The sequence below is a fragment of the Tympanuchus pallidicinctus genome, unplaced genomic scaffold (genome assembly GCF_026119805.1).
Source record: "Tympanuchus pallidicinctus isolate F22 unplaced genomic scaffold, pur_lepc_1.0 scaffold10, whole genome shotgun sequence".
Taxonomy (NCBI): domain Eukaryota; kingdom Metazoa; phylum Chordata; class Aves; order Galliformes; family Phasianidae; genus Tympanuchus; species Tympanuchus pallidicinctus.
Window position 1 is genome coordinate 10,107,480 of NW_026294619.1, and position 144,179 is coordinate 10,251,658.

General features: G+C 38.2%; 1 long non-coding RNA gene across 1 annotated transcript; it reads left to right on the plus strand.

The window, feature by feature from the left end:
• The first annotated feature begins 6,073 nt into the window (after nt 1-6,073).
• LOC128092147 (uncharacterized) lies at nt 6,074-100,228 on the plus strand. The gene is made up of 3 exons (XR_008211662.1): nt 6,074-6,095; nt 6,371-6,504; nt 100,161-100,228. It is a non-coding gene; the product is annotated as an uncharacterized LOC128092147 (long non-coding RNA).
• The last annotated feature ends 43,951 nt before the right edge of the window (nt 100,229-144,179 follow it).

Consider the following 144,179-nt stretch of genomic DNA (forward strand, 5'->3'; position numbering starts at 1 on the left):
GTTCCATTTCAATCTGAAAGGCCAGCCAGAGGAGAGGGCAGTTCCCAGCTCCACTGGTGAGTAGGGGCAGAGAAGAAAGGTCCCTTCTTCCACAGCTCCAAATAAAACTGGGATCAGAAGGGCAAAACTGGCTTCTTCTGTAGCTCTCAGCAACAAAGGGCTTTGGCTTTGCTCTGGTCCAGCTTGCTTTCATATTTGCATGGAGAAGGGAAAAAAAGTTTTAATTTGCTGTCAGACTGTAGAGACAAGCTTGCAACAATCCTATTTTGACAGAAAATGTGTGGTGGTGTTGGGAGGAAAGCTTTTATAAAATTATAAATCTCATGTCTGAAAAACGAGGCTTGGAAAACCAAACTGCAATCTGGCATGTGTGACTGCATGGAGGTAGCTGTAACTCATTAAGAAAAGAATTAGTGTATAGGGTTATTAGCTGACACTAAAACAGCTCTGATAATTGAACACATTCCTCTTGTTGTATTTGCCTGGTAATGCAGATGAATGAATTCTGGTATTATCAAAGACCTGACACAAAATTTACACTGTAAATTGCCACGAGGGATAAACAGTCCTCCAACCTGCTCCTTTTTGTCAGCAGTTGGTGCTGGTGACAAAAGAGTATCAAGAAATAATGCAGCCATTTGGCTGGTGACATCAGGCTTCTTTCTATTTCTTGAAGCTCCTTCTAACGGCTGCAGTTTTGGTGGCATTGAACATGGCTCCTGGGGTCAAAGTGATTGGAATCAGGAGTTGGGCTTGTTCAGCCTGGAGAAGAGAAGGCTGCGGGGTGACCTCATTGCAGCCTATCAATACCTGAAGGGAACCTACACCCAGGAGGGGAGTAAACTCTTCAGAAGGGCTGACAACAGCAGAACTAGGGGAAATGGATCCAAGTCGAAGGAGGAAAGATTTAGGTTGGATGTTAGGGGGAAGTTCTTCACAAGGAGAGTGGTTAGGCCCTGGAACGGGCTGCCCAGGGAGGTTGTGGATGCCCCGTCCTTGGACGTGTTCAAGGCCAGGTTGGACGGGGTCCTGGGCAACCTGATCTGAATGTGTACGTTTGGTGGCCCTGCTAGGCAGGGGGGTTGGAACTACATGATCCTTGAGGTCCCTTCCAACCCGGGTGATTCTGTGATTCTGTGTGATTCTGTGTGTGATTCGTACTGGGGGAGAAAATGATGGTGGAGCTGGAGCCCCTTCCTGTCACCCCATCGTATGGTAGGTGCTGTGCTGGCAGGCAGGAGGGATGGCTTTCTTAAAGAGAGCAACTCCCAGAGATAATTGGAAAAATACTGAGAGGTAAAGACAAGGATCCTGGCCTGTCTTCAGCTAGATACTTTTTCAGAGCCCTGCTTCACAACAGCTGTGGTTATAACACAGTTTTGCAGATCTAACACTTGCAAGATGTGGAAAATAAAATTCAGAATGAATTTTAAGAACGTAATAGAAATAACTAGTGTGACAGATGTAGATTTAGGGTAGTCTGCACATTCTGAGGGATTTGTTTTTAATGTGAAGCATGTACCTTCACACTCCAGAACATGTGCTCCAGTTCACCGACAGATTCGCCTTGCGCGGTCCCGCTGGAACATTGGCACTCATGCCGTCTATAAACAGACAGTCCAGGTTTGTGTCTGTCAGAGCTGCACTCCATTTTATTTACCGCACAGTCTTTTGGGGTGGGAAGGAGGGGAATTAATCAGAAGAAGCATGCGGTTCTCCCTCCCTCCTGCTCTTTATTTATTTATTTTTGTACTTGAAAGCTTTCTGAGCTCTTTATTATTCCCAGAGTTCATTTTTCTTCTTCTTTTTCACTTGCTTTTCTTTTTTTTTTCTTTTTTTTCTTTTTTCTTTTTTTTTCCGAAAGCAGCTGATCTCAGCAGGTGAGGGACAGGACATGAAGCAGTTCAGAAGGCCACGGGGATGAAGAACCCTTGGGATTCCCCTGGCTGTTAGGCTGAAGTGAGCAGAGTGGGGGGGATCCCAGGGTGTGGGGCACCAAGCCATCTCCTCACCCAGCCATCTGCTAACTGTGCTGGCACTCTGCTGGGCTGATTGCTGATGGGAAAATGATGTGGACTTGTAGGATGGTGGGGGGAACCTTGCCTTTGTGTGTATCCGAGTGAGGTGTGTGTATTTGTAACTGACTGCCTTCTGTTTGGCAGATATCGTGAGGGCAGAAATCACAGTGTATATGATGTGATGAGATCATTAGTCTGCACTAGTTCATAAGTAAGAAAAATCCCTACCTACAGGAATCCCTTAGAGAAAGAATCTTGAAATGGTTTGGCTTGGAAGGGACCTTAAAGCCTACCCAACCTCAACCACCTGCCATGCACAGGGCTGCTGCCCACCACATCAGGCTGCCCAGGGCCCCATCCAGCCTGGCCCTGAATGCCTCCAGGGACGGGGCACCCACAGCTTCTCTGGGCAGCTGTTCCAGGGCCTCACTGCTCTTTGAGTAAAGAACGCCCTCTTAACATCTAACCTCGTCTACTTAACATCTCCCCTCTTTTAGTTAAAAACCATTAAGGCAGAAGTCTGGTCCTTCAGTCCATGTGAGCAATGTAACTGCTTGGCCAAACCAGCTTCCCAAAAAAGTGCACCTCACAACCTCTCCCAGGGTGGGTGAGCTACCATGCACAGCGTCGCTACCAGCACACAATAACGTGCTGCACTGCACAAGCTCGCTCCCAGAACGGGCACGGAGCTACCTGCAGAAAGCTTTCAATAACCCCTTGCACAAGGGGCAGCTCAGAGCCCGTCAGCACCAGGCGCTGAGCTGGGGAAGGGAAGCCCTCCCCCGGCTGGCTGCCGGATCGTTCCATGAAGGCGCGGCGCGGGCAGTGCCGGCAGCGGGCGCCGAGCGGCGGTGTTGTCCCGCGGCCGGGCCGCCATCACCGGGGCTGTGACACCTCCACAGCGCTGCCATTGCCGCACCGCGCCGCTCCACGGAGCCTTCCGACAGAGCCCAACCCCGGTGTGTGAAGTAAGCTCAGGCGAGGAGCTGTGGACAGAAAAATGTAGGAGGTGTATAATGTTCTCTCACCCTCCAGGAAAAAAAAAAAATATATAGCAATTAACATATGGAACAACAAATTATATCTGCAGTGCAATTACAGCATCCATCACCTATGGTTATTGATTCAACTGAGTTCTGTTCCATATATAAGAAGGGCAGGAAATGGCAGTGGGTGTTATCCATCCCCACGTGAGGGCAAGTGCTCTTAGAGCTGCCCCTGGCTGCGCTGCTTCCCTAAGTTATGGCACAGAGCAGAGGAGGATGCAAGCAGTATCTTCACCTCATGCAGAGCCTGTGACATGGGTCGGGACAAGCCCCCATATCCAACTAATGGCCCAGGCTGCTCACTGCTGATATTGCTGCTGAAACTCTGTCTCAGCAGTGTTGTTCTTTTGAAGAGCTTACCCCATTCAAAGATGTCTGCAGCTCGCTGAGTCTCACCCAGGTCTGCTTTCCCTCCATGTGCAGTGCCTGGAACAGAGATGGGCAGTGACTCTTCACCTGAGAATTTTAAGCATAACTAACCAACCAAAAAGCCCGGCTCCATCCCTTGGCAGCTCAGTTCAGTGAGTCACTGCTAAAAGTGGATAACTCACTTCACATCTTAACCCATCTGGACCTGACTCCCAGCTCTGCCATCACATCTTTCCCCACTACTGGGCTGACCCACCCGTGGCTGCCTGGTGCTACCTTCCCTCGAGGTCTCCTGTGCTGCAAAGCAATCTGTGCTACACTGCAGAGAAGTTACTGCCTGAAGCTTCAGCAGTAAGTTTGTGGTTTGTTTTTTGTTTTTTTTCCCCAGAGAAACAACATTGGTGCTGTTGGCACTCCACATCCTACTGCAAAGCCCTGCTGCGAAGATGACAAGCTTCAACCTGGGGCAAATCCATGGGAACGCAGCTGTGGGGCAGAGCCTTGTGCTTTCAAGCTGCAAAAGGAGCGTTTGCCAGAAGAGCAAGGAGCCTTCACCTTGGCTCCAACCCACAGGCTTTCTTCAGAATATTCCTTTCACATGGAAATTCTTGCCAAGTGAAGATTGCTGGCGCTGACTGGCATGTCAGCCGTGGCAAAAGACACTGGGGTTTTGTGTACCAGTTGGGTGTACATGACACGCAGAAAAGGAGAGAGCTTCGTTTTGTGTCGGCTGCTGCAATCAGTCGGCAGCACGCAGGGAGCCTTTGTGGAAGCGATGGCGGAGGGGATGTGTGTCAGAAAAGAAAGCTAGATTTATTAGCATTAATTCCAAATAATCAGTTTTCTGCTGAAGGCACAACCACTAATCTCAAATTTCTCTGCCTCGGAGTTGCTACTTGAGTCCCTCGCCTGCTCCACGCAAAGCCTTGGCCAAGAAAGAGCACCTGCATTACCTCCGCTGCACGTAATTTATTGAGCCAGTCTGACCACAATACCTTTTTTGTTTACCATCACCAGCAAGACAGAAGTCCTTCTCAGAGTGACGCCTCACATGTTGGCTTTCGGTTAGTGCTACCACTGCCACAGGCATCTCCAGAAATATGTTCCAGCAGAAGACCCATGCAGAAGAGTGGGAGGGCTTTTGATGTGCTTCTTTGGTACCCTCAGGGAAGGCTTAGACCTCAGACCTTACAGCCAGGCACCAAACAGTTGGAGCCTGTGCTATGAGCACAAGGAAATGCCTGCCTTATGTGTCTTCAGCACATCACAGAAGGCCTGAATCTTTTCTTGAAAACTCCAACTTATGTATCAAGGGAAGAAATGCAATCTATGCTGGCCCCTGTGCCTGGCCACAGCACACCTGGATGTGTGGAAGTGCTGCAGCATAATTACAGGGAAGCTAAGGGAGATCCACTTCCTTCCAGACCTCTCAGAGGATCTGGGGTCTGGTATGGATAGCTGAGCTTTGCTCTCTGTGGATTCCTCTGTTCTGTTGTGCAGTCCCTTCCATCGGGTTCTCAAATGTGAGCTGGTGCAGCAGAGGCCTCTCCTCATCTTACCCGAAAGGTTTTTTGAGAACTTCATTTTTCTGAGAAATTTTCAAATTTTCAAAATTTGTTCATAAGCAATTTATAGAAGTCTGATTTTGTGTATGTTTTGCCTTTAGATTGATTCTTATCTCTCCTTGAAATGTCTGTTTTATTTTAAACTTGTACTGAACTGAAAATAAATTCAGCCTTTAAAAAGAAAAAAAAAAGGTATATATTTTAGAGTTTCCTTTCCTTCCTTCTTGAATGAAAAATGTTCTCATTTAAATTCTCTGGATGTCTGGAAACTGATAGAGAATGCAACCTGAGCTATTGAATTTGGTTGCACTTTAAATGTTTGTCAGCATCAGTTTTGGGTCTTTGCTACAGGCTCTGTAGTCTCCATGGGCGCTGGGTAACAAGAGAACTCACTGCACCTGAAACCTTGGTGATAAGAAAAGGCAAACGCTGTAGGCACAGCTCTTCTCCTCTATTCCCCAAACTCTTTCTTATAGCTCTCTGCTGTCCTCACTTGCAGGTTGATGGCCTGATCCTATTCTCTGTCATTTGTGTTTCCCTTCCTCTCTGTTGCTCACCTTGTTGCAAGGATGCAAATATCTCTTGCTACTTCTCACTGTTCATTGGGAGGTATTTGGGCGTCCTCCAGCTGTTTTTCTTTTTTTTTTTTTTAATTGGAACAAGTTTGCCTGAGGGTAAAAAGAAGGAAAAGGAGAAAGAAGGAGCAAGTGGGGAGAAAGGCATAGCTTGGAAGGGCATAGTACAGCTGGGAGGGAAAAAGTTTCCTTGCAAACAAGGGCAGAGCAAATGAGGAGGGAAAATGGAAAGGAGCTAAAGACAGGTGAAAGAAGTTTAAGAAACACCAATTAGTTAATGCTTGTGAAGTGCAAAGTTACATGTATACGCTAATTGTATGGGAACTGCTGAGCTATGGCCTGAACCTCTGATTGATCACCTGAGGCGAGCCATGAGTCAGCCAGAGGAGCACAGGTGAAGGCAATTCTCCTGTGCTGCTGGAAGGGGTGGAGCCTGGCTGCACCTCTTCTAGACCTATTTAAGAGCTGGCTGCCAGTGGGGAAGGATCTTTTTGGGAGATCTGCTCTGTTGGAGTTTTGTGGGTGAGCCCAGGATAGGGGCAAGCCTTCTATTTATTCTCTTTTGTTATCATAGTCTACTTTGCCTAACTCTTTTGTTTATTTTGTGATTATAACATCCTAATATTCTTTGATTATACCCTAATCTACTAGTTATTATTTTGTAGAATGTTTTGGTTTATGCAATCATTTCTTTTTAATCACGGCTGATATCAATAGCAGTGAATGATGGGGTTATAATATAAAAATTAAGCAGCGGTTAAGTTCAAGTTTTTTTTTTTTTTTTTTCTCTCTCACAGAAGAGGACGTGGTTTTCTGCATACTTACTTTGAGTTCATCAGAAGCTGCCCCATTTGAACAGAAGGTCAAACAGCGGATGGAGTCCGCCTGTCCCCAGCATGCCCTCTGCAATGGTGGAAAGAAGGCTGAAACAGTGAGTGAGGCCCCTTGCGAAGGGCGCCAGGGTTATTTCTGCACTGTTTTATAGTAGAGAACGATGACTGAGGGCATAGGTGAAAATTACAGAGTAGGGGATGTTTGTGGGTTGAACTTTCCAACACCCTTGTCTCATGATACATGTCTCGCTTCAAGTGGTGTAAAATCTTGTCCTACATGGTTTGCATGAATTGAATCTGGACTGGGGGAAGAGAAACTTACGATGGGAATGTTTCTGCAGAGCCCTTGTGTCAATGATTTGCGGGCTGGTTCGGCCCAGTTCTGTGACTAGCAGGGTGGAGGGATTTGTGAATCCACGCCTCTGGAGAAAAGGAAACAGGGGATCCCAAATAATTAAAAACAGAGGCAACGATCTGAGGAGAAACAAACTAATTTACTAAGTAAGATATCAGAATGCAAGATAACACACTATAATACAGTATAATTAGAATTGAAGCTAATAAATCAGATATAATGAGAGAGAGTATCTGAAGGCCTTACATTAATGCTGAGGTGAGACTGTGGTGGGGTCAAGGAGCAAGAAGGAGAGCCAAAAAGGGGAAAAAGAGGAGGTCCTGTGACCTTGCCAGGGGTTTATATCTCCTCGCTGAATGAAAAGTCCTCTGAGGCATGTAGTTCTTCATCTGGGACAGGTGCCCGGAACTGGAATTAATGCACTACATGATGTTATGATGTGGAATACCAATAACCAAAAATGATTAAACCATGACACCTTGTAACTACTAATGCAGACTGAACTGACCCCTTTGTGTTTCATCTGTGTTCATCAGTCTTTTGAGTGTGTGGTGGGTCTGGTTATCAGAACGGCTGTAGTGGCTGCAGTCATGGCCAGGGAAAAGCACTGATGCTAGAAGGAGCTTATGTGGTCATTTCAGAGGTAGAAAGTCTGACTAGAACTTCTCTGTAGCAATGAGTTGAAATAAAACTTCAAGGGATGGCTTAGTGAGCTGACGACCGCATTTGTTGGAGTGCTGAATGTGTTTCTTGCTGAGCTGGTCTTCATTGTCATGGTGAAGCTCTTCCCTTGGGAAAGAGGTCTGATGATGAGCAGATGTAGTAACTTTATTCTTCCCCTATCTGCAGGGGAAAAGTAATGGTATCTGAACAGTGGCTAGTGACACTGAGCTGAGGTACTCTGAAATTACTAAAAATTACAGGCAGAAAACTTGGTTTTGAAGTCTTACTCAATTCTAATATATTCTAAACTCAGAATTCTGTGTTTAAAATTGTCTTTAGAATTGCCTGAGTTTGAGACCTTGGGGAGATGCCTACCTGGGAGTAATGAAGGTAAAGGCTGCTGTGGGGCTTCTTAATTCAATAAAGCTCTGCATTCATTAGCTAGTGAATGCTTAGTTTTCTGCTATTGTCACAATATTGCTGGGCATGAGGCATTCTTGGCTATGTGCTTTGTTTGGAAATAAATATAGCCCCTTTTTATGCTTGTGCATTTATACGGCTGCTGACCTTTCTAAAACCTTAATGTCTCTTGTGTATGATCTATGAGAAGTGCATTTCTAGTATCTTGGCTCTCTCTCTATGCTCTCGTCCTTTAGTTTCTCTACTCCATTTGTAACTTTAAATTATTAGTGGTATTGCTCAAGATCAAAACAATCTATGTTTTAAATAGGAAAAGAACTGGGAAGCACTTCATTGTGCAAAAGAAAGGTGAGAGAAGTCGGAGATGAATTTTGCACTGTAACAGAATAGTTAGAATCTTTCATTTACTGGTCTAATCTCCATCTACTTCTTTTCTGCTTAAAACTGTGAAAACAGTGACTGAAGTGCATGTATTTTTTTTTTTTTACAGTAGATGGAATATAGCTTTTTGTATACATGAGTGAAATCCCCTTCAGGGTTATATGTTGCCCGTAAGAACATTGAGGCTGATCATCTTAGCTAGGTCCTGGGCTTCGTTTTTACTGATATATCATGGCAAGGTGAATATAGCAGTGTAAAGTAGAAATTGGGATAAGGGTGGCATACAAATGGTAATAGGAAAACTGTCTTCTGTTTGTAGCAAGTAGATTTAAACAAACCATTTATACAGTCTTGGAAATCGTGGTGTCTTTCCCTGCCCCTAAAGAAAATTTACATCTGTGAGGAAAAATCCTAAATGTGTCAAAGTGAAGCAATGAACCGTGGATAACGTCGTTTTCAGATGTGCAGTGCTGAAGGGAATGTGTTGAGCTTTCATCTCTTCTGGGGGAAAATGTGGATGATTGACACTATTTCCAGGGAGGAGAGATGGAGAATGAAATATTCCTCTTTGGAAAAATCAGATGTGGGACTCCCAAATGCAGCAAGCCTTCTGCTGGGGATAGGACCTTTTCCCACAGCCTTTGTGCATCTTTGTGTTCATGGGCAAAGAAGGGTGTGTGAGGAGTCAAACCAAAAGCACAGGATAGCCTTCCATGTCTGGAAGGGTTACAATGCTGCAATTCCTGGTCAGAAAACAAGGAGTGAGGAGCGGCTGAGGGAAGTGGGATTAGTTAGTCTGGAGCAGAGGAGGTTGAAGGAGACCTTACTGTTCTCTACAACTGCCTGAAAGGATGTGATGAAGTAGAGGTTGGCTGCTTCTTACACATAACTAATGATAGGATGAGAGGTAGTGGCCTCAAGTTGTTCTGGGGGATGTTCAGGTTGGATGTTAGGAAACATTTCTTCTGAGAAGGGGTAGTAGGCAGTGGCACAGGCTGCACAGGTAAGTGGTGGAGTCACCATCCCTGAAGAAGTTTAAGAACTCTGTGGATGTAACACTCTGGGACACCATTAGTGGGCATGGTGGTGATTGGACTAGATGGTTTTAGAAGTCATTTCCTACCTTAATGATTCTATAATTCACTGATATCTTTTTAATCTGCCTGGTTGCCTAACAGAGTTGACCCCTCAGTTCTGAGTCTGTCAAATAAACATCAGCTGAACTTTGTGTTTTTATCTTCTTTGGCTGTAAAATATAATTACTGAGTGTCCAGTGGCTTAGGCTTCTTGGACACTGATGCAATGGAAACAGTAACTGATAGTTTGGTCTCAATGAGGTAGCAATATGGTGAAATGCCAACACCTGTATTATTTTTGTTATATACTGATACAGGGTGCGGTGGGTTTAGTAGTTGTATTTTGAGTGTTTTATTCCATGAGAAAGAATTTACATGATCCTAGTTGTTATTGATGGCTGTCAGAGGTCAGTAGGTCAGCGCTTGTAGTTTCTTTGGCTGATATCTGAGCCCAAAGCAGAAGAGAATCCACTAACTGAAAATCGCTATTGTATTTGAAAGACTGTTTTCTTCTGCCCTTCTGCCCCTGTAGCCAAGTCAATATAGGGCAATTAAGAAGCTGAGCAGGAAAGGCTACTGGGAAAAAGGGGGGATATTGGGAAATCTACACCAATACCTGAACAAGTACATTAATGGGAAATGGAGTACAGGAGCTTAACCTAAGCAATCTATCAGATAAACCTTTGGGATGGGCTCACTGTTGTCACAAGTTACCTGCCCTACATAATATGACCTATATAGTAAAAACCAAGCCAACTTAATTATGCACACTTGTGTATATATGATGTGGAGAAAGCTGTATTTATATGGTCTTTTTGTTTTGTGTGGTTTTTTTTTTCCCTCCTCAATAAGTTCTATTTGTGAGAGAAAACCTGGAGTGTTTCTGTTAGTATTATTTTGGAAAAGATCTTGCATTTCTTTGAGGAACAACTTAAATGAAAAATTGAGAATTTAATTTATGTGTACTGTTACAGAAAAGAGGCTAATTTATGGTCAGATTTAAGGAAGGTGCAATATGCTTCAAAACAAAGTTTCATTCTCTTTACTTACTGTACCTTTTCCTTTCACCTCCTACCTCTTACCTGCAAAGCTGGTTGGCCTTAGAGCGTGGGGTGGCTTCCAGCAGGACACTGCTGCTGAGTCCCAAGGCAGCCATGCTGAGATCCTTCAGGATCTCCTTCCTGCTGGAACTGAAGTCTGGATGACTCCTGACCTTGAGCAGCTCTTTCAAACCTCTCCTAAAGAGGACCGAGATGTTCTAAGGCAATGGGCTTACAAAGATAGATGTCAACTGTGCATGTGAAACTGTGCATCTCATTCACTCCAACCATCCTCCCACTGTTCTTTATGAAAGCTAAATACTGAGGTAACAGCTAAACCTGCAGGATTTCAATTTTGGAGATGGTTTGGATACTATGCTCGAGAACAATACTTTTTGACTTCTGTTCTTCCTGTTGTCTCTTAAGAAATTATTTTCCAACTCAAAGTGTTCATTTATAGATAGAAAGACACGCCCTGATTCATTTTTAAAATAGAAATGAATATACCTAGATTGTGCTTTTGAAAGGATGTGCTCCAACAATTTTACTGTCTGCTTTAATACTATGCAGCAATTTTCCGGAAACACTTATTTAAAAAAAAAAAAAAAAAACTTTTTTTTTGTTTTTACTTTTAGCCATTTTTATGGCAAGATACTTAAAAATAAGGGGAAGATTAAAAGAAAACAGAAGGGCCAAATCTATGGGTTTTTTTTGACAGTTTCACCACTGGCTTTGTTGGAACTGGTGTTCTACCTGAGCATTTCTTCTCAAGTGTAAGGATTCTTTCTCCAAGTATCTTCTTGCTGTAATCACAGAATCATAGAATCTCTCAGGTTGGTGAAGATCTTAAAGATCATAAAGTCCAACTGCAACCTAACAATACTATTTGAACTCTAACAACCCTCTGCTAAATCATGTCCCTGAGCACCACATCCAAATGGTTTTTAAACACATCCAGGGACAGTGACTCAACTGCCTTCCTGGGGAACCTATTCCAGTGCTTAACAACCCTTCTGTAAAGAAGTGTTTCCTGATATCCAACCTAAACTTACCCTGGTGCAACTTGAGGCCATTTCCCTTTGTCCTGTCACCAGTGAGAAGGTAAGCACCTTTCAGATGTTGGAAGAGAGCAATAAAAAACCCTCAGCCTCCTTTCCCTCAGACTAAACAGTCCCAGTTCCTTCAGTCAATCCTCTGAGGAATGAAGGAAACAGAATTATTCTGTTTTTAGTGGCAATGTAACAATTTCAGGACAAAAAGAAGTGCAGAGTTACTACAGACAGCTGGTGGTGTTTTTTTCCCCCCACCCCCCCCCCCTCAATATTTCATTCTCAGAATGCATTTTTTTAAATTAAAAAATACTTAAACCTGAATCAGGCTTCTTTTTAGAGTCTGCCAGTGATCCATGGAGCTGGTCTTTTCTCTGTCTGAACTGCCAACAAACTCTGTCAGCTCAGACATGCATTTTAACTAATTTCAAGTGATCTGTGTGTTCTGCCTGAACTCATTCTACTTCCTCCAGATAGGACGGCAGAAAAGTTAATAACTCAGCACAATCTGCCTAGTGCAGAATAAATAAAATAGCATCAGGAGAGGGTGTTTGCCAACAACTGCTGCTCATGAAGCATTTAGTGGATTACTTGGATTCATTCTTTTAGCTTAACTTTTTGCAGAGGATTTCATGTACTTGTTCTAGATCCAGCAACAGCAGGACCTGTAAGTTGGCCTCTAATGGAGTTTGAAAGCACTGTTTGGAGGCCTTAGGCCTCTTCTAAAAATTTGTTACAAGTGTTAGGGCAGTTTGATTTTATGGTAGTAATTTATTTTTTTTTAATTGAAAGTATGTATTTAGTTATGTTGGTATAGTTCTTAATACATGTTCATTAGATAATTGTCAGAATGGTGCTAGAAAGACATCTAGTCCTGGAGCCATCTCCATCAAGGTCGTGTGCACTTTGTCCCATTGTGACAACAAATTTTGCTGTATTTACTTATCAAAGCTTTATTTATACTAATTGTCCCATAACTGCAAAAAGCCCAATAGCTCTAGTCTCTTGGGTAGGCTCAATGGATGCTCAGTCAAGATCCTTCCATGGCTGAGACCTGCCTTTTAAGTAAGACATGAATCCAAAGGATGATCAGATATGCACGAAATTCAAGCAAGGTACAAAATACCTCAAACATCTGAGCCTTATACTTAAATACTTTTTGAAAGAAGGAAATGATCAAGGTCTAAGCCATCCCAAAAGCTGAGCGTGGGTCACTACTGAGAAGTTAATTGTGAAAATCAGGATGACAACTTACAGATAATGAAGCAGGAAGCAGGTTCCTGGCACCTACAAATCCAGCAAGGAGACAAATGTCTGAGCAAATGTCAGGAAATTAGGAAGTATTTTAACAGCTCATGGATTTGAGTGCTCAGCTGATCATCAGTGATTTGTATGATTTACTATGCTTTTTTACTTCCAGTCCATCGCTGTTGCATGCAACTCTCTCCTAAGCCATTCCTAATATGCCATCTTGTATGCTTGACAAACTTTTTTCTTGCGGCCATATTGCATAAACAGCTCCTGCATAATTTGCTGTATGCCGTTATCTTTAGGCACGAGCCGTGCAGTGCAGCACAAAATAAAAATGTTAACTCACCCTCGCTTTCATAATGAAACAACTTTTTGATCTTCCTGGTGTTTAACATCTTTTCTATATAATACGTTTCTTTAATGTGAAAGCTACATTCTTCTGGAGCAGAACAATGAGGGAGAAGGGATCTTGGGAGCAAGACAAAGAACCCTCAAACCTGTGTGTATCAAATAATAAAACAAGTTAATAAATTGGTAAAAGATGCACGTTTTTCAGTCGAAGTCTGATTTTATTGTTCACTGCTTAAGTCACTGAAGCATCGTCTAGTGATGTTAGATGATGAAAGCCAAGTCAGTGTGGACCTAATCATAAAATTGTAACGTTATTAATGGCTGTAGGATGTTGTTAGTGTTCTGCAGAATGTGAAAAATAGGCAGAATGTCTTTGGATGTGAATGATAGTTCCCTGAGTTTTGATGTTATTAGCTTAAATTTGGTAGTTTTTGTATGGTACCTATCAGTCTTTCTCGGCTGTGCAGGGAATGAATCTTTGAGCTTTGTATTTGGAGAGTAATAATAGAATTACCAGCAATTCCTATTCAGGAGTTGCATAGAAAGCCCCAGGCAAACCAGGAATTAAATAGAAATACCAGTAACTTAAAAAAGAGAAGAAAAAAAAAAAAAAAGGACCACATGCATGAAATAACAATCTCTAAAGCCATATGTTCCAGAGCATAAGAATAAGAAAGAAGGTTGCCTAGTGAGGAGAGAAAAATACAAATAATAATAATAAAAAAAAAAATCAGACTTTTCCACAGATCAGATCAGAGGTGAAAGCTGAAGAAGGATCTCATTATTCTCTCTTCTAAAAGAAGAGAAAATTGAGGGACAGCAGCCTTGATCTTATTGAGAAGAAGATTGAAGTGAAAGACAAGGTTGGTTGTTCTCACTTCAGGAGGGTCTGAAAGCTGAAATAGCAAAATCAATTTACTATCGTTACTGTAACAATTAAACTGACGTGATGAAAAGATGGAGGAGGAGGAGGATGGCTCAGATAATCCACCCCCATAAAATATCTGTGCGTGCAGGTGGCAAGTGTTAGAGCTGCCAAGGGTAGAGCTGCCATGACTGTCTTGTCTCTAACGTGACAGGCAGCTGCCTCCTCCCTGCTCTCCATCCTCTCCCTGGCTCCCTGCAGTAGCAACTGTGCTGGTGTCTATGAATGCATGCTGCACTCAGCCTGGCAGCACCTCTTCTTGTGGCAAATTGTGTTTTCTCTTAACCCTCCCCCCCCCCCCCCCCCCCCTCAGTTCTGTTTTTTTGGGTATCCCTCAAACCGGAGTGTTTTCGCTGGTTTTGTCTGCCATACTGCTCGTGTTTGTACAATATAATAAGACATCTGCTGCCCACCAGCACTCATCTGCGCCTCGGTGGAGCGCTGCAGTTGACTGCTATCCTATTTATATTAATTGAACATGCCGTATTCTGCATACGCCACTGATTACCCTCATTTATTTCATCTCCTAAAGACCCAAGGATTTCTGCTGCTCGCCCTTACAGCATTGTTTTACTCATTTGGCTCCAATTAGCCTCAGCTAATGAAAATACATTATACTGAACCTCTTGTTAGCCGCTGCTGTTTCCAATGACATAATTTGTGAGTTTTGAGCCATTTCAAGTGGAGACATAAGGAATTACGTTATGTTAGTTTCTTCAGTGGGGTGGAGAAATATTAATTGTAGGCACTTGGGCTCTTTCCTTTAAAGAATACCAGTGATTTTTACTTACCTAATAAAAGGTGACATAATCAGGGAGCTATCAGCACCATATGTTGGCCTTTTGTGAGATGCAGATTGCCCTGCCCGACTGAGTAAGGAAACACTGCAGTGTTAATGCTGTGTCTTGGTATATTTTTAAAGCATCACTCAGCACAGGCATAGTGCCTGTGAGAAAGAGCTGAAACCTGTTTTTAAAAACAGGTGGCTGTTTCCCCAGTCATTCAGGTGAGGTTATCCTTAATGATAAACAGATGCCAAAACCAGAATGTGCAACTGTGCTCAGCTACAGTGCTGTTAGCAGAGCTCTGCCCTGGGGGCTCCTGCAGTGGGGTGAGAGGAGCTGGGTGTAGCAGCTGTCTGCTTGCTGCGGGTGGGATCTCCTTCCTGCCTTCCCTTTATGGGTTCAAATATTGGGCTCTACTGATTCTGCCATACTTAATGAGTACTGAGCTTCAAATCTGAAGGAGAGGTACGCTTCTACCCTTCAAAGGGAAGGTGTGTCTCTCTTGCTCCAAAGCACCAAGGAATTAAATAAAGAGTTGATTTGGGAAAATGTATCGAGCTGTGAAATTGACTTCATAGATGTGTCATGTGCTGCCAAAAGGCAATGCTTTGGTGTATCTGGCCTAAGCTAGGTTTTGGTGAAGCACGCTTCAGCCCTGAAGGCTATGTGCAATCTGCCTAGCTTCTTCAATAGCTACAACATCAGTGGGGAAGTTTTACAAGGTCTCCCTCTGTTGGTTTTTTTTATCTTCTTTGGAGGATGTTCTTTGGTTTGGACTTCTCTGACTTTTCTGAGGGTACTTTATGGTTCTGCTTTTGATAGAAAGCACAAATGGCCTAAGGGGATCTGAGGGGTAAGGCTGTCCTGACTCAGGGGTGTTTTTTCACTGTCAGTCCTCAAAGCGTGGAGAAAAGGAGGTTGTCCAGGGCATAAGTAGCTGTTAAAAAGGAAGGGTGGATTTCAGTGGGGGGGACGTATGGGGAGGAATTATAAACTGTGGCATGATTTAAGCAACCGCCTGGTAGTGTTACACATAGGCGTCTTTGTTTGAGGCAGCAGTTGGCTGTCTGACAAGGACTGGGTGGATCAATTCTTCTCCATTAACCACTCCACTTTGCTCAGCACTGGTGCCGTGCTGGGCAGGCCTCTACCGCCACAGAGAAAGATCAGTTTCCCCCAACCTGAGGTCTCCTGTTTCCCCCATTAAGCGCAATCAATCAGCCCACCCTGGCTCTACGTGACCAAGGAAGCTGTGCAGGATGGCAGTGGTCTGGCAGGCTGAGCACCAGGCTGTGTGGCAGCACAATACTCCTGCCCTGTATGGACTGCAGCTAGCACAAGTGTGTGAGATACGGCTATCGAGTGGGCAGGACAGGCAATCAGCAGGACCAGGTGCTTGGTTTGGCTCTTGTCACTATCTTTTGTCTTTGGATTTTTTTTTATATCTTTCTGAATTTTTTGGAATAGAATTGATGGGCTGGAGAAGGCTGATGTGTTGCTCTCAATCCTTGAAATTTTCTGTGAGTGCTCATAAAAAGTAAGATGGATCCTTCTCATATATTCTGTTCCTGGATTTGTACCAGCAAAGCGAAGAATGGTTTAGGAAGCTGTTCCCTTTATGTACTCTGAAATATATTTACTTCATTAGTTAATGCTCTTTATGGTGGCTGACATGGGAAGAAGATGAGCTGGCTGAGGAAATTTTCTGTGCAAGCCTGTTCCTTCCCTACCAAGTAGCTTAGCCAATTTTTGTACTAACCACTGGCATTTCTCTCATGTGCACCAGAAACCCAGGGAAATGCAAGTCTGTAGTGTCCCTGAAGGTAACAAAACAACATTTTTCAGAGGATGGAAGACTAGTTAGGGAACAGTCTTAACTTCAATCCCTCATGTGGCTTATGTTCTTTTTCAGAAAGAACTTTGAAAGAGAATTAAGTGATTCAAACATTGAACATTTCTCCTTCTCCATTGAACATTTCTTCCTTCAGAAGGAAGAGACCAAGACAAAAAAAAAAACTTCATAAAAATCACAAAATAACATACGGAACTAAAATATTGAGTATGACAGCAAAATGTCTGTGTTTTAATTAAGCTTTCCATCGGTTGTAGTTATGTCCTGCACCTTATCTAGCTTATTATGGAGCTTGCATTTTGTTAATATTCAGCCAATTTCATACTCAGTGAAGACTTGGATTTGTAATCTGCGCAGCCCTTCAGCTGCTGCCTTGCCGCAGAGGAGCTTTGTTAAGAAGGCTGTTCCACTGCTCAGCATATTTTGTCCTCAGCCACTACCTCCACCTATAGCTGCTGAGCATGGCAGGGCCCACACGTTGACTGTGAAGAGCTGCCTGGTGCAATTCCTCCTGCCTCCTCCTGCACGATTAATAGAATGGCCCTACCTGTGATGGCACATAGTGGCCCTGGCCTTGTGTTCTTCCATCAGAGCTCCCTGTGTGTATGCTTAGGGGAAGGTGCTGAGTGTGTTCCAGCATGCAGATGTTTGTTTTCTCTTGTGCTGGTCCTGCAGCACTTTGCTCTAATGGATGCACTTGTATTTTCCCGAGAGTTAAAGGAAGGAGTTAAGCTAATAATCTGTCCAGAGTGGCAAGATGGGCTTTAGGGATAACACTACATTTTGTTCTGTCTTGTGGATCTGTGTCTCCTTGTAGAGGTACTGTCAGCCAGGCCTGAGGATGGTGACCCAGGGCTGCGGTGCAGGTTGGAGATGCAGACTGGGGTTAAAGACAGGGTGAGCGAGGGGAGACGGTCCTCACTGCCTTGCATGTGGCTCCTGCAAACCACAGCATGGTGGAGAGCTCCTGGGACAAGTCTGGCTTCAAGACTATCCTGTGCAGGTGATCTTTTGCTTTTCTGAGATTAAAAAGCAATAAATGACTAGAACCGTGAGAAAGAGGGAAGGGAAAAGGTGATCGAGGAAGTTTTGCATGTGGAGGGGGTTGGGAGCCAGAAGGGCTTATGCTGGCAACACAATTCTGAGCATATAGAGCAAGGAAACCTACTTGAAAAATGACTTTTCAAATGAGAAGTGTTCTTTAAATAAGAAAGCTGTAGGTGACTGCTCTTCTCCATTAGGATGTGACACAGTTATCATCTTGCAAACACTATCTGTAATGTTCAGAGTTCCATAGCTCAATTTTTTTTTTCTTTCTTTTTAAGAAGGAAGATAGAGTGCAGTAGCAAAAAAAAGAAATTATTTGGCAACATTCGACTAATATGTACCTTACTTTTAAATAAATCCACCATGACACATGGTGAGAGCTGAGTGGGGAGGTTGGTAGGAGGACAGCCTTATTGATCATGTTATGAATAGTATTGTGCTAATGTTGCAGAGGCAATATCCAAAGAGTTATAGTATTTGGCTTGATGTGAAAGACGTGTGTGTATGTCAATTCATGTTTTGGTGAATTGTTCTTGCCATGTTTTGATGTGAACGTTAAAACATTATGGCCAGGTTAAATTCAAACTGACTGTAGTGCTTTGCTGAGAGGTAGATCCAGCCTTATTAAATCCCACCACTTCTAGTGTTTTAGGTGTTATTTGATTGCCTTTATTGACCATGGAAGGGCATGATAAACAATTGTACTACATCTACCTGAATATGATGGCTGAAGAAGCAGATTTAAAGTTGACATGAATAAAAGACACAGCCAGCTGTGAAAGCTGTAGCTGACATCTGTCCAGGAGCCTGCATTTTGATGACAGCATGTCCATGCATCTAGGCCATGACCTGATGTCTGTGCAATAGTGCCACGCAGCAGTTGGTAATTCTGAGTGCAAATCTAAGACTGTGTTCTCTGTTCTCCTTATTAAGGATGATGGCAATATCATTTCCATGTTAATTACCCAAACTCACAGCCAGTGTATCTGGAGGGAAATCTAGGAGTATAGTGGAGTTTACTTGCTAAAATATGGCCTTAATGGCCTTCATTTGAAAGGGGATTGAATAATTTCACGGAATTTTAGTGCAAATGTCCTGGGTTTGCCTCCTCAGTTAGGTGGTTTTACACCCCTTCCCCTATTTTTAATTGAGGCTCACTCTGAGCATACTTTGCATTTGGTGTAGGAAGAAAAACTTTTGACGAGTTTATTTTTTCAGGGCTCTAGTGTCACTGTTCTTACTGGATTGATAATCTTAATGGGATATGCTTGGAATGGTTCCAAATCCTAATTTTGGAAATTGAATTGTTTTAGTGATTAAACAAAGTAACTGAGGGCATCACCCTATTAAATAAGATATTTCATGCATGTGATTAATTGTAATCTCAATATAAATCCTTTTGATTTAGAGATTAATGTTGATTCTTTGCTTTGAATTTACTGTCCATTTGTTTTGTTAATTAAAATTAAAGGTAGAAGACAGATAGCTGAGGAACCTCTTCAGGATGTTGATGTTCACTTTGTTAAATAGAACATTTTTCATTAGGAGTCTCAGAAGTAATAGGCTTGGTATAACCATATTAACCCTCAGACAATAGAGGATAGATTGTATGGGTTTTCTATTGCTGGCTAAGCTTTCCGTGCTTCAGATTGCTTAAAAAATATTAGTATTTGATATTCTGGCTTGAATGCAGTCTTTTTCAAAATTAAAAGATAGCATTTGAAAAATAGCTTCTTCTTTTAAGAAACAAAATTTCTCTATCATAGAAGAGCATGTATTTTAAATTATATCATGTTCTAAGGTCAAGATAAAGTAGTGTATAGGGATAAAAGGAGCATCTCCTCCTCGGCACTTCCATTCATGTGGGGCATCTACCACCTGGTCCTGGTCCACCTGGATGCAGTATCATATCAGGTTTTATAAATGTTTATCTTTTCATTACTCGGCTGTTAACCTAAATCCACTGGAGTGTGTTAATGTACTCTGCGTGTGTTATCTCTGAGCTTGGGTATAAAAGCCAGAAACAGTACAGGGTGATATTAATGGAATATGTGTGTTTCCACTCAACGTCAGGCAAAACGTTGCCTCAGTGTATACGCAATGCTTCATAATATACAAAGAAACCATAGAAAAGATTTGTCTTGGTCATGTGGGGAAAGTATAGAATAGGTCGTTTAACATTATAAGCTTTTTAGTGCAAGGACATTGTGGGCTTTTTGTGGAAACACATATTACTGATAAAGGCACAAAGCTGCTTTGTATTAATGACGTGTGTCATGATACAACGTGATGATCTTAATTCATCTTAATAAGAATGCAAATTATTGTGACAGCACGGCATTATTGGAAATCACTTGAGATCAAATAATGATGAGCAATTCCCATATGTCACCACTCTCATGCCTAATAGTGGCTTACAGCTGTAACATCTCATGCTTGATTTCTAAGTATTGAGACAGATTGATAGAGGTGCAAGACTGGAGAGAACCTGGAGGAAAAAAAAAAAAAAAAAAAAATAGTCCACAAAAGAGCAATCAAGTGTACTGAAACAATCCTTGATGGATGTTTGATCTGACTTTTTAGCTTTCTCTTGTTTTGATGGTGTTCCATCCCGGCATCCACTTTGTCTATCTTGTGTTGTAGTAGAAAGCTATTCTGCACTCAAATACGTAGACCGTGTGTCCTGAAAAGTCTTTTGCATGAGGCAACTCCTTAGGAGCTGTTCAGAAATGATGCAGTGTTATGTTTGTCATGAACTGTTGTACATTCAGAATTGTGAAGATGCTATCTCATAGTAGAAATGTGAAAGATGGCCACAACAGGCTTCTCTAAGACTGATTTGTATGCTGAAATCCACAGCTAAACCTTCCCTAGTTCCAGAGTGATGGAAAGGTGGCAGGAGGATGGGGGCTGAGGTCTGTTGAGTGTTGTTGTCAACCATGCTGATGTTATGCCACAGCCCCTTAGTGGCCTAGGGGCCTCAGTCCATTGTGGCTCACAGCAAGGCTTTATTTGTACCTTCCTGGGTGAAAAAGAATAAATGGCACAGGTTCTTCAGAAGGAGAGCTTTTTATAAATCTTTATCAAGTACAGAAGAAAGACTAATATTCAGTGTAAAATAAGTTTTAATGCATTTTCAAAATAATGAATTAAAGTTAGCATGTTTTGATGAAATATTTTATCAAAAAAGATGGACAATTACAATATGTGTAAAGAGACTAGCCACCATTTTGATAATCAGAGTTTAAAATTTATTAAATTGTGAGTGGTTAGAAATTCTGTACCACTGCACGTCTGGCATTACTCATGCAGTAAATATTGTTAAGCATGCTTAAAGCATAAACTCAGTCCTGCATTTTCTATCTACTGTCGTGAAAGTATATTTCCCTTATGAAAACTGAAGCTAAAGTTAAGCTTAAGTAAACTTAAACTAAAGTTTCCAACACCAAGTACAGGCAAAACCCTCTGTCATTTCCATTTTGCAAAGAGTGTAATGTCTGTTGAAAACTTAAGGAGTATTTTCAGAAATCCTTACAGGATATTCTCTGAGCATGCAGTGCATAAACACAGCAACAGGTAAACTGTTCAGTGAGGCTCACGATTCAAAGCAACTTCTTGCTGTCTTGAACCATGCTTTCTCACGTGTCCCCTGTGACCGTAACTTTCTTAAAGAACTGTTGCTGGTTGTAGTTTACCTTCCAGCTCCATTTAAAACTTTCTTCTTTGTTTTCCAGATGTGCACTATACTGTGTGTTTATGAGGCAAGCAGGGCTTGGGCCCCAGTTCTGAGCACAGTCAGGAGATTGCCTGGTGTCCTTTTCAGTTGTGCAAACACAGCTGGATGGGAGATGGCAGTTAAGCATTTCCTCTCTGTGATTTGGGTTCCCAGAGAAGTCAAAGATAATGATAGGGGAATGCTGTCCTAATTTAGGTTTTATTGGAGCAAACTTACCACTTCCTCACCACTACAGAGATGTGCGCTCTTACAGGTCCGAGCAGTATGAAATTTCCTAATTATCCTGTGTCAGTGGAGAACTTCCTGTGGAGATCAAGTAGACGCTGAGAACCTAGAGAATTACCTATTTATCCTTTTCTATGCTTTGTATAAGAGCAGAGAGGGAGGAAAGACTGGAAATGAGACTTTTATCCTATTGTCACAATTAATTTAGGAATGCAAAGTCATCCACCTTATGAATGGTTGGGACAAATGAGTCAGTCATTCTTTGTCTAAGTGATGTGCCTCCATGACAAACAGGAGTCTGCCTGTGGAAACTGGACACTTTTGATCACATCTCATCCACAAGTTTTGATAAAGTGACGGTGGTTTCTGGGCAGTTGACTGTTCTCATGCAAGCAGGAGGTGCTCTTTCCTTATCAAAAGTAGCTGCTGTGCACAACCCCCTGGGCTCTTCCTGTCCTCCCTTGTTTTGTAAAGATTCTCTCACCTGCTCTGGAGATTGCTGCCTGCAGCTTTTAATGTATTTGGGGAGAATTTTGTCCAAGTCTGATAGCTTGAGTAAAATTTGGCCAGCCCAGCCATTGTTCTGCTGTGGTGTGTGCTCCTCCTTCTGTTTGTTACCCCTGGAGTCTGAAGGTGCTGCTTTCGCTTTTGGGGAAATCTTTGGCACAAGAGAGCTTCGTCTTTTTCTCTTTGGGAAGAAGCTGTTGCTTTTCTTTGTTACTTCTTGTAAGCTAATGAAGTGGTTCTTGCTGTGTTTTGTCCATTTCTAGTTATCTTTGTATCTTGTCTTTAATGCACTTTGATTGATGTTGGTTCTTTTGTATTCCTTGGTCATGTATACTTGCTTCTGACGTATGATTTATGTTCCTTTCTGTTTTCAAGTGCTGAAATAACTTCTGGCCTGCCTTGGTGGTCTTGCTATGCATTCTGTTCCTCTCTGTATCAGAAGAGATGTTTTGCTTAAAATAATCATGTATGTATATGTGCCTACTTTTTTATTGCTCTAATCTAAAGTGTTATTTATTATCCCCATATGTGAAATTCTCCACTGGTATTCCTGTTAGTCAGGAGAAGAGCTGAAATAGATTCCCTTCAGTATTTCCTCTGCAGTTTTTGGAGGGAGTAAACAGAAGGCGATTCCTTCAAGAGGTTACCCCATGGAATTCCAATCTGTCTGTGTGGCACTGTGCTGCGTTGCCAACATAACATAGCTGAAGTTCTCTACCCTCTGCACCAGGGAATGGAATGGTGGCTTCCTTTCTGCTGTGCTTTTTGATCTAATCTTTGAGCTATACACAATAAGACTACAGCAAAGACATCACAATTCTTTCTCCTGGTTTCACTTTTATATATATCCTTGAAACTTAACTGAATATTCTTCTGCATTCTTCCCCAAAAATAATCTGTGCTCAGCTTTATAGAGTTTGTCCAAGAATATCTCCTGTAGTACTTGTTCAAATATTAGATTCTAATTCTTCCCTTCTTTGTCACACATAGAGTTACTATATAGACATTAAATAAGTGTCACGAAGTTGCTCACTGCTGCATCATCTGATAGACCCTATTACAGTTTCTTATCACTTCCTCAGATTTCAGCCCTCTGGGCCAGATCATTGCTTTTTGAACATAAGAATTTCGGTATCCGCTGTTGTTCAATCTAGCTTAAAATCTTTCCCACTTGATAGGCAAGCTGTTATTTCCTATCATACTTTTCTTATCTCTTCAGAAACACTTCTTTGTGGGATCACATCCCCTAGTTGAAGAAGCCAAAGATGTCTTGCTGATGCCATCTGTACAGCTATGCATTTGTTTTCGAGAGGCATCTGTCTCTGTCAGTAACAACCCATGGGCTTCACGCCTGGCCTCCACCCAGCCTCCATCAGTCGTAGCTGAGAGGGTGACTTGTACCCTCCAGCTCCTCTCTGCTGGGAGTCAACAGGATATTGGGAAAGAAGAGGATGGGCTGTGCGTGTGGGAGGGAAGAGCTTGCTGTAAGTGTGGCTTCAAAGACTTCTGTTCAGTATTAAAATTTGTAAATAGAGGCAGTGTGGTATTAGCACAATGTGATTAGAAAAAGTTTATCGGTCGGAATATCAAGTCGGAAAGGAAATTAAACTCTTTTAAGCTGCCTTAATGTGGAATTCCTAATTGCTGGGCAGTGCTTATTCAGACCAGAAGTCCTTCTTCGTGTCACTTTTCTTATACAGTGGTGGCAGCGCATAGAATAGTGAAGCAGCATTTTCAATCAATTAAACACAGTATATTTATTTTACATATGTACATACCTATAGTTTTTCCAATGTTACTGCTTATTAAACTGCAATCTATCATCATAATTTCTCAATGACTTGTAAATTAACCTTATGCTCTATGTAAATACTCAGTTCTCCATATAACAATCAGAAGAAAGCCTGGAAAAAAGCTATGAATAATGCAGCATTTAATGCAAAATATGCAGAGGAGATAATTGGTGAAATGACCTTTCATTTGTGGCAGTAACTTTGTACTTCTGCTATAGCTCTCCCTCTTCCTCCTCTCCTTCTCCCTAACTACACACATCTTTTTGAGCTTATTATTTTGAATAATGACACTTATTGATTGGCAGATATCTCACTTGAAGGAAACCATTTTTAGGAGCTATTCCCTGCAAGTACATTTCTACCTGGAGTGGAAATGCCTGAGACAGCTTGTCAGTCGGTGAGCTAAGGCCATGATAAACACCTCTGTGATGGCCCAAGCTGACCATTTTGGAGCTGTGACTGCGGCATAAGTGTGCTCTGGGACGCTGCTGCATCACTCCTGAATGTTGAAATGTTTCTTTGAGTAGGAACCAATGATCTTTATAATTTTTTTAGGGATTACTATGTACTGCCAGAAACTTGGATTTTCCACGGCTGTCAGTGAAGTGCCTGAGACAAGGAATCATATCCCAAGTCCAAAGGCTTCTGCACAGTCACAGTGTGCAGACTGGGGGAAGGCGTCAGTTGGGTGAGCTGAGCAACGCAAAGTATGTTTGGAAATGGCTTTCAGCCACTGAAGCTCAGGGATTTAGCCTGTCATGTGTGCCCTCCTGTGCCAGCTGCTCCATCATGTAATGGTACTTGTGAGAGGGGAAGCAGACAGGTCTATGCTTGGTGCAGAAGTGGGATGATTTGCCTGGGAGGCAGAACAGAAGGCTGGGATGTTGTGTTTGATTTTCTAGAAGAAGGGAGGAGGCATCCTCCCTTCCCTGGTTAGTTTAGTGCCATCAGCTGGATTCATCATGGTGAGATCTGCTAATTCACAGGACAACTTAATACTGAAATTAATGCTGGATGAGTGGGATGTTTGTCTGAGGAAAGGCAATTCCACATTCCCCAGTTTTCTTGCAGATGTTGTGCCACAACATCCCAACAGCCAGAACCCAGAGGGTGATTGTGTGGCAGTGCTCCTTGCAGCCTGGCCTGACACCCTCTTGGCGTCAACCCCAGCTGCTGCTGTTGGAGGAGAGGGGTGCTGTTCTGTACACACCTTTCTGCTGTGCTCTGTGCTGGCAGCAGTCACTGTGCTTGGACAAATGTGACCCAGCAATGCTTACCGAGCAGCTCTAATGAAATGTATTGAGACCTTTATATAAAAGCATCTCTGTGAACACAAGCTTAGGAAATTATGCATCTCATAGGCAATTAGTGCATTCAAATGAGCTGAGACTTTTCTTGCCTTTCGTACTCGAGGAAATGCTTTGGATGCTACAGCTTGGGCAGTCAGAGCTTAATTACATTGTTTAATTCCTATCTGAATGTACATAAGTGGAAAGCATATTTCTGAGCTGCTTGCACTTTGCTTTAGTGCTGTAGGAAGCTGAACTTTAAATACAATTCTGGAAATGAATGTCTGAGCATTGAATTCTGTAAGAACTCAGAAGAAGATTACTTGTAAGGAGAAATAGGACTGAACTCACAGAGAACTCCTCTGTAAAGGTTTTTCAAATCAGCTCGCCTGATATCAGTTCTTTCTTTTGTTGGGATGGAATGTAAAATGTCTGTTTTCAGCACATTCAGACATATTCCAACATATCTCAGCACCAGACTGCTGTCCTGTTGTTATTGTTCTATTACTTTATACCTATATGCATTTTTTCTGTATGTTAAAATAATCTGTGCTGAAGAGACAGTTTGTGTTTCACAGTGGAAAGGGGAGACCCAAAAGCTTCCTTAAAGTCATTTTCCTGATTATGTTACATCTAGATCACTCTTGGAACAGCCTGAGTGACCGCTTGCATTCCAGAAGCAGCAAAGCAAGCAAGGGTGTATGGTGCCATGGAGATTTATGTCAACTGCTTATTAGGTCTCAGAAGTGCATTAAATGAGAGTGGAAAAGGATCTTGGCTTACACCATTTAAAATACTCTGGAGCTGAGAACTGTTTGTTCTTGCTTGTGAAACACCACTCACTGGAGTAATCTGTCAATTTCTGTGCAGGTCTTTGGAGGAGGCGGCTTGTCACTGATAAACCGAGCCAACACCTAACGAGTTCTAACTTGGAGAAAATGGGATCTGATAAGGTTATGGTATTTCACATTTCTAGCAATGTTGATACGGTGTGCATTCTGCAGATACAGCCAGGATACTCTTTAGAAAAGCAAGATGGATGAGATTTTAAGGTTTGTTTGTTTTTTAATCAAGTCTCTGTTCTTAATATTTCTCATTTTGTGAGAGTGGTATCAAATCTTTCCTTGTTGTTCTTGCACTATGTAGGTAGCTAAAAATAAGATGAAAAAAAAAAAACCCAAGCAGGCTTGTGATCCTTTTTAGTCATTTATCAGCCACACCTCCCTTGAATTATCTGATATTACTGTGGTACGCCTTCTCCAGAGATTTCCAAGACATTCCTTAAGGAAACCAGAATGATGGGCATTACAATGAAGAAAAACAGTATTGAACTTCATACCACAGCTACAGAGCCTGTTTCCTGATGATACATTTGCTGACTCCTAAAACCATTGCAGTGAAGTGAGCCAAAGGCGTATATTCCTATGGAACTAGAAAGCTTTACAAGATGTTCTTTGGAGCTTTTAGGATAGCCCACAGCAGCTCTGTGCCCAAAGATGCTCCATGGGCACCCTGCTGTAGCAGTACTCGCAGTGGGTACCCAGCAGGCCACAGAGGCCCCATACTTACAGGAGCAGGTGGAGGCTGTGTGTAACTTCATCATGAGCTGGCCTTTACAGTACAATCTTTAACCCATGTACCATTGTGTGTAAGTAAAGTGCTCCTTGCCTTCTGTCTCCGTGAGAAAGAGATGGGAGAGGTGATGCAGAAACCATTCAAGTTGTGCAGTGTCACCTGCGTTGTTCCAGTAAATCACGTCTGTCTAGCCTGAGACTTGTTTTTACTCACCATGCTTTTTAGGATCTCTAAAGCTCGTTTTTTTGTGTGAGAACTGATGTGGAATTAGATAATCAAGACAGAACTGACCACATGCTCTTGGAATTTGCTGCTTGCGTGCCGTTTACCCATGCCTTTTCAAAAAGACAGGCTATATATATGTATCAGTGTTTGTATGATTAATTTTCCATTAGAGGCTAGCAAATGATTACTGTGTCTCAAAACGCAAAGGTTTTTTTTATATGTAACTTCTATAAAAATCCTATCAACAATACACAGATTAAAAGCAACACAAGAAAAACATGAATAACAAACAAGTGCAAAGAAAAAAAAAAGAATTCAAATGTTTTTTTTAAAATATATTTAGAAACTATCTACATTTTTAAGCTGTAGACCTGCTCATTGAGAACACATATTTATGGAGAAGAGTGAACCTTGAGAAAGCAGGAAAGGGTGGAGATTCACTGCTGGGAGTGCTTGAAAGGGATTTTCTTTCTCTGAGACAGCATTTATTATGTATTTTTGGACACTAGTCAATCCTATATAATTAAAATACGTGGGAAGGACTCAGAGCTTTTTAAGAGAAGAAACTGCAGAGCTAAATGACGTAGGTGAACAGATATGATATTGGCCTTGTAACTAGTATCACCTCATAACCAGACTTTCCAGGCTGTTTTGTCTGATCAGACGAGCAATATGTGCTGTTGATATTCAGAAGTGCTAAACAAATGATTGTTGTACACATGTGCAAAATGGATTTCTCAGTGGTGAATAATGCTGCTTAGTGGAGACTACCATATGGATTGGGGAATTCATTATCATCCCACTCTGCTAACAGAGTGGGTAACAATTTCAGCTAGATGGTGGGGACAAAAAAAATCCGAAAAAATAACATAAAGTTGCTTACGTTCATAGCTGTCTGTTGAAGGAAAGCAATTTGATCCCATTTTTTTTCTCTTCCTGTTGTACTTGTGTGGATGTCACTTCCAAAGTAAAGAATAGCTTGCTATTGTATCTGTAGTTTTACATGACATTTCTTAAATAACAAGATATATGGATAGAAAGTTTTAGGTTACTGCTATAAAAATGTCATCCTGTATTTAAATAAATAAATAAGTAAATAAATTGATACATTAGTGTATGATAATGAAGCACTTTGATTAAAAGCATCCAACAGTCAATGATGTATACAAGCTTGCTGGAAGACCACAGGAGTATAATTAATTATTAGCTGTTCTTTTTTAAGTCCTAGTTGCTCTTCGCAGAATTGATTTTTGAATGGTGAGGAAGAAGCAAGCAGTTGTGAATGCTACACAGTTAAATATATGGATGTTGGCAGGAGCAGGAGGTGTGTGATGGGTGATGGAGTACAAAGCCTTTCACCTGTAGGCACTTTCTTAAACTGAAGCCAGATAAGTTGTTGAGATGATGAAGTTGTTGCTGATGAACGAATTCAATGCCAACAAGCTTAGATGCAGTGGATGTGTAGCAGTATCTTAAAAATCACAAATGTTGCTACAACTCCCACTGCATACAATAACTCTCTGTGGATGCTTAGTTTTACTTAATGAGATGCTCACTTAGTATATTCCATAAGAAAATCATATTGTTTTTGTGTGGAGTTTTGTTTTGGTGACTGAGCCCATCTCCTCTGCTCTCTGCCTAAATTAAGGGATTGGGTTAATGTAGTTTATCCCCTTTTCTGAGAATGATACGTGCTTTAAATTTAGCTTTTCAGAAGAGATAATAATTCGTATGTCCTGGAAGAGACTCTCGCTGGAAACTAAGAAATTGTTAGATACCAAGGACTTTCAAAATGTTTCATTTCATTCAGTCATTTGATTTAATGAAAAATCATGAGAAGCTGGAGGTAAGGTTGGTGATATTATGGATAAGATCTCTTTATTCAACAACAGTGGCTGTTTGGCTAATTTGGTTCCCTGAACTGTCGTCTGCTGTTGAGGTCAGCTGATATGACTGAGCTTATAAAGGAGCTGTGTCCTCCTCAACTCCTCTTCCAAGTCCTTCACTTGTACTTCTGGTCTAGTTGTCTCTAGAGAATATAGATATGTATTCGTGCAACCACAAGTGGGGAAAAAAGTGGTGTTTGCAAGCAGTCTGCTGGCAAAATGTATCAAACCTTTGAAAAAGCATCTCTATTTGTAGGGAAGAAAGTCTGTTGTTGATATCAACCCAAGAGAACAGGAAGAGGGACCAGCATGATCATGAAGAAAACAGCCTTAACATACTGTAGAATCTCATTTCAAATATGGATGAGAAACTTTACTTATAACTTGTTCTACAGCAGAAGCCTTTTTATTATTTCAAACTGAATTCATTTAAAGTTGTCAAATGAATTGTGGATGTTCTTTTGCTGAATACAACTTGGAGAGCCAAAGCTGATCTTTCTTACATAGATATATACACTGCAAATTAATTCTACTGAAAGTAAAAATAATTTTAAAAAATTTAGGAAGTACTCCTCTCTTCCAAAAATTAAAAAAAGGGAGAGGGAGATAAAAACTCTGTCCAACCTTAGAAGCATTTAGTGATCATTTGAAAAGCAGATGAAAAATTCTAATGGATTTGTGGATTGTGGTTGTACCAAATTCATGCTGGCTATATGGATATCCCTTGAAGAAAGATATGGAAGTTTGAAATGTTGTGATTCTCTGCATGTTCCAGAACTTGTTACCCTTACCTGATTCTAAAATCTGTTCTCATTTTTTGTTCTGGCCTATATCAAAAGAAGACAATGGTGCAATTAGACTTAAGTGTTGTCCTGTTACTTTTGGATGAGAAATTCTGTATGAGAGCAGTTTTCTTCAAAAGCAATGTTAACTGGAGCGAGGGAGAAAATGATAGGCATTATTTACCCAGACAGTCCTTTGCACAATGAATAATAATAACTTAGGCAGAAGTGGCTGGCAGTCAGGGCTTGGACTTTTTTCTTTTTCTATTTGGGACGCATCTGTTTGGGGCAGCTGCAAGGACAAGGGTCTGGGGAAGGAGCAGAGCATATAAGTCCGGGTGAAGTTTTTATTAAATATGTAAAGGAACAAAAAACTTTGGACTGTTTGCCTGACAAGTTCCATCCTGTGCTGAGTATATGACTAAGAGGGCAACTTTTCAGGCTTCTGTTAACAGCCCAGGGTATAGCTTCATGCGTAGACTTATTCCACGTGGCAAGGAGTTTCTTGTCTTTCAGCTGAAACCTGGGAGCACTTGGGCTGCAGATCTCCCATGAAACACAGTGGTTCCTGAAGGCCCAGCCTCAGGGAGGGATGATGCTGGGAGGTGAGGATTTCTTTTCCTTCCTCTGAACGGGAAGGGGATCTGTGCTTGGAGGGAGGTCTCTTCCTTGCTATTCAGCTGGGAAACAACCAGAACCCAGCCATGGTAATAATCATCTGTTCTTCCTGGAGCACAGAGTATTTTTTTTTTCTTTTTCTTTTTTCCTTTTTTTCAGTCAGTGCGGTCTCACTGCCGCTTACTACATAGCTTATTTCATACATGAAAATAATAGTTTGTAAATGACATTTGAGGTTAACTTTTGCTTACATGTCATAAAGAGAAATACCTTATAATTATTATGGTCCCCCAGTAAATTCACTATTATTACCTAGTTATTCTGGCCATATGGATTATACCATATTTAAGGTCCCAGTTCAATAAAAGTACATCTGGTTCCTGTGCTGCAAGAATCTATTAAAGACTGAGGAAACCATGCAAATAGATTTATATGGTCTTTTGTTGGATTTTACAGTGTTTAATTGACCTTACTATTGAGAGTAACCATGACAAAATCTAAATTCTGGAAGTAGCTACTACAAGTGATAGTCCTGTAGTTACTACAGAGTTAATGTCTGCTGCTTTTCTGTTGTTACATATTTCAAAGGTCTCATATGGCAGAGTCTCCTTCACTTCCTTTGGGAGAATACTCTACAGTCTAATAGAACTCAATATCAGGAAGTCGTTGACCACAATTTATGTAATTGCATATGTTTCTTATGGATTCCTCCTTTGGCCATGCAAAATTTGTCATGGAGCTTCCCCCAAAATAATAATAATAATAAAATATAAGTGATACTAGAAATAATTCTGAATGTCTACAAGGCTGGTTTATTAAATGAAGTTGAAAATAGGTCAAAGTTATGTTTAGAAGGAGAGATTCTGCAGCTGGAATGAGTAGCAGACCTCTTAAAGTTCTGCTCAGAGAGAGAAATGTAACGGGAACTATTTAATAGGTGAAATATTCTGCTTCCTCTACACTGACAGGCTCTTGGCCAAGCAGACTCTATTGCTGCCACAGTTTTCTAGTGTTCCTGGGCACTTCAACAAATCTTCTGTCATAAAACAGGTTTTTCCTCATTTTCTTTTAGTGCACCTACCTTCAGAATTTGCATGTCTAAATTTGTTCTGCACATCTACATACAAACAGTTCAAGGGTTTCTCCTACTTTAGGTCAACGTACTGAGTTCTTGCCCCCTACCAGAAATGTGTGGGCTCGTGTGAACTCCTGCCAATGCCTGTGAAATTGTGTGTGGTCTTTGCTGTCAGATGTAAAATCCATGCTAGAACACAGAACTCGCACTTCTCTTTTAAAGATGGGAGAAAGCCAATGTTTCTCAGACTCTAAGCTGCTGCCTGGAAGTTTCTTTGAGAAATCACTGCAGCTATGTGCCTCAGCTCTTCTCTTTCCCTCCTTCCTCAAAAGTAAATTTTTAATGAGGATCTGGCTGGTTCTATATCTCTGTTTCCAAAGCGAGGGAGGAAAAGTTTTACTTATTAAGATATTTGTCTAAGACGGTTCTGGATCATTTTCTCATCAGTATGACAACTTCTTTTTTAGCTTTGGGCTCTTTCAGCTGTTATTGAAGTGTAAAATGATAAACTCTTTTTATCTGAAAAGATTGTGAGACTTAATTCCATGAAGTAGCAAGATGAAGTTAATTTCTACTAACCAGTTTTAAAGAGTGAAAACTGCAACTTCTTAAAGCATTCTTTGCCTCTCTGTTGGAAGAGGAGGACTTAAAAAACTTCAGAGGAAACATGATCTGGTAACACATGTAGAAAGTAAAATTATAATGCATGAATGGTAACTAGCACACTGCAGCTGAGTTATTATGTGGTCAACTTACTGTAGCTGGAGGCAAAATAGGAAGAGTTGTTCCTATAATTCGTTAGTTCTTTCATTAGGATTTCCTTGGTACTGTCTTCCAGGGACATGAACTAAGTTATATGCTCAGGAATATAAAAATCTTATTTCTTCTTCTGGAAAAAAGCATTCATATCATGTGCCTCTGACCTTTGACTGTGCTAGTGCCCATAATATGGTTCCTTTGTGCAGTATGGTATGACATATTTTCTTCTACGTAGCCTGAGTACACAGAGATTTTTGAACTTTTTTTTTTGAGTGAAGTGGTGTCTGAATATAGACTAGTTTTGATGTGTGAAGGAATACTTTGACTGCAGCTGCTGCTGGCAGTACTGTGAGTGAAAAGGAGGGAAGAATGAGAGAAGCCAAACTTGGAAATTTCAACATAACAGGAGGGAAAGGTAGTGTAGGAAAGGAGCTTCTGAGGAAGAAAGCTAGAGGCAGGGGTTCTGGGAGCCAGGCTGTGTGCCTTGCTGTGAGCCAGGGAAAATGGTGGAGGAGCCAGGAAGATGCTCCCAGCTTGGGAGCTGTGCCACTGAGAGCAGCTGCTTCCCTCCGTTCAGTTTTTGGCTTCAGCTCCATGGCTTTGGCATCGGGACGCTGCCAGGGGAGGGAGGTGGGGAGCCTTCAATATACAGCATGCTCCCAGCATCAGTGCTTCCCACGAGCTGTGTTCTGTGGGAACACAGGAATGTTCGCCTCCCCTCTGTGTGGTGGCCAGGACCATAGGAAATGATAATATTCAGTAGGACTGGCTGGAGCAGAAGAACTATCCCAATGTGTTATTTTCCAAAAATGTGAATGTTTTGCAAAAACAGTGACCTCTTTCCTGTCCTCCAGCTCCTCAAATATATCTGGAATGAAACATACACAGGATGGGTGTCTGAGATTGTCTGCACAGTCCTCGTAAGAGGAGAGAAAAGTACAAGTACAGTAGAATTGCCCATTAAAATGAGTATCTAAAATCAGTTGTTGTGATGAGATTGTTTTTGTGTTTATGACAACTTCTTCGAAGCATTCATCTTTGACCAGGGTCTGTCGAGTCACTTTACACTTCTGTCTCATGCATGAGAAATGGAAGGTTCTAACTATATTCATTAGTTTGTTTATTTTGTGTAAGATGTGCAGGTATTCCATATTCTACTGAATAAAAGAAAAAATGGTCCCTAGGAAGGCAATATGTTTATGGTCAGAACATCTGTCTTTAATGTAAATTGGACTATCTTCATGCATTTTCTCATGTGCTGTGTTTGCACGTTTTTGTTTATTATTGTCAGATGAGCTGCCTTTATAGAAAGGACATGATCTATTAACTATTTACATACACACATCTGTCTTATATGGAAATCTACTGGCACAGGAAAATGTGTCATAGCTTATAAGTATGCAGGTTCAACAAGCTGCTGCTCTTGTGAACTGCAAATGACTCCCTTATTAACCAGCTTGCAAGCAGCATGCACTCATCTTTGCAGCTCAGACTCCCATTTGCATTCTGCCAGACTGCAGTTGTGGTCTTCACTCCTTCCTAATGCTAACGTTAGCCTAGCCATCCCCAAAAATGAAGGAGAAATAAATTATAAAATGAAATCTTTCTACAGAGGAAATGCATTAACTTGGTTCAGCTATTCCAGTTTGGAAGCCCAGGAATGGCAAGAAGCTCTTTTCTGTTTTTCCTTTGAGTAGATTTCTAGCCCTGTTTGGTATGGTTTGGTGTGGTTTGGTTCATGGTATTCTTCATAGGAATGCAAACAAATCCAAAAGGGAAAAAAAAAAAAAAGAAAGAGAACATTTAAAATTGAGCCCAGATTTTCATATATCTCTACCTGATACTTTATTAACGTTTGAGTTTGACAGCAGTAGAAAGGCTGAAGTTAGATGGTTTCTTGTAGTTATATGCTTGTTGCCACATACTAGACATTGTTTCATGTTCATCTACATAGGGCAAGAAATGTTGGGTGTATTGGAGAATAACAATGAAGAGAACAGCCTGAAAGTAGAAAAGATGTCAGTGATGCTCGGAGTAAAAGGAGAAACACCACGAGGCACACCTGCTGGTGAGCTGTGTAGAAATACCATGAGGCACTAAGGCAGCAGATCTATATGTTCAGCCTCCTTCCTCAGAGCCTTGAGCTCAGAGCTACCCACAAAGGTGGTTCATGGCTCAAGATCCAAATCCATCCTTGCAGCTTCCTTCAAATTCCAAAACTGCAAGATAAATGTTCACTTTTTTGTTGCATGGTCACAAAACAGCACTCTTCTTCTTACTGCGTTTCCCAGAAAGCAGGTAGGTGTGCTGTCATGTCAAAAATATTGCTTATATAAAATATGTCCTTTTTTTTTTTTCTACCCAGCAGCCCTCAGAGCAGCAGCAGATTGCATGCATAGGCTTGCACCAGCCTGCACAGAGACTGAAATTTCTAGCTCTGACTTCTCATCCTCACTTAACCTATAGCTGAAGTGCTGCCAAGAAGAATTTCTGCCCTCTTAGTTTCCAACCTTTTGCTTGTTGGTATCTTGAAAGCAAAATTCAGTTAAGGATGGATTTATTTCTGTAGCAAGCTAGTACTTCACATATACTGTATTTATTCCCTATTAAAAAAACAAATATGAAATATCTAATTATCTGATGCACTTTGGAAGGAAGACTACAAATATTTGAAAAATCAAATGAATTTAGGTCTTGTATATTTTTTTGAATGCGGATTGAATGCAGCTGGCTCTGACTGTGCTTTTCTGGCTTGCTGTCAGCCTTTAAGAATACCATTCTTTTAAGCTGAATAAATATCGAACAAGCTGAGAGATAATAAAAACGTTATTTAATAGCGTATTCCCAGCGGCTTAGGAAAGGTTGCCAACCCTGATATCTAGTTAGTGGCCTCAGTGGCTTTCTAGCAAGTTATTTAACTATCCATTTATTCATTTAATTTATTGCAGTTAATGAGAGCTAAAATGCAGCCACAGGATTCAGGTTCCCAGAAAAACAGACATAAATTATGACCAGGTTTAAAGAGCATGACTTATCAAGCGATCATCCTGGCAGGCACCGGGAGTTTGGTGTCTGTGCCATAGATATTGATGGTTGTCCAGGTTCTGCCTTCTCAGATAGAGCCTTCTTTCAATCTTTGCTGCTGCTTTGCCAGTTTACAGTCATCCTTTCTTCCAGACAGGGAAAATTTTCAAATTGGGCTTGGAAAGCACATATGACGTACAATTAAAAATACAGTAGGTCTTTGTATCCGGAAGGATAGATCTGCATAGTGTACTTCATTTCTAATATAGGTTACAGATCTATAGTCAGTTCTACATGGGTTTTGAAAAGTAAAATGTGGCCAAGGTACTTGATTTTTAGCCTATATCAAAGCTAGTTCACAAATATTTTCTTCTTAATAGAATTCTGTCTGATCTTTGTCAGGTTTTAAGGTCCAGATGGCTTAGTCTTGTGTTTATGTTGGAGGAAGGAACACACATTTAACATGTTATTTTTGTAGTATTCATCAAAAATGTTGTATGATCTTGGCACTGGCTCCCCTGAAGACACATAGATGTGCTAATAGGTGTTTGTGAAAATGAGCTCCTTATGGAGTTGGATCGTCAGAAAAGTGGCTGATTTGAGTTTAGTTTTTCAAGGCATGCAGGGATGCAAAGGTTTATGTAAGATTATGTATAATGAAGTTAGTGGTATAGAATTATGAACTATTTGATTACGTGAGTGCCTAAGTGTTCAAATCCTTAAAGACTGACTTAGGCTCGAAATATGAAAACAAGCATTCTTAATGTAAATCATTACAGTTTTGGTAGTGTAGTCCAGTTGTAGAATAAAATGGAAAGTGAAAATTAAACAGGAAAAAATTTACTGCTGTCTCAATCATGCTGAGTTATTGTAGTCATGTAAGAACACTTAGAAAAGCATGAAGTAATATCATAGAAACTTGGCATACCAGCTATCTGGCAAGCTAAGTGCTGCAGTATAAAATAAGTTAATATTTCTTGACACATGCTGAGTTTCTAAAGATTATAAATTATTTTAGACTTCAATGAGGAATGTGCATACTTTTTTTTTCCCTACATTCCTGGAAACCCTTTCGTATTATTTGGCGTGGAGCTTACTTGGTTGTGACCTGTCCTATATACTTGTAGCTCAGAAATTTTAAGTTAAATTGAGGCAATTAGTAGCATGAGCAAAGGTTGAGTGGGAACCTCTTTGACTTGATAGCACTCACAGAAGTGCTCTGCCTGGGAGCTGACACAGCTTTGCTTGTAGCCACTCTGATTGTCAGCAGTAGTTCCTGCTCTACAGCATGTACTCCAGTTTCAATTAATTTATTATTTGTAAATGACGCTTTCATCTTGACATGATTACACTCCCTTTAAACTCCTAGAATTGCCTTTTAGGAAAAGATTCCTGCTAAACTTTGGTAGGGAAGTACAAGTCTGGAGGGAATGATGAAGTTGTTTCATGAAGTACAATTCAGGGTACTTGCTTTTTGCCCTCCAGTTGTATTTTGGACATAACAGTTACTTCCAGTTGGTTATCTCAGTACTGTGCTTTTAAAGCCTGATTTTAGGAGATGTTATAACGGTATCTTCAGTGTCCTGATGGCATACCAATAGCCTCAATGCTAAATGCAGGATGGCTGCAGCAAACTCTGCATGGGATGATATATCCTTACTAATACAAGATCCTGCTGAGAAGGAGATGGATAAAGGTCTGTGGATGTGTCTGAGCTAATTTCTCTTTTCACTATGCCTCAGACTGAGGTGTGGACATCCATTTTCATGCATCTCTGATAGTCAGGATAACTGAGCAGGGAGCCAACATGCTGACAACTCTCCTGGGCCTTGAGGGGTGTAATGAGACAGGCTTTCTATCTAGCTCTAGGCAGTCTGTTTCAAATGAGATAGGAAATCATAATCCACTTCCTTCCCTTGCTGTATGTTAATAAAAACTAAGGCATCCAGATAAACACAGGATATGAAGCAGAGAACGTGGACAAACACTCAGAGAGCGTTCAGATAGCTCTGATTTCTCCCCCTTAATTTTCAGAGAAGTTTTCATCTCAGAGGACAGAAGGCAAGACATTAACCTTGCCTATAGAACAAGCATGAGCAGTCTCTGCTTCGTATGGAGAAGGGTGTGCTAGAGGATGTGCAGTTTGTGTTTGCACTGATAACTGCAGAAGGCAGTTGTTGTGTGCAGCTCTGCTTGTAAAGGCCATTGGGCCTTCCATAGCTTGAATCCTGATAGAGAAAAAATACTCTGGGGAGATTAATTTTAGAGGATATTCTACTGCTGCTTGCTAGGATTTTAGGAGGGCATTGAGGGTTCAGTCAAGTGTGGAGTAAATAAACTGTCAAGTCCCACAGTGCTTTCATTATAGTCACTACTCAGTCTGGTGGATACACTCAGCTGGGAGACAGAGTGCTGAGCTTTCTTGTAGGAACTGTCATGTGAGAAAGTGGTATGAGAGTAACTACATATCACAAACACATTCAAATAATGTAATTTGGCCTGTATTTTACATTGTCTTCTGCTGTCCTACTGTCATTATAGGCTGCCTGTACTAGCTTCTCATTCTAAATTATTATTTTGTAATCTGATGAGTAGAGTTGGTTTTGGTGCATTGCTTGGTGCTTCACGATACCTAATCGAACGCCTTACTAAAATAGATAAATATGCATAATAAATTTAGAATAAATTATGGAAGCTACATATATACGTATGTATATATATGCATATATACATATATACTACTTTTTTTAGCTGGTTTGGCTATGTGAGATAGGAAGTATTAAAAGGAACGATTTACACCTATGTGAGCTTTCCACCACATTCTCCTCCAGTAATACTGTGGGAATAGAGAAGAGAGCTTTTTTAGAACAAAATTCCTATGTCAGGCAGCATTGCTCACTAAGTCATAAAATGAGCTGAGCCATACACAGTTGCTGTTGTGAAGTCTCTGTGCACCTGTAATGCTGGCTTTCTGAACACCAACATTTAATTGCCTACTCTCACTCAAACCATCAAAAACAACAAAAAAGGAAAATTCAGAATCCCTGAATGCCTTAAATGCCCCTTTCCTCCATCTCAGTGCTTCTTAATCTCCTCTTTGGAATACTCCTACTGGGGGAAAAAAAAGAGGGGAGGAACAATTGAATTATTATAAATCACCACTAGTAAAATTACACTGCCCATCCTTTATCTAGTGTGGAAATATCGAAAGATAGGCTGCTGTCATACCTACTGCTAACTGTACTGCAGATGTGTTCTGCTGGCCATCTTCATGACTTCAGATTTGATTGCATCTCTACTTAGCTTCTAATTATTTGACCTTGCTTCAGTAGATAAAATGGATCTTCTCTATTTTCTTATTAGCGACCTGACTCCAATATTGTGAAGATAATCCTTGTTTATTTTCTGCTTACTTTTTTAGGAATGTTAATTAACTATATTCTGCAGCATAAATAAGATACAATTAGTAATATATTTTGCTGTTTTATTTTTGACAGCAGACAGATGATTACCTTCAAAAATAATAACAGATTTTAATCTAAGTAAGTATCTAAATTATAGTTGTCAAGTTGTAGCAGGGAAAAAAATTCAGCTAATCCCTATTTGCATGTGCCAATTAGCTAAGTGTTAATCAATCTCTTATATAAATGAAAATGAGAAGACTCAGCTCCCTGGTAAGACAGTATTTCTCAATATTTCTCATTAACAAATACACCCTCCTAGCACTATTGTAGGAGAAAAGGCTTCTGATTGTCGTTCCTATCTGAAAAAAAACACCACAAAACATAGCTATGAAGTCATTTATGAAACCTCTGCCCTCTGAGAACTTAATGTAGTCAGAATCTGTCAGAAGTTCTTCTAAAAGTCCTCACTTGTCTTTGAAATGACATTTTTAGTGTTAGTCATACCATGTAGAACAACATGAGGCACGCTTAAAAAGCATACTGGACCTCAACAAAACAAACAAGCTGTAGGATTCACAAATTACGGGAGCATCCAAAGTAGAATAGTTGAGTAGCTTGTGTGCTTTTTTGTTATAGCAGTAATCTATGACTTAATTTAGCTTCTCAAAACCAAATTTTGCATACCTAGGTCTTGAAGATAGTTTTGGTCAAAACACTGATAACTTGTGAATAACCAAAGTGTGTACAGTAATAGTTTAGTTATGTGTGCTATTGTTCCATGCTTTCTCTCCTCAGTGCTTTCTAATGGTTTTGAATTATATGTTAGTTATTATATGTTAGAGACCACTGCCTGGAAAGTATGAGCCTGATAAACATGAAGACTCCTCTAGGAAAGAGAATGCATCAATTCTCTGTGGAGAACCGAGGAACAAAAATTAGTGGTTTTTCAGGCACATATGTGGGAACGTATTTGTATCTACCATTCTGTTGTTTTTATCAAGGAAGGAGATGACAGGGAGCTGAAGTAACCTGTCCAAGATCAATGAGGCAGTCCATCTTCACTTCAGCATCACAACTCATGTTTTCAAATTACTAGCTCTAGGTTTGGCTCAGTGAGTTGCCTTGCCACCTCACTTGACAGCCCATCTCTTATCTATCATTACTGATAGTCTAATATTAGAATAACTTTAAGAGATGCCATAGAATAAGACGTACCATCTTATTCTGATAATATCTGGATATTCTAGAGACTCTGCTGCCAAGTGAAATCTGGCTGTATCTGGCAAATGCAGTAATTTCTGTATATACTAACAATTGCTTGTGTGAGTTAAATCGTATTATATCATGCTTCCTATGCTGATAGCACTGCTTGTCTCATCAAGTTAGCTCTTTGGAAATATGTCTGGAAACATATGAGTATCTCTAGGAGTACTTACACCGGTTAGCATGAGAGTACTATTTATCTGTCTCTTGTCATCTTCTGCACATTCAGCTTTAACATGTGTGTATGTGTGTTTGGTGCAAATTGAACTTTTCAGATGTTGTGTGTCTTTTCAAAACTGGACAAAGAAACAGCAGACACATGATGTGAGAAAAAAGTGAGTATTTTCAGGAAGGTATGTGGTGATCACGGAGTGCTGTAGCATGAATAGATGGACATACTGGCAGACATTAATGTGCTTGTAAATGTGAAATGGCCTTTAGACAGCTGGGTTGTTAGATACCTTTTTCCGCTGAGCTGACTCAACTCCTATAATTGTATTGTCTGGTAACGGCTTCAGAAATGGATGACAGTTTGCTCATGATTGCTCCAGGCGCTTTGTTCAGGTCTGTTTGCTCAGGTGTCACTTCTGTCGCTGATCCCAGTGCGGCACTGACATTTGCCAGGCATGTAGGGATCTGGGCTCAGCCACAGTGGGCAGCTGGAATGCAGGATGGGCAAGATGCTCTTCTGGAGGCACCTGAATCGTTAGCACTTGAATAGATCAAAGGGAAAGAGGGAAAAGATGTGGAAGTTCCAGAGTGAGAACTTCATTTTTTTCTTTTGCTTTTTGATATGCTAGAATACGCTAGAAGGACTAGAATAGGCTAAAAGGCTTCCTAGCAGAGCTTTCTAAACCCAACTATAAGTTACCTCTGAAGGCACATAACTGTAAGCTGTGGAGCCCTCCTGCAAAGGCCAGGGCAGATGTCTTGTGTATACAACTAGAGGTGTACGTGCTGAACCAGGCCTGCATTCAAAATGCTGCTAAACATACTGGCATGTTGCTTGAGGGCATATCGGTTAATGTGAAAGCTGGGAAAGCTGTGAGTGGGTGAGAAAGAGCACTTCTGTCACAGACCAGTGTTAGGTGGGAAGGGGCTGAGCAGCTCTGGTGGGCTCCAGGTGTTCAGAAGCCACACTCACTGCAGCATTAAAGCTAGGTCAGATGTGTGATCTAGATATTGGCACAACCTTTACAACTGTTTTCTAAGGTGCTGGGAAGTAGTAAGTTCCAATGTTAAGAGACCAAAGGCTTTAAATGTTGCAACCCAGAGTTTCTTGCTCAAAACACAGGCTGAGTTAGCCTTCCTGACTTTTCTGAGTGCTTCTTGAAAGCTGAACTGCGGGAAAGGACTGACCTATGCCAGGCAATGGCAAGGTTCTGGCTATCTCCCAGGAACACTGGTGAAGCAGATAGGTGGGCCTCCAGCCACGGTGTTTCATACAATCATAGAACAGTTTGTCTTAGAAGGACCTTTAAGATCATCTAGTTCTAGCCCTGCTGCTTGAAGGAGGTTTCTTTGCAGTGGTGCTGGGTGGGCAAAAATACTCTGGTACTGTGGATGCAAAACTTATGTTAAGCGACTGAATTTTGTGTTTCCAGTCTCAGCTATGCGTTAAATTGTTCCAGTAAATAAATACAAGAAAGTACAAAGAGCAGATAATATACTTAGATACATATAATATATGCTTAGATACAGATAATATACTTAGAGTGTAACATATGGTATTTTTCCTATGCTAAGGCATTAAAATCTTATTTCATAACTGCTTGCAAGTCCTCAGACTAAACTACGTTTTCTTCAGATGTCACTGCCAATCTAAAATGTTGTGAAATCATGGAGTTTCTGTACAAAATAACAGGAAAAACCATTTCTTCTCTCTTCTTGCCTCACAACCAATAACAAAAACTTTCAATGAGAAGTCCCCAAGCAACACTGAAAAATGGTGCTCCTTAGACATCAATTTTTATATTGTTACTTTATGGGCAAAAGACTGAACTGGAGCCAAGTGTTAAATTTCTGCAAGGAAATCACTACCTTTTCCCATCCTCACCTTCTTCCCTAAAAACAAAAGACTCTACAAAAACTCTGTAGTATGTTCTATTAGTTCTTGAGTTGGTTATTGATCTCGCACCAATTTCACCTCAGTCAATTTGACTAAGTTGAACAGAATTGCTCTTGATTGAGAGAGATGGGGAACTAGAGCCTAAAGCCATCACCGGTGAGTTAAGTACAATTAGTCATTCTCTTCTCAATGCTCTGCAGTTAATGTTCAAGTTAATCTGATACATGGCACTCCTATTACTTTTACTCCTTCCTCACCCTCCTTTTTTTCTTTTTTTGTTTTTTTTTTTTTTTTTTTTTTTTCTGATGGGTTAGAATACTAAAATAATTTCACCATGAATTCAATAGGAAAGACAGATGTAGCCATTGCAGCAAATTCTCTATATCTTGGCATGGAGGGTTCTTAGAGTACTGAAATAAGATATTTTTAAAGTATGCATATATCTTTTGAATAAAACCACTCCTGCAAGAACTGAATCCCAGTTAATACCCCATGAAGTAAATTTTTGAGCTGATGGTTCTGCTTGTAGAAGCCTCTAGGTTGTCAGAACACAGTTACTGCACCAAATGGAATGTGGTATGCAGGTAGCCAATAGTCTGATATGGGTGATTTTCTTTTGATTGGTCGTTTCTTTTTTTTCCATTTGCTGTTATTAGACAAGTGAAAATATGCAGCAGCTTTCATAAGTTTTTTCAAATGCTGAACTCTGTGAACATCTTTTCACACTCGCTTGAGATTTCCACTAATTATTTTTCTAGAGAGCAAGCTGCTTTCAGAAGAATACATGAGGGAATAGGGCAGTTTTTAAAATAATAGAGGAGAAAATGTGTGGAATTTGAACAAGTTTCCATATATAAAACATGAAGTATGTTTCATTTTTGAAGTTCAAGTAGTGTGTCAATGATAGAATTGCAAATACAACTTCACATTTCTATACTAATGAGCAAATACCAAATTCTTCAAGTGAGTCACTTAAAACATTGTCTTAGTACCCTAAGTAAACAGAAGAAAAAGCAGTAAGCTCTTTTACCATCCTCTTTAAATTAAAAATTGATAACTATTTTCATCAGTGCCCAAAATACCCTCGTTTTCCCTATATCTGGCAAAGCCATTTCTTTTTTCCTTCAAATGTCATCAGTTTCATAATGTGTCTCGTTTACCTCAGAAATAGTTTGATGCGTAGAAACAAAGTGTTATGATAAATGAATTTCCGTAAGGATGCAGCTTTGAAAAACGTATTTTGTCCAAATACTATGAATTTTTTGGAATAAGGGTGCACTGAAAAGTGTCTGTTTTCTGTCATATACTGCAAATTGGTATTTGCAGTGATTTGGAGTTATTGAGAAGGGAGCTGTGTTTCAAGATTCACTTCTGCTCTGTGGCTGGCTGGCTTGGACCTGCTGGTTAATGAAGAATTAATAAGAGAAGGACTTCCATATTAGTCTGCATGACTGGAGGCCTTTTTATGATCACTTCAATGTTTTCCCTGATATTGGTTATTTCCTTAAAAAGTTTTCCAGCTGTGGAGAAGCCTACCCATGGACTTGGAGAATGGGAGGTCTGTTCTGAAGTTTATCCCTGTGTGGCTTCAGCTCAGAAAGCAGCTGGATGTAAAATAACTGCTCTATCAGTTACCTTGTTGCTTTTAGTGATGATATCAGAAGCAGTACTGTTCTTGATGTCTTTTTTCCACGGGATGTGATCTGAAGTTAAGTGATTGATGTGCAGGATGCTGCTGATCAATAAGGTGAAGGCACAGCAGAAAGGAGATGTTATTTAGCTTTATAACAGCTTGACTTTTAACTATACTGTGATTCTGTGATTCTTTATCAGGGATTTTCTTAGGTCCAAGTATTGATGCAGTGCTGAAATGTCTTCAGGTTTTCGTTAAATCCAACAAGCTGAAGCTGGGAATTAATCTTTGATGTGACAGTGAAAACATGATGGATGTCTCAGTCTTTCAGCAAGTGGGCGGTGTCCAAGCCAGAATGTGTGTATATGTGAAAGGGAAGTAAAGAAGTCGGATCCATCAGATACTTGAAAAAGGGACTTGATCATACGATTTCTTGAGCTCTTTGCTGCTTTAAAATGCCACATCTAAGAAGGTAGCACCATAATTATGATGAGGGCATCTGTTATTGCAAATAGAAATAAGAAGTCTAGTCCTGTTTAAAATTTCTTGCATTCTTAAGTCCTTCATGTTATTTTGGCTTATTATTTTTAGCTTCATATGCTGTGGGGAAGATAGATGAACTTTTGAAGTGTTCTTTGTACCATCTGGATAAATTAGAGAAGAGCTGTGTTTGTCCATTACCGAGCAAGAGCTACTGCGTAGGTCATGTATTTGAATTCTTTTCAGTGTTTAATCTCTGTTTATATTTGCATTTGTGGTGAAGGGCCCCTTCAGGTGAACTGTAAGCGTAGAAACGTAACTTGTGGTAGTAACTAGAGCCTGAAAAATCTCTTTGTGCTCTGGCAACACACTGTTCTGCTTAGTAAACAACCTACATTCCTTAGGTGTAGTCTTTAGTGAATTTTACAGGCCTCAGTGGGTTCATAGGTGTTATTTATGTGAGGCACACACTTTTCCACACTGGATATGGCGTCTTTCTGAAGATTCCCAGTCGTCCAGTTTCATTGCTAACATCAGAACTACCAATCTAGAAAGGATGCTGGACTCTGGCATCATTTGTGAGTAGATTTTGGCAAGGATGACTTGGCCACTAACACTTTTCACCATTACTTTGAGTGTTTTCACGGTGGTTTCTGATGAAAATAGGCTAGGAGGGAGAGCAGGTTATTTCTGAAGTATGTTTCTATATGAATAGCCATGGTGATGCTAAATTTTTGTTGCTGCCACCTCACGTCCTTATGAACTGATAGGCTGCATTTTACACATCTGTATATGTTTAAATAAGAAATTCTACATACATATATATATATTTAATACATCTCACAATTTCGAAACTAATTTCTTCCTCTGTATTCTTCAAGATAACGCAGGTTTAAAAAAGATTCATGAAAGTAAGTTAGTTAGTAAAAAGTTAAATTGGGAGGATTTAAAAAAATGAAAGCTCACTAAGCCCAAGCTCTCGCCCATGATTTAGTCCTGTGCCTCCTCTAAAATAGAGACTGTTCAGAAATGGTGATATAAAATAGATAGGATTGGTGATCTCTTTTTGTTTATTTTTAATATTTTAATATTGAGATTGTACCTGAATTACATTTTGAAGCTCTTCGTTTAAACAGATGTGGCTAAGAGTGTTATAAATAAACATGATTTTATGCTCTCAAGAGCTGAGAATTTTAGAAAACTTTAATGCTGTGGTCATGTGTCAGCAATAATTGAAGCAGCACCTGACTGCTGGCTGCTTTCCTTTGGCTTATGCATGTGGATTTACCTCTGTATCTTGAAGGTGGACAGTGCAAGATGGCCATGATTCTGTTTAAGAGAGTCAAATCTTTCATTCAGATGCTATTATACGCAAGTCAAAATGAGCCATACATATCTAACAGGAAATCTGATACTAGTTGGAAACAACAATGGTGGCAAGGTTTCCCATTGGCTTCACTTGGACTTAGGGTTTAAATTTGTGGGGTGGAAAAGATGTTACTGTATTCAAACTTCTTCTCCACATATGTGTCGTGCAACAATACTGACCACAGAATACATCTGTTGTTGATAGGGCACACAAGCATGTTGGGGACAACATCCAACAGTTTCACGCCATTTTTATTAAACAGATTAGCTAAACTGTTTTGAACATAACCTCTGCTTTTAGTTCAGGTATTAGATACAATTTTTATGTCTGTTAAATAAAGTTGATGATTGCTGCACCAGTGCCAGCTTTGTGCCTCCGGATATGCTCTCAGAAAAGAACTACTGCTATCACTTGAGCAAATTATTTTGAATTATTTTGGTGCTATCCTTCTACCGTTATCCATCTATTCTTTAGACTAAACAGCGTGAGACCGAAGAGGAGTGCTAATCGTCAGTTGAAGAGAAATGTTAAATATATTCCCCCATTTTTGATTCTTTCATTCCATTTCTAATGTAAAAAACATGAGGAAGGATAGAGAAAGAAGGAGGAACCAACACTTAGTAAACTCTTCAACGCTGATATGTTTGTCATGAATTGGATCAACAAAAATTAAGTCATTTCTGTAACAGTAATTTTGCTGCTTAATTTCCTCATCTAGCATGAAGTTGCCTTCTCCCCTTCCTGCCTTCAGAGCTGTAAATTGGTTGAGCTTGCTAGGCAAGACAGTATGCTATGGAGCTTCTTACAGAATTCTTCCAGAATTGCACTGTGGATCATGTCAACTCAATGAGTAGAAGGCAATACCTGTTGTGATTCTGTGACCATCTTGGTGCTGATAGCATGTTTCAGAGACTTCGTAACAATTTCTGCTCAGCCAAGAGGCTAATTTTATTTTTCCTGATGCTGTGAACAGTATTTTGCAAGTGTCGCTGATCATTTAAACCGCTGCTCTCTTCTCCACTCTTGACCCTTCTGGAATGACATGGATATCTAGCAAGTGTTGTGCCCCTTTGCCAACATGCAGGTAACAAGAAGGAAAAGGGGACATTTTGTGTTGTGATTCACGTGCTGAACAATGCAAAGACAACATACTTTGTGTGTTGTCATAATTGCTTTTTATCTAATCACTGCTTTCTATGTGCTGAAATGACAATGACATCTTGGGGTCAGAATTCTGTATTTTTCAGCTCAGTATGTAGTCTCTTTTCTCTCTAAAATCTTACGATAAGTGTTCAGGGTATGGCTTTTCTTTTAGTAGATAGCAGCAAGGGGACAATAATATGTGAATTGCTGAGGAGATTGCTCCGAAGTAATAAATATTTTTTATATGGCCTCACCCCATATTTTACTTAACCTCTCTGAGATTTTCTGAAGGTCTTGTAAGAAATGCTTTTTTTTTTCTTTTTCTATTAATAAAGCTTGATGAAACTGACATAATTCCGGAAGGTAACTTTGTTGCAGAAGTTTTCTATGCCTAGGAATCTGTGCTGCTTTTGTGATAGTGTTCTGTTGCTGCTGTGGTCAGAATGCAAAAAACCAAACCAAACCAAAACAAAAAAAAACAAAAAACAAAGTGCTTCCAAAAAGTATAACATATACATCACTTCAAAATGTAGCTGATATTGGTTTGCAGAGGGTGTTTGGTAGCTTGGCATCAAATGTTTACTTCCAACCTAGCAAAAACTGTACGAGCTATGATTAAGTGTTGACATTTCTGTTCCTCAATTACTGTTTACTTCTAAGCTATCTCAGTGTGGTTACCTCAATGTTATTTGGCTATGGTGACCTATAGGGCTTTTTTAACCTTTTTGTAAACTCAACTGCCAATCATGGGGCTGGATATAATTACTGTTTAGTGCTGAAATAAACCTTTTCTCCAACTTTGAAGGCTGGAAGATAGCCTCAGGTATTTAGTTAACTGGCTGAACTTTTTAATTGATACAAACTGTCTATAATAATTTCAGTTTGTCTACCATGCAGCAGCTTTGTTGTTTTAAGTTTACACACTCATTCTGATGACATTCACTGATACATGATATCATGGCATGAGCATCGAAGCACAGTAAGATTCTAAGACATCCCTGGAGGCTGTCAAGCCAGAATTATGTAGTAATCCATAACTCAGTATCAATTCATTTAAAGTTTATATGATACATTGGCCAATTTAATGCTTAAAATTGGTTTCTGTTGAATTCCCTTTAAATGCCACTGAATTGCTCATTTCACCTTACCAGTTCATATGGAAACCATATTAAGGTTTTCTCTGTTAATTGTGGAGTTACTTGATAAAACTGATAAAAGGAAATGTCATTAAGATTTTTGAATGAGATACAAAACCATAACAACTCTATGTTCCTTAAATAATGCATTTGCTTAAATATAACAAATTTATTTTCGTTTTAGGGCATACTGTTTCAAAAACAAATGATGGTAAACATTTGTTCATTAATTCCAGTGTACAGAATCAAGTAAGCTTGCAGATTAGCAACTTCTTCCAATTGGACAAATAAAGGGAGAGATGCAGCAGATCTTTAATGGGAAAAAAAAAAAAAAAAAAAAAAAAAAAAAAAAAAAAAAAAAAAGAAGAGAAAGCAGGAGATTAGAGACGCATTTTCATGTGGAAACACCAATTTAGTGACAATATTGCTACTATGGTTACTTTATTTTTGTTACGTTAAATGATTTATCTTTCTCTGTTGTGCATCCACAATAAGTAGGGCCCTCTGGTCTAATAAGAGGAACCATAATAACTGGACTTACAGGTTTAAATGTCTAAAGTGTTGTTTTGACATATCTGCATTCAATACTGTTATAGTTTCATCTGGGATGGAATTACTTTCTTCAGAGTGTCAGGCATGATGCTATGTTTTTGTTCTAGGAGAAGAACAATGTTGATAACAAAACAATGTTTATAGTTTCTGCTAAGCAGTGTTGTACAGATCCAAGGCCACTTTCAGTGAAAGGCTGAAGAGCTGTGAGGGAACAGAATTAGAACAGCTGATTTAAACCAGTCAAAGAGATTTTCCATGCCATATGGAATCATGTAGAAGGAGTTTTCAGGGGATGGGAGCATCTGTCTCTCTTCTGCTGCTCAATGGGCACTGGCTGGACATCAATAGATAGTGAGCAATTGCTTGTGCATCACTTGATATATAGGCAACTGTATGGTGCTGAGCCACCTGCCAGGTTAAACCACAACAAATACTTCCTTAGAAAACTTATTTTGCTTTTTTTGAGCAGTTAAATTTTCATTAGAGAGAGCAGTTTCATATGGCCTGTGATCAGAAATGACCCATTCCATAAAATGCCTTAGTAATGCATTCAGAAAATGTATCACTTCCCTCAAGAAGGATGCGCTTATGGCTGGTTTAATAAGCATTCACTTTTGGGTTTTAGGATTGGATGCTGACACATTCACAGATGAGTTCCAGTGTGGGACAAGCCTCTTAAAATCTCTAATCTTGTTTCCTTTCTGTAACACGGTGGTGTACAATCTCCCATCTTTCTCCATTTTTGTTTGAGTTGTTTAGGCTCCATTTCTGTTACTGATCTTGTGTTTTATTTTTGCCTTTCCCCTTCCGAAGTCAGACTGGTTCATCTGAACTTCTGCAATGGACGAATATCTGGGTGGAGAGAGTCAAATGAAGGAATATCATTATGGCAATCTATAATTATGGTTGCTGTTCTTCATGTAGTAACTTGAATAACTTAGATTTCTTTACCTCACAGTCATCCTGTGATGAGCTGGAAAGAAAGTGTATTCCTGACTTCAAACTAAGCATCCCTACAGTATTGCGTGTTCCTACAGAATGTGACTAATATGTAGCAGTTTTCTCATAGAAGTTCTTTTTCATTTGAAATGTTTGAAAATTAAGCTTTTAGAAATAACTTTAAAAGGTGAGGTCTATGTGATTTCTGCAGAAACCAAGAGCAGACAGTCCACTCAACTGCCAAAGCTGTTGGGCGGGCTTTGTTAAGGCTAAGCTTCACTTTCACATGTGCTAGAATATTTATATATTGTGCATACTTGTGTTAATATAGTGTAATACAGCACACGTACAAATATTTGTAACCCATTTTGTTCCAAGTAGATTGTAACTTATTTTGTGAAATCTGTTGTTGTTGGCTGACTCTCCTGTTATGCCTTGAGAGGTGGAGAAACATATTCAGGTGCTGAATTACTTTCATAAGTATTACATGAATTTCAAGAGGATTAAAGACTCAGTCAGAAGGGACAGCTATGCAGTTTTTGACAACAGTTGGAGGGGAAGAAAGAAAAACAAAAACCACAGCCCCAACCTATAGCTCAGTATGAAACTATTTTTCAACTTCTGTCAAACTAATATTTATCATCAAATGCTTTCTTTGGTCTGATATTTTGGCCAGCCTCACATAGTTAAGTTTCTATAAATGCTTTAATATGTTGAACCATTTAAAACTGTAAATTTCATGTAGTGCCTGAATGCTGAGGCAGCTTGACATGAGTAGACTACCTTTTTATTATGCACCTTATGAAATGGCATTTGTATGGGAAAATTTATGGATTTGCAATTTCATCCTGGTTCTACACCTGTATTGCTTCCCTCCCCCCCCAGTAGATGTAACAAAGGAGTCACCTGAAAGATTGTAACCAAATAGAATAAGAGCGATACTGAAGAAATACAAACATGCATACAGGAAATAGAAGAAGCTAATAAATAAGGTTATGGAAATGGTTTATGTGTTGATGATAGACTAGAGAAATTAAACTATAGCAGGAATGGGTAGTTATAGACCCTAAGAATGCTTTTAATCTGCTGACCTCTAGATCACTGGCTCTGCTTCACCTTTGGCTGTAACAGTAGAAAGTATTTAATGGATGACTAATGAGGTGTTGGCTGTACCAGTCAATTCTTTATAGGGGCGAAATGGTTTTGTGAATACTGCCATTGCATTAGGATTTTTTCTTGCTGGATTGTGAGTATTCCTGGAGCAATGAAGCCTGATTTGCTTTCTTATCTATTGCATAGTATCCATCATTTGAACCAGAACTTGCTTGTTTTGCTGTGATACCAAAGATCATGTGCAGGCTGAAGCAAGGCAGAGGTCTGCCTGCCAGGGAGCAGTGGTGGCAGATGAGTTGGGATGTGACTCTGGCAAAGGCACAGACAGTGGTGTGGCTGAGGCAGGGTATGGGCCTGCAGCATGCCAGTGAGGGGAATAGGATGGTTTTGCTGGTAGTAACCACATCTGGGCAGCAGGCCGGTGCATCCCAAACAATGAGACAGGTCCAAAGCCAGGAGAGACCTACCTACAGCATAGTGCAGGCTAAGATCAGGACAAAAAGTTGGAGCTGAAATTTACTTCTGAGCTGAACGGGCACAAAATATCTTTGTTGCAGTTCTGGCCAGGTTGGGCCAGACTGCTGAGCAACGCAAATGTCACAGAAAGGCAGTGGGTCATCCAGCATCCATTCTTTTATTTTTGAGTGTTAATGAAAATGTTAAAACCCCGCAAGAAGCACTCTTAGTGACTTGAAAAAGATCCACGGTCCAGCAGGTCTGTGGTTACTGCATGCCCCATATATGGATACCTCTGACTTTGTTGCTACAGGCTCCTCACGTTGATTACTTGGTATCTCCTTCACAATTCAGGATGAGATCTCCTTGGTAGAAGGATGGGATTTATTTTTATCACCTGCTTTTATATTTTTTTCTCCACGCTTTTCTCCCTGCCAAGCCCCTTATGCTTGAGTGGAGCTCTTTCTAGTAATTCACACAGCTACTTCATTATTGTCCTTTGAAAACGTCTTTATAACTCCTACGATACTGTGATACTTGACAGTTGTTAGGCAGCACTTTGAAAGCAATTCTGATGAAGTGCTGAAAGCATGGTCTGTCATGCTGACCAGTATTGCCTGTCATCCCGTCATGTATCCAACCCTCTGACAGATGGACACGGTCATTCCTGAGCAGCTCTGCGTGCTCATACCATACATCACCATGCTCCGTCACATCATCACAAACACCCGTAACCATTTTTGCCACCTCATAATTGAGCTTTCAGTGCGTTTTGTTGGTGTGCCGAGGCTTTTTGGCCAAATGCCACTTCTTTCTTGGCAGTATTGCTGACCAGACAAAGCACATGTTGAGCTATGAGTATCCATACATATTTTTCCTTTTGTAGCCGTTCTGAAGTTTTTCTCCTGGATGTACAATGAGGATGTTGGGTGACTGCCTGTTGTTTTCTGTCAGCATAGCAAAAGGATGAATACCTCTCAACCCAGCTATGTAGGTGAAGCCTATGCACCAGATCTGGCCTTGCCCTCCCAACTTGTCCCTCGTGAGCTACCAGGTGGCTGTGCAGGGACACCATATTGATGCACTGAGTGCTGCCTTCTGCGGAAAGGTGGTGAAGGGTGAAGGGGAACGTGGTCAGCTCAGGGTGACATGAGAAACACTTCTTGTTCCTTCTGATAAAAAGGGGCATCGCTGGACTGTAACTCCACCAGATACGTTTAGTGAAAACAGTAGGGCAAACCCATTTATCCACAAGTCCCAAATGGAAGATGATAATATTTTCCAGAAGAAAGAAATTCCCTTTCAGGAGTGTCAGATAACAAGGAGCATATACAGCATTTTCACCAGAGCACACAGGCCAACTCCAAAAACCTTCCACAGTTTGACTTGCTATAAAGTTAGTCCCTGGTGCAAAACTTCCCTCTACCTCAAGTAAGTTGTTCAAGTTGGATGGATATTTGCCTTTGTTCTTTGAGGCTGTTCTGGGTGTAAGAAATTGCAATACTTTGCCTGCCTCTTGGGGGCACAGGACCTCCTGCCAGCTGGGCAGGAGGAAGATCAGGCACCTGGAACAGCACGCTAGCTTTGGGGAGAAGATGTGCTTGGGAGTGCACCTCTTTGGCTGTCCACCACTGGCAGTTTTTGTGTTCAGGTCTGGGGAAAAGGACTCAATCCTGTAAGGCTCTATAAGAGAGCTCGCTGATTCAGAGTGGGGTGTCTCCGCGTGGTAGGCTGCTCCCTCAGCTAACATGGGAAGCAGAGGTGGGAGAAAGGCTAGGGGGGTCTTGGTAGAAGGATTGGTAAGTGTGTGACTTGGCTGGTCTTGTACCTAGAGAAACGAGCTGCAGCTGAGGGTTTCTTGCCCTATTAAATACTCAGTGGCAAGCAGTTAGCACCATGGACCCAAGCACTACAGTCAGGCTTCTCCTAAAGGAAAAGTATGGACCTGTCTCAAAATATCTTCCTATTTCAAGGGAACGGCCAGTTTCTGCACAGGCCACCAGGGGCCAGTGTTAGTTGTCCCATTTCTAAGTGCATGTGCCTATTTTTTATTTCTATTCTGCCTAGGCTGAAGGGATTCTGGTTTTTAGTAGCACATTAGTACAAGATAAATAAGGTGCACGGTAATCCAGTAATGGTTCTTTATTTTCCAAGAGTCTGAGAGACTTTGTTGTGATTTTTCATCCTCTAAGCATGTATCTAGAGAACCAGTGGTCAAAAAACTTTGAACACTGTATATAAATGCAGAACTCAAGAATATGAAGCGTCAGTAGCAGTAGCTTTCTGTGAAGTGTATTGGGTATCTGCATAGTGCATGCTTTTCTCTTTAAGCAGTGACATTTATCTCTTGATCCTTCATATTCCCTGTTGTATGTGATAAGAGGTATTGAAAATAAGTAAGCATGATATAGCTTTTCTTTTTCCATCTTTAAAACTCTGATTGCTGTCTGATAATTTGACTCCAAGTGAACTAAAAAAAGCTCCCAGGTTTTAGAGACATAGATAGGAAAGCATGAAAGGATCACTTTCAACTATTTTGATCTGTCTTGACCTAAAATGCTTTTGTATTTAATAACTTTTTGGCGAAGCCCTGCACATGATGGCTGAAGTGCAACACCTCTTTTAGGGAGAAAGTTCAATTTTAAAGTTATGATTTAAAAATTACTGAAGGAGAATTTTGACCTCTCTTGAATATGCTATAATGCTAATTGTATTATTACTTTTCCCAAAACATAGGAAAATTGAAATGTTCACAGTACTGTTTCTTGTCCTTTTCCATTACTGAAAGGGTTTTCTGGTCTTTTTCTTATGTTCCCCCTTCAAGTTGGTATATTTTACAGAGATGCTGAAAGCAGTGATTATCTTGAGGTATGCAAGGTGGATCAGGCCAGCATCCCAGTGTTAGATGTCTGTTAAGGCCATGTTATTAAGTTATACTAACAGTTCAATGACCCAGTGAGGGGACTTATGTCGCCTGCCTGTGCCTTTGAGGCTGTTCTAAGGCTGTACATTGTGGCTCATGCTCCTACCCCATGTGCTGTAGTCAATTCCTAGGCATGTATGTCTTTCCCCAGCATCTGGATAGGATTAAGCTGGAGCCCCAAGCAGGGAGATATTTCCACAGCTTGAACACAGCTGTGGGATTTCCCTTCAGATCTATTCCTGTGCATCATTCCACTCCTTAGCCCTTTCTGCATTGAGACGGTCCCTATGCATCAATTCTATAATCCCAGTCCTACTTTGTTGTCCTAGTTGAGTCCTGTGTACACCAGGAAAAAAAAATCACAGTAACCAAACCCTAAACATAGAAAAAGAAAGAATGAGGCAAAGTTTAGTTTAAAAAAAAGAGCAGAAACTTCTAGAAAATTGACATTCGTCTTCAATTATTTCATTGCTCGTATTCATTACCTTAAAGATATTGATGTCATCACTAAAGATCACCTTCAGTCTATGTATCATATTTTCTTAGGATATTGACAGGGAAACCTAATTGAGCAGACATTAGAGGAAAGCATTAAGAGTAGAAGAAAGAGGAACTCTATTGTATGTGGCATGATTCATAAGGGCTCCTTGCCAATCATTAATCTGTGGCATGGCTGCTATAATACATCCATAATTAAATATGGAAGAGATGCATTAGTGCCAAAAGGAAGTTGCTTCTGGACCAGTTAGGAACTAAAACAATTTATTGTTTTGGTTTTGCTTACTTTCTTTTACTATTTAGGTGACCATCCTAAGAGAAGGAAATTCTGCAGCAATCTTGATAAATCTCATCCTAAATTGCACCCACCTGTTTTATAACCACTTGAGTTCTCAATTTCAGGACTGTAAATGCTATTATTCTCACACGTGATCTGTAAGAGACTAAAAGGTTTTATGCTGAGCATTTCTGCACTACTCAGTCATACCAGTAGGTTGAACATGAGGGTATCAGGACTCCTAAGGAATTTTAATCAGTGCTGGTTTTTTTCCTAAGAATTTGGTGTTCTCCTTATTGTATCTCCTCAAGGTTCAATCACACAGAATTTTAGTGTTGAAATTTGAGTAGATGGTGATGGATTGCTAAAGGGTCCCTGTCCTACGCTTTCAGCTTCTCTTGTCATCATCGTATATGATGGCAAACAGGCCATCTTTGTCAAATCAGTGTCTATATTTGGGCAGGCAAATGTTTCTCTGCTAGTTTGGGTTTTCTCCTCTTCCCCTCCTACATTTATAAAAAATTTTTGACAGTGCATTATGTTTATTTAGGAGAAAAATAAAAAGGGAGAAGAGAAGAGGAGGGGACAATGAAATGCCGAATAACTCCTTAAAGAAAAAAAAAAAGCCAGAAGACCCTGAACAAACTCAATAGGAAAAACATGGAAGCAACTTGCACTCATTAGCTGTGTATAATAGTCTGCTTGATGGTAGCCGTAAATGAAGTAGGATTAAAACCTGTCTCAACACGTATGGCAAATGATAGGTCAACTCAATTGTGAGAAATGTAATTTTGCTTTTCTCAATTTTGCATTTCTCGTCAGTTTCTCCAGAAATAGGACTATTAAAACTTCTTCCTTTTTTTTTTTTTTTTTTGTCTTTATCTAGGTAAATCCTTTTACTGTGTTGTGCTGTGCATTCTAATGAATGTCTACTGAGAGGTTTTTCTTTGTGGTCACCACTAGGAGACAAAGAGGAATATTGTACCGTTTTCTTTACAGCATAACAAGACTGCAAATGGCAGTACACAAATTCTCTGGGGTCAGTTAATAGTTGGATTAAATAATGGTCTTCATTAGTGATCCAAAGGCTTCAAAGCTATGTATTTAATAAAAATTGCTTAACCCAAATAAAGTTCATTGATACCCAAGCCTAATAGGGAGCCTCTAGAGAAACTGAACTGCAGTAACTCCATTTCTGTGAAAGGGGACTAAAACTGAAACACGTTCACAGGATTTTTAGCTGCTCAGCTGTCTTCCTTGAGAGAAAAATGAATCTCCTGTACATGAGCAGCAAAGAAAATGAAGTGGAACGTGATGGCTTTGCCCATGCCATTTGGGGCAAGGCAGGGGAGCAGCTTGAGGATTGCTGAACAGCGGGGCTGGAGCCTCCCTGGGTAGCAGTGAGATGCAAAACCCCCCAGAAAATCCCTCTTTTCAGCTCTGCACACTGACCTGGATGCTTCCCTGACTGACAAGTTGCTCTCTTCCAACTGCCATCAAATTTCTATTACGCTCAAGGTGCCTCAACTCATTTTCTGTAGCCTGCCTGCTTGAGAGAGAGTCCGAGAGCCCGACAAGCCTCTTTCCCCACAGCTTAGTGAGGGAAGGGGATACATTAGCATACAGTTGTTCTTTGTGTATGGAAAAACATAATAACCCCTTTTTCAGGCCCAGAGCAGCTCAAACATTGAGACGGAGGGGTTTCTTCTGTCATTTGTTTGCCTGAATAATTGCTATTACTAATAATGGAAATAACATACTAGGTGACTAGGTTACCACGCTGATCATGGGAGATTTGTGCAAACTGTTCCTATGGCTCATTTAGTTTGCAAGATTTCACACTCTGTGAGTCTTCTCACACTCAGTAGGAACTGGCACAGCTCTGCAGAACCATATTACAGGCAAACAGGAATGATACAGATGCATGAATTGGGCATATCTCCCTTAGAGAGGGGCCCAGCCTTTCAGGCAGCTGGAGCTGATGTTTGCATAGATGTCTGAATTCATGCTGGTGGGCTTTCACCTGATTTCTGCTTAATGTTGTTTTTAAAGCCATTTTGTGAACACTTATCAATGCAGGATGAATCATCTGTTTAGCAAAACTGATATTCAAGTACACACTGACGAGAATATGCTTTGAAGCTTTTACCTCGCAAAGATATTTTCCTTTAATTTATATCCTTTTTGTAACAAATCCAGAAAGTTACAGCATTTTGGAGCTGTCTAACTGATGAAAGCATTCCCTTTGTCTAATTATTTTTTTAGACTGGAGAGAAATGTATTCTTTTAAAACTGAATGTACACATATCATCTAGATCATTTGATGGCGCATCTGCTCTTTTCAGCTCTTGCAAATATTTATATGAACCTTCATGCTTTCCCGTTCAATGTAAGATTTTAGTTTGCCAATCCTGATTGCATCTCTTTCATCCTCTTAAATCTTGCAATTCAACATGCAAAAACATAAATGGGGAAGGAAAAAGCCACGCATTCCAGATTTCTGTTTCATTATGGTTCAAGCAAAAAAAAAAGTCATTGGCTTTTATTTGTTAGTTCTAAATAGAAAGTGCTTAGAAAGATTTGAATCAAAAGGCTCAGTTAAACCTCTTCCTTTTATTTCTGTATAACATTAACTGTAGGATATGACAGAAGCATTGCTGGCAGGAGATCAGCTATCTTTCACTAAATGAGAATTGTTCACTGCAGTACACAAGCTCTTCCTCAATGAGCTGTCATCAGAATATTTTGATGGTGGGGTGTGAGTCAGGTTCCCAAAATGAACGCGGTGGGATAGACTGCACTCTCTCTCTCGCAGTTAGGGCACTTTGCTCTCCTCATTTTTAATCATGTGAAGTACCCCAGTGCTTTGAGCAGGCAATTACAGCAGTGATAAAAACAAATACACTACTTTTTATATCTATTCCACAAAAGAATCCCTTTAGACTGCCTTCATATCCGTTCTCAGTCCCTTAGCTCATTAAGGCATATGAATACTGTTCTTAAAACCTGCTTATCTTGTTCTCAGGAAGGAGGAGGGGTGAGAGAGGTGCAAAGACCATCACTTTATGAAATTCTCTTTAAAACTGGACTTTATTTTTAAGAAGGGGGAATCTTCAGGATGGCATTCTGTGATTCTATGATTCCATGAAGTGAGCCTTATGAAACTGTGATCAGAAGAGTTTAAAGTGAGTTGGAACATGTCAGGCAGTGATTGTGGTGTAATCAGTAGGTTTACCAAGCACAACACTTCAGGTTTTTACGTAGCAACAGGCAGTATGACTTCTGAATAAATGCCTGTTCAAATTTCACCTAGGACTTAAGTTGTATCCACTAATGTGAGTAAGATTGGTTGTTAATACATTTGGTGCCTCAAGACGAATACAAAATACAGAGATTTTTCTCTGCCCCTGGTCGGAAGCTGGCATGCTGGGTAAGTGCAGCCTACATCAGGAAGGAGCATCAGCTTTGGTAAGGTCAAGTGATCAAGAGGTGGCAAACAGAAGGCAAGGTTCTTGGTCACCTTCCAGACAAATACTGCAGTTGAGACAGGCTCAACTGTTTGCTGTCTCCTCACTACTTGTAAAATGAATGCCAGCATCAGTTTAGACGCTCTTTGATGATCTGTGGTTTTATGAACAATGAGTAGAAGCGAGTACGTGCCTTGATTTGAAATGGAAATTTGAAGTGGGAATCTCTTCAAATGATTCTTCCTAAGTGCAAGAGTAGATCTAGGAAAAGGGGCTAAAAAGAACAAAGAAAGACTAATGTACTAGTGGGAACCAAACCAGAACAGAAACCTGGCTGAAAACTGGTTTAAAATGATATTTTCTTCTGGTTGGGTGAGTCCTTTTGATTTCTTTTGATTTCTTAGCATCTGCACTGCAACAGCTAAATTCTTGTAACCCACCCAGAAGAAAAAAAAGTCCAGATATGAGCTGCCTGAAGTCCTAGTAAGATATGCTTTCCCCCTCCTTAGGTCTGCAGAGAAACCTCTGCTTTAATCGCCTTTTGTTTCTGTGCTACCTTGTGTTGCTTGGCAAATCCACACATGACCTCTTGGATGTGGAGGGCTCTGGCACATGCCAAAGTGAAGATTCTGGGGGCATGTCTTGCATTCCCCTTCTCTCAAGGCAGAAATCTGTGCTATATTACTACTAGGTGTGTCCCGTAAATTCCTGCTAATTATCTAATAGTCTCCCATTTTGAAACTTTAAAATGCATCCTACACTTTCTGTTCTACTTCAGTGCATGGAGACTTCACATCCTATCTCATGTACTCACTAATGCTGTGAACCAGAGATTGTCACACCTTAGGTGAGCCAGGTGACTGACTTAGAGCACCTTCTGACCCTGCAAGATGCAAAAACATACAGAATAAGACACATCTGCAACTGATAGGAGGATTAAGCAAATCTGAACAATCGCACTTTTGCTATTAGCTTACAAAGAAGCGTGTATGCTTTGCAACTGAGGCTCAGCAGAAGCTTTGATCCTTTGATGTGTTTAAGAGTGGTACAGAAAAGCTACAAATCTTGCTCTGAGTGTGGATAGGAGCCTACTGGTAGAGATGATGGGTCTGAATTTCTAGATGAGAAGAACATGTACCCGTTTTGCCTGGTCGTTCAGAAGGAGACGAAAGCATGTTTAGATCTAATTTAGAACTCGTCATTATTGGGGTAAAGCTTCATTGGGTAGCACTGTTACTTTCTTGGAATGAAAAAATTTCCAGATTTCTCATTTTGTTTTCCTACTTGTTACAGCTGATACAGTTTGTGGAAAATGGGAAAGTGAATATTTTCTCTGCTGTTAACAGTTTTAATTGAGAGTTCCAGAGTGTTTGTAGTTTATGAAATGGGAGAGAATGTTCAGCATTGAATTATTATTCAACGTTATTCACATTTTTACACATTATGATTGCCTTGTAATGCATTCACATGATTAACACAGAATGCAAGATTTTTCTATCCACATTCCTTGCAATGAGTTTAAAAAAGGTTGGATAGAGAATTCTTGTTCTCAAACCCTGCATATCACTCGAATTCTCTATGGCATAATTAATATTTCCTCAACAGTTGCTTTTTTTATTTTTGTGTTTTCTGGAAATACTGGAAGGTCTATTACCTATATTTTCAGAAACATTAATTTAACTTCATGTTTTGAATAACTTTACATTAGCAGACAAAAGCATGCTTTCATTGTGGCTACCGTGACTGTGTGCCTTATCCATTGCTCATAATAACAGAGGTCCCTGGAAGAGGACCCGTCTCTGATGTGATGCCAACTGGACCAATTTTTAATTTGCAGTAATGTTTGAAACAGCAGGGGAAAAAATAGCATAGCAGACACCTGCTTGAAGATTCTTGTTTGTGTTAAGCTTAGGATCAGTTATTTGCATTAGTTCTATGGAAACAGGGAACTGGTTGTGATATGATGTGACAGTGCCACAGAATTCAAAAGCACATGATATGTAAACAAGTGGTGGGCTGATCTGTTGGTTTTCAGTTGTGCCAGAGCTAACAAGCAGTCCTAGAGCTCTCTCTAGGGAATGCTGATTTTTATGAGACGCAATTATTGTAATTCTTGAAAGCACCTCTATCTTTTAAAAAAGCTCTACAGATCTCAGATATGTTTCCTCTATATATATGCAGCTTTTTGACGTACCGTTTGTTTCTAAGGAAGATAGTGGCAAAGAATGTTGTGTTACTTGGTGTACTAGTTGCTGTTAACTGCTTCAAATTCATCTCATCTAGAGAGATAAGAAATTTAACTTGGAAAGTGGCAACAATTCTGGACTGCACTTCAATCTCAATGTTTTTTGCTATTCTGTGCATTCCTCCCAAATACCTCTCAAACCAAAACTTTGCTACACACACTCTTGATTTCTGAAAATGAACAGAAATATGCATATAAGCACAGGTTTTTAAACTTGAGAGGCAAAACTAGATGATTTTTAAACCAGCCTCATAGTTTGAAAGCTGTCCTTTCTAAAGGTGTCATTTTAGATGACCGATTTTCCTCTTCTGCACAGTTTCCAGTGAAGGAAAGTTTGGTTGGTTCAATTCATTGACAAGTTTCTTTCAAGCTGCCCTTAGTATGAAGATGTCATTAGTATATCAGTCATTTTTCTTTTGAAAGTCCAATTATGAAAAATGTGTAAATATTGTTCTGCTTTGTCTTTTGTTGCTTTTCTGCAATAAGGAAGCTTAGAATTGGGAAAACTTCTGTGTGAGCGCGAATGCAGCAGATAAAAAGAGAATCCATTCTAATACTCAGATGAGATCACATTTATATAACAGGGAAAGGAACAGAAAGGTTTCTGTTCTATTTAAGAGAAAAATCAAAGAGAAAATAAACTATCACAATAAAGATATGTTTTACAATATTCTGTAAAATAGTCTTTAAAGTTCCCAAAGTTAGAGTTCTTTCATTTCACCAGTTCCTTTGCATTTTGCATGGTACTGCAGCTGAAAAACATTCTTTTGTTAATGTAACCTCAATGCCGAAGTAAACCATGCCACAAAGCCCTCTGCTTTACTGTAGCTCAGGCAACAAACCCAGAACACACTAGCACTGATTTACCATGGTTCTAATCAGCATTTCGCACATGGAAAACTCACCATGTGTTTCAGAACCCTTTGACACTCATCTCTTTCTAATACAAGTGCCTGTTTCTCCCTCTGCTGGTTTCAGAATAAACGCCTTGTCAAAAAAAGAATTAGATTTTGACAGCTTTTTTCCTATGGTTAATTGAGGTGATAGATACACTTGACATTTATCTCAGTGCAGAAAAGAAGATTAAGACATATTTTTCTACATGCATTCTCTGTATTAGAGGAGGTCACTTTCCAGGGTCTTTTTAATATGCCTGTGCAATTAATAGTGGTGATAATTCCGCTCCATATCACAGCGTCTTTAAAGTTCTCTCTCAAATTGACAGATAAAACTCTCTCTTCTTTATACAGGGTTTGAATTAGACTAATCTTTCTCAAGTTTGCACTCCAGGCCTTCCCCCTCACAGTCCTGAAAATTAATACTATCTGAAAAATACAAAAGATAGCGTGCTAACTCACTCAGTTCAAAGAAAATTAAAAAAAAGTCCTATTTCAGATTCCTTTAATTATTGCCACTAAACTTTTGAGGGCATCCCCCTAAATTGTTACTTTTACAGTAATGCGATTTGAATGTTCCACATGTTAAGTGCCCAATCACATTGTGCAGCAGTTTGTTCCTTGTTGTAATGCAGAACGAATCTTTTAATTTTCAGAGAAGAAACTGGATGAAGGTAAAGTTTAGACGCCCTAGCTTATGCAATGTAGTTATATAATAGTAATTTCTGAAGAATTAATTAATGCATTTGTGAAGAGCACTGATTAATTCACACAGTTAAACCCTCTTAAGCAAAGTTATTTAAAAACATCAAAGCCCACATATCACCCTTCTGTATCCACAAAAAGAGTGCAAGTATTCAAAGTCTGCAGTTCATGAACACTTTTGGGTCAAGCACTGGTAGATGTGCTTCTGAAGCAACGTTATTATTTTAAGCTTGATATCTAACAGAAACGTGTTATACACTTGTAGAATAATATTTTTCAAATGTGTTTATTCTATGTCTGTTGACATTTTCTATCTGCATTAATTACTTGGATTTGACATAATTTTTTCATTTCTTCTCTTTTCCTGTTCTACAAGCAATTTCCTACATGCTAGTAAGTTCAGAGAGCCTGTGAGGTGGGTTATTTCCCATTGTCTTTGGACAATGGTTGAAATTGCATCTAGATTAAGCAAAGTAAGACCTTGTATGTTAGATTACAGAGAGTAGATATGGTAATGCTCTTTTAGAAAGGAATATATGTACCTTGGAAATATATTATACGCCCGAAGTATTCAGACAGTTTTCCTCAAAAACCTCTTGCTGTATCTTCAGGTAATTGATGATGTTCTTGATGGTGTAAGAGAGAACTGTTTGAAGGATTAAACATTCAATCTGGATGTGATATCACCCCATTTTTCTGAATTGTATTTTCAGAAAAAAAAAAACATTGCTTTTCATTGAGTATTTATAATTGTTGACTGAGACCAGAAATTTGATAAAATGTATAAGTGTGTGTCTACTGAAAGAAACAGATGTTTGAAGAGTCTTTAAATGGGAAAAGTATTTAAGTATTTTCGTTTTATGTTTTTGATTGAGACCTGTTTTGCTCTAAGTTCTGATTCTGTCAGCAGTCCTATACACACACAAAGTGCAGCCTGCATGACCGTCCATGCTAAGAAGCTGAGGTCCTTAGATTCTCTTTACCAAACACAGCTGTTCTCAGCACAAATTACTTTTAGATAAGCAGTTCTGGGCTAACTTTGTCTTCAGACTCTGATTTCTCTATGAGTGTGCTTGCAGTAATTTTAGTTTAATCTAGCAATTCAGTCACATTTTCTATACCTTTTTTTTTTAATAAGTAATATTAAAATGTAGTGTTAAGAAATGTATTTGCATTCCAATTGTCACTCTTTGTAATCTGCGTTCCCAGCAGATGCTCATTCATTTCTTCCTTGTGAAGAAATTAACAGAACTTTGTCACATAGATGCTTGCTGCACTTTCCACGGAAATAGAACTTTGAATTAAGGGTTAACATATGAACTGTGTGTGTGTGTGTGTGTATATAACGCATGTATTATGAAAAACTATTTGCATATTCTGGCTGACTTTTGGCTGATGAACATGGGACAGCCAGAAGCAAACTGCAGATCTCTCCACTCAAGGTTTTGATTGTCCTTTTCCTCCCTTAAACTGAAAATGAAAGTTTCATTATAAAAACTAAAGATATACATATATTTGTTTAGTTAGCATTTTGTATTCAATGTGAAATGCATACTTTTCTTCTGCAGAAAAAATAAATTTGCTGTAGGTATCTATCTGGGATTTTCTCTTCCAGTTTTTCAAATAGATTGGCTACCTTAGTGAGAAAGACTGTATGGGTACATGTTGCATTAGCTGTACCAGACTTCAGCTACAGCAGATATTACAGTAAAGTGTTGTCTTACCAATGCACCTAAATCCAGGAATAGTAGGGATCTGAAGGGACCCAGCAAAGCTATGAAGGTTACTGCAGTGCCTTCACCGTTTTTTGATAATCTGTCAAACCATTCACTGGTCTCTAAGTGTCTGGGAGGTTTTCTCTTTCACCCTAGAATATCTAGACTAAGTTCCATTCTGCCTCTTTTGCCTACAAAATATGCTGGTTTATTTCTGGATTAAATTTTTGCTTATAGAACATGAAAGAAGTTGGCATACTACTCAACTGTTGTATGTGTTTTATTTTCTTTTAATCCAAGTGATTTGTCTTTACCATCTTTTAGTAAACTAATTAAAACACTTGGGAACAAAGCAATCCATGTGCTGTCCTAATGGCTAGTGTTCTGAAATAATTTGGGGTCAGAGTCGATTTGAGAATGATAAAACTGAGAATGAAATAGACATTTTAGGAAATTTACCTGTAGTCTACTTACTCCAGTTCATTTTGGCTTTTGACCTACAGATTTTTTTTTTTCAATTTATCAATGTATTGGTATAAAAAAATAAAACTATCAATGCAGCTGCCTGTCTTTTCAAGAATACTTTTTGTTTTGTTATCACACTATTGCTAATAGTTACATAGGTCACTCCAAAAGTGATGACTCCCATTTAATTTCCTGGAAACTACAACAGATATAAAGAGCACAATAACATTACTTGATAGAGCAAATTCTCAGCTACAAGGCATTATTTTTCAGTATAGGCACCACCATTAGCTGCACGCTTTTGCCAGCGATTAACAAGAGCCTGCATGTCACACTTGTAAAAATCTTCATGACCGTCTGAAATATGGCCCGTCTTTGGTCTCCATAAGCATTCAGCAAGTGTTGATGAATTCCAATGGGTGCCTTTTTTTTTTTTTTTTTTTTTTTTTTTTGAAGGAATTCAATAACACTCTTTTGCTTCATAAGCACTTCTGTGTCAGATGCCATTTTGTCAGACCGCCCCTCTGCTGCCATCCATTCCTCAGCAAAACAAATGTAATGGAATATTCGTTGGAAGGTTCAGCTTCTACTGCCGTATCACCAACATTTGCCTTTGGTGTTATGGGCCAGTATAATGAGATAGGAGGCATTGCTTTTGGGACAGCCCTCATAATCATCTTTTGAGACAGACATTTATTTCTGCCTCTCTGATGTCTAGATTTTACAAATGCTATATTCTCTGTTTAGATTGAATGTGTGCATTGAATTGCTATTATGAAATGTGAGTGGCTAATGTACAGAGTCCTATATATGTTTATGGCAGTTCTCAGTTCCCAAGTCTGATAAAAATTTGAAATAGAAAACATATGTTTTTCAATGAAGTGTTTTAAGCACAATAAATACTTGAAATTGGTGCACGTCCTGTTCCTTTGAATTTTTACAGCCAACAGGATTCACCTCATTAGTATATCTTTTTCTCTCTGTGTTCAAATTATGGAACTTTTCAATAGTGATTCTATACCTTTCTTTATTTTGGATGCCCCTATGCTTTAGTAAACAAGAAATACAATATTATAGTGCATATGATGTATTTAAGCATGTACAAAATTTATTGGCTTTTTTTCCTTAATGAAAATGTACTATTGTAATATGTAGTTTTCTAAATACAAAAATAGATGAGATTCATATTTGATAATCACTTAGGAAAGGACTGTCACATCACATCTGGAAACCACAGCTTCAAACTCTTTTACTGAGCTACTGTGTATGCTTATTTCAATTCATTCTTTTGTCCTCAATTCACATTTGGAACTCAGGGAATATTGCTTGCTAGAAGTGTATCAAGTTAGAGCATTTTTATATTCTAAGATAGAAGTGACTGTGTAAGAATATGGCAATATGCATTTTCTCTCTAAAACAGGTGCCTGTACCTGTGATGCTTTGGAAACACTAATCAACTCCTTGCAATATCTGTCAGAAGCATCTTTAACTTGATAAATGGTAAAAGATTGAAGTAGAAGTAATTTTATTTCAGCTCCCTTTGGAATTAAATAGCCCAGAGATTCAAGGTGTTGTGTGTCTTTCACTTGGGATTTTAAAATACCTAACAGATGTTGTGGGATCCTGTTACCGTTTATTTTCTTCGTTATGTTTAAAATCTGGTTGCTTCAGTTTTTTTGGCCAAATGGGAGTCCATCCACTCAAATCAGTCTGCATGCCATTGTGTCCCTGGGCATCCAGCCACCTCCACAGGGTGTTGTGGAGGAAACAGCTGCCTCAGTTGTACATGATAGGAGAGATTTAAGACTTCGTAGACAACATAAAACTAAATTTCCTGTGCCACAGGTAAAAGCAAGATTATACAGTGTTTTGTTACTTTCCTTACAATGACAAAGCATTGCTGTGTGGCTCAGTGTGCCCAAATCAAAGCAGCATTTCAAGGCAGACAGAAAACGCTTAGGGTGCCTAGCCTAAGCGTTTGAGTTGCCTGTGTGTTGGATGAGTCATCACTGGTATGTAGGAAGTGCTCTTTTTCTTAAAATCTAAGTAAAACCTGTCATGTATGAACTAGGATGTAGAAAGTTCTAAGATTAAGTAGGAATGAAATAATGTAGAGTAGGGGCTTTTGTAGCCACTACTTTTCTGGAATGTGTTATCAGAGAATGGAGGAAGAAACAGTGGACAAAAGAAAAAGCTTCTTGAACCCCTTTCTACCCCCCCCAGTCTCCTTCAGAAATCTGGTGGTTGTATGTTTGTTTGAGATGAAAAATCTTGTTTTGGCAAAATGTTGGCTGAGCTCTCTCTATTAGTCTGTCATCATGAAAAAACAGATGTTAAGATCTCAAGCTGGCAGATGTTCATCTATCCATTAAAATTCCTTCTGTTGGAATAATAACAAGGAGAGAACAAGTAGGGTGAAGTTTTAACCATCCAGTACTGGTTAAAGTGGTAAGCTGTGGATGTATATAACATGTTTCATCTTTGGTGTGGACACAGATGCTCACAAGGGTTTTGTTTACTTTCTAACATGTAGTTTATTTGCTGAGGGGAAAAAAAAGGGCCTTTTCTTTTTTATTATTATTTACTGTCTAATTCAGGGAACAATTTTATAGCTATACAGTTTTGCAAAGTGTTTTGTCTTAAAATGCTGTTCACTGTTCAGAATGGGTTGAAACTGAAGGCTTAATCATAGCTGGAAATGAAATGTTTCAGATCAAGTAAAATGTTATTCTGAGTGAATTTGTTGTTACTGTTCAATTTGGCTTATCAGTGGAAAAATAAATTATTTACATAGCTGTACTTGGGAGTCTTTCAGGAGAGTGTAAAATCTCAATGAACTTTACACAAAGAAGTTCATGTCCCTTAAATGAAAGATGCTGAAATTGTACCATATACCTCCTTAAGGAGTTTTTTGGATTCTAGTCAAGAATCTGTTCATCGTAGTTATAGTTGTCATAATTCTGGGTGCCCTGTTCACACCATCAAAAGTTGCTTGAAAAGTTTGACACAAGAAGTTGTGCTTCCAAAATAAACTAAAATTCTTTTCTCCCTTCTTGGGAATTTTTTTCAACACGCTTTAAGATGAAATCGTAATTCAAATAAGATCTTTTGCCATAAAGGGCTAGACTGACAATTCTTACATTTAGACCTGATGTCAGACACTCTTTTCTGAAAATCTAAGTTTTTTGAGCTCCTTGTCTGTAAGTGCTTTCTGATCTTTGCTGTTGTCCCCTTGGCTATTTTTGTCTGTTTCCTTCGTTTATCGGAGTTGTGTTTAATTTCCACAGAGCTTCAAGCATACCAGGCTGACAACAGAAATGATACCATCTTGTGTAATATAGCAATATCTGTGGGTGTTAAAAATGTTCTGTAGTTGTTGCTTATCTTACAAGCAGAACATTACCATTGCTCCAGTTTTGCATACGTGTAAATGGAAGCAGCAGTTTGGTTAAAAGACTCAGGCTTATCTCCATAGTATTTTAAGGGCAGGTTTAATGTGCAGCTGAGTGTACAAGCTTTCATGCACATCCAGACTTTTGACAAATTCGTGGAGGACAGTTCAATCTGTTTTATTACCTAAAACATGCTCCTACAGGCAGCATTAGCCATTGGTATGTCTGTTCCTATTTGGATCACAAAAATTTGTGGCCGAAGGTTTGGTCTAAGCTACTTAAAAAGGCTACTGACACGTGATGTTGTGTAGTTGGTGCATTTAGCTCTAGGGTATTAAGTAAGGAATGGCCTTGTGCCCAGTTGCAATCTTAGAGGTGCAAGGTGAAGAGTCCTAAATTCTTTCTTCTTTATGCCTAAAGTCAATCTTTTCATTATCTACTTATAAACCAATAGCTTCAATTTATCTCTTTATTTAGAAAAGCATAAACAGTGGTAGTGCACTTCTCATTCAGAAGTGATAGTTGATAAATTTTGTATGTGGTGTTTTAACACTTGGCACCACAGTACCATTTTTCTTGTTGATAAAAGCATGGCAGCATTTAATGTAATGGAAGTCATAAAATGATTATTGAAAAGCTTGATAATGTGATCAGAGAGAGAATCAGTTTTGAATGCTTGAGGAGAGCCTGGGCTCATATCGTACAATTATTTTAGAGCACTTAGTTTACTGGATGACAGTATATTTTCTTCAATTCCAGATGGGCTTACCTTGAGTATTATTTGAAGGCTCGTGTATTGCATCCTATGATTGCTGGTCTCAAGCTATAACATCCTTTAGCAGATGAGCAAGTTTTGATATCACCATTATAGATTTAATACCACTGATCAATAATAACTGAACGTAGCTGGATTTCTGTAAGTCATAATGAAAATATTGTGACTTGATTTTATTTCCAGTTAAATTTATCAGTGAAACTTCACCTAGGAATTCCTTCACTAATGCTCACAATTTGTGACTACAGCAGACTGTATGCTTCAGAAATTTCTGTAGCTGTCTCACTAGTGACTGTGGTCAGGTTTAATGATCAATATGAGCTTATAATTTGTAGAATAAATCCTACATTGCCTGTCTTTCATTCTTCTTATTACTGAATGTGAGTACAGATTAATACCAGACGGAATTACACAGACTTCCCCAGACTATTCCTTTCCAGCTGGACATTCATCTTTGCAGCATGTACCTGCCCCCTGACTATTTTTTTAAGAACATCAGGGATGTTTCTGAACACATGTATCCACGGTCATAGAGGACTGCAGCCTGCATGGGCTCCAAACTACTGGTGGTGTTAGGAGAGGATGCAATTTGTTTTGTTTAGTTGATCTTGACCAGCATGATTTTCGGTCTTAATATTGCCTAGATCTTTCATGGTTTTCTGTTGTTTTTAGCACACTGGAAGTTTCTCTGTGTATTCTTGTGTTCTCCGTGCTACTTTATCAGAGCTAACTAAAGAGGAAGGGAGAGGGAGGCTGGTTGTTTGAGAGGCCTGAAATAACATCAGACAGAGATGGAGAAAGTAAGGGAAGAGCTGCTGGTGTTGTGATAGAATTGGCCACATAGGACTTTGTAATGCAATCATCTAAGTGTGAATTTTAAACAGAAAGAAAAGGCAATATTTGTAAATCTATATTTTTAATATTTATTTTCTTATATTTCTTTTCTTGGTGGGCCCTTTCTGTGTACTGTTGCAGTATGTTTTGTGCAGGCTGTGCTGCGGTGTGGCACGGTATGGAGTGCACCCATCTCATGCCTGTAGTCCTAGAAACAGCGAACGAACCTAAGGGGCTGGGTGGATCCATGTTTCCATGATTATGGGTTTATTTGCTGCTTTTACTCTCATTTTTGATTTGGTAATACTATCTTCTAGCATTAATCATTCATTTTGTCTAGACTTCGTAGCTACTGTCTTTGTAAGTATTTCAGAATTATGCTTTATGCACCCTGAACATGGACATGGCAAAATAGAAAGAGAAGCAGGCTTGTTCAGAGCAGGCACTTGGCTCATTTCCTAACAGCCAAATAACAGAATTCAGAAATCATACTGAAAGTATTTTTCTTACTGTTTATTTTTTAAAGCCCTTAAAGTTTTTAATTGTTGGGAGATCCTCATATGCATTGTTTAGTGTTAATCCTTATTTAGAAAGCAGGAATTAAACTAAATTCCCTGCCATTAAGTACACATATAAAGTATAGGTATGGTAGTTTGGAGGCAGGCTCCTCAAGTGGTAGAAGGATAAGAGCCAGTGGGTAGAAGCTGAAACAGGAGCAGTTCACTGGTTTGATGGAGAAACTTTTCCTCCATGAAGACAGAGAGGCAGTGCAGCGGTATCTCAGTGTAGTTTTGAGCCTTGGAGTGTTTCAAGACCTGTCTGAATCAAGCCCTGAGCAGCCTGGTCTGATTCCATGATGGCTTTGAGGGCAGAGAGGCCTTACAGAAAGATTCTGACAAATTTGAGGGTTGGACAGTCACCAACCACATGAAGTTTAACAGGAGCAAGTGCTGCATTCTGTACCTAGGATGGGACAGCCACAAGTATATGTATGAATTGGGGGATGAGAAGCTGGAGAGCAGCATTGCGGGAAGAAATCTATGGATTCTGGCTGATAGCAAGTTGATTGCAAGTCACCAGTGTGCCTTGGCAGCCTAAGGTCAACTGTACCCTGGTGTGCATCAGGCCCAGTGCTGCCACACGGCCTCAACTCCTGCACTGGGTGCAGCTATGGGTGCCACAGTATAATAAGGAAATAAAACTGATGGTGTCCAAGGGAGGGTTACGAAGATGCTGAAGGGTCTGGAGAACAAGGTGTATGGGGTCCCAGGCTGCTAGAGTTCATGGAGCACTTGGCTACTGTTCTGAGACATAGGGTTTGTAATTAGGGTGTTTCTGTGTGGACCCCAAAATTGGACTTGATTTTTGTGGATCCTTTCCAACAGAGGAGATTCTGTGATTCTGTGAATTATATCATTGCATTGCTTTTCCTCTTTTAAATATACAAATGTCTGCTATGGACAAATTTCAGTAAGGTGTGCCGTTAAGTTGACATCCAACTTCCTCAGATGCCATCTTGCATAGGAAGAGTACTCAAGTGATTTTTCTTATTTACAGTGGGGAAAAAAACAAAACAAGAAAGAAAGAATGACAAACCAAACCTGCCATTTTCTTCTTATTTGAGAAATTCAGAGAAACATCTGGGTTATTATACACTTTTTCCTTGCATTCTGACAACATTGAAACAAGTGAAATGAAATCCTACACCTATGTCTTTTAAAATCATGGGTGGAAAATAAAATCATCTCCAGAAATACTTACTCATCTTCTATGTTTGCTTTCTTCCCACAGATTCACAAAAAATAAAAGGAGCTGCAATTGTGGCTTCAGAGTTGCAGCGAGTTTTCATTGTTTTAGAATGATTGTCATATCTCTTTGTAAGTGCTAGAGGAATGGCACAGTCTAAAACAGATCTAGTTCCCTTTATCAGAATGTTTGCTAGAGTTTGTCAGCTTTATGTTAACCATTAGCATTAAAACAAACAAACAAAACTTTAAAATTATTTTTCAGTTAGGTATTTATTCTTCCAAACCTCTTTGCAAGAATGCCTAGTATCAAAATCAACAATTAAGGATGAAACTCAAATTGGAAGATGCATTAAAACTTAACACCAAGTTAGAACTTAATGTTATTGACTCTTTAGTTCTTGTAAAGGAAACCCTGTTTTCAGAGATACTGCAAGTGTTAAATTTTTCCAGGGTACAATTACTTGCTGGTGTCAACATCTGTAGTAAAGATACAGCAAAAAGAATCTTGAAAAATCTGAGTTTTAATAAATATTTGATTTTTATTTGGAATATCTTGAATATCTTGTGTTTCTTTGAGAACTAGCTGAAAATTCATGTTTCTTTTTTTTTTTTTTTTCCTTAAAGTATTTCACAAAGCAAAACTATTTTTGAAAATCAGTCTGGGTCTTATGCTTCTTACTATCTTCAGTAAATCAGTGTATAAAAGCTATAAAGCAGTTTGTTAATCTGTTCAGTGTGTGGAAACATGTTTTCAGGGTGTGTTCTTTGGGCTTAACAATCCTGTAAATTGAAACCTCTTCTGTAAGAATATTTCAGAGGTGTTGAGCTGAGTTCCTGCGGGTTTTATCTGCTCCATTTTATTGAGGCTGTCATCTCAGGATGGTAAACTGTTCCTTTATGAATTATCCATCCTCTCAAGGCTATACCCCCAAAGACCAAGCAAAATAATCATACATAAATATATTGAAACTCAAAGCTTACAGTGATGTTAACAGAAAGCAAAACAATCTTGGCAAAATATTTTCATTTATATGAGGTCTGGCAGACTATTGAATTGAGTGATGGCTTCCCTGTGATTGTTTTCTTCTTAGAAACTAATCCATGTTTACTTATACTTTCTCTTAATTGAGAGACTGAATTTAACTTCTGTGGTACATTAAGTTATGTAATTAAGGATTGATTAAAGCTTTGGTTTCAGTATAGAAATCTGCCTGAAGAAACCTAAGGTTTTAATAAAATTCATTGTACTGCTCCCTTTTTTTTTTTTCTTTTTCTTTTCTTCTTTCCTTTTTTAATTCTCCCCTAAGACTGCATTGAATTAAAAATCCAGGGTGTAACTTTGTGGATATCTGAGACTAAGATGTTTGAGACTTCCTGTTAAAATATATTATCTCAGACTTCTGTTTCTGCAGTTGTAGAAACAGATGAGCAAGTGGCTCATCTGGAAACTAGATAAAGTTTCTAGTAAGGTTTGTTAATGACTGTGCAAACAGTCAAAATTGGCCATCAAGGGACAGAAATATTTTATTATGAAGTCTGAGTAAGAAATTTGTGCAACATAAATGTTTCAGACATGGAGTTAGGCCAGCTCTTTGTGGCAGATTCCTTTTTGGGGGCGGCAGAAACTTTATCAGATCAACCTTGAAACTTTCACTCAAGACCAAACATCCAATAAAAAGCAGGAAAAACCAAGCCCAACAGGTTTATTCTAATCTCTATTTTTCTAAGTCCTGAGCTTATGAGGAAATGGTAAATTAATAATAAAAGTGAAGAAAAAAAAAATTAGGAGGATGGTCTGGAATTTTCAAAACTGGAGTAAGATTAAGACATAAATAACAACAAAAAGCAAATGGTAGTCTGACATAGGTGGATCTTACACTAAAACTACTTGAAGACTGAAGAGCTAGGTCAAAATAAGGGGAAAAAAAAGCCTGGAACAATAGGAAAAATACTGTGAGTATTCACTTTTTTAAGGGATTATTGAGTGAATGAATTTGAGCTCTCTTTGCTGAAGGCTGTTTTATTTTCCCAAGCCATAATAGTGTTTTGCATAACTTCAAGACTTCTGAAACTTTTTAAAAAGTATCTTCAGTTTCTTTAGAGTAATCTCTATTGACAATGGAATGCAGGACAACTTAAAACCGTGTGTTCAGAATAGTCTAGTATACCTAAAAATATCTTTCTCTGCCCTCAGAACTTAATGTTTTAAATATTATGTTAGGTATTAGGAAAATTTATTTTCAGAAAGAGTGGTGATGCATTGGAACGGGCTGCCCAGGGAGTTGCAGTCCCTGGCAGTGTTCAAGAAATATGCAGTTGTGGTACTGAAGAACATGTTTTAGTGGGGAAATATTGATGATAGGTGGGTGACCTTAGAGGTCTTTTCCAATCTTAATGATTATATGATTCTTTGTTGTAAAGATGATGCTTACAGGTTAAATAGTTATGAAGGCTTTAGGTTCTGTTGGCTCAATAGAGAGGATGTGCAGACCATGCTAAGGTTTGTCTGGATACTGATGATTTTTAAGTTGGTTAAATGGAATTCCAAAGATAATTAAGTCAGTGACTCTAATGGTAATCTTCCATCAAAGTACAGAGGCTGACACAATAGCTGCTGTGGAATTAACCAAGTGTACCATAGTTGGAGCCACTCATAAATGTTGTTTGACTGTGACAGAAATTTTTATAATTTTTAATACATAGATTTGTGAATGAGAATGAGACCTTTCAGTTGCAAGAGATACTATCTGTATCACAAAGTCAAAATACTCTGTTCGGTGCGATAGGAGAGTATCTGAAAATATGAAAATATCTTCATATTTCATGTTTCGAACTTTAGCTGTAGACTATTTTAAAATGCTGATATTAATGTTGATTTCAGGAGATACTTTTCCGTCAACAAGCGGGTGGGAGAAAAAAAGTAGTTATCTACTTTTGGCTAATTGCCTTGTTCATATCTTGCATGTCCTGAAGACAGTCTACATGTAAGTCAGTTTTTGATCTTGAACAATGTATAATGAAGGTTCTCAATATTTTTCTTTCTATCTGCAAAAGCAGTTTCCATGTAACAGAAAATGTTTGTTTTGTAAAATTATTACATATGAAAATGCCAATGTATGTCCTCACAAAATAGTTATCTATGTGTGTGCAGGTGAGTCTTTTAGGTCTTAGAAATTACCTAGTTCAATTTAACGTTCTTTAGGATGGCAGAGATTAAAACACTGGAGACATGTTTTCATTGGTGAAATACTACACTTTTTATTTCTTTGATAATATGCTAAAAAAAAAAAATCTTTTGATGTTCTTAAAATGTGAATATTGAGTATTATAATGTAATTTTTCCTAAATGCCTTTAAAAACAACTGCCTGGGATATATAATGTATTATTGAGAGTTGCATGAAAGTATTAAATCGAAGGTACAGTAGAGTATTACATAGAAATTTATTTTTGGCCTTAAGTTTAAGTTTCAGTTAAAGACAAATCAAAAAATAACAAAGCAATTATACTGTAATTCTGAACAAAAAGACACTTTGAACTGTGATTATGAACTGCTATTATTAGAACATACAGTGCTAATTTGGAACATGCAATTCCTTCAGGTCCTTAGGAAAGGAAATGGGCTACCCTAAAGTTTCTTTAAGTTTCTTACTCTCTCAGTTTCTTAAAAATACAATAAAATGGTTTTTCCCAGATGAAAGCATCCTCGTAATACTTTGAAAGATTTATAACTTTAGAAATATTTTACAAAAAATTTATACGCTACTTTTTTTGAGGATCCATGTTTCTTTTTGATAGGTCTAATGAATTTAGGATTTGTCTTCACTAGATATGAACTAATACATAATTGTTGTGGCTAAAATTACATCAAACTGTCTCTCTTCTCATTGTCAAATCTTGTTTAAGTAAAACACCATATGCTTTTAGAGTTATCACTTCTTAATCATCAGTCATTTGAGTTTTTGAAACCCTATGTCATATTTATTAGCGATAAATTTATATCAAATTTGAATAATAATGATAATAATAGAAACGATAATTAAATAAGCTAGATAAAATTAAATGAATCTCTTGAAAATCAAAGATATGCAGGTATTTTGTTTTAGGGATTAATTTTATATTTTAATAGTTTGTTCCAATGACTATGCTTTCTCCTCAATTTTAGACTTTTAACTCTGATGTTATTACAAACAAATAAAAAAAGGGGCTAGAATAACATTTTTACAAAGACAAAAATGACTGATGTAGCACAAGACTGATGCTAACGCTTACTAAACTTGAAATATTTTTTTTCCCCATGTTGTCCTTCATACCTATGTAATGCATTTTAATACAATACTAATCTTAATAATAAAGGTACTTTATTCCTTCAATTATAAATATTTTCAGAGTAATTGCATTTCTGAAAATTCTCCCATTTGTATGAAAAAATTACCAAAAGGGAAAAGTATTTTTTTCAAAAGATAATCAGCTCTGCTACCAACCAGAATTTCAGTGTATCGAGAGAAAGGACATGCTTCTTGGCAATATGTTATAACAGTGAACTGCTGAGGTAATCTGCGGCATGAAGGTATTTTTGAAACAGGCTTCTTGTATGTAAAAACTGAACCATGCTTTGTATCCCTATTTCTTCTGATTATGTAGTAAAGACCCTACATAGCTATCATTTCATTATATTACTATGAAAATTATCATACAACAGTTTAATTTATGACAGTGTTTATAGTGCATGCACTTGCACATCCTGAAGAATATCAATACAATCATGTCATAAGATGGCATCTTAATCGATAGCCTAATGTTGGATATCACAGCCCATTTTTTGAATGCCATTGGATCATTTTTCTTATACTACAGAAACAGAGAACTATGGAAGGGAAAAAGCTTCTAACAATTCAGCTCATGATTTTATGCTGTGGGAAGGAAGTGAGTTATTTTGATTTGTAAAAGACAGATGAACTTCAAACATTTGACTGTACCTGGCACGCTGTGGAAATTAATGCTTGTATAAAACATTTCAGGCTGTTGAAACTAATGTTTATACTAAAAAGCGTGGAATGTGATGCCTTTTTTGCTAGCTAAGACATTATTTAAAAAGACGAGAAGTCACATTCAGTATTTGATTTCAGAAAGCAATTTGCTTACATCTGGATTCGAACTTGCATTTGAATTTGTGGGTAGACTGAATTCCATTTTCCCTTCTTTCACTGACATAAATAGGAATTGTTTGCTGTACCGTCAATTCATGCCTTTCAGATATACCTGCTAATGTAATTATTCTTCATATGGGACATATAAGCTACATTGTGGTCAGCTGCTTTTTATATACAATTGCTGTATGAAGGGAGGTAAATATGCAGCATAGCAAATAAATATTTTGCATCCAAAGAGCAGTTGTCTGCTGGAGCGCTCAAGCACAACCTTCTTTTTTGAGTGCCATCTAGAGGAGGCCCTTTCCTATCAGTCTCTCACTTTAAAGCCCAGGAAACACCAGGAGAAGATGGAGAGGTTTTCCTCCCAGCCCCTGTTGGGCTCGCCGCCCTGCTCCCAGCCCAGGGATTTGAGACGCCGCCTTGTTAGCAGGAGCGCTCCCTTCTGTTTTGATGTTTTGGTGGTTTCGTGATTGCTACCAATTTCCTGCAGCCAAAACATAAATTTGTCATAACTGTAAGCCTGTGAAAACTAATTGAAAGAAATCAGCCGTGACCACTTAGGGCCAATTGTGACGGTTAGAAAAGGGGTAATGGAACATCATAATTAGTTGCTGTTTCATGGTGCTCACCTGAAATTTTTGCACAGATTGGGGCGCGCTGGGTTGCTTAAGTAAGTATTTGCACGCAAACTAGTGATATTTGATCCACCTCAGTGTCAAGTGCTTCCATAACTTTAAAAATTAAAGAAGCAGAGAGTCTCAAGTGGATTCCAGTTGGCAGTTTGATTCAGATTTTATTATCAGCAATGGCTCTATAATAAGCATGAACTGTCCTCTCAGATTAGCTATGCCTCAGCAGCTCCCCGCTCTGCGTCTCCCTCCTCCCCTGCCTTTTGCTGAAAATGGAAGAGGCCATCTGCAGGCTTTAGCTTGCTATTCACGCTGGCTGCTAGGATTCTGGATGAAACAAGGCAATATATGTGCTTGTCTTCCCACAAAATGATCTTTCTTTCAGGCCTGAAAAAATCCTTCGCTGCCCTCCTGCCCTCTGCTTTCTCCTTGACGCGCCCTTGGTTCTCTTAAACATACAAATTGCATAATGGCAAATGTGGCACTAGGTAGACAAACATGAAACTTGGCCTAATGATTGAGCTTTTCAGTTGAAAACTGGTGGGATTTGTCTCCTCCATACATAGTGGAATGAATGGAAATGATAACGCCTTTTAGATATAAACAAGCTCCTTAGGCAGCTGCGCGTACTCGTTTGTTTTGCTGGAGTTATACTTTGTACACTGCTTCATCTGCTTTAGAATTTAGCAGCTTGAAATGACATTGATAAACATGAGCTGTACAAAAATTGTAAATGTAAGAACCAAAAAAGCGTTTCCTTTCTTTTGATACTTTAATACTGAGTGATTAATTACCACGATGATTAATCTCCAGTGATCTCCCTTGGTAAAATCCAGAGCTTGTTATTAATAGCTTCTAACTATGGGCATTGGGAACTTGCTACATTGCTCAACGAGCATGCAAAAACTCTGGAAGTGAAGGAGAGTAAGTGGAGGCTGACAAAAACATCAACATCATCCAGCTTCTCACAAGACAGATTTCTAGGTTCCCTGAAGCCAAAATCCCTGAGTCACTTTGTTGCATACAAGGACACTTCATTTGCTGAAGTGAAATGGCTCCTTCCAAACTGATTAAAACAACACATGTGTCAAGGAAAAGAAAATTTTGAAACTGCTTAGGTAGCATATGGAGAAATCTGATTTGAAGTGATGTCTAGGCATACAACGCATGCTATTGTTTACAATTAAATAGAACTTGTATCAGAGATTTCCATGTATAAAAATGTGTTGCCGAATGCAGAAAGATGCACTTCAGGTCAGGTGAGGGATCATAAAGATTGTTTTTCCATGTAGTTGCATTGCAGCAAAAACTCTCCTTTGATTCCTGATACCAGCAGTGAAAGTGAAGTTGTACACTTTAAGTTTTCTATATCTCTGAAGTCCATGTTCCTAAAAAGAAATATGGCATGTAAACATGTGTTCTTTGGTGACATGGAGGAATTCTTTTTTGTATTATATACAGTACAAGACAGTTAATCAAAAGGTTCTGTAACCAGTTTTTGGATTTGAGAAGTTTATGTGAAGTAAACAAGTCACGTAAAGCAAACTATTTATATTGAAGTTAGGAAAACTATAAGCTGATTTTAGTTATTGTTCAAGAGTAAAACATGAGCTACAGAAAAGGGCATAACTGGGAAAAAGAAAACAACAAAGAATCTATAGTACGTGGACTATAAGCTAATCAACAGACTAACCATAGGGTTGTAAATTGAAGAAGACTAAAATACTCAAAGCCTAGGTTTGCAAGCTTTTAACATCTGGAGATCTTAAAGCCTACCTAGCTATCGGCTGTATAAAAAAGTCAGGCTTTGGCATATGACTCATCAAAAATATATAGTAAATGTGAACACTGGGGAAAGAAATTGAGATCATTTTTAAAATATTCCATAGTTTTCTAAATATTTATATATAAATACAGAGTTCCTTCTTTTCTTTCTGAGGAAAATTAACGTCTCCTGAAAGCAAGGTTTATGTCTGTTTTGTTTAGAGATGCCTAAGCAGAAACACTTGGAGGTGAGGAATGAGTAAGAACTATATTAAATGCATTTAAAAAAAAGGCCAGTAACAAAGTAAGATGCCCTGAAAGTTGATAGATTGCTTATGTATATCAGGCTGTTTAAAGAATGAGAAGTCAGAAGATCTGTAATATGTTGTGAAAGCTTTGTACTTGGCATGATGCAATTATTGGTGTTCTAAAATGTATTTGCTTTCAAGATACCCCATGCAGCATGCAGAGGAACCATTAGTCATTTATCACACTAATGCTCTACTGCAACTCCGTTCACAGGACTTCTGGACCTGAACAGAATGGACTGGATGCAGATATAAATCCTGTTCCATTACTTTTGATTTTGTTCCTGAAGCCCTTGTTGTATTTTTATTAAAAATACATGACCAGGAAAGCTGATGTTTTATCCTATGAACTACAACCAGATGCATTGTTTAATTTCTAAATTAGGCATTATTTCTTTTTTGTTATGTTGTGTGTGCTAATGGCCCTTAAGTGTGGGGGTTTATTTGGAAAAGCGAGGCGGACAGGGCAAGTAATGCAGAGTGCCATGCCTGTCTTGCTGAACTCTCCCTGGTTTACTGCATTATTAAATATTGCATAAATTATTCAATGTCCTTTATATCAAACAAATATTTTTTGCAAGCAGTACTGTGTGAACAAATGGGTATTAAGTAAAACCCCCAGACAGAAATAAAATAGCGTTTCTTTTCTGTTCCATAGAAAGAGCCTGGGATTGTATTTTATTTATTTATTTTCTAATCTCTCTCAAACCCTGGAAGGAAAAATTGTTGACAATTCTGTGTGCTGTTCACTTTTTCCATGATATTAAAACACTCCGATTCTGGTACATCACATTACATTTGGGAGGAAAGGCAAATGCAGCACGGTAGGGCTGGGCTGCCCACAGTTGCTTGCTGTGGTAGGCGTGTTACCCTCATGATGCGTTTTTTTGTGTGTTTGGCAGCAAAAACCCACTTAGTATGAGAGCAGCCTCATTAGCTGCTCAAAACATGGCCACGAAATCTACTGCAGAAGAGAAAAGGCTTGCTGGGAGATGGAGATTATGCCACACAAAGCACAACCAGCCCTGAGTGTCTGAAAGCCAGAAACTACATTTTTTAAATTTTATTTTTGAATCTCTTTGTGTGGAGCACGCTGCTCTACATTCGCAGGCACCTTAGGAGCTTTCCTCACGTGAGCAGTCCTGTTATATTCCTGAAGATGACGCTCCTGAGAGGTGCAAAAATATTGCCTGGTTCAGCCCCTCCCCACTTTCCCCCCCAAAAAAAAGACTGCTACCGCTGGAGAGGCTCTTGGAGTGGGGTTGCCTATACAGGAACGACAACAAAAAAAGACATAGTGTGGAATAAAAATGCTTTTAATGTGTACAGAGGTGGAGATGGGGAAGGGATTTTTTTTTTTCTTCTTTTTTTTTTTCTTTTTTTTTTTCCCTTAAACAAAAGGGGAATGTTCCCTGTACTGGCACTTGTTGTGGATGTTGCGTGGTCAGATTAGCCATGCTGCTCTGAGCAGTTTAAGGAGGTCTGGGAACTTGGTGGTACCTTCCTCTGCTCCCCCGCCACACTCCCCACCCATAGCAGCAGCGAGACGATGCCCCAGATAGCAGAGAAATAAGGATCCAGGGATGAATAATGGCCCTTAAGTCTAGAATGAGGAATTCTGAGTGCGTTGCAGAGGTTTGTGCATCTTTCCGTTTAAACTAAGTGGAAACGTGTAAGGAGAGTCGAGCTGGGGTGTGAGAGGTCAGGAAACAGGGAGACTCTAGGCTTCATTACTGGGTTTTGTTCTTCACTGCTTCTGTTTGTCACCAGTGGAGGGGTTGGTGGAGGGGATTCCTGTGCCTGATCTGCAGAGAGCTGGACGGTTCTTTAGACTGCTCCTATTGTTGCTTATATTTTCTTTACAAAGATGTTGATTTTACTGAGATGTTGGTTTTACAAAGGCAAACCTTTGGCTTTTGTGGAAAGCAGTTCATAGTTTCAAGGTTTAGTAGAATCTGATATTTATAATGCTTTATTTTCAGATAGAATTGGTTTAAGCACATCCCTCTTCTGGTCTGTGTGTATTCATTTTGCTGTGGTTTTCCTTGGAGAAAATGATTGACTTCAGAGAGTTCTTAGCATCTGCAAACACACGAAGATTTTGTCACTTGGCCTCAGCCTGCCCTGCACCACATGCTGTATTACGAGAACCTTTTGTAGCAGCATCTATATTAGTTGTGCTCGGAGGTGAAAATGAAGTGGTACTGACACGTTAGAGGCTGCGCTAGCAGCCACACTTCTTCCAGTTGCATCTTACTAAAATAAATTCCCAATCTCCACATACTATTTGATCTCTGAAGAAGAGGCTTGCTGTAGTTGCTGTTATCAACAAAGCCATGCTGTACAAAGGGAAGTGTTTATAATTATTTACTGTGCTGCTGCAGCATCCACAGGGTGGGAGCAGGAAGGGGCACCCTCTCTGCTTCATGTCGTGTAAACAGAGGAAATCACAATCCTGGCTCCTGGAAAGTTTACAACCTTAAAGCTTGTGTTATTTTTTTTTTTTCCTTTCACCTTTCACTTTAATCCTACATCATTAGAAATAATCAGCCATCTGAATCTTTTCATAAAGACGTTAGTGCTTGTATTGCAGTTAAGCTTACAATTGCTGAATGAAATGATTTGTTGCATGATATGAGAAATAAATTAATAGAGAATGGTATGAAACGGAGGATAGTGGAGGAATCAGAGGTGGGATTTTAAAACAGACATAACAAAACGCCACTGCTTAGGAGTATAATGGGGTTTAATTTTCATGGAAACTGTTCAACGTGCAGGAAAATCACATCATTTCTTTTGGACTGCTAAACAGATGCTGTGGACTGCCTCTATGTACAGCTTATTTTCAGGGAACTATTTTGTTTTGGCCTGTTTCACCGATCTGAAGCCACTTTTGGTCTGGTCCTAAACTTCCATCTCTTCCTAAGGATCTCCAGTGGTGCTCAATGGATTGGAAGAGGGCCAAATTAAAGATTATAAGATCAGCACAGGGTGTTATTGCTATCATTATTACTATTACTTTTAGACTGAGAAATCCAAATTTTCAATACACTTGGTAATGCACCACCATTGTTGGTGGTGGGTTTTCTTTTTTTTTTTTTTTTTTTTTGAGCTAGAAAAATTATGAAAGCAAGGAATTATTTGAGGATTAACTATAGCAGTTGCTTTATCATTTTTTCATGTATGAAGTGTATTTCAAAGAATAGACTGTTCTAGGTCATGTGCATTAAAATCTATGATAAAAATTCTTGTTTATTACATTTATAGTTATTGAGAAATGATGAAGAGATTGGCTTTTTTATTTCTGATCTCATTTTCACTCAATATCTCTTTGATATAGAAAATCTTACTTTAAAGGTTTCCTTTTCAAAGAGACCATATAAAATTTCCATAACAACACCTAACACTTGAAAATCTTTTGTTTCGTAATTTCTTCTTTCATCTGTACCTTGAATTTGTTCATTTGCTACATTTTCCTTATTAGAGGGTCTGACAACTCAGTTTTGGATTGTTTTGCCTCTTTTTTAAGAGGAATGCATTCTAAATGAGATCACGGTGTAAATCTGTGTTTCTGTGTTATACAAGAAGAGAGGGGAAAGAAAAAAGCGTGGGTTAGAGGGGGAAGAAAAGAAAGACTCCTAAAAATATAATCTGCCGATAAAGAATCTTGCCCTCCAAGTGCTGTGTGGCTTGACCTAACGGATGTTTTGTGGCTTGTGTGTATGCCAGATCACATTCAATGATTTTATGTATGAAGGCCAGTAATTGCACTCCTGGCAGAGCCATTCAATTGATACTCTATTTTTTTTTTTCTTCCCTAAAACTTAACAGCATTTTTAAAAGCATGCATAGAAAGTTCCAAAAATCCTCTATCTGCCAGCATTTTATTAGATTGTAAATATTGTTAGATTCCAGGTTGCAAGTAGTGTTTTGGGAGTAGTCCCAGGTGCACATAGAGAATATTTTGCTCCATTATGTGCTTAAAAATAAGTCTTTTTTTAATAGGGGAATAGACTGCATTTGTAGTTTGAGACAGTACTCTGAAAGCTTTTATTGCTTTGGGTAATGGGAAGAAAACATGGAAAAATGCATTAGAAATGAATTAGTTTTGATTATACACCACTTTTCGTTTAATAACTTTTACTCATCCTTACTGATATTTATTATTTATTTAATGATCTTAATTTTACCGTAAGTAGTTTTACCGTATGTTTTCATTTACAGAAATTAAGTGTGGTTTAGGTTTGCCTCAAAGACCAGTGGGAGTAAGAAATTATCTTCAGGAATTTGTTATAATTACATTATATCCACATGAGCACCAAAAGAATTTAGCATGATTAATGCTATTATAAGGCATATGAGGGTCAGGAACAATAGTTTGCTTCTGTTACAAAGAGAATTAAGTACCAGCACAAGAAGCAACTCAAAAACTTAAACTACCATTTTTATAGCCAAGAAAATAGAAACGGTGGTTGTTTTATTAAGTACTTACGCAGTCGCACAATGAGAAGCAAAATAGTAACTACTGACAGCTTTGATTTAGTTGTGTTGTAGATGAAAGCTGACAAGTGGAATAAAGTTGGAGAGAGTTATAGAGCAAGTGTTCTTCTCTCTTTTTATTAGTGCACATTAATTGAAGTGACTCAAAATTTACTACACTTTGTAGCAGAACTTATCTGTCACTTTTGCTTTCGCCTTGTGTTTAAAATAATCTCTTTTTGGTAATGTGTATTTATTTAAGGTAAAATGTGAAATTTTGATTGTTTTGGTTCTACACAAAGAAAAATGGATTTCAGTGCCGATTGTGCCACGTAAACTACTATCGATTGACTCTGCATGCTGCTTCATCCTCTGCTATTGCATACAGCGGCTTTATCCTGGTGCTGGCAAAGGTAGAATTTTACATTACAACGTAGTCTGATGTTTTTGCATACAAACTAATGGATGATAAATATGAAAACAAAATCTAATATAAAAAAGCCCAAAAAGCAAAAAGCAAAGATGAAAAAATTGTACCCCACCAAATAAAAGCCTAAAGCTCTTGTGGCAGCGATGCACAGCAAAACCAATGTGATAAAAGATGCAGCCATGTTTAAGGTAATATGAAGAAATCAGCATTTTTCCCTTGTAAGCTTCCAGCTGTAGCCTGAGGTTTTACCACAATTGGTTTTTATCCCATTTCCGTGTTTTCCACCGCTTTGTGAGCATATGTGTAAATGAGCATTCTTTATTCTGTGAAAGAGTCCTGTTAACTATCTTTTGCAGTATTATTTGGTGGAGTATTGCTTTAGTTGTCCATAATCCACCGACTCGCTGCAATTATCACCGGGGTTTTTTGTTCATTTTTATCTTTGGAATAGCTGAATTTGTTAGTTATTTTTGTCTTCAAATACGGAGTTTAGATTAGTATTACTGTTATATATATATGTAGATAATGGTTATCATTAAAGTAGATTTTGGGTGTTGTTTTTATTTTTCCTTTGTTTTCTTTTTTTCATCAAGAGAAAAAAGGGGGAGAAAATGGAGGGTGGCATACCTGGCTTTTGTGTTGCATTGCCTCCTGTAGTCGCCTACGCTTTTGTAGTACTGCAAAATGAAATGAGGCTGAGGTTGTATTCTTAGCTGGTTAATTCACTTTACTAGTAATTAGAATCTTCATGTAACTCTACTGCTAGTTAAAGAACTGATGGGAGTTTCCTTTGAAATCTGTGGTCAATCACTTTACAATACTATTTTAAAATTAATGCTAGTCAAGCAGTAGCAGTAATTCTGAATTTATTTTCACTGTCTGCATGAATAATAGTAATATTTATTTTTCTGTATTTCATACTGATATTTCTTTCTTTTTTTCTTCTACCATGTATAATTCTTTATACTTTTTACTTCGTTTTTTTCTTCCTCTTCCGCCCACTCTTGGTGACAGTATATAAAAAATAGCCTGAAAGTACATGATAGATGGCAATTTGAATTTAAAGGATTGTTGTCATGTATCTTGACATTTGTTCAGTAGATCTGTTGTTTTCATAAGTGAATCAATATTTTTATAATTTACTACTGTATGTTTGGGATTTTTTTTGTGCATGTTTTTCTACTCAGTAGGTTATGGAAAATGAGTAAAACAAACAAACAAAAGAACACCTTTTTTTTCAGAATGGGGGGGAGAGTACAAATACCTTAAGAAAATATTTCTCTATTTTCTATTCTCTATTTTTCTATTTCCAGTGCTAATCCACTGTGAAGCATGTTCATTCATTTGTGTTAAATGTACCGATTGTATGTGTGTTACCATTCTCATTTTAAAATACTTAGGAATCCTAAATCAGGGCATCCCTTTAGATGAACTGAGAAATTTTGAGCACGAGTGACAGAATCACAACACAACTAGAGTTAGCAGGGACCCTGGGAGGTCATCTGGTCCAAACCCTGCTCACCTAGAGCAGGCTACCCAATTCAGACCTGGGATTCAGACCAGCATAAGATATATGCGGAGCTGTTGGAGCAGGTCCAGTGAAGGAACACAAAGATGATCAGAGGGCTGGAGAAGAGAGAGGCTGAGGGAACTGGGCTTGTTTAGCTTGGAAAAGAGAAGGATCTACGGAGACCTCATTGAGGTCTTCCGGTACTTGAGCAGGAGGAAAACTGACTTATTAAATGGACAGGTGAAGATAGAACAAGGATGAATGACTCTAAACTAAAATACAAGGTATTTATTTAGGTTAGATGTTAGGAGAGCATTCTTCACTTGGAGGGCAGTGAGGCCCTGGAACAGCTGCCCAGAGAAGCTGTGGGTGCCCCATCCCTGGAGGCATTCAGGGCCAGGTTGGATGGGCCTTGGGCACCCTGAGCTGGTGGGTGATGGCCCTGGCCATGGCAGGAAGTTGAGGCTGGGTAGGCTTTAAAGACCCTTCCAACTCAAGCCATTCTGTGATTCTTTTGATTTGTCTAATAGCTACTCAGCCTTTTGTGTGTACGATTTCCCCCATCGCTATATAACATTAAAAAAATAATAATAATCACTTGCCCTTTTAAAAATGAAGCTTATGTGTCTTCCATAAACTCGTGGTTCAAAGCCTGTAGAAAACCCACAACAGTTCAATAGGAACTTAGGAGAGGCGTTTCCTGAAGGTCCAGCAGGGGACAGAGAGAGGTAATGGGCACCTAGAGCTTTGCACATCATCAGAACTCCATGAGCATGCAGCCATGTTTTTTGTTTGTTCCCTGAAAAATCAATCAGAAAGAAGATAGCTTTAGATTATCATAGCTTAGCATATCACCCGCATGCACAGGTATATTTGTGCTTCAGTTGGCAGAAGTCAAACAGAATACATTTATTACATTTATTATTAGATGCTCTGGGATGTTGTGCAGCAAGAGTCTATTGTAGATGTGCAGAAGAGCGCCAGTTTTCTATACATTGGAAAGTGTTTGCTTTAGATCAGTGTATAGAACTGAATGTTTACATGAGTTGGTAAAACTCTTTTCCACCCTCTGCATTTTGAGTGATACATCACCTTAGAACAACATGTTAGTGATGAGGTTTATTTTAAGTGTAGAATTTATTTCTTTAAAAGCTGTGTTTCCTGGATGGAGCAATAATTCATTAAATGAGTTTTGCCTGTCAGTTTGAAAAACATTGGTTTGAGACAGAAAAACTAAACAGTGGTTGTTTTCTCATTTCTGTTTCAAGATCTGTCAAAACAATCATATGTGCGAATAGATGAGGTGTGCATCTACCTTGTGACCTTTGTAACTCAGCTGCTCATCAGAGGAATATGAAAAGGGACAGCCTCCTCATGCTGCCAGTTCAGAATGACCACAAATTATACCTTAATGTTTCTTAGTATTTTTCACCCAAAAGACGGAGAAAGTCTCCCTTAAAATTGTTAAATTTCTGCTTGTATAATAGAAGTTTGAAATAATTTCAAGTCTGGGCCAAATGGAGTCTCATGTCTTTTGATTCTACACCTCCAATTTGGATAATGCATGCATTTACCTAACTTGCTTCTGCGTGCGTAAGGCTACTGCATATTTAAAGGCTGGGTATTCAGGGATTATCTGTCATGCTTTTTCCTTTTGTTTTGATCACGCAAGGAGAGGCCACCAGTCCGCATAGCCAGAACAGAAGGGTGGGGCTTTGTTCTGTTGTATTTTTTCCCTTCCCTGAAGCTTTGCTACTGCAACATATTCTGCCAGATATTGCATTCGGGGGAATGAAAATGTACCGATCTGTGTGTGCGAATTTATAAATCGTGTCCGTAGAACACTTGCTTATTAACACACAGAGGCATTTAGCTTAAAGGCATAATATTCCTTTTCAGTCAGCCCTCAGCAGTGAATTAGGAAGTCTTGAAGGAAGGCATATGAAAATCAGATCAGTGTTGTGAGCAACTGCCAGCACAGAGAAAGAAAGTATTAGAACTATAATTAACGTTCAAGGAAAACACAATTACCAAGTGCCTTATGAAGCAACAGCAGATTAAAATTTCATGTTTATATATCACAAAATTGGAAATTATATTTATTTTTCTAGGGGAAAAAAGAGAGTAACACAGCAGTATGCAGCATCACTTAATTAGCTCTTGATTGTAGATTTGTTGCTTAACTCCTTAAATAATGTTTCAAAAAAGATTCAAACTCATATACAGATGATTAGAGACTGAGATTAGTGGCAGGTGTATTGGTAAAGAACTAAACAAGAAATCAGGCTGGTATATCAGAGTAAAGAAATCTTTTGTTATTCAGCTTAATTAAGCCCCAAGTTGCATAGAAAAAGGTTCCATGTTCTGACTTTTGTTTTCAATCTAGATAGTTTCAGTTTTCTTTTTCAAAAGGGTTTAACTGATTTTTAGAAGTGTCTCAGTCTTTTTTTCTCCTAAATGTTAAATCCTTAATCCCATTTTAAGTGCTGGCATCATTAATAGCAGTTAGTAGTTAATTACCACATGTGTACTTTGATTCAGAAAAATCAGAGGTTTAGGGATTGGTATCATGCTACTAGTATTCCTTGTTGCAAATTATTTGCAGATGATGTTAATTGAGTCCTCTTACTCCATGGCTTTTATTCTGACATGTAGGTCACAAATTGAATCATAAACCCATACAGTAATAATCAGCACGTACCCTTTAAAGACTATCCCTGATGAAACTCAGTAGGAAATAAACAGTTACATTTCTCAAAGGCTGCTCTGAATTGGTATCTATAGCACACTACACAGGAGTACAAAAACATTAGTTTGAGTCTAAGTATAGACATATTTTCATATATTAATAGATATGTTACTTTGGGGTACTTGTACAAAGAAGATAAATGTTTTTATTCAGTGCTTCATTATAGCAAGTATCTTGAATTGCTGAATCTGAGAATTTTCTTAAAGGTGATTGCGTGGCATGACAAAGTTGAAAAACCATGCATGCCAAGGCTTAAATGTTGACCTTATGCTTTGCAGAACCACACAGTTATCTTCTCTTTATTCAGCAGAAAAAAAGTATGCATCCCAAAGTCATAGTAATTGTGGCAAGCGATCTTTAACACAATGGAAAGCAATAAAAGTAAAGCCGGTTTTAATAGTTTCTCATCTGCAAGTAGTTTTTATGCCACTTTTCTTGCATTTGCAACCACTGTGAAAATTTGTATGATATACTTGTGGCTTGAAAGCATGAGAAGTATGTTTCAGTCATTCGTCATTCTCAGTGTTTCACTTTAGGAATACTTGCTCACAATATGCAGGTTGCATGGCAAGGTACCAATCAGGTTATGAAATGTATGAAATGTATAGACTTTCTAATATTACAGAAAGAAAAAATATATTGCCTAGCACAAATGATCTCATTTATTGAATTATGATGAATAGAACATAGAAAGTAGAGGTTATAACCTTTGAAAGAAACCAATACAATGTACTGTGAGTCTATGATTTTTTAATACCTCTGACTTAAGTATTTTAATTGTACAATCTCTGTGTACTGTAGATGCCAGGCATCATGATTTAAATTAGTGAGATTTACTAAACACTGCAGACAGATTTTCTTTCATGTGGACAAATTTTCATCTCAAAGCATCTAGGAACTTTGTTATCCTACTTAGACACTTTGGCATCACGTCAGTTCAGATATACAAGAAATATGGTGCAGCACTAAATAGTCCAGGAAACATTTGGAGAAAAGAGCATTTTTAATTTTACGTTACTTTTGTAAAAAGAAGTCCTCAAATTATCAGTAAAAAATGCACAGCATATTATCTCATCGTGCTTGCTTTTTTCAGTTGAAGGTCAGAGAAATAAAAAACAGCGGATGACACTTTTCAGTATAAAAGCATGAAACATGTGTGGTAGTGTAGCACAAAAGACGCTGGCTAATCAGGTATTCTGCACTTAAATACGGGTTTAAATAAGATTAGCAATCCAGACTGTGCAACAGATTTTCAAGTCCAGAGGTCAGAAAACATGCTAATGAGGTAATAGGAAGTATTCACTAAGGTTTATCCATGTTAGGAACTACTTCTCTTTGAAGAAATCTTTCAGCCAAAATACTTTTGGCCATACATTTTGACTTAATAATACCTAAATTATGTTAGACTACCTGTTAATTTAGAAATAATCTGACTGTTTAATTTTTTTTCTCAGTGGAGGGCTTCAAATAAGTTCTCAATATTTTTTGTGGGACTTGATGTGTTGTACTTCTTAAGACTGATTGTGCTCTCTGCTATGCTAGGATAAAGCAGAACCAGCCTGATTGCTGCAGGGCCTTGGTGATGTATGAATATGTGGAAGCAGCCTTATTCTCAGCTTTCTTGATTCACATGCGGAACTAGTAATGATCATAAAAATAACCATATTTTTTTAACCAGATTGTTACTGCCAGCTACACTGAAAAGGTATTTTCACTTTACTTGGAGTTGCTTTGTACATTTCTCTTCCCTTGAAGAAATGGGACTGGGCTGTAGAGTGGATTATGGCAGATAACTGCTGAGTCTGAGAGATACACAGCTTGAGCCTCTTCCCTCCGTTCTCTCATTCTCTAGGTGTTCCTAAAAGGGAAACTGATTTCCCATTTGATCTAGCCAAAAGTGAGATGGCTTTATTATTCTTAGAGATGAAACTTTTTTTTCCAAATTTTCTGATAAAAATTCTGTGAAAATATTTAATTTTATGGAAGCATATGTATTTTCTAGACAAATAGGGATGTTTTTAGCACACTCAAATGCATCATAAGCATTACCGATCAGCACTTTCTAATTTAACTCAATGCCATTTCGTTTGCAATTTTAAAATCTTTTTTTAAATTGATGATTATCCTGATTCAAAGTGAGAGCTGAAAAAAAAAAAGCTTGAGTTAGCATTTTGAAACAAACCATACTTAACATTTTAAATCAGCCAAAAATCTGCACTGCTGCTTTTTTTTTTTTTTTAAATGAGTCTGTCAGTATGCTCTGTTAATTGTAGAAAGCTTGCATAGGATGTCCTACAATGAGGCACAAAAGCAGCTCCGTTAACCATAATAAAATGAATTTTTATTGTCAGTGCTGAAAATATTTGGAGATGGTTGTAATAGAGTTAGGTAGGTACTTTCTCTTGGCCTGGTTTGCTCAAGGGAAACTGATTTTTCACTGTTGTGGAATCAAAAATTCTTTGTAACTTGCCCTTTCAGTTCTTCTGGAAATTAGATGTTTATTAATACATTGCTTTACACCATTTTAGAGACAGAGATAGTTATGCACCTCTGCCTCTCCAACCTCCCCCCCCCCCCCCCACCTAAAAAAAAAAAATATATATATATATATATATCTTTATCTGTGAAAAATTTTTGTTTCAGTTCAGAGATGCTTTTAAAAATCACTTCTGCCATTGCAGGATATTTTTGTTAATCAGCCTAGATGTACTGCGGTTAAAAATGAGACCAAATCAGAGGTCTGGCAGGACAGTGTATTACATTTTGTATAAACTCATTCAGAATGGTAGACCTGTGGGGAAAAGTAATTACTCCAGGAAATGTATAGCTGCTGCTGATCAGACTTTATTACACATACTGTAAAAGAATGTTGTTGATGTTTTTGCTTTCTCTTCCTTGACAAGGAGGAAATTTTCCAAATATTTTCCAAAGCCACTCTCCCTCCCCCCATCTCTGTCACGGAAATGAGATGTCATTCATAACTATGTCTGCACCAATTGTGCTTTTATGAGCAATTAAATAATTAACAATGTTGACATCTGAATTATCTTTGTTTGCCATCTGAGTTAACCCGTTACTGAGACCGCTGGGAAAATTGTACTTCTCAGAGCCAACACTTCGGAATCAGGCAGACATTTCTGCTTCAGTTCTGTGGTTTTGCACTCATGTTTTCTTTCCTGCTGTTACACTTGGAAATTTAGGAGTTGATTCTGAGATGTATTTAGCACTTTGACATAATACAGTGAGATACTTCAATAGCGAAGTGAATGAGACCATTTATGCACTTGAAGTGAAATATATCCTTAAAATACTAATTGGAGAATTTCTTACTCACATTTTGTTTCTCCCTAAGTGAGATTATGTTAACTTTTTTTGCAAGAAACTGTGAATGTTTAAGAAATACTTATATCATTTGTTTGTCTCTAGTTTGCACCAGAAAGTTTAATGTTTTAGTATTTCTTAATCTTTTTCACCAGAAAATATGCCAGTGCATTTAAATTAAATTACAGCAAGGGCAGTATCACTCTGCTAGTTTCCTAGAGTTCTTCTTTCAGCACTTGAATGAATAAAATGAAGCCTGGGAATTTATTGACGGTCATATATCAGCTCACTTTGGTTTCTTACATCTTAACTGATGAAAGTAATTTAGTCTCTATTGTTTCAATACACCTTAAACATTAAAAACTGTGTTTCGATCAAGTCAAATCAAAGCTTGTGCTTTAATGGGAGATTAAAGAAGAGAAATCCTTCCCTCGGCTTCTACTAGCCATTTATCTCAACAGTGCAGGCTATTATCAGGAAATAAACTCAGATCCAATTAGCTTTATCACTTAATTGGAGGCATATTTTTAGATTTATGCATTACTGACCTTAGTGCCACTGAAATAAAATATTTAACTTGTGATGAAACTCTGGAGTTTTGCACCTCTCCATTCATTAAATTGTGTTGTTTGCTGCCAGGCTCTACAAATAACATGATAAACATATGCTGGTAGGTGCTTCACTCAGCCTGAGGATCTGTGTGTTTGTTCACTGCATGTCTTCCTCACACAGACACAAATGGGCATCACCAGCAGCATCGTCTTTTGAAACATAAAAAACATTGTGACAAACGTTATGAAATAGATTATCTGAAGAAAGACCGTGTGAAACCACAAGGATCCTTGGAGAATCTTCTCTCTGGCTGGACAGAATGAACAGCTGTGCCACTGTTTGTTTTTCTATTTTTGTTTCATTTCAAGAATAACTGGCTTTTAGTTGTGAGGCTTAGGAGGCCTTGATACCTTTGTTGTTTGTTTTTTTCCCCACTAAGTTAATGTCAGTTGCTCTGGAGCCCAGACTCCAGCCCTGTGTCAGGAGCCACTTCCAGGCAGTGCTGTTCTAGGCTTACGTCCCATGGAAATGAAGTGTTCTTGGTGTTCTGTTCTATCCAGTCTGTCTCTTCTCACATCCCAAACAATTTTGAAATCTTAGCATCCAACCTTTACCAAAATTAAAAATAAAGCTGAAGTCTCAAAAATGATTAAAAGTACATTTCCTTACAGATATCCATGGACAGGAGAAAGTAGAATTGTTTGAATTGAAAGGGACAGCTAAAGGCCATTTAGTCCAACTCCCCAGCAGTGAACAGGGATATTTACAGCTAACTGAAAGTGCGGAGAGTCCAGTCCAGCCCCTGACCTTGAATATCTCCAGGGATGGGGCTTCCAACACCTTTCTGGGCAGCCTGTTCCAGTGCCTCATCACCTCTACAGTAAAAAAACACTTTTTCCTTATATTCAATCTAAATCTCACCCCATTTAGTTTAAAAAGCGTTCCTCTTGTCCTATAATCACAGACCATGATAAAGAGTCTGTCCTCCTCTTTCTTATAGCTCGTTTTAGATACTGAAAGTCCTCTAGCAGATCTCCCTGGAGCTTCCTCTTCTCCAGACTGAACAGCCACAGCTCTCTCAGCCTCCTTGTAGAAGAGGCGTTCTATCCCTTGGATCATTTTTGTGGCCCTCCTCTGTACGTGCTCCAACAGGTCCATGTCTCTCCTGTACTGAGAAAAAAAAAAAAAAAAAAAAAAAAGTTTTTATTCATCTGGACACAGTACTCCAGGTGAGGCCTCACTCTCACCAGCACGGAGTAGAGAGGCAGTATCAACTTCCTCGACCTGCTGGCTGCACTGCTTTGGATGCAGCCCCAAACAGTGCTTCAGCTGAGTGAGATGGGACTTAGCACGAGAACTCAGCACTCAGAAGCTGTGAGGGCGATTCCTCTAGAGCAGGAAACAAAGAAATTGCATTTTGGAGGAAAAAATGTGATGGCCTTTGCCTTTATTAAAGGTGTTTCATTCCTATCAGAAGGAGATAAGATTTGATAGCGCCATTTCCCACTATATATTTGATTCTGTAATTTAAATTCCATCTGTCTCTTTCAAAACTTTTCATTTTTTGCTAAAGGTTTTTTTTTTTTTTTTTTCATGGATGTTTTATATCAAACTTTATGGCATTAGGGTTTTGTTTGTTTACTCGTTTTGAATCAAGGAAATGTTGTCTTTCCAGAAATTGAAAGAAGTGTGGTATTAAATGTCTTTTTTATGTGTTGGTTTCTGGTGCTTGTGGTTATTATTTTGGTTTTGTTTTGTTAGATGAAAATGAATTGAGATTCAAGTAGCTATGGAGTTAGATGGATGGGAAAGTAGTCCTATGAAAAGTGGGACCCAGTTTCCCTTTCTGTTGTTTTCTACTGAAGAGCAGATTGAAAGGACTAGAAGCGACATTGTGAGTCACTTGGAGTATTATTTGGAGTATTCTTTCATGGAGCTCCTTTTATTGGAGCTCTCTGCTCCCTCATAGTGCCAGTTAGTCTTGTTATGTTCTTACAGTTTTACTGGGTTATTTTAATCCATCTAGATACTCTTTAGCTTTTCTAGATGCAATATATTTCATGTATTCAATTTGTTTTTCCATGTACTCATATTGGTTTTTTTCTTTTTTTTTCTTTTTTTTTCTTTTTTTTCTTTTTTTTTTTTTTAAAGCTAAATTGTTTGTTAAAAGTTTTTAGTATTTTTTATTTATTTATTACCAATGTACAGGGAGGTAGAAAAAAGGAATAAAACAGAAGGCTGTGCAGAATTCTTCACTTAGAAGCTTTTTTGAGATTTCCATCTGTAATTATCGTGGATGTACTGCAGGGCAGATTAGCATCTGCTAGTGAGAGTTTAGGAGAATTAACCCTGTCATGATTGATTATAGAATGGTCTCTCAAATTCAATCAAATTTGGCCAACAATTTTTTTTCTGTTGTTGTTGGGGCAGTGATTTAAGCATGGATTGAGAACTAGAAATGCCTGCCTTCTAATCCAGCCTTTCATGCTGTCCAGGCCTGACCTATTGCTCCTTCCTGTTGTACTTCTTTTCTCCTCCTTGGCATAGGAATGACACTACTTACCTTTCCTGACATGTGTTGCTATGGTCAATTAAGATTTGTAAGCTCTCAGAAATCTTTTGCTGAAAGGATGTGAGGCATCAAAACTGCTTTTTTCTTTCTTTCTTTCTTTCTTTTTTTTTTTTTTCAGCGTTAAATGTACAAAATCAGTGTTTCTTCTGTTTTGAGCAGGGGGTTATAATCAGCATTTCATTGAGTATTTCTTTCATCCTTTAGCTAACACAAAAAAGCTTCTAAATACTATGTTAGGCTTTGAGAACTATTAATAACATATTTTTAATTTATTTTGCTGAATGCCCTGGAAGAAAAGCAATGTTGCTACGTGTTCTCTATGTTACATGGCAAAAAAGGAATACTTTCCAAGTTAAGTTAAATTAAGAGCTAATGAGAATAGTGCTCTGTCAGTTAACTTGTAATTTACTACTGCTGCTCCTCTGTTATTATGTCCAAAAAACTTTTATACTCAGGCAATTTCGGTTTATTTTCCAGCTTTTAGTAGATTCCCTGTTCTATCAAATGATATTTCATTATTTGAAGTTTTACCCCGATTATTAACTGGAAGTTTACCATGTTTCTCTGTTCTGTTATTTGTGTGTTGTAGCCCACCTCCAGACAAGTCAGTCCTTGATGCCACAGAAGCTATAGCTTTTTGTATTTGTTGCTGTAGGTATTTCAGGTGAAGGATGACATGTAGATGTTGCATGCAAATGCATGAGCGAGGAAGGTGTTAGAGGAGGGCGGGAGAGAATATCAAGCAGGGGTATATAATTTACTGGGCAATTATGTGATTCCACGAGGGCTGAAAGATGTGTCAACACTGTGCATGATTTTCCCCCACCTTTGAAAGGAGCACCTGGTGCCATTCCTGACCAGGTCATGTTTGTCCGGCTGCTATATCATCCATCTTGCAGTTATTTAATCCAGTTTAAAAAAAAAAGGGAGTCAAGTGTTTCAACTGGTTTCCTAAGGAAATGAGGCTTAAGCAGTCATTCCACATGACAAATTTGACAGATCTGCAATCAGAAGGGACTAAATTAAAATCTACGCTTGGAAAAACCAAGGCAGCACCCATCAGGATGATCAGCATGTGGAAGACTGGAGTGATAGCAGTATGTACTGTTCTTAGCCAAGTCAGCCAGCCAGCCCAACATTTTGGGCAGAAGTCATAGGAGAGCAAAGTCTTTAAGAGGTGAAGGGATACATAGGAAAAAGCTCGCATTATGACAATCACAGGTAAGATAGGATGAGGCAGAGAAACTTAAGAGGAGGCTAGGAGATATAAAAAGGATATGAAGGTACTGTGGTGGGGATGACATAGAAGACCTGAGACAGAAATCTATAGAAAACTCATTTTATATTGTTTCACTGACTTGGAATCAATGTGCTTTGCTATCCTGAGACATCATGAAAGAAGAGATGAATCAATATTACACGATAATGTTCCCACATTCGTAGGGGAAATAAGAGGAAGAATTTCTTCACAGTGATGCTGTGATCATTTACTACTTATAAGAGTGGGATCACAGTGCTTGAGGTTAGTTCCCATGATAGAGTAGCACCTAATGCTCTACATATTTGGAAAATTCATCTCAATATGCAATTTCAGATCTGACCATCTTAACTGTGCACCTGATCCCCATTCTCCAAAGCACCATCTGTTGCAGCATTTCAAAAAGAAGAATTTGGCGTGAAGCAGTGAGAGGAGATTGGAAAAGAATGCAGAAATGCATAGAGGAACATGTGTAAGTCAGATACGATGAAACTCAGAGCCCTAGTGGTAGTGATGGTGTGAAGAAAGAATAAGAAGTCAGAGCTTTAAGTGGGAGAGATTGTCAACATGGAATAGGTAAGAAAAGCTGAGTTTTTCTTGGATGGAGTGGGAGCAGAAGAGCGACTACTGACAGTGAAGAAGGGCCGGAATGAGTAATTGAAATGTGCTGCCAAACATGGGGAACCAGCTAGGGAGTAAGCAGGAGTCTTCTGTTTTGTTTTCTTGTAGGGTGACAGAAACAAATCTTTTGTAGCTAGAGAACAGGTTTAAGTGCCTTTTGAGTATTTTCTGTTAATGACTCTCCTGGCAGTCCTTCAAAATCCATAAGCTTGTTAGTTTAAAGAGCTTTTTAAAAAAAATTTGTTAACACACTCTCCTTAATCACTTTCTGTTTTTCTCCTTTATAAAGTGAAGAAAAAAAATACATGAATAAAAACTTGTATATATATATATATATGCATATATATATATTAAAGGGAATATGATTTGCCAATTTTGGAGGTGATATATTAATTTTAAACATGAGCTTTTGGATATATATGACAATATTGACTGTTTTGGTAGAACTATTCTACTATGCACATTCCTACTATTGTAGAAAAATGAGGATTGCTCCTTTCAATTTTGTCACTTTCAAATGAGCAGCTCTTTAAACCATTTACCATAAAAGAACACAGCCTTTTAAGAAGGGATGTATTGTTAAATAGAAAAGAATGAATAAACTAGAGGTGAAGTCCATGTGTAACCTATTAAATTATCCATGATTTAGACTATGTTCTCAAGTTTTATACACCAGAATGTCTAACCTTAGACAAGCAATGTAATCAGCAGGTCCCCAAACGTGTAATAATGTTCTTCATAGGGTTCTTCTTCTTGTTTGCACAGCTGCCAGATGGTGTATGGCATATCCCATTTCACCACATTATTATTTTTTCTGTCTAAAGGTTGGTGAGTGCTACAGGCCGGATGGAATATTTCACACTCAAATCTCATCTGTGAGTTTGATCCATATATTAACAAAGATTGAATCTTTACAAAGTTCCAGGCTATTCAAGAAGTTCTTGTTTATGAAAAATGCAACTTCTTTGGGGCAGATGGTCTTAAAGCTTGTCCATAACTCCTAAGAATCAGTACCAGTACCTATCTTTCTATTCCTCAGCTCATCCTAACTTGAATCAAATTCTCTTTTCCTGTAAACACATTCTGTGGTCATAGGCATATTAAGCTTGTTCTTGACCCCTTCATATCTAAATGCTATCCATTTAATCCTTCACCTCTCAGTTCCTTAAATAACCTCTGTATTTGCTGTCTGTAGCTCTTGCCCTTCAGGTTCTTGTATTTTCTCCAAGCTTTTCCAATCTACTTCACTGAAACTGCCCATCTGCTACTTCCCGCATGTTTTTTCGCTGTGTGTTGTAGGGTAGTCTTTTCATCTTGGCTCCATCCATCCTCCTACTGCTTCTTCAGATTGACTTTCAGTCACAGACACCTGTTGCTTGGTTGTCTTCTTTGACACAAACCCTCTTTGTAGGGAGAAAATTAGGAAGGCAAAAGCCCAGCTTGAACTCAACTTGTTTACTTGGGGTAAAAGAGCACAAAAAAAAATTTACAAATATATTAACAGTAAGAGGAGAGCTAAGGAGAATCTCCAGCCTATACTAGATGTGGCAGGGAATATGACCACTGAGGATAAGGAAAAGGCTGAGGTTCTCATTGCCTTCTTTACATCTGTCGTTAAAAGTCAGACCAGTTATCTGCGGGATACTCTGTCCCTTGACCTGGAAGTCTCGGATGGTGAGCAGAATGAATTGTGGAAACCTGCTACTCCACCTGGACTGCCACAACTCATGGAGCTGGATGAGATCCACCGAGGGGTGCTGAGGGAGCTGGTGGAGGTAATGACCAAGCCACTTTCCATCATCTGTCAGTGTTCTTGGTCAACCAGAGAGGTCTTAGAGGATTGGAGGCTTGCTAATGAGACTCATCTACAAGAAGATTCGTAAGGACAATCTGGGGAACTACAGGCCTGTCAATCTGACCTCGGTGCCAGGAAGGGTTACGGAGCAGATCATCTTGAGAGAGATCACATGGCATGTGCAGGACAAATAGGGGATTAGGACTAGACAGTAAGGGTTCATGAAAAGCAGGTCCTGATTGACCAACCTCATCTCATTCTATGATCAAGTGTCCTACCTGGTGGATGAGGGAAATGCTGTTGACCTGAAATCTACCTATACTTCAGCAAAGCCTTTGAGACTGTCCCCACAGTATTCTCCTGGAGAAGCTGGCAGCCCGGGACTTGGATGGGTGCATTCTTTGCAGGCTGGCTGGATGGCCAGGCCCAGAGTGTGGTGGTAATGGAGTTAAACCCAGCTGGTGACCGGTCATGAGTGGTGTTCCCCAGGATACAGCACTGCAGCCTGTCCTCTTCAGTGTATTGATGACCTTGATGAAGGCATCGAGTGCACCCTCAATAAGTTTGGAGATGGCACCAACTTGGGAGGATGTGTCAATCTGCCTGAGCATAGGAAGGCCTACAGAGGGATCTGGACAGGCTGGGTAGCTGGACTGAGGTTAGTGTGGTGAAATTCAACAAGACCAAGGGCCACGTACTGCACTTTGGCCCCAACAACTCTAGGCAACGCTACAGGCTTGGGATAGAGTGTCTGGAAGACTGTGCAGGGGAAACAGACTTGGAGCCATTGGTCAATGCTCAGGTGAACATGAGCCAGCAGTGTTCCCAGGTAGCTGAAAAGGTCAATGACATCCTGGCTTGTATCAGAAATAGTGTTTCCAGCAGGAGCAAGGAGGTGATTGTCCTTCTGTACTCAGCATTGGTGAGGCTGCATTTTGAGTACTGTGTTCAGTTTTGGGCCCCTCACTAGAAGACATTGATGCTCTGGAGCATGTCCAGAGAAGGGCATGGAAACTGATGAGGTGTCTGGGGCACAGGCTTTATGAAGAGTGGCTGAGAGAATTGAGATTATTCAGCCTGGAGAAGAGAGGGCTCAGGGGAGAACTCTCTACTAGTACTTGAAGGGAGCAATGTGAAGGTTGGCCTCTTCTTCCATGTAACTGATGATAGGACTAGAGGGAATGGCCTCAAGTTGTGCCAGGTTGGATATTAGAAAAATCTCCTTCAAAAGAGTGGTCAGGCACTGGGACAGGCTGCCCAGGGAGATGGTGGAGTCACCGACTCTGGAAGCATTCAAGAAACATTTAGATGTAGTGAGGGACTGGCTAGTGTTGGAGATCTTTTCCAACACTGATAATACTGTGATTCTTGACTACACAGTCATAGTGGCTAAATCTTGTTCCTAGGAACACATGCCCATGTCCTGTCATCTTTTCTTTAGACTTGATTTCTATGCTTATGCTTGGCTCGCCGTTGTGAATCAAACTGGTTACATTAATTCTATCTCTTGCTCCTATCAGTGGTTCTCCTTTCATCTCACGTGATTGATCTTCTGTGTGCAAACTTTCCAAAATCAGTCCTTTTTTTATATTCTGCATATCTGGAGACATATGTAACAGAAAATGTGTACCGGATTAGAGGCTTGAACCACATAGCTAAATCTGCATTCTACTTCTTCTAGGATTTGGGACAGAATGAATGATTTGTGCTGTGGAAATCAGCATCTGGATGTGTACGTCATACCTTCTGTAATTTTTAATGCTAATAGAGAGCTAATTGTGCTCTCTATGTTGCTTCCACAGTACTGTCATAACCTTTACTGAAAATCCTAAAAGAAGGAATGAACGTTAACAGATTTTTTGTTGTTGTTTTTTTTGTTTTTTAAGATGATTTTCATAGTCTTTCCCTGCACTTGTTTTCATAGTCAAAACATTCTTGGCAAAGGTAATTTCAGTGAAGAGAATATCCCAGCTCTTTATCTATTATTGCTTTTATCTCCATGGAGTCAAAAGTTGGACTCCACCAAATTCCATGCAAGTGATTGCTTTTTGGTAAATTCTAATGTGAAAGGAAGAAAGCAGCTATTAAAATATCTTTTTGGTAGATTGTATTCTGGGAAAGAAAAAAAAAAGGCTGTTACAGTATACGTCTCAGTTTTTTTCATGATCAACGTTATTTGTACAGCACCTGAAAAAGAGCAACTCTTTCAAAGAGTTAGAACAGAACAACATGTCTTGTCCTGGGCAACCATCTTTCTAGTATTAAAAGAGCTAAAAGTGGATTTGGTATTAGAAGAAAATATTAGATAAGCTGAAGTTCATCTGTCAGCGTGTAAGGCTGATTTCACTCATCTTCTGCTTCTTTTACAGATGCATGTCACAGCCACTATTAAGCTAAGAGCATCTTACTTTATCTGCTTCTTGTCATCAGGTTTCAATAATTCTCCAAAGAGGAGTATCTCATTTGCATCCCACAGGACGAAAGAGAACTTGATTTCTGCAATACAAGTGGTAATTCCTTTTAGCAGCATATATATTGATAATGAAAAGAGACCACTGTTTAGTACACTTTATTTACAGTTTTAAATTTTGGGATCGTTTTTCATCTAGTGTCAATACTGTTCACTTCAAAGTCATTCCAATAATTCTTGTGGGATTATCGTTTAACTTCATGTGTTGCATCTTCCTTTGTGTTTATACAAGCGACAGAACTGTACAATCTGAGCCTCATAGTATGAGGTAGAATTTAAGAAACAAATAATCAAAATTGTGGACTTTCCCGTCTTCCAAGTACGTTCAATAAAGTCAGTAAATATTCCCAGATTTCTAGTTAAGTGGACCAAGTTATTTAAATACAGTGCCTTAATCTGATTCATAATTTATCTTCCCAGAAAGCTTATCTTAAGTTTTGAGAAAAATAAATGATTTTGCATAAAAGCAAAAGCTTCTGTTGGCACCATGGTTGTTTCATTAGGTGTCTAAGTGCGGATGTTCGTGTTCAGCTCTAGGCACTTTGATAGTTGTATTTGTCTTGGGCAAAGCTAGGAGACAATTTAACTTGTGCAACAGAAGATGACAATAAATAATGCAGAACATCCTGAAATAAACAGAAATGAATAAAAGCCTTCAGTATTTTTGTTTATTCCTTGGTCATATCTTAATAACAGATATTCTAATGTCACCCTGCTGGACATACCTGTGCCCAATCCACTCCAATATATACCCACCTCAGGACACAGCTGAGCCTGCCAGTCAAACTGCTGGCATCTCTGGGAAAATGCGTGTAAGAAAGAGGGAAAATTTTGTCTGAAAACGTAGGCCAAATTCAGAGAGGAAAGAAGAAATGATGGTGTAGCCTGTGGAGAGGAACCATGCTGTCCTGTTGGGGAGAGGGAGTGAGAGAGTGGCTAGGTCTGTCAGCCAGCTGAGATCAGCCCGTCACAGCTGGAAGAGACAGCTTAGTTCTGCTTTGCCCATGGTCCTTGAGTATCACAAAATTGTGAGCAGCAGAAACAAGGGAGGTAGATATCAATAGTGATTGAGCTACTCATGTGTCCTATGCTGTGAATTTCTACTAAACTAAAACTTCTGGATTAGGCATATTTACCACTCACCCCTCCAAAACCAAAACCAAACCAAAACAACAACAAAACAACCCACAAACTAACAAACAAATCCAAAAACAAACAAACAAAAAAAAACAAACAAAACCAACAGTAAACCCAACAGATTAGAAGCACAAATTATCCCCAAATACTGTTTCAATGACTTCTCTTGTACTGTGTTAGCAATGAAATGCATAGTCAGAACAGGCATAAATTAATTCATACTGTGTTTTATTTTTCCCCCAGTCAGTATGAGTTGTATTCCTTAAAGAAATGTTATGTTGGCTTTCAGATATTTTACAGCACGCCTATTTCTTCTGGGCCAAGATAAAGCTTTAATTTAAGATCAGAGGAGAAAGAAAAGAAATTTTACGTTGATGGATCTTTAAAGGAATGTCTGCCTGAACCCCATTCAAAAGAAAATTCATAGATGTAAGTGTGTTATTGATCATTTTTGCATTGTGGGAAAAGCTTGGAGTTGCAGTTGGACCCTTACAAACTGTGTGTGCAAAGTATGTGTGTGAGAGACCTGGCACGTTATCTGTCTGGAGTTTTTTATTCTTTTTTCCTTACAGTTGAATTATAACTCCTAGTTATAATTTTTTGCAGTTATGGCTTTTTATGGATTGCATTTAAATTTGCAAATACCTCTTTGTGCTTGTATACTTTTAAGTTGATGTATGTTTGAGTTTGAGAATGTTCTGTCAGTAAGTCAAAGCTCTCTGTTGGAATGTGGGTCTCTTGTAGATGTGCTGATAGTTACACTGGAAGAGGCAACCCAAAAGCAAAATGTTACAGGCCGAGCATCAGTAACATTATCACCAGTCATTGTAAAAGAATTAGGGATTCCGCAGCCACTCTGTCTTATGCCTTTCATGATAATGCGAAATGCCATAGGAAAAGGAGGCAGACCAATAGAACAGAAATTTAGAAGGAGGCAGTCTGCTTTCTCTCTGTCTTATTTTCAGTTTCACTACTTTTTTTTTTTTTTTCATCTTCAATGCCTTACTTCAATACTTAGTGTCGTTTTTTCTTTAAAATAAATTTTGTGAAAGATTTAAATGGCATTGCTCATGATAAAAAAAAAAACAAAAAAACTTTTTTTTTGATCATACAAGTTTCTCTGGAGGAAATGGGAAACGTGACAGATAACTTTGAATATTCAAATGCATGTGTGTGGCAATCACATTATACCTAAAGATGGAGTATTGATGTTTCCTTTCTAATACAAATTACTAGTTAGCTCTCGGACTGAATATACTTTCACAATGTAACTCTGACCATTTACTTCTAGACTAGGATTGTGAGAAAAACATTTATGCTTTTTTTGTTGTTGTTGTTTGTTTTCTTTTTGTTTCTCTTTAAACAAAAGTTATTTCTTCAGTAATGCAGAATTTGGCAAAATAGTTGCGATATGCCATGTAACATAATTAAGGTGTCAGAAAGCTCTCTCTTTTAAGTATGGCTGTGAAAGGAGTAGTATGTACCTTCAAGTTAACAAGCAAAGGTGATTTAATGAATGGAGACTGAATACAAATACACAGAGATTGTTGTATAAAATACTTCCCTTTGAAGTCATTATTAATGATATGGGATATTCAATTGGAGTCTCCCCAGCAGTTATTCACACAATCAAACTATGTATTTTAGAGTTGAAAAACAAACAAACAAGAAATAGGTTTTAGTTATTTATTAATAACTTGTTTTTACAGGAAAATCTGATGTTTCTGATCAATATCTTTCACATGCTGTTTTTAATATAATTTGCAACATCAATATTAATGAATATGTCCAAACAAAAGGCCTCTTTCCATCATTGGTGGGTTGGTTATTTGATTTTATAGCTAGTCTATGCTACTAAAATAAGTTAGTCTGTACTTTCACTTTCTGGGAAAACTCAAACACTTAAAAGCTACATAATTTACCTATCCAATGCATTTCTTTTTAAGAAAAAATTAATTTAAGAAAATCTTATTGTTTAGAGGAAGATGTGTTATTTAATTGTTGAAAAATAGTTTCTGAAATTTTTATATGATTTCCTTATTAGAAATGTTTCTAACTGATACCATCTGTGAAATAAGTATGGCTTTACAACTTAAAGCTCTTGAGAATTTTTACCACTATGGAAGGTGGTTAAAAAAAGACAAAAAAAAAAAAAAATCCAATGTTTTTAATTATTAATTATCATTAAGATATCAAAGACATGGTACTTCTGCCTTGAGCTCTAGTCAGCTTTGCTGGACAAGAGAATATTCAGAGATAATGTATTTTCTTCTTGTCTATGCCTTCTTGTCCATTATCTTCTTACAATATTTCCATGGCCAATGAGTGTCTGAAAATAATTAATTCCTGTATTCAACACAATTTAGTCTGTGAATACCAGTAATAACAGTGTACTTCATTTCTCTACTTCTGGGCACAGTTTGATTGGGATTCTTTTTACCCCTCTTCTGTTTCTACATCTTAAATGACTGTTTATATAAGCAGGTAAATTTTCTTTTTTCTTTTTCTTCTTTCCTCTTTTTTTCTTTTTCACTGCTCATTCTTTTTTTTTTTTTTTTTTTTTTTTCCTTCTGAAATGTATAATGCTCTGCACTCACTCTTAATAATTTAAATAGCCGTTTTCCAGCCTGGCTGAAGAATGTCTGAAACAGTTTGAAGTTCAAGGGAATGTTTGTGTGTGTTTTGGCGTATGTTAAGTTCTTTTCAAGAAAAAGAGTGCTGGTGTCTTACTAGAGGAAACTTCTGTCTTCCAACTGTGAACCTCTTGAGAGTTTATTTGTTGCTGTACGTGCTCTGTCTGGTATGGCAGTGATACCTTTCACATTTTAGAGATTTCACTTCATGAGCTCTGCCTCTCCTCCTTCTCCTTCTCCTTCTCCTTCTCCTTCTCCTTCTCCTTCTCCTTCTCCTTCTCCTTCTCCTTCTCCTTCTCCTTCTCCTTCTCCTTCTCCTTCTCCTTCTCCTTCTCCTTCTCCTTCTCCTTCTCCTTCTCCTTCTCCTTCTCCTTCTCCTTCTCCTTCTCCTTCTCCTTCTCCTTCTCCTTCTCCTTCTCCTTCTCCTTCTCCTTCTCCTTCTCCTTCTCCTTCTCCTTCTCCTTCTCCTTTCTTTTTCTTTGTAGGGAAATAAAATTAAAGCAAACTAATAAAAAAAGGAAAAAAAAAAAAAAAAAGAAAAAAAAAAACCCAGTTCCCAAAAGCCTCTCTGAAAAGTACCCTGCCAAAAGCCAAGAAAAAACTATGCTGCAATTCCCTTACTGCATGGTATGTGTAATAGTGGTCAATGACTAGTTTCTTGGTTATTATTTTTAACTGTTGTTTTTTTCCAAATGTGTTATGAATCTTAGTAATCCCCTCCAAAAAAATAATAATACTAATAACAGTAGATATTTTTTGTGATTTTATTTTCTGTTTATTTCTAGGAAAGTTCTGGTTAGACTGAGGGAGAATTGTCACCGCTCCCTTTTAGAAAAATATTAAATCTGCAGTTGACTATTCTTCTAAAACTCAAAGTCTGTGTCCAATTTTTTGGTGAGAATAGAGTGTAAGTGCCTGCACCTACCTATTCTTCATTGACCTTTCAACTTTCTTACTGTCGGGGGACACAAATTCTGTGATCCTGTCCTCGTGCTGTTTCTTTTGTCATTATCTATGATTCATCTTCCCTAGGACTTGTCAAACTTGAGTTATTTTTAATCCTTTTCTGGGCCTCCCTGAAGGCATTATATCATATCTCTGGACACCACGCATGATCTCCTACTCCCTATTGTCCTACCCTATTCAGATTCCCTGTGTTTCTTTGCTACCCCTGACATGGTGCCAACTATTATTTCTCTTTTTTAATAAATCTGCAGACTTGAACAAACTACAGCCATTGTCATTTTTCCAAACAATTTGTATGAATGCATTAAAAAGAATCAGTCACAGTAATAAATCCTTCAGGGCTTCAGTTGTTATCTTCTCATTTTCAGTAGATTGTTCTGGGACACAATTTTATGGCAAAATATAGTTTGGCTGGTTTACTTTAACCTCTCACATCATTAGTCAGAGTAATATCTGGAAAAGGTTGCAGCTCTTCTCACTATTTGGATTAACCATTTCTTCATCTTTCAAATGCATATTGTATTTGAAAACAAAATATTTTTCAACTATTTATGAACTGTATTCAAACTGAGTATCTTGCAGAGGAGCTCCTTTCCCTTAGGAATGCTTCTGATTTTACTTGAGAAGTATAGTATTTGCAAGGCTTTTCTCTGCTCAGGATAATACCCTTTGCACATTGTTGTGGCTGTAGATTCCAACCTGCATCATCTAAATGAGATTAAAGCATGTTTGCATTAGTGAAATGAAGCTGGAATTAAACTTAATTTTTTTCCTTCATAATGTAATAGTTAAAGTCTTGCAACTAAAAATTACAAGAATTTTAGCAATTCGCCTAAAAGTGATCATTATAAACCTCAGGAATTCAGACTATAATCTTTTAAAGAACCAAAATACTTAAAAGATAAATCAAAAAAGCAGGAAACTTGCAGTTTAAACAAGCAGTAGTAATTCTGCCATGTCATGACTTTTCAGTTCTTATCCCATGTAAATTACTGTTTTCAGGATGTGGAAAATTATATACAAGTGGTAGACAGTGATGCTGACATTCTTGCATGAGTTTCAGAAATTAATTCCTGTGACACAAATGGTATGCTGATCTCACATGGAAAACAGAAAACAGAACTAAAAAAAAAGCTTACTTGGTGCTTTTAAAATCTCTATTCAGAAATTGTATCTGCATTTCTTAATTCTTAGTTGATTTTCAGAATCTTAAAGCAGAATAGAAAATACTTGATTTCAGTAGGAATGGATGTTTAGACAATTGTGGAATGAATATGCAGTCCAACCAAATTTGAAGTTCTAAAGTGCCCACAAAGTTATAGTTAATATGTTTGAATTTGAGGCTGAACCAGAAAGTGTTTCTAGCTAATGTCATTATGACTCTGTCACTATTTTTCCTTGTAATTAATCTCTACAAGTCTAGCTAGAGATTTAAATAAATATAATAGTTGTATATTTTTGTTTTTTAGTTTTGGGAAGATAAATTAGAATTCAATTCATTATTGAACTGTGAAGTCAAAATATCTTCATGGTGAGGACAAAAATAATGTTAGCTTTGAAATGTCAAAAATTGGTTATTAAGAGTTAAAAAGGCAAAAAATTAAAAGGTTCTTCCAGATGTGCATAAACTGTTTTCAATTTCTCATTTTGTCTAACATAGATAACACTGGACAATCCATGCTTGATTCTTAATAGTGTCTGATTGTTCTCTTTTGACTGCAAATGTTTTCCAGGGCATGAAAAATGCCTGAGACTATATTACTTTCCTTGCTAAGGACTAGATGCACGTTAGCCTCCTAGAAGGGTGATTCAGAAACTAGGGGACTGCATGACCTTATGTCTTGTCCAAGGACTCAGTCTCAGCCCCCATAGCTTCTAGTCAGGTCCACTCAATTGGAAATGCTCAAACTGGTCATCAAACTGCCAAAACCTCCAGCTCTTGTGGACTTCTGTCTAAGAGTGAATGTCTAGTTCTACAAAGCAAGACAGGTCTAATTTTTCTGGATTGATTTTAGGCGCCAAAATTTGATGTTCAAAATCTAGCAAACACTTATGTCAGATTCAGTGTAGATCTGATGGCATTTACAGGTTGGAGGGCTCATCTGACAAAAGATTGTTTTACTTTTGTAGGTGACATTGTGGCAGTATGTTTTGTGTGGCTGAACACAAGGATTCATGTTTATCCACCCAATATGCTGTCCATTTTGATAGTTCATCCAGTTACTGGCTTTTTAATACATCCAGCCCATTACAAACACTGGAACAAATTATTTAGCTCTCCAAAACTATTGACATGCCCAGAAAAGGTGAATTATTATGTTTTCAGGAAAGGTGAATGGAAAAAAAAATACAGCAATGATATCCAATTACAAGCAGTAAGATTCATAAGCAAAAGAGACAGTTTGGTTTGTGTGTTTGTTGTAGTTGTTTTTGATTGTTTCCAGTAACTGTGGGAATTATTTCTACAGCCTTTGGACATTAAGAGAGGGAGGTAGGAGGAATGCAGGAAGCAAAAGACGGGACATTTATGTACATGGATGCATTTACTTATCTCTCCAAATTAACAGATTGTGGAAGAAAAATAATGTGAGATTCTGAACAGTAAATACTTCCCAAACTTGTGAAAAATGCACGTGTCAACTTGCCAGTTGTAGGTGAGAGATTAATGGATAGATTTCGTACCACCAGCCAAATAGTAGTAAGTTCCTTTCCCACTTGCAAGAGGCTTCTGGGCAGAATATAGTCTTTTTTTTTTTTTTTTTTCCCCGTTTTTATTCTTCTGGAGAGTTCTTCAATCACATGAATTAATGGATGAGTACATCCTATTATTTCTGGTTTACATGCCCTGCCAATAGGTATGAGTCTTGCAGCTTGTTGGACAGTCAGCTGGATTTATTAATTCCTTATTTGTGCTCTTTTGGAAATCATGTTCTTCACCTTTCTCAGTTTAGAGCTGATAAGTGCTCAGCTCTGAAACCATATTAATGATGTCAATGTTTTCATAGTTTGTCAAAATCGAAATACTTGACCAGATGATTTGACTTTTTCAAAAACTAAACAGGATGTAATAGTTTTTTTTTTTTTTATTATTCCAAAACCTTGTCAGATTAATTGCAAGATACATTTCATTTTATAATGTGTAGATATATTTTCCTTGAATAGTAGTGATAAGAAAAGATTGAAAACAAAACCTTTGAAGTGCTGTCCAATTACTTCAGTGTATACTGCATTAATAAATGTTCATTTCTGTGGTTTTGAAAAGTGTCTTAATATTAAGCAAAAGCTGGTGTACTTCTGCACCACGTCTAAATGAGAGAATTTTCAAACATACTATTCCTTTCTTTTACTGAGTGACCACTTTAAAGATAAAAGCCTTGCATTTGTATGTTTGCATAGATCTTGGCTCCATCCTACCAGAGACATAAGGGATAGATGTACTACAAAATAACTGCTGAAGTTTTGGGGAAAAGTATTTAAACCTCACTGTTGTGAAATTGGAATCTGAATCCTTAATTGCAAGAAATGACAGATAATATAAGTTGCTTTTTTTTTTTTTACAAAATAGGGAAGAAGATTGTTACAGAAAACTGAATATCAGAAAAAAAGCAGATAAGATTTCAGAAAAATGAAAAACTGAATATATCTTCATATCGGTCCTTTTATTGAACTTGATAGCAGAAGAAAAAGAGAAAGCTAGATGTGAAATGTAATGAAATAAGTAAAATGACCTCAGCCATTTTGAAATTTTTTATAAAAACAAACTAACAAAAGCTCTATGAGCTTTTAGTTTAAAAAGAAAAGTAAGATGTCCTGTAAGATGTCCTTCAAGTTAGAATACATTGGCTGATCCTACTAGCATCAGTAGATGTAAGAAGGCTATCCACCTTGAGATCTATCAGTGGTAGTTCACTAGGTTTCCTAGGGGTGTAGTGCAATGGTTACAGTGAAATACCTGCAACATGCCCTTCCATCAGTCTGCCTTTATACCAACATTTTTAAGGTAGGTAGAGTTTCAGAATGCAAACTGACTACATCTTTAGCCAACATAAAGAGTGTTAGAGGAAAATCACAGACCAGTAAATATCCTTTTATTTTAATCAGTCTGGGATAAAAGTAGCAAATAACAGATTGTGACAAAAGCCTTCAGATATTCATCAGTGTTTGGTTTGTCCCTGTAATTGCTGTCTTCCTTAAAGATTCTTTTCCTCTCTGTGTGTTTTTATTTCAGTCCTTGGATGAAAGAAAATTTTGAAAGTTCTAATTAATATTTTGAAGTATTATTTTAAGAGAATGTTGAATTTGATGAAAGAAGGGGGATTTTTAATTGAGCTATTGAAATATGATTCAAGTGGTCAGTGAAAAGTTTCATCTTTTTTAAATTTCTTATGTTTTCAAGTAGTCACTTTGCTCAAAAGAGAAACATGCTATTAAGAGAATTTTCGAAGTGTAGGATAAAGCTATTATGATGGTAGGAAGAAATATTGCATGTTAGAAAAAGAACAGGAACAAAAGTTCTATTATGTTTAAAATTGTTGGATGAACTTTAAAGGAGGGCGTACTATTCCTAGACTATGAATATTCATTAATGAAAGGAATGCACATTCTGCACATGGATACCTATATATACCGTTAATAATGTATTTCCCCCCCCCCCCCCAACTTTTCAGAGAATTTTTTTAAAAATAACTTTTTTTAAAATCCAAAACATTTAACAGTGTTTTCAGGACTCATTCACAGTTTGTCTAGTTGATTCAATATAATTTACATAGAAAAATACTGAGGCAACATGGCAGGCAATGTCATAGTATCCACAAGTACTCAAACAATCTCATTAATCTCTCATGAAAGCCGTAGACCATTTAATATACAAATGAAAATGGTAGGCAATGTAAAGTAGAGCAGTTGTACCAGAAAGAGAGGCTTTTTGTTTTTCCATATCTATTTTCTCATCCTTTTCCAAAAATCCTGGGAGGGTTCTTAACAGCAGTTGGCCACTGGAGTTGGGAATTTCAGTGGAATCACGCTTTATAGAGGTACATAGAAACCAGCAGAAAATCAAGTCAAAGGAAAACTTTTGTTAGATTTCGGTGTATTTTTTCAGATTTTTATTTAATCCAGGGGCTTTAGAGTTCATCAGCAGTAAATCTGGAGAAAAAAAATGTGAGTGCTATTGTAAAATCTGTTGGAATTAAGCTAGTCAATCTGTTTAGAAGTACCAAGTTTTCTTTTCCTCGTTTTAGTGGATCTGACATCTTGTCAGCCCTGCAGGCTTTCAGAGAGAGGAGGCATTGACAAGGGTGGCCGCGTGCATACAATCCCACTATGCTCTTTTCTGGCCAGTATGTATAGTTTGCTAGAGAAAAATAAGTCAAAAGAATGATGAGCAGAGGAGCCTTCAGAGAAAAGATGAAAGGAGTGCAGCATCAGAGGGATATGTCTTCAGAAATACAGATCTCCTCCCATGCTAATCCATGGATGTTCTTGGTAATGAAGGAGCACCACTGTAGAGTGGAAACACGATGTGAGGTCTTTGGTCTCTGTCTGGGGTCACGAGAGAAATCTGAAAGAATGCCTCTCTCCAAGAACTGTTGAATTTTAATTATTTGTAGTCTCTTTCCTGTTTCCTAGGCCAACATCTGTGGCTCTCTTGGCTGGGCTCTCCTTCCTTTCTACAGTTAATGTTTTGATGAGACCCAGAGTAAACATTACGGAACATTATGGCATTACGGAACACTATACAACATAAGATGATGAGATTGCCTTTTTTATCACTGCACTTTTTTGATGCCTTTTTCTCTGATGAACCCTGTTCTTGGAGAACAAGTTTGGCTTCTAGCTCTTCTTCCAATTTTTTAACTCTTCTCATTTGTCTGTGGTTTAGGGGCTGCTTTGGCCCAGTTCTGTGACTAGCCGGGCAGGGGAGGGGGGACCCATGCAGGGGTATGCAGAGATTCACACCCTAGAAGGGGAAAAAAAAAAAAAAAAAAGGAAAAGATTAGAGAAATGGGCTAAAAAATAAAACAGCAGCAACAATCTGAGGAGAAATAAACTAAATAAACTAAATAAGATATTGGAATAACACACTATGTACAACGTAATATATTGTATATAGTGAGATAACGCACTATATAACACACTATGATACAATATAATATAATAGAATTGAGGCTAATAAGTCAAAGAAAATGTGAGGGAGTGTATGAAAACTTGAAGGCCTTACTCTAATGCTGCAGCAAGATGTGAAGTCAGGATGAGCAGAAGGGGAAAGAGAGAGGTCTCCTGATTTTGCCAGGTGTTTTATCTCCTCACTGAAGACAAAGTCCTTAGAGGTATGTAGTTCTTCTCTTCTGGGACAGGTATCCGGACCTGCAGCATTAACTGTTTAACTCCCTGTGCACTACATGATGTTATGACGTGGAATACTGATAACCAAAAATCTTAAAACCATGACAACATTTCAAATACTGTATTTCCTTCACTTCAGATCTATCACTTCTCCCAGGGATCCTCACTCAACTTGCCTGAAACGCAGTCTTCCTCTTTCACCATCCTTTGAAATATCCCTTTTAATTTGAAAAGGATGAGAGAGAGACTTAATTGCCTTTCTATTCAGTCTTTTTTTTCTCAGAAGAAAAGAAAAAGGATAGCTATCCCTTTGATTTTGCTGCCTTTGGATGCTTCAAGCAGCTGTGAGTAACAACATTTGAACTGATGTATTGACATTTCAGGTGGATCACTGATGGCCTTTCACGGCTGCTATTTTCAAAATGTGATTTTATGTAGCAGTCTTCCTGAAGTTGCTTTGTAAAACCTGCAATACATGTGGAATATTTTCCTAATAATTCATATTTTAAGCATAAAGAAGTATGCAGGAGAAGTGTGAGGTTAAAAAAGGTGAGACTGAAGGTAGAAAAGAATGATTAGTCAAATAGAACATCGTGGTGGCAGAAAGCTGGTAGCAGAGCTCTGCTCCTTTCTGCTGTGTCCCCAGGCTGTGTGGTCCCATCAGTCTGGGCAAGATGAGAGGTGTTCAGGAAGTAGTTTGTGTAATTGGCTGAATTGGTGAACTCCTTTCCATCTGTTTCTGAGATTACTTGATTTTAGCCAGGAAAAGGTGTAGCATAACTTTTCCTCTCCCTCATGCAGAGAACACCTTGTAACACATTCCCAGACCTTATGGTGATGGGACTTTCAAGTCCTTGGGTGCAGACGTATTGCTTCTTTGAGAAGATAGTATGGCTTTCCTGTGGAAATTATCATAGAATCATAATTACCTGAAGGTAGCAACATTTTTCAAGTAGCAGTACTAGAAAAACCTTTAAAATGGAGAGCATTTGCTTGGCTTTATGACGCGACTTATTGTGCCATATGTGTTTCATTTCTACTCCTTGTTCTGTAGGAGAGAATAAATCATTAGATCTGCATGCTCATATTTTTTTGAAGCAAGTATTGATCTTATGTAGGTATTTTAAATTTTGCGTTATGAGTAGCTTGCAAAACAGCAATAGTACTGAACATTTATAGAAAACTTGGAATAACATCTCTAATGTTCAACACAAACTAAGTATATTCAGAGAATGGTTCACCAAGGACAGAAGAGAATACACAGGACTGACATCATAATGGTAATCTTTTTTTTCACTGGGATCTGTCAGCTGGTCTTGTCCTGTAACACATGGATAATCCAGATAAAAGTGGTGGAGTTTTAATGACAGGATGGAGCTCTAAGCAACCTGATCAAGTTGTAGGTGTCCCTGTTCATTAATGGGGACTTGGACTGAGTGATCCTTAAGGGTCCCTTCTAACTCAAACAATTCTATGATTCTTTACAAATTCTGTAGTTCTTACCCTAAAGCAAAATAAGTAAATATTCGAATGTTAGATTAAAGAAATATTTGAATGTATGCAATGAAGTAAATAATACTCAGGGTGTGAATTCTTTCACCTCCCATTAATCTCAGTATGAATCACAATGCTGAAATATGAGCATTTCATTTAGATTATGCTTTTCTGTGCCTAGTGTGATCCCTAACATTTAGATTATATTGCCTAGCTTGGAGAGCTTCTTGTGACTCAAGTTTAAAGTAACATGATATTCAAGTATTTGTGCCAGCTGTAATGGTTCTGCTCATGCTGAACCTAAATGACAAACTAATATATTAAACCAATATGGTTTTATTTTTATATATGTGTATGTATGGTTTATTTGTAGGTCACACTGAAAGTGATGCCTCCTATTCATTTCCATGTAAAATAGAACAGATAAAAAGAGAAAAATAACAATATTTGATAATGCAAATCTGAGCTACAGAACACTGTTTTTTAATGTGGTCACCACCATTAGCTGTGTGTTTTTACAGGGAATGAATAAGAGCCTGCGTGCGGCACTTATAAAAATATGCACCAGTAAAGAAGGTGAGCACTGTTGCAGTCAGCACTGCTGAGACACACCACCCACTGCCTCATCATGCTCACATCCTGTTTGGTCTTCAGAAACGTTCAGCAAGTGTCAATGAATATCAGTGAGTGTCACCTTTTTCCAAATTGAGAAATTTAATGACACGTCTTTGCTTCCTATACACTTTCAAGTAGACATCATTTTCTCAGACTGCACCTCTGCTGCCATCTGTCACCTGGCAACAAAATGTAAGGCAGTATTGGTGGGAAGGTTTCAGGCTCTAGTGCCATACCAACATCTTCTTACATCAACGGCCAACGTAATAAAATGGGAGGCATTACTTTTGGAGCAGCCCTCATGTATATTTCTGCATCTACATGCGTCTACCCATAGGCTTACAGTTTTATAAAAGTTTTTAAAAAATAGGATAAGATCATCTTAAAATTTTCCACATTGTATGTTCTTGTGGTAAGTATTGTACTCTCACATTTTTTTAAAGTTAACAAAATATTTTTCTGTTGTTCACATTAATCCTAAGACTTGCATGAGAAGACTTTCTGGAAGGACTCAAACCAAACCATGATATTTTTGTGCACAGGATTACGAATCTTCAAAATCCAGGTGTTCTTCTAGAAAAGAACAAATATAGCCAACCCAACATAGTTGGACAGCTGGCCAAAATTAATTTAGTATTTTAAAACCTTCTCTTTTAGGATGGTTGAAGTAAAGATGAAGCAGCCATGTAAATGTTTATGTGAACATATCAACTTTACCTTCTCAGTGCCTGTGATTCTGCCTCTTTTTTAGTAGTTGGTTTTAATGACCTTTTGTTAAGTAGTCTAATACCTTTTCTTGTTTTGTATATAACACCATTCTTACCATGCTATGCAAAGACCATAAGAAGAGGTGCCATTATGATATAACTCTTATATACACAGGTACGTATATTAAGTGCTTTGTTTTCCATTCACCTCCAAAGAAGATTTTCCCATGATTGATCATAAATCTCCAGAGGGCTGCCATGCAGTTTGTGTTAGGGATTCCAGTAAAAGAAGACAAATATCTTAGTACAGTTAAAAAATGAATACAACAAATAAGTGCAAAAAGAAGTAGTTTGTTGAAAAACATCATCTCCTATGATGAAACTGAGACAACAGCTTGATAAGTATGAAAGCGGGAAAACAGAGAAAATAATGAGATAATGCTAGTCAGTAGACCACGAATAGCTGCTGTGAAGGACTTTTTATTAAAAAATATAATAATAAAATAAATTATTGAAGAGTTCAGCAGCTGGGCAGTGCAGACTGGCATCGCCAGATGGAAATTGAAATGAATATACAGGACCATTCTGGACACATAATTGAATGAGAGATGATCATAGGGAGAATACACATGAGTGTGAAGGCCTTTGAAGATGAAGGTTAAGGGCGCATATCCAGTATAGCAGCAATTAGAGAGCAAGGGGAAGGGTAGCAAGAGAGAGATAAAAATGACCGTCTAGGATGGTCAAAGTGCATTAGATACAGATGAGTCTACCCAGAAACAAAACTGTTTTACATCTAGAGATAGCTGAGAAGCCTCTAAGGAATCTAGCTTGGGTCTAAAAGCAGAATGACTGCCTTTGTTGATAATAAATCCTAATGCACAGTATAATTCCGTTGTGGATGGAGCTGGGTATTTTTTATTTTTTTTTTTTTCTTCTTTTTTCTTCTTCTTCTTTTTTTTTTTTTTTTTTTTTTTTTTTTGGTGCTATAGACACAGCATATAGATTTACTTACTTACAAGCAGAATTCTGGCTTCTTGCACTGCGCCTCACTGAGGTGTATGGAACTGTCCATTCTTTTATCAGAATTTGATATGAAAGAGATATTTTTTTCTGTAGATACGCAGTTTCAAAAGCAGATTATCTAAAGATTAAGGCTGTGTTCTATTACCTTTGCTCTTAAGGCACTGAAAATATTCTATTGGGAGCCTGAAGTGTTTTCAAGATTTTCCCAAGGAATTCAGCAGCACTGGTGAGACGACTGGTTGCAGTGAGAATTTTGGAGTAGTCTAGGAGGGCTGTTTCTTCTTCTTTGTGGGAGGTGTCAGGGACAAGTAGTACCTTGTGCCACCTTCATGGCCAGGGATAGAAGTGACTCTCTGCCACTGCCTAAATCCAGCATTTCTTTATCTTCAGAGTGCTGGAGAATACTCAATGAAATGACTTACTCTCATTTTACAGGGTTCTTTTTTTCTTTTACTTGTGGAAAATCCCACTCCATCATGAAATTAAACCATTACAAAGCACTTGCTGGTTGCACATGGCATGTATCTGACAGGAGAAAAAGAAATGAATAACAGAGTGCATTGTGGTTCTTTCTGATATTAGCTTGTTTTATACATCCATTCTCAGCCTTCACCTTCTGTCCTGATACCTCAAGCTGATGAACGCTTCTGCCAGCATCATCTCAATCACTTGGGATCAGAGGTTCCTGGAAATGGCTGCCACTCCATGGAGCGTGCCACCAAGTGGTGGGACCTCTGTCTCTCATCAGGGTGTCCTCTTGGGGACATCATCATCCCTAGAGGCAGGAGGAAGAAGAAAGGGTAGAGGCAGGATTCTTCCTCAGGGAAACTGCAGTAGGGAATCGTGGTGAACTGTGGGGCCAGGAGAGGATTGGAATCATAGAAGGTCATAGTGCACAGGGCATTTTTTTTCCCATTGATTTGTTGTTTATTTGTATTTCTCATGGAATAACTGTTCTGATTTTTAGGGACGTGTGAAGATTGTTGTCAAAAATGGAAACAATTCTTTTGACTTTTTAATGAAGCTGATTTTACGGCTTTTTCTATTTAATTTAAATGAATACAGAATACAAGGGGAATATTCACTGGAACAATAAATGTTATGCTAATTCTGTGGGACAAAAGTGAGAAAGAAGTTTTGAATTTGTGAGTATTCACAGTGATAACCTGCTTTTTACAGTACCCATCCCAAACTGTGCTTTGAAGTCAGGGTTTGCATGTGTTTCTAGAATTCAGGGCATGTGTACAGCTTATGTGGAGTTAGTATATGAGGAGTGAATATAAAACACATCAAGCAATACTGTACCTAAGTGAAATATTGCAAATTCTAGAAAATAAATTTTGATTACTAAAACCAGTATGCACAATGAGTTGTCTTGATTACATGAAAGTTGTCATTATTTTTGAAATAATCCATCCAGTGGAAAACGTTATTAGGAATTGCAGGAGAAAACAGGAGAAAACAAGGAGAAAAGGTAACAAAAAAAAAAAAAAAAAAAAAAAAAAGAAAGAAAAACAGAAAGAAAGAATTGATGCTTTTTGATTAAGTGTAAGTATTGAAAGGATTTTTATATAATATCACTTTTCTTTTTCCCTCTATGCAGTTTATGTAATGTTAATGTAACTGAATTAACTGGTATGTAATAGTTTTTCTTAGTTTTGTCCATCAGTTTCCAGTTCTCCTGTGTAGATAGCCATAAATCTCTGATAACTCTGGGAGAGATGGCTATCACTTACCTGCTCAAGTTGCCTTATTGATCTGCCTGATTTTTGAATTTTTCCTAATTTTATTGAATTGCCTATTTTTCATTAAGTGACAAATAACATGGATAAGGCTTATTCTTTGTAAACCCATTCTGTGTTTTGCTGTTTTTCTAAAAAAAATATATATTCTGCTGGTATATTTTGAAATGTTTAATTTTTCTCTCCTTTAGGTAGGAGGAGGTTTTTCCAAAAAGTCTGTGACATGACGTGTGATGTAAAAAGCTTTGTGAGTTTGCCTCTTTCTGGTGCTTCCTGCTACCACTGAATTTTCAATAATGCAGCTAGAACTACTTGCAGAATGCTGTTAACCAATTGTTATTTTTCATAATCATTATAATTTTTCATAATCAAACAATTATAAATAACTATTTTATAACACGTCCTTTTTAATAATTAATTGAAATTAATAATTTAATAATCTCTAGTACTCGGAGGTGTATTTTGGTGCATCTTCAGGACTGACTTAAAGCTATTTTAACTCTTACTTAAGCCATTCAGCAAAGCTTTTCCTCTGAGATTTTTTTCTGCCCCAAAAGCCTCCCTCAGCACATACAGGTATTCAGACACTGTTGCATGTGATAATGTGTGTGCTTTAATTTTAAATTAATGTTGTCTTTTATTTCAATGTAGTTTAAATCTCTTACAAGCATCATCATTTAATATGAATAAGCACTCTGAAATCTGCAATAAGTGTCCAGAAACAATCATTTCAGAATCTATTACATATATCCATTTAAATGTATTTTTTGTGGTATTGGAACATGTTCCCTTGTAGAAAGAAGAAAACCTAATATTTACAGACTGCAAGTTTTTATTTTATTGCCAATACAGCCCCAGTCTAGAGCCTACAACTAGCAAGACTAACACATCAAATCTTCAGCACCAAAACAGCTTGATTGTCTTTTTTCTTCCCTTCCAATAAAAATGTAAATCAATATATAGTATTTAATTATTTTGTGTGTACGACTAAGTTGATTTAGCACTTAATTTTATTTGTTGTGCGTTCTCTGGCTGAAGGGGCAGTTATAAGGCAGTTGATTGATACACTCTCCTTTCACCTTTGAAGACCTCAGTTTAATCCTGGCATAGGTCACACTGAAGATTAGTTTCAGTAGGCGTATTTTACTCTTTACTGCATGTTTGTCCACATCATAAAGCTATCAACCAAGATGATGCAGCTAACAGTCATTGCTGTGTGGACAAGCTTATGACCAGACAAGATTGTGAAGGCAATTTGTGTCCCTTGGCAGAACAGTTAACAGGATGGAGCCAAACTCATTTCTCCTGGATTCCTTATTCTGACTGATCACTCACTTCTTAGTTTTCATGGACAGCAAATTGTTTCCTTGAAAAGTAAGATTATCCCAGTTATATGCCTGAAATTTCTTGCTGCAAGTTTTAAGGACCTAAGCACGCATTTAAGCTGGGCAATGTGATGCAATCAGGAAGCACCCATTTGAGAACACCTCTTGTTTGTTTGATCTTTTAAGTCACATTTGCAAAATAGACCTAATCTTAACATGAGCAGATGTTCTCAGAGGCCATGCTGGCTTTTTATTCCAGTGTTACCTTTGTTCCTTGAGCAGCCGGATGACTTTGTCCCAGTTAAGCATGAATCCTTGAGGCGTACCAGCTCGGCACTGATCCCAGAGCTCTGCAATGGCAGCAGTGCCCCTCTGTGACTTGAGTGCAGGTAAGAGCTTTATTTCTTATGCTCTATGCATGACTTCACCATATGAACTTCCCTCTTTCTCATAAACTCACTGCATGCTGAGCAGCAAAAAGGAAAATCTAAATGGAAACCAATAGGTATCTGTCTGCAAGAGGCACTTGAGCCACTTACATATGCAGGTGCAATAGCTTCATCAACTGTGTTGCCTCTGCTTCGCACCAAGCCTTGGATGAATAAAGTTTCTAGGACTAGCTGTGGGCTTTTTATTTAGCTTTTTGAGGTATGGCTACATTTTTGATACAATGGCTTTGTAATCACAGGAAATAATGTTGATGAATAGTAGTATAGGAGAGGGATGCTCTCTGAACCCAGCTGATGCACTTAGAGTCATTTATGTCTTGTCCATAAATATATGAAATATGGGAGGAGACCCCTGGGAGGCCAATGACACTAATGGAAAACTTAAGTGTTGTACTGTACAAGTGGACTTAGATGTCTTTTATTCAGAGTTGTTATTAATTTAGACAGAGCAATCTACAGCTGTCAGGGTTGTAAACTCTGCACTTAGTCTTTATCATAGATTTATTATCACCTTTCAGATTTGGGTGTTTGTCTTACAGGTGAGTCTCAATGTACTAGGTAAATTGTGATTTGAATGTAAATGATTCTCTGCTGTCATTTCAGAAGTGTCTTCATTTTGTTAACAGTTGATCTTGAAAATGATAAGAGGTGAAGATTCCAGCTGATAATGCATAAAACTGGTTGAGTACTAGGCAGAGGGCCTTTTGTCTAACCAAACTGCATTCAGCCATCGGAGGAATACACTGTGTAAGTTTCAAATATTCAGACTGATTTTAGATGTTGTGAAGGCTGGCGTTAGCAGTGGTGAATTTTTGATCTCATTTCACTTGCATACTATCTGTACTATGTGCTTGTTGCAACAGTACTTCTTTAAAAGAGAGCATCCTTCAACCTGATGAGAATTGCAAACTGAAAAGACCATTCTGATTTAGTGGTCCCAACTGTCACCTCTCTGACCTCACAGAATAGACTTTTTAGCTTTTGTATATCACCTCCTGCCTTCTTCGTACCCTCTGTGCTCTGATCACCTCCTCCTCCGTGCTGCCATTTGACTCACTGAGCTGGATTCTGACAGTGAAATCTCGTATTAGCTTCTCTTCTAGTGAGAGTGATAAAGTCTTTGCAATAGATAAGCTTTATTCCAAAATTTGAAATGGTCTAGCATGTACCTGCATTTTGTGTGTGATTTTTTTTTTTTAACCTATTGAGCAAGGCAGAATGCAACTTAAGAAGCAGGGTGTCTATTTCATGATATTTTTAAATCCTGCCATGGAGAAACAGAAGTAATTTCATGTATCATTAAATAACAGCTAGGTCTCTTTCTTTATCGAAGGAAACATAACTCAGTCTATGACTGCGTCCCTAATTTGTAACACTTACAAGTCTTGACCCTTCATCAGAGAGCTTAGTTCAACTTCATCTATACAGAATTGCCCCTCTCATGTAGCTGTGCTAATAATACAATTTAAAACACATTAAAACATTAAAAAAAAAAAAAAAAAAAAAAAAAAACCAAACACTTAAAAGCTTAGACCCAGACTTTTTGCATTTATTCATGTTGAGCAGTAATTTGCTCTGGTAATAGCCCCAGTGAGACTGTTGTGAGATACTATGCAATGTAAGTACGGGAGGCAGAATGGTGGTTAATAAATAAGCAGTTGTGTCCTTCTGCTTTGTTCCCTTCCAGCTCAGTGGTATTTATATCCAGTACATGATTTCTTCCTAGGACCCATCAAGCTCCAAAGCCTTTTTCTTGCACCTTAGAAGTACAGATGAACTTTTGGCTTATTTTTCTGATTATCATTTGTGACTCCAGAAAACAGTAGATGTTAAAGCAGCACCTATGGCTTAGTGTAAAGCAGTGTGATTGTCTAAGAAGACTTAAAATGCTTGTTTTCCAAGTGGGAGTGTAGGTGTGCTTACTCTTGTAATAGATTTCTGGCATAGAACAACTGAGTCTTGACAAGTTGAGTGAAATCAAGTCACTGATGTCGTGATCTATCATGCATTTGAGCAACTTCCAACTTGTGGAACAGTTTGTCAGAACTTTATTCTTACTCTTTTGCTTCTCTTCTCTAGCTTGTCTTACCTGTATTACCAATTCCCAAAAAAGAAAGAGAAATAATATTGTGCAAGCATTTAGAAGAATATTTTCTTATACTAGAGAGTGGTTGAAGTGCCAAGACCACGTGTTACTAAGCTCCAGTTCTCTACTTCAGATGATGAATGTCTCCTTTGATAAAATAATTGTAAAATATAACCAATTCTTACTCAGAAGCTGTGATTTAATATATTTCTATAATATCTAGTTCAGAAGGTAACAATACAGCAAGACTCTAAAACAGTGTTTTGCCTCCAAGCTGGGTCTGTGTTCAGAAGAAAACCAATTCACTATGTGACTCCTGTTCCCTGCATGAACCAGAGTGCTTGTCCAGGGACTCCTTGGGCCATTTCTCATCATTCTGCAACTTGAATTGTTTCCTTTCCATCACTGATCAACCAAGCAATAAGAGCTTCACGACTTATACTAGGAGAACTGCTTTTGGTAGTACCTTAAATCTACCTCAGGTAGGTTCTCTTATTCTCTTATGTTCACTCAGGCTCACGGAGGAAATAATGACTTTCCATTTCAGAGAAGATCAGAATGTAAGTCTTTAAGCTCACCAAAGTATGTTTGATTATTTCTCTTAATAGGATGGAGAAACAATTTTTTCACCTGGGAGGCTTTAGACTTAAGAGAAGACAATTTCTGCTTTTGAAGAAAGAGATTTTACTGTTCCACCAGCAAAATTTGAAACATAACCCGAGTATGCTTTCTCTTTTTTTGTATGTGTATGCAGTGAGTAACTTCTCTTTTTCATTTTCATACAAGATAGTATTGCAATTTGCATGTTGTTGTGCAGTTTCCTACTGTATGCTGAGATTGTTAGACAGACAGACAGACAGAAGGTAGTATTTAAAGTCCCAACAGCTTGCCATAACCACTGTGCTAACCACAGTGCATGATCACTGTTTATCTAATCAAATTCTTGCTACACATCACATAAATGCTGTGCAGTAGTTACCTCAGGTCTTGAGTTTAGAGGAATATGTTTTCTTAAGATCAGAAAAAAGTATGAGCTTGACAGAAAGAATCCATCCATTCAAAGGTCCATTCACATCCCACTGAAATTGTTAGTGCCACGTATTTTAAATCCAGCCTGGCATAGTAGCTATGTTGGTATGAAGTTCTGAAATACTGTCGAATCTGTTTTTATCACAAGTGTTCTCTATAACTTTCTTCAATAACACTTCAAAGCTGTTTTTTCAAGGTGAATGTAGAATAGTTATCATTTTACTGTATTGCATCATTGGCATTGAAGAGTAGCCACACCATATTCAAGGCGTTTTTATTTCTGTAAAAAGCATAAACAGGGATCTGCATGAGAAGAACTTTCAAAACAGTTAAGCTGACAAAGAAATCAAGTATGTAACAAAAAAAGTGAGCATCAAAACCACCAAGCCCTTTCTCAAGTGTGCCTTCTTATGCATGTATATCCTATATAGTGCAGCCTATTCTTTCATTGCTTTTTTCCCAACATTTCTTTTTAATATTATTTACAAATGAGAACATTACTCACCTTTAGTTGATAAATACAGATATTTTTCTTCAGCTAAAGAAATAATACATTCCTTTGGTAATTTGTTTTCTGTAGGTTTTTTAATAACTAAGATGATGTTATTAAACCTACAATTTAGCATACTTTTAAAAAAATATTATTTAATTTCACTTTATATTCAGTAGAATTTTTCAGACTTAAAGATCCTGAAGAGAATGATAGGACTATGCAAACACAATCCAAACTTCTGGAGTTGGGATGAAAGAAATTCTAAAGAAGAAAATATTGGCAGTGGAGTATATCAGGAATGGTAGTGTGTTTTAGAGGAGTGTGTAATGACAAGGAGTATACAGAGAAGATAGGAAAGAATTTTTACATAAGTGCAAAATTAGCTAAATTCTTACGTATATACTAAACTTCCACAGGTTTTGACAGAGGAGAATTAGGCCCCGCTATTTAACACATGCAATTTTCTATGTTTATCTATTAATGTTTTTTCTTTTACAAGCACACCTTATACTTTTACAAGTGCACTTTCCTGCAGCTATCATGCAAAACAGTGTATGTTTTATATGGCTGAGATCATATCAGCTCATTTCCGTTCAAAGCCACCAATATAATTCCTCCTCCCTGCTACTTGACCTAAACTCCTTCTGAACCATTCAGCTGCCGTAACAACTCAAAAGGAAACAGGTAATGATGGTAAACTGGGTGTCATCCTTCTCTTAATGTATAGCCATTGTAATACAGATACAGCAGACCAACAATGACTCAGTAACACCAAGCCTGCAATTTTGCTGTGTTTGCAATTTCCAAGAAGAAAAGCAGCTCACAATTGCATGTATTAAACTTTCAGATGATGTTGAAATTATGATGTTACATCATTTATATTATCAGTCAACCTACAGGGAGAGAATGTTAGGTCTTTATGTGGCCCAGGTGCACATTTCTTATAATTTAATCTGCACAAAGCATCCTCATTTCACAAGAGAACTCTAATTCATGCTGTGAAAAACCACAGCATGCCCACCATTCTCCCCCTGGTGCAGTCAGTAAATTACAACTAACAGTTCATAACTGTTATCTGCATTTAATCTAGCGCCCTTTGCAGTGAGTTCAGCCAGCTTCACTCTACAAGCCAGTGACATTATATAGAATGCCATGAATTACCTTCGTGGAGATTATGGATAGCAACAGGGTCTGCTTTAGAAAAAAATAAAAATAGAAAATAAAAATAATGGAAAAGCACATGCAGTTAATAATTGGTTTTAGACAAATGTGTGTAGGAAAAGCGTTTGTATATGGTTTTCTGAGAACCATGTCTCTCAGCTTACAGGGACATCAGCAGTAGGAGAGAGCCAACTATCATTTGCCTGCCTGTCTGTCTGTTTCTCATTGTCTTCCTTTTGTTTCTCCTTATCTTCCTTGCCCAGTCTGTCACGGGCCAAGGATTACGATGATGGGGAAAATGAACTTTCCTTGTGGCCAGATCCCACGAACAACATCATCTTTGGAAACCCAGGACTACAGTGTTGGAAAGGAGGGATTAACTCCTCTCAGTTAGCATCTAAGGCAAGTATGTCCAACCTCTGGTCTGCAAGTCGTGGATAGCCCAAGACAGCTAGTGATGTGGCCTCACGAGATCTTAAATTTTTATCATTATTATGTGACTTTTAGAGATATTTTTCATTTGAGTCAATTTAATGTAGCTCATGTTTTGGCTGAGAGGGTGCAGAGCAGAGATAACTATACCTCTGGTGCCCACCATTCACACTCAGTCACCTTGAAAACTTTGTGTGCAACACATCATACACACTTGTGCCACTTGGTGAGTAAAACGCAGTCAATAATAATACTTCAGCATAGTAATGTGTGCGTGCTTTGAAGACACACACACTAGACTGTAGTCAGGCAAACTGAAGAAACAGGAAAATCTATCAAAAGAAATTTGGAGAGTAAGTTTTCTCATTTCAAATTTTATACTTTGGCAGTAGATGGAAGTAGTGATGCTACAGGTATGGTTCAACTTGCCATTTATAATAGAAGTATTGATAACAAATATAATGTCACTGAAGAAATGGCTTCTTTGGTGCCATTAAAAGACACAACTAAATCTCTTCATTTGTATGAAGCAGTAAAAATGATATAAAAAATATTTTCTTTAACTTTTGTCAACATATAAGATATAGCTACTAATGGCTCCCCTGTGATGGTTAAAAAAAAAAAAAAAAAGAAGAAGAAGAAAGAAAAGAAAGAGACATATAAATAACAGGAGATGATACAGTTGACGTTAGCAACATTTGATGAAATATCACTGCATTGAATATCAGGAAAATTTATGTGCAAAAGCCTGAAAATTGATAATGTCATGCAAATCGTCATCAGAACTGTGTATTTCATAAAGTCCAAAGGACTGAATCACCACTGATTCAAGGAGTTCCTTAAAAATGTGGATTTTGATTGTGGGAACATAATTTTCTTTTCTAAAGGAAGGTGATTAAACCGAGGTAAAATGCTAAAAACTTTGCAAAGTGAAATCAAGATATTTATGGAAGCAAAATGAAAATTTGTGCCGGAACATGAAAGAAGAAAAATGGCTCACAGATTTAGTATTTTTGGTGGATTTGACCACTTGTTTAAGTGAAATAAACATGTGTCTTGAAGGCGAGAATGAACTGGTCTATGCATGTTTCTAACCATAACAGTATTTGAAATGAATCTTCATTATGGCAAGCTCAAGTTATGGCAAATATATATATATATATGTATTTGCATTTTGATACATTAACACTGTCCTGTGAACAGTGAAAAATTTTGCAGCCAGGCTTTCTGTTTTGATAAATGTATTAGAGAAGAGGTTTCAGGATTGCTGAAAAAATAATCAAGTTTTTGGTTTATTTGTGAATCCATTTTTAGTAGGCATAAATACATTACCTGACATTTTCAAATGGAAGGTATAGAACTGCAATCATTCAAATCAAAGAAAGTTAGTTATATAAGACCTATCTTACCAAACAATAATATTCCTAACTTTACAAGCATGTCTTATTCATGTCATCCTTTTTTGACAGTATGTACATTTGCGAACCACAGTTTTCAAGGATGAAGCACAGGAAGAGTAAAATTTCGTCAAAAATCTCTGATGAACACCTTGAGAGTTAGCTAAGAATGGCAAACCACTGCCACCAAATCAGACTGTTGCATCAGTTTCACAAAAATAAGGTCACGTAACCCCTTATTTTACATTTTTGTTGACTTCTTTTCTAAGTTTTAATAATAAATATATAAAAACAAGAAGTATTGGTACTTATATATGTTAACTGTTTTATATATTTTATATGCATGCCATGACAATTCCTCTTCACTCAGTGTGGCTGAGGCAAGCCAAAAGACTGGACACTCATGCTGTAGAGAATTGGGAAGCATTTTCTAAGCATATGAATGTGATATAGGGCAGGTTTGCTTTTTCATTATTTTTATTAATTTGTTTTTTATATTTGTTCTACCTTAAAGGTATCTGATCTTGCTGCCAGTGTGAGTGTGTGCTAATTCCTTTTGAATTTCTATGAGGAGCTTAGGACAGAGTAGATGACTGTGAAAAGCCATCTGTCAGAATAGTGGGGTGCTTGAAAAAAGCAAGCTTGCTTCTGTACACCCAAAATATCCCCCAGATTGCATCATTCCAGAAAGATCCTTGTCATTGTATGCTTTTAGAGGTGGAAGTGCCTTCTTTATATTACCCCAAAAATCAAGATAAAATTATAAAAAGATTAAGGATACTATTTTGGAACCTGTCCAAAGAGGAGTTAGATAGTCATCTCTCATTAAAAGCTGGTGGGAAAATAGGCGCCAACTGGCTTTAAAATCGTAAATCTACCTGCGCTAAACAAAAGCAAGAGAGAGCTGAGAAAGACAAATGCCTCTTTAGTTGACTGGAACAAGCTGATTCCATGTCAAGTTTGTAGAATTTATTATTCTTTTCATGCCTTCTCATCTTTGCCTACTCTAAACTGAAGGGCAGGAACGGAGAGAAAAAAATCACCCAAGAAGTGTTAGTTACTTTTTTTGTTTGTTTGTTTTTGTTTTTAAATTACATTCTTCTTTCTATTTAATTCAAGTTCATTTTTTGAATGAAAAGTTTAAAAAACACTAATGAAAGATACTTCTGGATAAAGGAACTGCCAGACTTTGTGTCTCCTGCCATTTTACAGATATCCAGAATTCACATGAAATTATTACCGTCGATGAGGTAAAAAAAAAACAAAACAGAACTGAAGGAAATCATTAGAATGGCTCCTACGTAACTACAATCTGTTTAATGCGAAGAAAATAATATATCTTAGGCCTTAATGATTTCTGATATCTTTGATCTTCTAAACAATCATACATTGAAAAGTTATAGAACTTCTAAAGAAGTCCTAGGACAAAATTTGTATTGACACATACAAGGTAGCATTCTTGGAGCGAGCATGAGCTCATCAGATAGGCTCTAAAAATTCAAATTTGCATAATTCCAACTAAATGCTGCTTTTTGCCATCAATAATAAGAATTTATCCACAATAGGAATGTGTCTGATAGTATGTTTCATTTGTTTTAGTGATTGCCCATGATGTCCCAAGATAATTATATGGCTTTCTGTTTCAGTTGTATACATTAGTTAGTGTTATCACAGTAAAAGATTAGCAGGGCTCCCAGCTTTGCTTAGCTTGTAGCATGCCTTGCTGCAATGTAAGCCTCCTGACTTGGATTTGTATATGTGACAGAAATCATCAGGTAAGGAGTTTCATATCCTCTGTATGGCGCATCTTCTGGTTGTAGCACATCAGTAGTATGGATCTCAACCAAAGGTAAGTCTGATGGCTTTTATTTGCTGATATTCTTGGTGGTCTTAGGGTTATCCAAATTTGAACTTAATATAGAATGACTAGCTCTATTTTTGGGGATTGCATATTTTCAAATTTACATAGTAAATGTGCAGAACATAGTATAAATTACTGAGTCCTTACTATTCTGAGAGTTTCTGAGAAAAGACTATTCATAGAACTGTAAAGAAGTCTGAATGCTTCCTACTGTGATGATGACACACAACACTATAGGTTTGACGAGGTCTGTCATAGCAGCTGAAGACTGTAAGTTGTTACCGAAGAGATGTACAGAGGATATTGACGCGTGTGCAAATTATAGATTTTGTTCAGCCTTTATTAGCTTACCATTTTTATTGTCTTGTATTTTTTATGAGCGGTAAACACTTAAAATTTTGAAGTGGGCGCAAGTCCAATGAGTTTCCAGTGCTGTGGAAAGTTAGAATTAGCCGTTTTTCCTTGAGCTTCTTTACTGAAACACTTCCACTTACTTATTTTAGAAGGACCGCACATTTCCCCAGACAATTTCTTGGCTTTCCTGTGCTTGTCAATGCCAGATACTAGTGCTGGTGATTTTTCTCCAGCCTATTGTGGTTACAGTATTTCTTCTATAGAAATTGTCTGGAGACCACAGACTAATTTTACTAAGTCAGTAGATGGGAATTACATGGCATTGACTCTTGGGCTCTCTCCGTCTGTTTCAGATTATAACTATTGACCTAGAGGTGAAAGGCTCTATATCCCATTACCTATTCCCTGAGTCATACAGTTCCTCATAACAGCACTTTAAACAGATGATGCGGAATGCTAGTTTTCAATAGCATCTTTACTAATAGCACTTGCTCAAATTTGTTGGCAAAAATACTTTCCAGGCTTTTTTTGTTTTCTCATGTTTAGCTGCACTCATGAACTCCTGGTGGTACTTGAAGTCCTTATGCATCTCAACTTCTCACTGAAGACAAATATTTTAAAAAAGAGTTATAGGCAAGAAGATCTGGGTTTGCTTTAAAATTCTGGCATACTATTATTCATAGCAATATACTAGATAGAATAAAAGGAGATCCTCTATCTCCTCTATGATATCATAATTTCCTATTTTGAACAACAATATAGTTCTTTTCATTTGTGATTGCATCTTAGCACACTTTCTCATTACCACTATCTTAAAAGTTACAAATATTTGCATTTCTATCCCAGTATTTACTATGTGTGTGACTATAAAGACCAGAGATAAAAAGGAAAGCTAAGGAGGGCAACTTTTCTCTGTATTGAATGCAGATGGAAATCTGTGCAATGACCAGCTGTTATATAAGTTGGTTCATAGCTTTTTTTTTTTCTCAACTGCATCACTACATCAAGCAATAGTTATTGGCTCCTATCTCCTATGTGTTATCCTCTAGTCAGTTTTTGTTACCTCACGCAGCACAAATTAAACTGCTAGATATTTTGAAGATTCTTAATAATTTCCTACATTCATACGTAAGCAGTACATAATTAGATCCTTTGAAGACAGTCAAAACACTGTGCTTTGTTATGGGAGAACCTGTTTTCTTGCTTTGATATAATTTGATCCCTATGGTCTGATTTATTTTTTTCCTCACATTCTAAAATTCCTCCACTTAAATTTTAAAAAGGCTTTATCATGAAAACAGCATCAAATAATTCTATTTAGAACATATAGGCAAAATTTACTTGCATAAATCTCAGATACAATTTTGTAGAAGTATTCTCATACATATTTGCAAAATACATCTTAATAAGTATGTAACTTAAAAAAGCCAACTTCTGATCTATGTTGAACTTTGATAAGAATTATATTCTGGAAACAAACTGGCTCCTGATACACTTCAGCTGTTAAACTGCTTTCCTGTACTTCAAAGAAGTTTGTGTGTTTTAGATAGAAAAATTGTAAGTTACCATCATTTCTCGGGCCTCAGTTATTTCCCATACTGTTGTGTGGCTGTATAGACATCTGTTATTTTTCATTGTTTTTCTTACTTGTGTGATGATAAAATTGACATGGATTGGCAATGCCACAAAGAAATAGCTTTCTGATATTATCCTTAATATATTTGGCTAACGTGAATTACACATTCTTACAAGTAATTTGAAGTGTTGCAGGATTTTATTTAAAGATATGTAAGATGTAAGCAATGTGTTTATATCAATTTTATATCAATTTATATCAATTGAGCTATGTGTTTAGCCTATTTATACTCAATGGCAAGAAACAAAGCACTGGTAATAAATGAAAAATAAATCTCACACAATTAAAGGAACACTGTTAAGTATGAAAACACAAACAGGAAAATGCAATCTAATTTTCTCAGCACTTTTTGAACTCACAAGATGTGTCTGGCCATTCTCTTTCTTCTCTGATGCTGTACTTGTGGGAATGAAAACACAATCTATTTTTTTGCTTTTGTTTTGTGTATTACTACAAGGCAAATGAGTATCTGAAGAACAGATGGAGACTAAATTGGATTAAGTTTTATTTTGTGTATCAGTGTGAATTACTTAAATGAGAAAAAGTCAAGATTTGAAGAAGTGAAAAGATTCAGATACAGTAACAAAGGTGATAACAAAAAGGTTAAGTGATGAGGAAACAATGGAATAGGAAAAGGCAAGTTATAAGAAGTAAACATTAAAAAGAAGCCTAAAAAAAGGCAGAATATGATACAATGAATCAGCAAATTCAGAGCAATGTTACCTGCAATCATAGAATCTTAGAATAGCTAGGGTTGGAAGGGACCCCAAAGATCATCAAGTTCCAACCCCACTGCCACAGGCAGGGCCAGGTAATGCTCATGGATATAAAATCCTGAATATAAGAAAGGAAGTCTTATATATCTACTGCAATATTCAGATGTAGCAAAAAAAAACAGAATCTGAAGGAAAAAAAAAAAAAAAAAGAGCATTTTTAGGCAGCTTTTGTTTGTAAGTGAGCACCAGAGAATATGTTACACTGTTCGTTGTGTATCGCATAGGAGATAGAAGACTTAGGTTTGCTTTCTCTTCCTGTCCATCTAAACATTTTCGAATATGCGAGTAGACAACTTAAAATGTCTAGAATATGTACTTTGGAAACTCAATTGAGAATGGTGAGGGTGCAAAGTGAAACACCTTTTGCCAAAGGAGAAATTACAAAGATAAAAAAGGAGTAATTTGAATTTTTCATAGGTTTCATTGCAATTTACTCATGTTAACTGGAAAGTGGAGCAGACTGGAAAGAAACAGATAAAGAACAGCTAAGCCTTCCACATTCCCATCTGCTTTTATGTATCTAAAACACAAAGGGCCACCTGTTAATAAAAAGAGACATGTCTTGTTTAAGAATGCAATTAGTCTCTTTTTAGTTAATCGTCTTAGTTTTGAAATCTTTAATCATGCAGGAAAAAAAGAAAAAGATCAGAACAGTTTTACAAATGAAAGTAACAAAAATACGATGAGTAATCAAATGAGTTCAAGATAAAATCATGAAAACTGCTGCATAAACAAAATGGTGGTTAAAAAAATAATTTTAAAAAAAGCAGTCAACACAAATAAACAAAACATACGAGGAAAAGGAAGGAAGAGGAGAAAAACAGTAAAAATTATCTCCCCTCCATCTCAGTATCTTTCTTGCCTCAAAAATCACATAGTATAAACACAGGCTGAGAAAAGAAAAACAAAACAAGCTCTGTTTACTATATTTAAGTGTTCTGCTTAATTGCACAGACCTTTATAGAGGCTTTGGCTGGTTCTTTTTAGGCTACTAGTTTGACTTCTTCAGTTACTTTTATATAAAAAAATTACGTAGCTATGTATTTATATTCATATTCATAAAAAATTATCTACCAAATTGAGAAATGACCTCTGCCATTAGAGGCAATGGAAAGTGCACTTCTGGGTTTTCTTGAGACTTTTGTCCATTTTTGTTTACTTTTGTTGATTCAACTGTAAATGCAACCGTGGGATCTGTACAAAACAAAACAAGAATGTTGTGATTCTGTGATAATTTTCACAGAAGAGCAGACCCCTCAGATGCTTTTTGGGCTGCTGGTAGAAGTGGAGCACTGTGGTAGGTACAGGACTGGATTTATATGTCAGTATTTCTTTCAGATTGCTTCTCCTGGTCCTCACCATGCCCAGCTCACCCAGTATCTATCCTGAGCCAGCTATCAGTCAGAGACAGATGAGTTGCAAAATGTCTGCCTGGAGAGGGAGCGGTCCAAACAGCTCACCGGCTTGTCACTTTCCTCCCACAAAAGTAAGATGCCCACAGATGAGCTATATTTGCATCTTCACTGCCTTTACAGAAGGCAACCACAGCTACAGTCCCATGAAGACAACCGTGGAAGAGCAGTGTGTGATTCACAGCTGCAGGCTTTTCACTAGCCCGTATGTAATTTGCTGTGTGTGTTTTTTTAGGAAATGCTGCTTCATGCAGCAGAGCAGTGCTGACATTTTGCACTTGGGCTTGCTACAAATGCCTTCCCATAATAGTGTTCAAGGTGTGTCTGCTCATGTGTAGGTTCCATTTTGCAATGCTTTTGTGCAATCTAGTTATCTTATGAAAGAGAGCAAACAGGTAGTCTATAAGATGTTGCTGGAGTGTCAGGAATGATAGAAATATTGGCTTTTGTTCTTCTAACATGAAACAGACTTTTGGAATAAAGATGAGGAAGAATGAGTTTTAATTAAAATCCTCTCAGCTTATCTTCTCACTCAAGGGAACTTAATTTTTCAACCATTAAAAGCAACTGAAGCATTGCAGTCCTTTTTCTGGAATGAAAAATAGGTCCTAATAAAGCTAGGTTTACATTGTTCAATTTAGAAATATGCAAATGTGCTGCACTTGCTTTGCCTGTGTTACAGTATGGTGTGCAAGATGGAATTTCTCCATCCTGACATGCTTTCAGAAGTGAGCTGCACACAGTGGCCGGAGGTGGGGGTGCACACACTGTTGACTTTGCCAAAGCAGCCCAAATAATGTGGCGTATTGCTCTGAGACTGGCAGTTGTTTATAGTTTGCTAATAAATTAAAAAAAAATGATTTGATCTGAACTCTGTGAATAAAGCCCTTTTTTCTCTCCCCTGTGATGCTGCTGATTGGAAAGATCAGACAGTTGTGAGTAAATGGAAAATGAAAGGACAGAGCTGCAGAGAGCATTTTGCTCTTCTATAGCATTTGGCTGTGATGTTGCTCCTCCACATGTTTTTACCGTAAATAGTATATGGCTTGTACTGATGTTGCTGTTTCTTTGCCTTGCAGTTATATGAAAAGTGTATTTTAAGGTCTATAGCAGACAAAAAGTTAACTTCTGAATAGTATTTAATACTCAGTGGATAAAAAAAGGGAAAAGAGAGGTAAATAGCCACACAATTCTAACCTTTATGTCACTTACTAAAGAAGAGAAAAAGAAAATGAGTAGGTGTTTGAAAAATGTTGTCATACGAGACTTCCACTTAGCTTCGAAAGCAAGAATGTTGAAGTGAATCCATAATCGCTGGATTCTTTGAGAAACAGTAACACTGACCTTCCTCTAATCCTTTTGACCTACTGTGGTTAGGCTGCTTATAAACAGAAATAGAAACCACATGCTGTCAGTCAGAGCATCCCTAATTTCTCACCCTGAGTAAAACAAAGCTATATCCTTTGTGAAACAACTCATAGTTTTTCTCCTTGTAGCTGCAAAGAAGCACGGTGAGAAGTGACATTGGAAAATCACAGGTGGGAAAAAGCTGTGAAAACATCTCTTAGATCTGAAAAATATCCATTCAAAAGATAAAAGCATGATTTGGGGTTTTTCTGTTTGTTTGTTTTGTGTGTATATACCCTCCTACAAACAGCTTCTTACTTACCTATAAGTGGTCCATTTCCCCAGCAGATAATTCCTGAGTCATTCACAAAATACAAAAGAATTGGTCACATTTGTGGTGAATGTTGGGTACAGCCAACATAGTTCTCCTTGCCCCTCAATGTGCAAGGGAGGCTACTGGTGGCCGGAATGGGGTGAAGCACGCTTCTGCTAGAGGTGAAGGTGAGTCGTTGTTTTGGTGAGCCTAGGGGACCAAGCTCATCACATGTTCATCCCAACTCATCCTGTGTGGTTCACTGAGCAGTTTTAGTGCATAGGAACTAATTAAAGGAAAAATAATCCATCCCAGGACTGTGCAGCAGATGAGCTGCAGAGCAGCAGCTCTTGTTCAGCCAGTTCTGAGCAGTGTGCACAATAGGGTTGTTTGCTTAGGGGACCAGAACAACTGTAGGTCAAACACCAAGGCCAAACAGCCCGTAGTACAGATGTGTGCACCTCAGACACTTTGTTTCAACAAAATAATCTTTGCCTTGTGTACCTGTTTACTTGATACTGTATATAGAATCCAAAGAGAATTGTAATTTGTAGAACTGGGTATGTTCATAAACAACTTTTAGATATGTAGGTGAATATAATGGTAAAAAATTGAATTAATTGAACAGAAAGTTTTTAGAACAGTCATGACTGGTTTAGATGTATTGAAAGGCATTACCTAAGTGAAAACAAAATCACAATTCAAGTTGGATATAGTTATAAATACTCTATTAGAAGGGCAGATGTGCACCAAAACTCTACAGCATAACTCTATTCCCACCACCAACAAAAATAACAGAAATTTGTGGCTATTACTTTTTGAAAGTTAATTTGTACATCTCATCAGTTTCTTAGTATTTTATCCCTTATGCTAACCACAACTGACCCTGAATCTCTGGTCCTCGTTGTGACATTTATGCTAAGGAAGTTTTGCATATGTAAAAGAATGGATTGTACGAAGAGGTCTCAGAGGTCTCAGGGCTGGGTATTACTGGTCCTGCAGTGGGGTTGGAGGCTGCACTGAATCAGTGCTATTGATCCTATTGGATCTATAGGACCCTGTAGGGCTCTGTTTTTGTTTTTGTTTTTTTGGATGATTTTGTATCTTCTTGTTAGTGATTCCTGCTAAGATATTGACTAGTATATTATATATCAAGTAGTTGACTGACAGATTGCCATCACAAAAGTCAAAGTAAATCAGGCGATGGATTTTTATTTCAATGACATGTCAGGATCAATTGCTCGAAGGGTCAAAACAGAATGTACTGAGGCTTGGTTCAGAACAACACAGAGATTATAAGAAACATTTCCCCGAGGTTCCTAATTTGTCCCCAATTTCCTCATATGTAGTAAATAAATGTGCCTGGATTCTTCAGTATTTCTTTCCAGCACAGTACTTGAGTTTAGAAACAGTAATGAAAATTAGATTTGGTTGATTTTTGTTTTTTAAGCTAATTAAAGTTAAGTTAATTGCACTACAGACTCATGTCTGTGTGCAGTGGTCCTACTGGAGACTCAGGCCTGTGTCTGCAATGTCTCAAGCTGTGAACCTACTGCTCAGTGCTTCACCTGCTCGCACATGAACCCTTCCCACTTCATGCAACTATTCCGTTGGATCAGAGGTTGACTGTAACCCATCTGTCTTGTGTTAATAGTCTAGATTCGATGTCTTGCTTTAAATGTTGTGTGTGTGTTTGTACCATGTAGAAGGCTGTCACTAAGAAAGACCAAAGCATCCATTGCTACTAAGAAATGACCTAAGGAAATTCTTTTGGCAGATTATAGTTTGTGTATTCTGACCAAAGACCTTTAATACAGATAAATTCCATATTAAATCACAAACTGATGTGATTTTTTTAACTGAATATGTAACTACAACATCTGCATTTATTTTCTTCTTCAAGTTGTGCTTTAAATTTGTTAAATGTCATCAGTTTGGGGGAAAAAAAAAATCTCTACCAAGGTCATTTTATTTGCTGCATAAACTTACATTTGTTCACTTACATTAAGAGGACCCTGCAGTGCACAGTGGTACCTCGAGATGACAATTATTCTGATTTGGAATTTTGTGTACAATAATTAAACAGTCAGGCACCAGCAGACATGTGTTGCCCTGAGATAACATACTCCTTGGAAGTATCATGAGGCAGAAGGTGAAATTAGTGCCTCCAATGACCTGGGAAATGCATTATCTCGCTGCTGCACAGGCTTGAGGGTGTATTGTTACTGTATACCAACTATTAGTGTTATTAGTTGCATCGTGATTGATTGCACCATGTAAAACATATGTTTAAAACATGTTCACCGTTGTGCATCATGCAGTAATGATGTCTGACGCTGAAGGACTGATAGATATATCAGGTGTGATTTGATAGGTGCATAGGCTGTTTTTTTCTCCTCTCCATTGGTATCTCCAAGACTGGCAAGCTATCTTGAAAAGGAATTTAACATCAGAGTCCCACAGCTCCAGCAAAACCGATATCCATATGCATAATAGAGAGTTCTCATGTAATGGACTGAGCATTCACCACTGTTAGGTATTATTACTGTACAATGCTGTATTATGAACACGTGCACGCAGAAGCATCTTCAGGATGTCTAGCTTTCACCTGCGGTTATGTTTGCCCCCTTGCTGTGCCCAGTGCTGCCCATTGCCTTATTGTCCAGGTACTGGTGGAAGCCCTTTCTAGCCTGGCCCACCCTGTGTGGCCTGGCAGTACCCAGGATGTTGTCTGGTTGATGTGGCCATGACAGACAAAAGCCTTTGTGCTGGTTGCTCCTTTCTCAAAGCCCTGCAGTGACAGGCAGCATCAGGCAGAGGAGAAGGTCTATCTTTAATCTGAGCTACTCGGGAAATCAAAGGAGGCAGATTGAAACAAGAGTGGTGACTGATTCCTGTAGGAGACCGCTTTCCTGTTCCTTTTGATATAATGAACAGGATAATCAAAGCAAGGTTAGAAACCTCCTGTGCCTTTTCTCCTAGGATTTTTGTGATGTCAGTTCACAAAGTATTACAGTAATTGAACACAAATGTGATAATGATTTAAAAATAGTTTCTTTTTTCTTTTTTTTTTTTAACCTTAGCATAATTTACACTTAGCAGTTCTGGCGAGGTACGTGTCTTATGAGTCATCAGGCTTGTGGTTAAACATGTTAAACTATGCTACATCTGCAACTGCTTCGTTCTGTGTGTCTTGGTGTCTTTTTCACAGACTCATAGAATAGCTTGGGTTCTAAGGGACCTTAAAACCCACTCAGTTCCAACCTGCAGCTGTAGGCAAGGCTGTTCTCAGCAGCTCAGGCTGCCCAGGGCCCCATTCAACCTGGTCTTTAAATTCTCCAGGGTTGGGGCATCCACAGCTTCTCTGGGCAGCCTGAAAAACTAGTTACAGTGCCTGTGCAAAGACTTAATTTCAAAGAGGTGGTAGAGTGTTGCTTTTTAAGTTCCCATTCAATAATGAAGTAAAATGACATTTAATGATAAGAGAGAAGAGCATATGATGGAAGGCAGATGCTGTGGAAAGAGGTATCAGGTTTGCCTGAACTGTAAGGCAGCAGCTTACTGAGTCATAGTGATTGCTCCTTCTTCTCAGAGATGCCATGCTGTTTTTTTGTCAAGGATTTTCAGAAGAGAGTGAATGAGCAGCTACCCACATTCTGTTCATGTGTTGTGGCCAGGCGTGCATGCAGTTGGTAAAGATAAGGTGGGTTGTCCCTGAGCTACTCCAGTTCCAAGTCAAGGCCTCCCTTTGTGTGCCCTGCTCCACGTGGAGTTGGGGGTGGCCCACAAGCCACCTCCTATAACATCTGCTGCAGTATCCTCTGGGATAGTGGAAGTGTTTCCTGAGATGGCACTACTGCTATGACCCCAGGTCCCCCCACCAGCTCTCATCGGACTGGTAGAACATGAAAGCCCAAGTAGTGCTTTACTGCAAAGGGGATCATTATGTCCTTTACTGGCAATACCTGTCATATAAGTAAAATGTGTTACTCTAATGTGATTTAGACACATTGGTAATTTTTTTTTCTTTTCCTTCTTTCAGCGAGGTTAAGGCGGCAGTGCAGGATCTCAGCTAATTCTGTGCTGGCTTTTTTTGCACTTCAGTTGAATCCACATGGGATGGTGATATTCAGCTCTGCATTACTGCTATTTCTCATTTTAATGACCCTGGTAAATCTTTAATGATTGCCATCACTGTCAGAAGGGTACAAAGGGCCCTCGTCTGTCTTGATGCAACCTCAGAAAATATGCTCACAGATGTCAATTAAAATAATGGCATTGGTGGTAGGTCACTTGTACTTTTATGGGTACCTACCTCTTGCAAAAAGCAACATAAAAATTCCACTCATCATCACTATGTTCACTAAAAAAAAAGTAAATGTAGATGTCTTAGGTTTTGTTTTGATTAAGCAGGGCAGCACATTCCAGACAAAATGAACTGGGACAGCACTGATCATTTCAGTAAGCCAGTGTACCTAAGATATAAGCTGTTACTTTAAATTAGGTATTCTGAAGTGTGAAATTTTCATTCTATAATACTTGCTTGAAAGTCTCTCTTGGAGAAATTCATTTAACATTAGAACCAAGATTTTTCCACCACTTAAACATTGTTTCATCATGAGTGATTTCTCTATTACAGCATAGCCTTTAAGACATAATTCTCTCAAATTATGGGGTATGTTAGTAGCCCTGTAAGCCAGGAACTGGGTATACAGCTCTTCAGTTTTCGTTAATAGCAGTTGCATGCCTAATTCACTGAGCAACACAGAAAAAAATGTGGCCCCAATGGGTCAACACCAATGCATTCAATGAGGTCTCCGGCCTCTAAAAATGCCATTAGTGGGAGTAATAGCTGGCTATGGGCACAGCTGGAGTGAACAGCTGTAGTGAACAAACTGGCTCTCTGGAGAACAAAAGTCTGACACAGAGTTGCTCAAGCTCATTTGGGGAAAATCCCATCCATTATATACTGATAGCAGCTATCTACGGTCTCAGTAAGGCTGAAAACCTTTTGGAGAGCTAAACCTTTAGCCTAAAATTAGACTCACTTAGGTGAACCGTAGACTGTATTTGACAGGATATGAGTCAAATCTACCCCCTTTCTCCTTCCTTCCACTTGTTCTGTATCACCAGCTTATTTGAATGCATTGATAGACTGACCATTGACCCACCCCTCTCAGAACTAGATTTTCATGCTAAGCCAATCTAGGTCTTGAGCAGTGTGTGTGTGTATGTGTAGAGTAAGTAGGTAGATGGGAAGTTGTTCAGTGGTATTCCATCACCAAGTGCTCTATACAGGTATTTATGCCTAGTTCAGATGCAAGGCTGAAGAGTCTGTTGGCAGATTGGGCTGTGCACACTAGTCTAAGACAGGAGTATTGCATGATCAAGTGTAAGGCAAAGACTGAGTGACAGCCTTGAGATGTGAGATCAGGTAAGTCCATTTTCTGAGTCAAAATTGGAATCAGACTTTTTTCTTCTCATAGTGTCTGTATTAAAATCTTACTTCTTGTAGAATACATAATAAATTACTCACAGAAAATTATTTCCATGGAAAGTTTAAGATGCTATAGCTATAAATATGGTTGTTCTCGTTCTGCATTTCAGTAAAAAGAAAACCTGAGAACATTTCTGCAGTATGTTACAGTTGTTAGTATTTCAACCCATGCAAGAACCTGAATGTGAGAGCAAGGAAAGGTGGACAACCTACAAAAACACCGCATGGTCCTAATTTGTTTAAAACAAATGATTACAAGTTTCAAACATTGATGTTGGTAACTATATATTATTTTATTCATAAAGCATACATTCATGGTAGATTTTTATTACATTTATGCAATTGCTTAACTTTATCATCTCTTTTGATTTTATGTTTTTGTTTTGTTTTGTTTTTCTGTAATTATTTTCCACTTCTGAGTCATTTGATCTACATTTTCCTTTTGATCTCTGTCTCTTTGTGTAGATTACTAGAAAGGAGTTCAATTACAATTTTGTCTCTGATGTGAGTATTTCCTTAGTGAAGACTGTACAAAGGCGTCTCCTTCTTAAGGTTCCATTTCAAACAGGACTTCACATACAAAATAAAAATAAAATTAAAAAATAACTACCCTAACCTGATCAGTTCAGGACTTTATTTCAGCTTTCCTCAGTTTGTGCTTGATAGAGTAATGTCAACAGCAAATGCTTTGCATTCTTCATTACTCTATAGATTCAAGTAGTGCCAAGTTTACTAATTCTCTCTTTGTGACTTTCACATATGCCTCTCTAAAATACACAGCAAGCTCTTCGAAGATGAAGGATATTACAAAATTCAGTTATAATTTTAGGATACAAAATTCCTTGGCTAAATATACTTTGTTGTTTGTTTGTATGTAGGATTTCCTGTCAGGTTTTTTTTTTTTTTTTTTTTTTTTTTTTTAAGTATAATATAGGTCATTAAAGTAATATTGAAGGAATATAAATATGTAAAACATATTTTAGTATAAACTGAACAATATAGTCTTAGTTAAAATTTTTGGTTAAAGTATTTTAAACCTCATTGTCAGATCTGACTTGTAGAAGGACTGTTCACTCTGTACTTACAACACTTACTTAGATTGCTGAGTTTTGTAAGAATTTATGAGTAACAATATTAATTAGTTTGGGTTATATATTTTATTAGATATGATATTTCAGCAATATAATTTTTGTAATTTGAAAAATGAGCATTAATCTACTTGGAATTTTTCCTAAAGTCAAAGCTATAGATTTTTCTCTTTTTTATAGGTATATTTTTTAATTTTAAGTGCTATAATTTGTATCCTTTTCCATTTTACATTGTAATATTTTCTTCGTATTATTTTTCCTTCAAATCCTTGACAGTAGGGAGGCCATGCAGAGAGATCTTGACAAATTAGAGGGCAATCATTAACCCCATGAAGTTTAAGAAGAGCAAATGCTGAGTTCTGTACCTGGAATGGGACAGCCATGGGTATATGTACAGACTGCAGGATGAGAGGCTGGAGAGAAGCCCTGCAGAGGGTAATATGGAGTTCTGGCTGATGGCAGGTTGAATGTGATCCAGCAGCATGCCCTGGCAGCCCAAAGGGCCAACCACACCCTGGGGGCATCAGGACCAGCACTGCCACCAGGTGGGGGAGGAATTGTCCTGTTCTGTGCTGTGTGGCCTCATCTTCTGCACTGGGTGTAGCTTTAGGTGCCACAATATAAGGAGGACATAAAACTGTTAGAGTGTCAAAAGGAGGGCAGGGAAGATGGTGAAGGGTTTAATCTGGAGGGCAAGATATATGAGGAGAAGTTGAGGTCCCCTGGCTGGTTCAGCACAGAGCAGAGGAGCTGAGGGGAGGCGGAGGGACAGCACTGAGCTCTGCTTTCTGTGACAGTGACAGGGCTAGAGGAATGGCATGGAGCTGTGTCAGGGGAGGGGCACATGGGGGTTAGGGGCAGGTTCTGCACCACAGGACAGTTGGAACTTGGAACAAACTACCCAGGGCCTTGAGCTGCCAGTGTTCATTGTTTGTACAATGCTTTCAGACAGAGAGTTTGTTTTTTGGGTGGTCATATGTGGGTCCAAATGTTGGACTTGCTGATCCTCATGGGTCCCTTCCAACTTGGGATATCCCGAGATAGCATCCAACTGTGCTTGTTACTTGGGAAGAGAGGGGTGCACAACTCCACTTTCCCCAGTTGACTTAAGAATAAAAACTAAGAATATATTTTCTTAAATAAAACTTGGCCATCCCTCGTGGTAACTAAACACTGCTTGACACGATGTTAAGCAGTGATTTCAGAGATGGTTCCTCTTTGTGTTTAAAGTTGTTGACTACTCTGCATATCCAGAGCCATTTGACTAGTCTTCGAACTAGACAATCTTACTGCTAATCTGTTTTCAAGCAACTCACAGCTGTATTAGCTAGGCTGAATGCAAAACAAAACACTTGCTCTTCACGGCCATTCAATGGATGGGAGCTAAGTTGCACTTGCGTTTTGTGGGAACAGGAATTGCCATGCTTCCCAGAAAAGGTCACCTTTTTTCGAAATATCTGAATGCAAATCTGATTGAAAACAACAATATGCTAAATGACTACTGGAGTGAGAGAGAGAGAATGCTTTAATATAAAATAGATTAAAGAAGAATGAAGTGGCATTTGCAAGCTGAAGACTAACTCCTGGACTCCCAGCTGCCTGATTAGCCTGAAATTTCTCAGAGCCAGGGGGCTCTGTGTACCTTGGGGTAGGACCTGGATTCCTCAGCTTCTATCAACCAGCGATTCCCCCAGGTATCATCTCATGTTCACGCTTCTTCTATGAGTTATACTTGCTTTTGTAGCAACAGGATGAGGGGAAATGGTTTTAAACTGGAAGAGGGTAGATTTAGACTAGATATTAGGAAGAAATTCTTTACTGTGGAGGTGGTGAGACACTCAAACAGGTTGCCCAATGAGGTTGTGGATGTCCCTTTCCTGGAAGCATTCAAGGCCAGGCTTTGAGCAACCTGGTCTAGTGGGAGGTGTCCCTGCCTATAGTTGGGAGTTGATCCCTTCCAACCCAAACTGTTCTATGATTCTATGTGTTTTAGTAGTATAATTTAGAAGTCTGGGCATGTATAGAAACATATGGGTTTATATGACTGAATTCTAAATTTGCAAATAAGATGTGATTCTCTCTTTGTAGTTTTGATTTTTGGAGGCTGTGTATCTGAACAGTCAACTATGTGGGTAATTGAAAAACCAGGAAAAAAAGAGTAAAGAAGTTGAAGCAACTGACAGGTTTGCACATGTTAGCAAATGCTCACACAAATTCCGACTAATTTATTATGTCTGCTCTGGCAGCCATCTGAAGTTCTTGCTTCCAGAAGTTTCTTGAAGATATAGATAACTTTCAAAGCAGAGGTAAGCCCTTATACACAGGCTACTTACTCAAATATTTACATCTTTTTTTCTTTCAAAGAAACACATCATGCTGGACTTCATAGTAGATTTTGAAATATGTATTTCATATCTTTGTCTACATCCCTGTACATACTATTCATGCTGTAGAACTCATGGGTAAGTAGTTGAGAACATTTCATCATTTGTTATTGTCTTTCTAAAATAGATTTTCAGTTGAATGTTTGAAAGACATCTAATTACAGGTATTTTATGCTGTAATTCAGGGACATATTAGATCAAAACTGCCACCAGAGGAAACAAAGTTACTCTCTTTCTGTTCCAAAAAAGTGCTTATAACATTGTGCTTTGTTTTTTTTTCAGTCTTGCTGTGGTCTTTCTGCGAAACACCCAAACCCAGGTCTGTTGATAACAAAGATTTTTTTTCCCTTCTGACACAGTTAACCATGAATTTCAGCCAGAACTGTTCTACTATTGCAAACTGCCATATGGAGATTGGTGGTAGTGTATGAACAAACACTTTTTTTCAGATTAGCATTTGGGAAGGCAGTGGTGAAAATTAATTATATACACCAGTCCTTGGATATTTATTGCAAATGTCTAATAACGAAGTTTGATTTTTATGTGCAGTTTCCAGAAATAAATGAGAATATTTACACTATTTATACAAGTAGATTTTCAAGGATTTTCAAGCTGTCAGCTAAAAAAATAGACAGAAAGAAGGAAGTAACATGTTTGAGATCTGCTGGGGTTGCAATTTGTGAAACTGGTTTTTGAAGAGATGTAAGGGACTTTTTACAGAGCATACACTTTTTCCTGGGATAGCCCGCAGATTTTTTCTACCTTTTTGCCTTTGCTGACAAAGATGGCTGGGACAACAGTGAAACCCTTCATATCTTCCAGTATTTCTCTTTCTTTTAGATAGCACCTGAGGCTGTAAACTAGAAGAGGACAGTGAAGTGTGAATTTTGTGTGATAGTGCATGAAGCTGGCACAGTGCCATCCTTTCTGGACTAAAACTCTGCTGTTTAAGTGCTTGTGTTCATGGGAGACCAAAGCGATTCAGTAGATCTCATCTTATGTCATGAGAAGTGAACACTCGCCACAGCTGCCATTTTGTTAACTGCAGGTATATTGACTCCTCTTGTAGACTTAGTAGTTTTCTCCCATAAGATTATTATCTTGTATGTGATTATGTGACACTTCCACCTTCGGCACACACACCTTTTATTTTTGGGTCTGGAATTGGAGATTTGCTAATTGTTTGGTCTTTATGAATATGCAAGAAGCCTTTTCTTTCCTTATCATCACCTTTCCAGCAACCCATACCAAATGAGCATAGACCTCAGGCGTGCATTTTGCATGAAAGCATTGCTAATAGTATTCAGTTTATCTTGGACAATGGGGTCCTGCAGGATCATGACATTTTGCAAAGAAGATCCTCTAGACAGGGCATTCCTCAGCTTGTAAGCACCATTACAAAACTATTTCAAGAGTTTGACATCTTCTGCATTAGAGGCTGAGTTAATATGGATAACAATCATTAGAGAAGTAAATGTCTAAACAGGTAATAAATGGCACTGAATTCTTTAGATGTAGACTGTCCACTGTTTCACTGGTTAAACATGCTCTTCATTCCTATGTTAGTGTTCCAGGGCTGATGAAATAACAACGAATAAACATCTGCTGTATGTTTATCAGATTGGTTTTATTTCTCATCTGTGCCATAAGAACCAACTATTAAAACATTTTCATATCACTTCTGCAGATACAAAATGAGTTACCCTGATAGTATAAGAAAAAAAACATCTAATGTAGGTGATGCCACTTATTCCATTCTGGGAGGCAAAGTGAAGTGTATTGGCCTTACAATCTATGTGCTAGTGCAAGACTGGCTGGATTAATCTTACAGAACCCACTCTGTGGAAATATAACATTACTGGCCCTACTCTTACTCCATCTCTGCTGGCCTAACAAATCTTGTGAATGATCTCAGATTCAAATGAGCCAAAAGTCTACAAGCATTCGCATAAACAGTTTGTCACTGATTTTATGCAGTTTCTTTAATTTTTGCAGCTATTTTCTATTAAAACCTATTAAGATTGGCTAAGCATCTGATATAGAAACTTTTCTTATTTTTCTCTCACAAGTGGATGCAGATCCTAAATCCCTCACATAAATTCCTTTGAGATTTTACTGAAATTATTTTAATTTATTTAAATCATTCAGTGATTTTAATGCTTACCTGCTAATAATCATTATATCGGAAGATGGACATCATAGTTGTTTCATAGCACAGCAAGCCTCCAAGACTTTGGATGTGGTTACATGCATCACTACTACAAACACTTCAAC